This window comes from Sceloporus occidentalis, unplaced genomic scaffold (assembly GCF_023333645.1).
Source record: "Sceloporus occidentalis isolate IW3139 unplaced genomic scaffold, rSceOcc1.0.p SCAF_136, whole genome shotgun sequence".
Taxonomy (NCBI): domain Eukaryota; kingdom Metazoa; phylum Chordata; class Lepidosauria; order Squamata; family Phrynosomatidae; genus Sceloporus; species Sceloporus occidentalis.
The window spans coordinates 12,966-157,144 of NW_028317116.1; the positions used below are offsets into that span (position 1 = coordinate 12,966).

The 144,179-nt window shown below is 42.2% G+C and overlaps 7 protein-coding genes across 10 annotated transcripts in view; 5 read left to right on the forward strand and 2 right to left on the reverse strand.

Moving 5' to 3' along the window:
• LOC149281245 (desmin) overlaps nucleotides 1-693 on the forward strand; it is an 8,582-nt gene extending 7,889 nt beyond the window's left edge. For both annotated transcript variants that reach the window (XM_089499508.1, XM_089499509.1), the window contains one exon: nucleotides 398-693. In XM_089499508.1, the coding sequence (XP_089355634.1) occupies nucleotides 398-439 (42 nt within the window). In that variant the 3' untranslated portion in view covers nucleotides 440-693. The remainder of the gene's footprint in view (nucleotides 1-397) is intronic.
• A 4,487-nt stretch (nucleotides 694-5,180) lies between these two features.
• On the forward strand, nucleotides 5,181-30,908 carry LOC149281246 (striated muscle preferentially expressed protein kinase-like). Its single transcript, XM_089499460.1, has 3 exons — nucleotides 5,181-5,607; nucleotides 30,131-30,220; nucleotides 30,814-30,908. The coding sequence occupies exons 1-3, from the start codon at nucleotides 5,181-5,183 to the stop codon at nucleotides 30,906-30,908; spliced, it is 612 nt and encodes a 203-aa protein (XP_089355586.1).
• Nucleotides 30,909-31,081: 173 nt separating this feature from the next.
• Nucleotides 31,082-37,219, forward strand: LOC149281247 (striated muscle-specific serine/threonine-protein kinase-like). Its single transcript, XM_089499461.1, has 5 exons — nucleotides 31,082-31,151; nucleotides 31,768-32,080; nucleotides 32,608-33,971; nucleotides 34,914-35,057; nucleotides 37,188-37,219. The coding sequence occupies exons 1-5, from the start codon at nucleotides 31,082-31,084 to the stop codon at nucleotides 37,217-37,219; spliced, it is 1,923 nt and encodes a 640-aa protein (XP_089355587.1).
• A 1,736-nt stretch (nucleotides 37,220-38,955) lies between these two features.
• Nucleotides 38,956-73,573, forward strand: LOC149281248 (striated muscle-specific serine/threonine-protein kinase-like). Its single transcript, XM_089499463.1, has 35 exons — nucleotides 38,956-39,030; nucleotides 39,230-39,318; nucleotides 39,565-39,740; nucleotides 47,580-47,840; nucleotides 48,643-48,801; nucleotides 49,138-49,327; nucleotides 49,590-49,819; nucleotides 50,051-50,170; nucleotides 50,595-50,699; nucleotides 50,914-51,120; nucleotides 51,300-51,423; nucleotides 51,634-51,806; nucleotides 51,934-52,046; nucleotides 53,430-53,598; nucleotides 53,739-53,832; nucleotides 54,096-54,296; nucleotides 54,783-54,843; nucleotides 55,003-55,080; nucleotides 55,721-55,893; nucleotides 56,687-56,713; nucleotides 56,896-57,048; nucleotides 57,161-57,203; nucleotides 57,646-57,714; nucleotides 57,841-60,968; nucleotides 61,532-61,677; nucleotides 66,559-66,675; nucleotides 67,263-67,430; nucleotides 67,611-67,733; nucleotides 68,619-68,780; nucleotides 69,540-70,620; nucleotides 70,936-71,175; nucleotides 71,504-71,727; nucleotides 71,926-72,001; nucleotides 72,598-72,747; nucleotides 73,360-73,573. The coding sequence occupies exons 1-35, from the start codon at nucleotides 38,971-38,973 to the stop codon at nucleotides 73,571-73,573; spliced, it is 8,904 nt and encodes a 2,967-aa protein (XP_089355589.1). The 5' UTR covers nucleotides 38,956-38,970.
• Nucleotides 62,201-63,819, reverse strand: LOC149281249 (tubulin alpha-1D chain-like). Its single transcript, XM_089499498.1, has 3 exons — nucleotides 63,699-63,819; nucleotides 63,353-63,501; nucleotides 62,201-63,184 (listed from the first exon to the last, which is right to left on the reverse strand). The coding sequence occupies exons 1-3, from the start codon at nucleotides 63,817-63,819 to the stop codon at nucleotides 62,201-62,203; spliced, it is 1,254 nt and encodes a 417-aa protein (XP_089355624.1).
• Nucleotides 73,574-77,924: 4,351 nt separating the features above from the next.
• On the forward strand, nucleotides 77,925-83,747 carry LOC149281250 (mannose-1-phosphate guanylyltransferase regulatory subunit alpha). 3 transcript variants are annotated; one of them, XM_089499501.1, is made up of 13 exons: nucleotides 77,925-77,964; nucleotides 78,604-78,701; nucleotides 78,805-78,908; nucleotides 79,050-79,242; nucleotides 80,031-80,108; nucleotides 80,209-80,339; nucleotides 80,474-80,488; nucleotides 82,050-82,181; nucleotides 82,354-82,451; nucleotides 82,542-82,588; nucleotides 82,877-82,969; nucleotides 83,076-83,244; nucleotides 83,647-83,747. In XM_089499501.1, the coding sequence occupies exons 1-13, from the start codon at nucleotides 77,925-77,927 to the stop codon at nucleotides 83,745-83,747; spliced, it is 1,299 nt and encodes a 432-aa protein (XP_089355627.1). The 3 variants fall into 3 exon arrangements, with proteins under 3 accessions (XP_089355627.1, XP_089355628.1, XP_089355629.1); XM_089499502.1 differs by lacking the exon at nucleotides 80,474-80,488 and adding an exon at nucleotides 81,598-81,615 and having other exon boundaries at nucleotides 80,049-80,108; nucleotides 82,065-82,181; XM_089499503.1 differs by lacking the exon at nucleotides 80,474-80,488 and having other exon boundaries at nucleotides 80,049-80,108.
• Nucleotides 83,748-85,364: 1,617 nt separating this feature from the next.
• On the reverse strand, nucleotides 85,365-95,095 carry LOC149281251 (rac GTPase-activating protein 1-like). The gene is made up of 16 exons (XM_089499464.1): nucleotides 95,011-95,095; nucleotides 94,715-94,917; nucleotides 93,953-94,080; nucleotides 93,671-93,749; nucleotides 92,531-92,581; nucleotides 91,307-91,387; nucleotides 89,776-89,905; nucleotides 88,690-88,799; nucleotides 88,301-88,474; nucleotides 88,119-88,214; nucleotides 87,438-87,636; nucleotides 87,071-87,176; nucleotides 86,729-86,861; nucleotides 86,230-86,329; nucleotides 85,890-85,952; nucleotides 85,365-85,444 (listed from the first exon to the last, which is right to left on the reverse strand). Exons 1-16 carry the CDS (start codon nucleotides 95,093-95,095, stop codon nucleotides 85,365-85,367), a joined length of 1,818 nt encoding a protein of 605 aa, XP_089355590.1.
• Nucleotides 95,096-144,179: the final 49,084 nt, after the last annotated feature.

A 144,179-nucleotide genomic window follows, 5' to 3' on the forward strand; every position in this document is an offset into this window, starting at 1 on the left:
TCTGGACACTTATTTTTAGGCACTTGCACATCTTTGACTGTCCTTTCCGAGCAACACCAGCTCAACCTTACAAGTATCTTTCATAGAGCTTTCTTAGACATTTTAGCAAGTATGGCGACATCATAAGCTCCCCAGCCCTGAAGTTAACGCTAGATTTGCCCATCTCTTGTATATTGGTGTTAAAAGTAGATTTATTCCTGATTCATTACCCAGAGGGGGAATAACCTCACTGGTTCCTAATTTGTATCCTCTGGGTCATCTCATCTTGGCCACTGAGAGTAGACAAGATCTAAAAATGATCAGCCTCCCCGCATTGTAACTATTTGGTTGTAGTCGTTTCTTTTATTAACTGCTACAGAGTAGCAATAATGGGTCACCCGTTTATTTGTGTTCTCAGGTCGTCAGTGAGGCTTCTCAACAGCACCAGGAGATCCTGTGAGGTGGGACAGAGGACACGTGAACACGGACACGTGAACACGGACACGTGAACACGGACACGTGAACAGGAACCTAGAATGACCACCGTGCACAGTCTGAGCTCAACTCTACTGGACATCTCAAAACTGTCACTACACCTCTCCTGCACCCATCACTCACCCTGAGCATCTCCTCAATCTAAAGGCCCCCAACCCAAAAAAAAATAAGCTCATTTTGGGACTCAACATGGAGAACTCTCGTGCTATGAAGCATCGTCGCTGGGGTGTCTCATCAGCACAGCGAAAACAAAAATAAAGTCACAGACACCTTCACAAATATTGCATCCCCGTTCATTCTAACTTGGAATGTTTAGCAACGCAAGCATATTACATACATGTTCCGGGGCTCCGATCCTCATTCTAAGTCCCACTCGTCCATAACCAGTGCAGCCATCAGGTGTGCTGCCAATACCCATTACTGCTAGACCTCAATAAGTAATACATTTACCCCCATAGAATGTTAAAGAGAAATTATCTTTGGTTAAATAACTAAAAAAAAACGATATAAAAACACAAAATAATAATAGCGCAAAAAATTATTTTGTGTATAAAGTAAAGTTTACTCTGCTTGCCAAAGAAGTGAATACTTTATACTTCGTTAAACAACAAAAAAAAAGTTTCAAAAAGGTGCCTGTTTTTAATACTAGATGTTCTCAAACGTGTCGGTTTTGTCATTCCTAGTTTTCTTTCTTAACCTAAATACTGAAAACATTAATACATTTAAATACAGGAAATATATATTTTTTCCTAATATTGAAATCCACATAAAAATATATTAAAAATATATATTTTCTCAAAGTTTTATAAACTATAGGACATTTTTTTTTGTTAGTGGCTTCTGGGAAATACAGTAAAGTTCAAGCTAGAATTGAACGAACGGAAAGCATTATAGATGAAAGGACAAAGTAAATACAAAGTAGCGAATCGTCCGTCATATTCTTCTAGTAATTTTCTTATATTATTAATATTAGGATATTAGAAAGCAGGAAATGTTCTATGCTGTTAAAGTACGTGAGTTTATATAACGAAAGGCTGAGATGATATGGAGGAGACATAAATAAAGGGTTAACATCCGAATAATATTCATGCATTTAATTGGCCGTTGAATGTGGTCTTAAAGAACTCATAGCTATCTTCCCAGAACCCTTTGCAAGTTACTATGTTACTAGGCAGGGACTAGCGTGAAAAGCAGGGGTGACCCGTACCAACGCGTGACTCCGAATGAGAAAAGGAGAAAAGTCAAAAATATCTTATATTTTTTTCCCTTGTGAGATTTTTGGTTTTTTACACCAAAAAGGGTTGTATTGTAATAGCAGAATTTTATTAAATGCAAATCATAGCACGTGGTATTAATAGAAAATATTTTATTCCACTACATACACCAATAAAAAAAAAAAAAGAATCGTGAATCCAGTGTAAGTTCTGTATTTAATACCAAAAAAAAGGAATTGTATAAAAGAAAAAAAAAAAAGCCTTGTTTGTTTTTCTCAAACACTTTTCTGCTAAATCGCTTTGGCTTCTTCAGAAGAGAATGTACAGATACATAAAATGAGTGGATATAACTTGTTTTCTGATCATTCTAATAGGAAATTTAAAAAAAAAACACGTTGGATTCTGGCATCAGAGAAGCCAGATTTGTTAAAAGTTTAAAAGTATTTTAATGGTACCGGCCCTTTAATTAATGGGGAAAGAATGGCTGCTCCACACACATGAAACATAGGGGGTCATCGCTGAAACCAAACCCCGTTACGGTTTATCACTGAATTCTGTCGGATCGCTGTATGGTTGGGTGGGCATATTTTGAGCCATAGAACGTAGGCTTTAATAGGAATATAAAGTTTATCATGCAGGGATTTGAGCTTCCATAGTAACATAAATCTGCTCGGTGTTAGTTTGTATGTTTGTGGTGTTTTAGAGTGCACTTGTGAGATGTTATTCTAATGGCCACCGATGATCATACTTGGGAACTTTCTAACTAAGCTGGCCCAGAGATTTCTGGGTTGTCATGGAAACCTTGACTTGTCATTATTTAAAGATACACTTCAGTCACCTGCATACCTGGGAACTTCTGGGCCCCGGCTACCCTAATGTGTCCAGGGGGCTATAGTAGACGGCAAGTGTGCTGACTTGGCGGATCGGCGGCACGTATCTGAGGTCTGAACAATAGTCGAGGTTGTTTTTTCAATTCATTTTTCTGAAAGAAAAACCCCAAGCTAGCCTTTTAATCGTTGTGCATTCTCATCTATAAGACACAGGGCAAAAAAAACAAAAAAAAACAAAAAAAAAATAGGAATCTGGCAAAATCGTATTAATACAGCACATATTGTTGTTTTTGACCGAAAAAAAGGATCACTTGTGACTAAAGACTCGAGAACATGGTAACCATTCCTGCTTGTAATATGGAATATGTCCAGTAGGGGGTGCTGTGTACACAGGAACGCGGAGATGGGGCAACAAGCAGAATTTTTAAGGAAATCACAGTTTGCCGGGATAGACCAAGCCAAGCTCATCACTCAGGAAATGTATTGCACTGTAAGAATTTTTAAGTAATATCATATCAGACGGCCATTTATCAGAGAATATAAAGGAAAACTGGACGTGAAGACTGGAGCTGTAATGCTGCCTCTGCCAGGGGTTGACAAATTTCAAATTAGGATCCAGGCGGAATATTTAGAAGCCAACCTTTTTTTCTTTGAAGCTGAAATTTAAGGGAATATTTTAAGGTTAAGTATTTTAAGTATTTTTTTTATTTTTTTAAATAATTTTTAATAGAATTTGTGTTTAGATTTAAACCTATCATACAATACAAAAAGCTACAAAAACACACAACAAAAGAGAAAATACAAAGACATTCCAGCAAATAAACTGAATTTTTAAAATATATTTCTTTTTTACCCCAGTTGTAGTTTTTACCCCATAATATAAGGTTTTGGTTATCTGAGCCCCAATCTACTAGACAAACTCTCTGACTCCTTATCATACTTCCTGTGGGAAACAATAGAATGGACCAGTCTAAATTGATTGATATTATGTTTATATGTTTATATTCCTGACCAGAATTTGACAACCTCTGGGGGCACCCTAGATCTGAGCTGAAGTCAGCTGTGCCCCAGACCCAGTCTAACTGAGATCAGCATTTAAATCTGCTGCTATGGCAATAGTTTTAGAGCAGGAAATTGTTTGTAGGAAAGTATCTTGGGAAAGAGTGGCCTGGGGGGCTTTTGTTGCCTATTCAGCCTTTATTTGGTAAGGGTTATTCATCACATCTGTGTCACATCTGGTCACCATGGGACGGCAGCTTCGGGTGTCACCCCGTTCATGGTGTGGCCCGGTGTAGTCCGCACCCGCTGCACCCCCTAGTGATGCCACTGCATATTGCCCCCCAACTCTAAGTGACCCAGTTAGGAGATAAGGCCCACCCTATGAACCCTTGAATAGACATTTTTGGCTGGTTGGAAGGCGGTCATCTCAAAAATCCAATAAAAAAAAAAAAAAAAGCACCAGCCCAAAAATCATAAATCCACCCAACGCGGTGACGAATTTCCGCTGCTTGTTTGTCTCTTGAATTAATGATAGATATTTACAGTAATTATACAGAATGTCACGTCCGGGAACGCAATATTCTGCATTGGCACAGGGGGTGGCATCAGAAAATGTAGAATTTGCTGCTTTTTACTAATATAACCGTACTGGGCAAAACGTTTGATGCAAAAAATATATATTATTTTAAACATTCAAATAAAACCCCACTTTATAAGCAAATATTTTGTATGAAATCCCATTAGAATGGAGACATTACCATTTCCAGAATCAGTCGTTGGTCTCGTCTTAGATTCAGGAGCCATATGCCTACCCAATGCATGTTTAAATTCCCTCACTGTTTTTAGGCTCTACCACTTCTGCTGGGAAGCTGTCCCACCTATCTACTACTCTCTCAGTAAAGTATAACTTCCTCTCCGCTCTTCATTGCGTGCCACAGCCCGAGCTTCCCTTGCCATCTGAATATGGTAACTTTATGCTTAGTTGCTATTCATTGCACGGGGAGATGGGAGCCGGGGAGGGAGCGAGGACAGTACACAGGAGGGAGGAAGGAGAGCGGGGGGGGGGGGTGAAAAGTTAAAGCCAACTTATGTCACATATCAGGAGGGGAGGCAGCTGTCGGTGCTACTTTTGGAGCTGTGGGGTGAGGGAGGAGGAGGGGGGTAATTTGAGCGCTCAGCAGGTCTACAGAGATCTCTGTTGCAGAAGACAAGCTGAAGGAAAGAGGGTGAAGGAAGAGGGGGCACAGACCTGGGGTTATGTCCGAGGGCAACTACCACCAGAGGCCGGACTGAGAAGAGGAAAGCACCTGGTTTGCGGATACCTGGCAAAGGTCTTCTTCAGGATCAAGTGGACCTCGTTTCATAGAGCGTTTTCACCTAGGAGAGGATAGCAGCGGTCTCTCCTGGCACCCTGAGGCTGTTGCCCCCTCGTCTGCAAGAAGAAATTAGGTAGAGTTGCTCTGGCCTCAACTTCCATTTACCGGCTTCCTTTAGAAATCTTATGCTCAGCCTGACGTCTGCCGTTCTTCCGTTACCCCCGCCGCCGCCGCTTGTAGGTGAGGGCCCAGCGAATTCCCGTGACGTCGAGTCCAGCTTTGGTTACGCGCCAGGTTCACCCAACACCGCTAGCCCCGTCTACTAAAATAAGAGTTTGCGTTTTGCCATGCACCGTGCCCAAGTGATGATGAACTTGGCCAAAAGCAGGGAGGCAGCCCCCGACGCGTCTGCGCCTCCTTCTCGGACCTTTGGAAGAACTTTAACTGCTCCTCCAAGCCCAGGAATGCCCCCTAAACGTCCCAAGGAGATGGGGGACTCGCAACCCTCACCTCCCCAGTTTATCCGCAAACTAAAGAATGCGGCGGTCGGCACCGGCTGTGATATCCGGCTAAAGGTGGCATTGTCTGGGCACCCTCAGCCGACGCTAAACTGGTACAAAAACCAAGAACCTCTTAATCCTGACGGAGAGGAATACGGAACGCTGTGCGTCAGGGACACCAAGATGGAGGACGCTGGCGTTTACACTTGCGTGGCCCAGAACCCTTTGGGAGAAGCCATCACCAGCGCCGTGCTCGCCATCATCGAATTAGAAGGTAACGGGGGGTTCGATTGGTTTGACGAGGGGCAGTTTTTGGGCACCGTCGCTGAGCGTTATTCATCAGGAACTTTTTGCACCTGTTTTTGGGGGGACAATTAAGTATCCATGGTAACATGTTTCATAAACGTCGACGTATTAACTGTAGGCTTTACCGATTGAGTATTTTTTGACACTGAAACAGTTAAATATTTTTAAATGATATTTGGGCTGATTGTTGAAATTAGCATGAAATAGATTTTAATTAAATATTTGGTTGTATTTTGGATGAAAACGGCTCGGAATCTTGTGTGATTCCAGTCGGTGGAAGGAAGCGATTATGAAAGTTCTGCTCTTATTAGTCACAAAAAGACTGACGGCCGAGTGTCCGATGGATAATGATGTCATTTGCACCTGCCGCTGCGTACACGGCTCGGTGACACCGAAGCTATTCTAGACTCGCGGAATTTATACATCGACCGTCATGTCAGCCGCGCTCCCAAGCCGTAGAGCAGAAGAGCCACCGTAATGTAGAAAAAACACCCATTTTACATGCAGATACCGAAAAGTGCATTTATTGCAGTATTTTATTACCGAACAGCCTCCTGTACCTCCGTACCACCTGATCTGGCACCAAAAAGTGCGGATTCCGGCATATGTCGTTATGAGGCCGCTGGCCTTAAAGTGATAGCGTCCTGGGGAAAGCCTAAAAAAATCCAGTCGTGTAAACTTTTGGTGGGTTGTGATGAGAAAAAAAACAATAAAATTTAACTAAACATCATGAAGGGTCAACGATGGAATTTCCTTCTGCCAGAGGTTCCGTGGTGGGCCCTGCACAATGCATCGTTCACATGGTGGCATCCGATGACGGCAACTCATCATTAGGGCAAAGTATTGTCTTCTTGTCTATAAAGGGTTAATATTCCCATGACTTTTGGCAGTTCCTGGAAGGAACATTCAGGCGGTGTGGGGAATGAGACTGACCGATGACGGGATCAGTCATGTTGGGATCTAAGAACGTTCCGATTATTAGTAATTCATTATCCCTCCGGTTATCGGGGAGTAGAAGACGCTTGGGGTAAATTGCGTTGACAGGAAGACCACGTCCATCACAGGACCTTACGAGGTTCCTCGATTCTCTGCAGAGTATGCGATCGTTCTGCAGATCACAAATGCTTTTCTTTGAGGAGACATCCGAATTAAATGACTAATTAGTACAAAATCAAAATGCTAATTAAGGTAACTTTCCAAAGAATTGGCCCGCATTAAATATACATTATCCAAGGCCAGATCAGCCCTTCGTCCAGGAGAAGCTCCCTGGAGTTGGCCAAAGTAATCCAAGGTGACATCCAAGAATCTGGGACGTTCCGCTCTTCTGCAAACTCACGATTTAGTGAATATGCGATTAATGGGGCGAGATTTCTTTTTATGCGTAATTAGTAAAGAGTACGATCTTATAGAAAGTACGTGACGAGAAACTGTAACAATGTCTAAGTCACGCCAACAAGTGCGCCTGATGCTTTCTAGATTTCATTCTAGACCTTAAGGTCCTCCTAAACTGAAGGGACTTTCAGAATTGACCATTTTTTCTTATTTCAATTTCTCTAGAAATTCTGTAAATAGGTCACTTTTACTGACCCCGTCGAAATGGTAACAGACCCTCAAACCCAGAACGTTTCCTTCTTCTGATCTGACGAGACGTGTAAAGCACGATTGGCTATGTGGTTCTCCGTATTAACTCTTTCATTGGCCACCCTGGGTAAAGCCCGCTCCGGGGTGGAATTTCATAATGGCATTCCAGAACTCAGCATTTCATTCTTACACCCGCTGCCCCATCTCCCGGGAACTGCCCAGCAGGGCACACGCTTATGGGGGCAGTTTGTGCAATCAGTGCAGCTAGAGGGCAAAAAAAAAGCCAGGCAGATAGCCAAAGTATGACATTTCTGGCAAGTGATCGTGTCTGGTGGCTTGGAAAAAAAAGTTTGTATCTCAAATTACACGGTGTGTTTGCTCCTCCAGGGGGTAAATATATCCCCCCTCAGTATAAGTGATTTAGACAGGAGTTTGGGGGGACTTTATAAGTTACCATCTTGGTTGTGAATTGTATCTTACCAGGTATTGGCAAAGTAAAGTGGGAAGAGCGAGGACCAGGCTAGGGTTGGAGGAGACACGTAATGATAGGGCATGTATTCACCCCCACGCTTCTCCAAGCCGCCACTAATGGTTATTCCTCCCCTTCTCCTGCGGTCCTGGCTGCCCTGGACTTCACTTTAAATTGTCACCCTACAGCCAGCTGTCAGGGTTATTTTTAGTTGTTTTTTTTTTCTTTTACCATATGTCTTGCTTAATATAGGCTACTGTTTGTGATGTGTCGTGGTTTTTTTTTCCCCATTGGTGGAAGGAGGACGAGGAGGTTCATCATCTGATACAGAATGGCTCCCTCTGCTCTATCACTGACATTTGCCCTACCTCACCACTTGCCCTCCCTTTTCCACCTACGATGCTTTAGCCACGCTGCTCCCATCGTATTAAACCAGTGAGCGTCGGGTCTCTCGCCTCTGCTAATACCCAGGGCTGGACTGGTGATGATGGCTCAGCACCGGCACTTTAAGGCCAGCAGCCATATGATGACATAGGTAGCCAACGGCTGGATATGCGCGGCTGCTGGCACAAGTTAACTTAATTCTGATACAGAGAAGTATTCCGCATTCAGAATAACTGGGCTCGGCTACAGAGCGGTCACCAGGAGGACCAGGAGATGAAGGATATCCGATCAATAGCATTGAGTATAAATCACTATAAAATAATGCAAATAAAAACATCATAAAGTCACGCAAACTTTTTTCTAAAAAGGGAGTATTTTTTATCAGGGGCATTAAAAGGTTAATAGAATTTGTACGATTTTTTTCAAAAAGGATTTTTTTTCCCCCCTGATGGCAGAATTCCAAGTAGCTTAATTAGGGGTTTTTTTTTTTGCCTTCTTTTGGATCAAGAATAGGAAGGTTGGGTAGCAGGGTGGAACTTGATGGACTTTGGTCTTTTTTCAACCTTATGAACGATGTAATTATGTAACGCACGGGGGTATTCAGTAACCTGCTGATTAAATGTCCAGGCAGTTTGGAGCGGAGACGCAATCCCTTACGATGATACAACATGGAATAGGGTGAAATTATCGAAACCTCGCATTTCCGTGAAGCTGGCTGAATATTCAGGTCATTATTTTTTTTTTGCCTTGATGAGACGATGAAGGATAATAGTCTGAATGTCGCTGGTTCAGATCCAGGAGTCCTGTCCGGGCCTGTCTGTAACAATGTCTGGTCACCAAGTCTGCATCCTACACATCGACTAAATCCTCAAAATCAGTTTGCCTTTAATGAGTCAAAGACAGTAACTCAACTCGCCTGCCGTAAATGTCGTTAAAGTCATTTTTGGGGATATTGATGAAACGCAGTCATGGGATCGGGCACTCGTAGGGAGAGAAGAAGAATGCCTGGGTCAGCCTTCTAGGCGTTCTAAGGGTGCCGTCCAAAACGATATCAATGTAGCAACCCTCAACCATAAAGATCTACTGTGACAGAATTAAGGAGAAACTCTTATTGGGGAGAGTGCAGGTTCCTTCTTACTATCCATCTGTGTCTCGTACATTCAGCCTCGTACATTCTATCTACCCCATCCAGCACATTCCAACGATCCAATCCAAAGTTTCATATTACTCGATCCTGCGCATTCGTATCCTCCGACGCCTTTACTCCGCAGCCTTTACGCTCATTCCTTTTTAGACTAAGTAAGGTGTGCATTCTATCCCATGCATTCTAACCAAAACCAGTAACCATTCTAACTAAACTACCCCTACACACGCAGCGTTAATCCCATCAGGTAAAACCTGCCGACGTTCCAAGGGTTCTGAGTGGTGTAACTGATGGAGCGTATATGGAGGACTACTTTTCAGGGAAGGATGATCTCCAGTCCTGAGAAGCTAAGACGAGGAGACAGGAGAAATACGATATGTATTTTAGTGAAGGATCCAAGGGGGTAATACATGAAATAAAATCGTGCTGATTGGACCATTACACTGTGTGGAGGAATTTAACGAATGCAGAAGGAAATTGGGTGATTTCTCCAGAGGAGGGGTATTTGCCGATGGCTGCTATTTAGAATACAGGCATGTTTGTTTTAATGGTGCTTTAGTTGGCTCGTTGCTCCCCCCTGTTGACTGTAACAGTAGGTTTGGGACCTCAGAGGTGGGGATTTTGTGATGTGATGATGTGGAGTCACATGACCCAACAAATGCACGCCCCTGAGGATCTCTTCCTGGAGTGTTATGTGGCACACCCCAAAAGATTTAGGCAGGGTCATTGAGTAAATGAATCATGGGAATGTTGGTGGGATACTATGGCTCATTTTTCTATTCTTTTGCCCCTCTAGAATGTTGGACCCCTTCCTCCCCCAATGTATTCTATTGCACCCCCTTCACACCTAAAACCACCCCATCCTCCCACTTTTAAATAGCGTGTGGTGGCCAAAAATGCAAACGCTAAACATATATCCTGCCACTTTTAGCCACTGTGTGTATCTGGATTTAGCTAAACGTCCAGCTGTCTCACACCTCGGCGAGGAGATCGACCGAAAACCCTCTACATAATACCGAGGGGTTAAACCGCAACACACACTACGGAAAATGTGACGCCATCACTCCGCTCCGTCAGATGATTTGGGGCATTCACCATGCGAGCTTGGGAACGAGCCAGATATTGGGGGATGTGATTGGAAGCGGGTATGGGATCTGCAGCCGTTCCATATCTACGTTCACCTCCGGACCGCTCTGTATCAGATTATATTAATTAACGAAACCAAAACTCCAACGAGGGGGCAGAAGGAGAGGGAAGAGAAAAGAGCCCCACCTGCTCCAGTCTGGTTAATGGGGACCCCCGATCTACTGTTTTATATTTTTTATAAATATAAATTTCTGCTCTGCATGAATTTGACGACGACTCCCAAACCTTCTACTTAACGGGACTTGTCTCAACTCTCCGGCAACTTTAGTGAATAGACGTACAGCTGTTCGGGGGAGGCAGGTAAACTCAGTCCCTTTAAATCCATGGATTTAAACATTAAAGGGACGCTCCGGGCCGTCGTAGACACTTTAATGCACATTATCAGCATTTTGTCCCCACGTCTAAATGCATGGAGGGACTCTACAGACCCCGCCATATGCATTTGCCTCTTTCCCTGATCCTCAGCTGCTTAGCTTGCAGGAGATCTCTCCTTCGTACCAAAGTGCATGCGCGCCATACCCAACATCTGCCAGCTCCAGATCCACAGTGGGGGTCAGATAATTCTCTACCAGGCAGTCATACAGTATGTTAGCAGCTCTCGGCCCCCCTCCCTCGGACCCTCTTCCTCTCCGTCAATCCGCGTCCCCCTGCCTTCGCTCTGTGGTTTATTTTTCACTTGGGAATGTGTCAGTCCCACTGATCCTCATGGGGCAACAAGCTCTCCGGTTACCCACAGCCCACCTTCTTCCCTCTGCCCTAAATATAGATCATGCCCACAGCCCTCAGCTATCTGCACCGCGGTGTCCTGAAGGGTGTCCGCAAAAGTTCCTTTCCATGTCTTCACCAAAAGCTTCACTAACACCCCACGTGGGGCAGATCTGCTAAGCAGCACAACACGTCACATCAGGGCAGAGAAGACCACATAGAGAGAGTTCAGTCCTGAAACCCCTGTTACTCCGGCTCCTGCTTATCACGCAAAATCAACTCCAATGTGAACTTTAAAAAAGGAGCGACGGGAACTACATGGTTCCTGTAAAGTAAAGAGTTGCTCCATGTCAGCCATAGAAAGAAAAAAAGAGCACATCTGGTAATGATGATACCTTTATTGAAGCACAATAGATTGCAAGCCTTCAAGACTATCTAGTTCTCTTCTTCAGCCATATAATATCATGGTTCCTTTAAGGCACTGTAGATAAATATTCTTAATTGTATTATTATTATCATTATTATTATTTTTACTAATAACATTTTATATAAGATAGGGATGACTGTTGTAGCTTCGATTCTCCGGGCTAGGCTTAACTCCCCATTAAAAACCCCCCAATAATGACACCGCACACCATAAATATGGATGAGAAAAGGCCACAGCCAATTTTATTTATTAGAGTCATTGTCACGCCAAAACCTGAAACAATAAACATCGGTGCGTTAACAAGGACAACGACTCAAACACCAACATGTAAATATATACAATAAACACAAGGCACACACCAAGCTTGCCAAGCAATCCAGGTACCAGAACCAAATGCCACTTAAGGAAGGGACATACCGAGATGCCCCCACCCTGACCTGAGGTTCCAGCACTGACAGCCAAGAACCTCCCACCAGATGTTACCAACCATTCACTTACCACCACATTAACCCCCTGGATACCTGGCAAGCTGCCGCCCCACAGACTGTGACAAACGACACAAACCAACAAACAAAACAAAAAGGGAGGGAGGGAGGGACACGCAACCAGGTAAGCTAACCACAAAAAATGGTTCCTGAGCCCGGGAAAGCAGCCACTTATATAATCTACCCCCAACTCCACCCCCGAAATTCCCGCCAAAAAGCCTACCCCTCCTCCGCACAACAGTCAAGGCCCACTATAGCCCATGCTGGCCCCCCCGTGGGCATCAGTCTGGAGTGTTAGTTCGCTGAGATCACTGAGAGGTCCCTTTAAATGTATTTAAATGTCCTACTTGCAAATACATTTGGGGGTCCTGCAGAATACCCCATATTTATTTGCCCCGTCCCCCCTTCAGGATGGCCCTTTATCACTCCCATCACTTCTGTGTTCCAATGGCATGTTGTGTTCGCTGATCCAAGTTTAAAAGGCTAATTATTGGTTAGAAAACCCTTTTTGTAATTATGTTACAGCCAGAAATTTCCTTGTTTTTCACCAAAACAGCTCAGTGACCCCAAAGTATACGTCTAGCATTTGGAAGAAACTTGAACGCGCACCCCCTGCCATTTTTGTTCCGCCGAGTTAATGGCATCCCCGTCAACAAAGCCATTAAGACGTTTCATGCAAAGCAGCAGAAATAATGAAAAAACAAGGAAAAGAAAAGGGGAAAAAAGGGCAGAATTTCCGCTGAACGCACAACGGCCACCAGCAGACATAATGAGTCGTCACAGAATGGAAACCGGGGGAAGCCGAGACGTTTAATCCGGGGGGGGGGGGGGGTAACGTGGATAATATTATCATTAATGATGTTTTCGGCTGGTTGGACGCGGTGAGTCACTTCTCAGCGCTCCATCCACACAAATGCCTCTGTCTGAGTTTGGACTCCCCGAGCCATCCTATTCCGCAGCGCTGTACATAGTTTGGTCATGAGAAGTTTATTTAGAAAGTATTTTATTATGTGATAAGACCCATTTTTTCTTTTGTAATCGGTCATTGGTCTCGTCTTAGATTCAGGAGCCGTATGTCTATCCCATGCATGTTTACATTCCCTCACTGTATTAGCCTCTATGACATCTGCTGGGAAGCTGTTCCATGTATCTACCACCGTCTTGGTAAAGTAAAACTTTCTTAGATTACCTCTAAGCCTCTGACCCTCTATATCAACTTCGGTACTTGAGAGATTTCTTTGTTTCTATGTAACACAGGTGAACCGATCACTTCTGCAGCGACCAAACGGAGTCTCTCGGGTTCTAAAGCTCTGTTTCATGATTATGCGCTAAACGGAACATCCTGCTTTTCTCCAGGAGGGGGCAGCGTAGCTCCCGTATATTTTTTCGGCACAGTGGATAGAACTCACCTAAATACATCAACTCTACTAAAACATTGTATCCAGTACGCGGTGCTTGTCCTACTTCTTATAAAGCATGCCGTGCGCTTGAAAAGTTAATTATAAAGACCAGGTCAAGGCTGGATGTCCATACCTGGGAACTCTCAGGTTTTTTTGCCCCAATCTCAGGGTGAAGGGGCAGATTCTCGGGGTCACACAGTCTGGATCCGACTCCTTCATATTCTCCCCCCCGCTGGGATCATATATAAGACTGCCAACTGGTGCTTTTGCCCCCAGTATGTTATGGTCGATACCCCTGCTTGAATGCAGGTGACCCAATGAAGTGTATCTTCAAATAATGACGCGTTTCCATGGCGACCGGTACTAGAGTAATTTGGTGAGACTTCATAGAATCTTCACAAAGGGGCTATTAAAGGGTTTATATTTTAAGAGTCTCAGGGTCCGCTCATTCAGAAAGTTCCCAGGGATGATAATATCGATTCCGGGTAAACCTCCATGTGTTTGGTGCAGTGCAGAGTACACTGCCAGCGCTGTTTATGCAAACGTCCATTTGGGGATTCCCGGGGATTTGTTGATCTCCACACTTCTTTTTTTTCTCTTATATGACTTTTTTCAAGGGCGCGGATGACGGGAGCAGTTTGTGTTGCCATAGAAACTGACAGATTTGCCCCCCCCCTCTTCTCTTTCGTCTGCGAGGGGATAACGCATTGATGCGCATGATGAGGGAAAGCAGTTACTAACGCACACTGAGCCTCAGGGGTTAGCGGACTATTACCCCCTCCACAAGGCAAAGCTACCCCGAACAACACAAACCTCCCCGCACAGAGAGGAAAGGGTGCTCCGGGAATCATTTTAGGCTCAAAAAAAGGAGTAGTAGATACAGATAGCTTACGCTGCGGAAGTCTGCGGCTAAAAAGTCAGGGCTCTACTACTTTAAGGAAGTTGAGACCTGTGGCAAAATGTGGCAAAACTAGCATATCCTTTTTCTTTCCTCTCCCACTTTCTTTCTTCGCTCCTTCCAAGGGCTCCTTAAACCAATCAGCAACAATCAGCAACTCACTAGGGGAGGAATAAACACGCAGATGGCTGCCATGGTTGTACAAGGACTTGTGGAATTTAGAAGCTACGCAGATGAGCCCAGTTTCTGTTTAGAAGTTAAGAAAGTTCTGCGATCGGCCCAAGAAAATTTACAATCCGCCACAATATCCTTCTGGTTTAAGGCAAAATCCTGCTTTATTTAGTGAATAGGAACCTGTGAACAGATTATTCGTAAATTTGGGTTGTTCTTCATGCCTGCGGTAAACATTGTCCGCATGTGTCTGGTTGCTCTAGAAAGAGACATAAGGGGGTTCTAGAGTGTGGGGTTCTAGAACGTGGGGAAATGATTTCAAGTTAGTGTTAAAAAAACTAAAACGAGACAACTTCTAAGAAATACGACGATGCTTAAGGTCTGCGGACGGTTATTCTACAGATTGAAAGACTTGGTGGCTCCTTTTGTTTTTAGCTGCTGTCACAATCCATGTCCTTGAAGGGAGGCTCAATAAGATATAAAAGCGATAAACAAATCAAAAGAGGACGAAAAATAAAGAAAATGAAATAAAAATGAGACAAGGACTGGCCGCTCAGGGACCGTTAGCTCATGAGCAGAGCGTGCAAGCGTTGGCTGTAATGAAAACGTTGGCTTCTGACATTTACAATAATTGCTAATAATGCACCTGGCAGGGGGGTAAGACGGTTTATTGACAGCACGGCGTCTGTGAAGACAAAGGGGTTGGGAAGATTACATCCCAAAAGGACAATGCGGTGGAACTTGGTTTATCGGAACTCCTTCATGAGTCAAGAGAAGGTTATCAATGACCTTCACAAGAGCGGCGTTGGGTGACCAAGTGGGTCCAAGGCTACTTATACATTCTGAAGGTGTGAACACGTCTCAAAAAAGGTCCACGGCTACCTAAAGACTATTCATAAAGACTATAAAGGTTTGGACCAAGATAAACTCGGATGCAGCAATGGTTTCCAGATAAATTGGCCAAGTTGCGTTGGGACACAGTTGTCCTCTTCTGCACATTGTCCTCCAAGATGGTGGCACCAGATGATGTTGATTGGATCAAGCTGAGTTCCACCAAGTTGGGACGCAAAATGCAGCTGCTTTAAAGTGAACGGAGACTCAAGTCCTGGAAATGGACATCTCATTCCAGGGCAAGTGCTTAAGATCACAACCAGGCCGAAAGAAAAGACGACCAACCGGAGTAATGAGGTTCTGCGAGGAAGACCGCAGTGCTGTAATCTCTCCCGGGAATAACGTATAAATTAGAATGAATTATGTATTAGTATTACGCAACAAATTGTGCATTTTGAGCATCGGGCGGCGATGAAATCGATGCAGAAAACGGATAGATATTTTCCTTATGCTTCCGGAAGATAAGACGGAAAGCCATGAATCACAGATTCACACGATTGAGCGAGAAATGAGAAGCAACCGACGAGAGGTCAGTAAGGAGGCGGAAAAGAGAGAGGAGGAGAAGTGAGAGAGGAAGGACGGAGACAGCTGGGAATGGCATTACGTGGATGCTCTTTCTCGCAGTCAGCAGGCTGCACCTAGCGATACTTTTAAAGACATAGATCTCGGATCCGCTTTTGTAGCCTGCTGACAGATCCTGCGAGGAAGAGGATTTTCCAAGGACTAAGCATTAGGAGGAGAACTCTGGTGGGATTCATTAAGACTTGGTGATCGACCGGTAACGAGCCCCCCATAATCCCGTCCCCTCTCATTGTATGGAGATAGGAGATACAATGTTGCTGTTTCGCGGGTTCTTATGGTGGTTGACACGTATGTCCGTGTTCCGTATGGTCGTTAGAGAGAAGAACCCGCGCCGAGGCAATGTCTTCCACTCATCATATCGGCGTCGGTCAAAGAAAGGATGATTATACGTGGAGACGGACTAAACGTGATAAGTTATACATAGGACAGGGCCGGTGCACGGACATACTCTGGTTTTTTGGCATTAGCGCAACTTAATAACCACAAAAAGCTAAGAGAGAAAACATTCCGGCTTCTTCTTAGATTTAGCTAACAAATACTAGACAGAAAGCAGGGCTACGGACAAGTCAGCTCTACACCAACACACAGGGTAATGCTAAAGAACAATGCGAACATAGACCCAGAATATTCCGGCAGAACGGCCCCATTCGGCCCCATCTAGTCGCCCTTTTCTCCTGCTGTAAAGACTCAAACCGCCCTCTTCCGGGTATTAATACCACTCGCTATACAACCCAGCACCCTGCTTGTGTTTCCTGATGCCTTATTGCCTTATCTGCCTACCTTAAGCAGGCAATAATAATCGTCTCTTGTAGATATCTAATACTGGGCGAGCGATGAGTACAACAGAAGCCGAGGACCAGAAGCTGAGGGTATTTATAAAGATGGCGGTGTTAGGCAAGAGGGGTGGCTGGGAACCCCAGCTGGTTTTGGTGCTAATTAATAACCAGGCCGGCAGGAGTTTTGCTCGTTGAGTTCATCGAACGCCCTGGAGAAGCTTCTCACCGGCAGGCGGGAAATCAATGGTCCGACTGACAGCCGCGTGAAACGGATAAGAAGGGAAGAAGACCGGAGTCAGCAGGTGTGAGGCTGTGGACCGAGGGCGAGGACCCCAAAAGTTACGGTCTATTTGGATTGGATGTCATACCCTGTACCCTATAAATATAAGAGGGGGGGTAAGGTGTCCGTAAAGCGTTATAATCTGAAATACGACGCGGCAATAAACCCGGAATGCATTTGGATTTTTATGGAGCAGAACACAAGCTGTAAATGACACGAAGGGCGGCGTGAGTGACGGGTGCTCCGTGGATAAGCGACCAGCACGCAGATATCTCTGTTTTATAATAATTTCTTCATAAAGCTGCTGTTCCACTTCTTAACCAAATGCAGCATCAGAAACATCGTTCGTCCCGCTGCTGAAAGCCCGAAACTTGCACAGAAGGAAGCTTCATTTTACTTATACTTTTTCTTTGGCCAGCCGTTGGTCTCGTCTTAGATTCAGGAGCCATACGCCTATTCCATGCATGTTTAAATTACCCTCTACCACTTCGGCTGGGAGGCAGTTCCACACTCTCGGTAAAGCAAGCATGATAATAGATTGAACATCTCAACTAAATTGGGTTAATTTGTATGAATAATAGAAAGAATAAAACATTCTCAGCCGTTGGCCGATACAAAAGTCTCCGCTCACCCGTGTATTAAATACCGAGGAGCGTAATACACAGCATCACGCCCAGGCGTGTTATCGATCCACGGACATCTGATTGATATTCTGCCGTCAATAAATCCTCTCCTTCTGAAGGAATAATTCAGTTTTCATTGTCTTTGGTTTTGCTTAAAGATCAAGAAAAACGTTATTAACGAAACGTTGACAGCGATGGCCTTTTTTTTAATACCCGCCCATAACCCGATGATAAATATTAGCGCCGCTCGAGCCCCCTGCCCGCCGTTCGCATGTCGGCTTCGTGGAACGGGCCACGTTGGTACAACGAGACTTCTGTCTTAGATTTGTAGCCAGATTTTTGTTGCACGAGCCAGATTGCGGCGGCATTCGTCCGAATAATGTTCCCGTTGGCTTTAATGTATTCGTTTATCGACAACAATGTGGCTTTTTTTGCAGTTGATACAAAGATCTGGCATCTGCGGGAGAGTTAAGGAGGAATGATTTAGGAGGACGACCAAAGCTGTCAATACAAATGCCAAGGGATAAAAAAATGTCCAATTTTGGGCAAAACCACCCTTACCCGTAGCCATATCTGGGAACTCTCGGGTTTTGCCCCGGAGTCTCAGGGTTTTTGCCCCAATCTCAGGGTGAAGGGGCATATTCTCGGGGTCACACAGTCTGGATAGATAAGACTCCCAATTGGTGCTTTTGCCCCCAGTATGTTATGGTTGATATCCCTGCTTGAATGCAGGTGACTCAATTAATAATGAATAAGTCAAGGTTTCCAAAACATTGCTACATAAAATCTACATGATAGCCATTAAATGGTTAAAATTTAAAGAGTCTCAGGGTCAGCTTATTAAGAAAGTTCCCAAGGATGGTCATCACCCTGTAACGTAGTAATTTGGATTAAAAGAAGACACAAGTCCTTCAGCTACCTCTGCTGGGAGGCTGTTCCACTTATCTACTACCTGTTTCTCAGCACCGTCCCAGAATCCTTGCAGTAACAATGAGTCTCGGGGAGAGTGACCTGTTTAAAGTGACGGGTAGATGTGGAATTAAACTGTATCATGTCATTACGTTTAATGACTCTACGACTCCATTAACTCTTCGGTGCGTGAGAGCTAAGCACAACGTTGCCTAGTGGTTAACCTTTAAAGTGCCCACTGGGGGGTAATTTAAAAGGAACAATTCTAGTGCAAATTTTACTGCTGTCTTATCACCATAGCAACCGAGAAACTGTTCCTTCTGAAAGGACCATTCTGCTGGTAGCTATGGTGATAACATCACATTTAGGGCCAGAATTTTCTTTCTATATATATATTATGTAGATATAGATCCCACGGTCTCTTTACAAAGTTAAAGTTCACTTCTTGCCACCCTGGTGTAAAATCCCGAGATGGATACATTATGGCCGGCCGCGTCCTGACCATGCGCAATAATAGGGTTAGAGGTGACCGGCAGACAGGACACGTTCATCCCTAACCCCGGCACAAATGCTTTCGCAGTCCGGTGAGACAACAAACCTGTTCCCAGCCACGCACTTTCTGTCTCTCCTCCCTCATTCACTCCCTCCTCCCCACCCTTCCTCTCTCCATCCCCCATTCCTCCCCCTGGCTCTCTAAGCATTGTATTCCCGGCTCGGCTCAGGCGTTGGGAGCGGCAGGATCACGGCGGCTACCGAGAACCGACATCCCTTCAACCGACCGCTCCGAATCCCACATCTGCCCCCTTTTTTCGCGCCTTCCCCGCGTACGTCTTTTCATTGGGGAGCACCGGGATCGGAGTCCTCGCTCCCTGCCGCAGCAGCAGGCGCCAGAGAGAAGCGGAAAATCCTCACTCAGGGGGTCCACCTCTCCCACCAAATCCCCCCATTCTCCGACATGAAGAAGAGTTGGATGAAAAGACGTTCTCAGGTGAGAGAGGAGGGGGAGAGCGGGGAGAGAGGGGTGGGAGGACGATGGAGGAGGGGATTGGGGATGAACATGGCATGGGGTATAAAGACGGCAAAGAAACAGCTTGGCCAACTGTGCCAGCAGTGGGGTTAAGGGCAACTGGCAGTGGGCAGGAATGGGGTCCATCAGGTCCACAGCCAAGCGTCATGAGTATGAGGTCTCACTCTTACACACGCTAACACCTTGTCACTGCTTACCCATTGTACAGCCCTGCGGAATATGATGGCGCTATATAAAACAATAAATAATAATGACCCCCGATAGCCCCCATATCATACTATCTGTATAAACATCTACCCACAAGAACACCATCGTACTGCGATGAAATACCCCAAACAGCGAGACCCCCCCCAAACTTACACCTGCCCGTCCTCAAGCTGCGATGCCCCCGCACCAGTAATAACGTGTTTGCTCGGTGAACGCATCACATACTGCGTGTTACCCCGTTATCCTCTAATATTAGAGTCCGATAACTCATCGGGTTACATAATCCGCTCCCGCCAGCCGCGCCGACGCTGATACATTGTAACTTCTTATCACATAAACCTCTTTACAAAGCGACACATCGGGAGTCACGTTAAAACAAAAAAATATTCTAGTGCGAACTTTGAAAAGTGGCGTTACCATCGTATTAACCAATGGAACGGTCCGATCGGCAGAAGCATTCTATCGGTTGCTATGGAGATAACACCACTTTTGCACCGGAATTACTTTTTTTTATATATATATATACAATCTCCATTGTGCAACTTCCAAAATGAATAAACCAAATCCCCCCAAAATAAACCTATTCCCCCTAAAAGTATCATAGCTGCTGATCTCTAGATATTGAATATTTTTATTTTAGAGGGGAAACCCCCACAAGTTTTATTTCAGACTTTTTTCAGACTTTTCCAGACTCTTATTCGCTTCCAGATAACAACCAGAACCCAGATCTTTAAGCCGATGAGCCGACATTTGGCAAAGTCAAGAAAGAATTCATTTTCTTAAGGATCTTTCTATAGAATTTCCCCAAGAGATGTTTCTTGAGTCCAGGTAGACTTGGATCCTAGAGGTTCTTCTGGTATATAATGGAACATCTTTAACTCATTGGTGCTTTTGGAACCTCGTTAATTATTACATGACCCAACTCTTTGCATGTTTGAATTATTGTATTGATGACAGGCTCGGACTGGCCATCTGGCAACCTGAGCACGTACCCGGTGGCCTGTTGGCCACGGGCGCTCCATACTCATGGGTTGGATATGCCCGATCTCAAGCTATGTGAGTATAAAAACGTTGCGTGTGTATCCAGCCGCACCTACGTCCTTTAGATGGCCACTGGCCTTAAAGTGCCGGGGCCGCCCCATCATCACCAGTCCGGCCCTGATTCGTGAGACTGGTTAAGCTAAAGGGTTTTAACAAGATTGTTCTAGAACACAGAAAAAAGGAGGGCACTCTGCAGTTTAGCGCTAAGTAGGGCACCAAGGTATATTAACGTGTCATTACTTCCCAAGCTGAGCACAGCGCGGTACTCAGTAACCCACCGGGGACGAGTTAATGGGATAAAACGCTAAAACCCGATACATTTCAGGAGAGGGGGGGAGGCTAGGATTCGGAACGGATCTCATAGTCCACATGCGCCACGCGGAAAGGCGTTGAATTCTATGAGCAGCGCGCCAGTTATAATGTAGCTGAAATGAAATGTAACGGGGATATTAGAAGAGTCATTTTATGCAAAACTTGACAGCACCTCTGAATATCTGAAATTCCGATTTATACGTCTTAGATCTGAGATCACGCCGATATGTTTTAGAATATGGCAGGACCAGGCCGGTCACCTGGCAAGTGCCCAGTGGGTCTGAGACTGCCGCTGCAGCTGGTGGCTGGAAACACGCGTCCACACCCTGTCAGAGTATATAAGCAGAAGCCTGGAGCATGACTATGGCTGGGAACTCTTTGGGTTTCGGCCGGAGACTCCGGGTAAATCGCCATTTCTCCGGGTCTCCGGGTCACCGCAGAGGAACTCTGGGTTGGGGGAATGGCATTGTTGCACGCCCCATTCCCCACCCATGACCACTCCAAAAATGGGCAGCTTTCCTATTTGCCAGACCACCCACTGAGACGAGCAGATCTTGTGAGCTTACAATCTTTTCGTGACTGTGCCCTTATCCCAGTGGCAGCTGTAGATTGTTTGGGGGCATAAATTAAAAGATTTGCCAGCCCCCCAAAAGTAATAATTATGCATAAAGCATAGAACGCAATGTTCCTGATCCCAAATGCTTATATATTATAAAGAATCCCTGCCATTCCCTTGGCAGCTGCCTGCATTGGAACCGTATGTTGCTATACGGTATCTCGCAGCGAGTGTCAGCTCTTTTGTCGAAAACCCAAGTACTGGCATTTTTAAATATATTATACAGGAAAGGGGATGATGATACAGGGATGATGTATATATATATATATATGTTGAAAATCTCTTCTGCGTAACATTAAAAGAATTCCACTGGAAGATTCTCATTATCTATTCCGCCCGCTACGTTTCCCCGGCACACGCTTTATAAAAAGCTTGTCGGGCCTCGCGTGCGCGGGGAGGTGAAGGAGCAGAGAATGGCTGTCTCAGACGGAGCGTCACCGGCACGATCTCACGGGATCTGTTTAAATTCTATACCCGCAGACGGTATGAGTCAGCAGAGAGAGCGCTCCGTGTCTGCCTCCCTCTCCCTGCGTTAGTCCTCCTCGCAGCCAACGTGCTTTTACTCGTGTATTAAATCGGATGTCAGTAAAGCCGCGGTGGGCTGCGCGCGAATGACGGGGGATGTGGATCATTCTTCTTTCCGTTCTGATTCCGGTAGAAAATTCTGTAAGGGATCCTATGGCGCTCGTCGTCGTTTTTGGAGCCCATCCTCCGAGGCTGTAGGGAAGACCAGGTTTTCCTGAGACATGATGGCGATTGTTACAATTACAGTCGGAGGAACCCTCAACCCCTGGGCAGGCGCATGGTCATCAAGGACCACGTTTGAGTCCCATATTTCAGGGTGATTTCTCTAAATGTAAAAACCGAGCTTAACGCATATTCATGATATCCGTGGGTTTGACCCGGAGTCTCTGGGTTTTTGCCCCAATCTCAGGGTCTCAGGCTGAAGAGGCAGGCTCGCAGGGGCCACACAATCTGAGCTGGCTCTTTCCTATTCTACCCGCTGTGATTATAGATAAGACGCCAAGTCAAGGTTTCCATTTGAGTGACATCTGGAGACTCATTACATCGAGTCGTCACGATGGGCTATTAGAGGGTTAATATTTGAAGGGTCTCAGGTTTCCACTCATTTAGAAAGTTCTCAGGTATGATGATAAGCCTGGTTCTGGTGATACTCTGACCCTTCCAAGAGGGCCGTTCCAAAGCCCTGCCTCTAACAACAGCCTAAGACAAGCCTGTCCCTCCTTGGCCATTAGAAATGGGGTTGGGTTGTGGAAACGGTTCGCTATCAGGCAACCAGGGCTACCATTTCAGTCCTCCTGCTTAGTATCCGTGGAACCCGTCAGATCTGCAAGCGCAAGCAAAACGTCCCTGCTGCTCGTTATAATAAGATCCAGCAAACTGATCAATTAGGACATGTTAGCTCTGAAGCTTCCCAACCGCGCAAGCACAATCTGTGGCATTCATGTGCTCAGTGCTTAGCGGACCCAGAGTGGACACTCCGGCAATTATATTCACTTTAACGCATATGGTAGCTGCGCCGGTCCCTTTCAATTTTGCTGAGGATCCAGAGACCCAGAGAAGCGGCTCTTCACCCGGAGTCTCCGGTGCAAATCCCGGGGAGTTCCCAGGGACGCCTCTGACCCTCTAGTTTTAGGTGATGTTCTAACATTTCCCCTCCTGTTACTTTGTAACACTCGTAGGATTAAACGCTACATGTCTCTAACACGAAGGATGCTTTAGGCAGGTTGTAGGGACTGTCTCTTTCGTGACAGTCCCTCCTCGCCGGCTCCTCTGGGATGTCGGTCGGGCTCCGTCTTATGGTTTAAATGCCGCTGATCTAACCGCGAGCCAGGTAGTCATTTGATTTCTGTGGTTCTTGCCGTCAGACAGTCGGCCGGCTGCACCGGGGGGGTCACTTCGTGGCGGCATCTCTTCTGTTTGCCAGAATCTTACTTTATTAACCCTTTCCAGTGATAGCAGAGCGCCGGACATTCTTAGGCATTAGCCCCTGGAGTTGAAGGGTTAAACGGCGGTTCTTATTCTTCATGTGTCTTCTTCTAGGGACTGTGATGTTATTTATCTCGCCTTCCAGGTAGTAGCGGAAGAGTAGTCTTCATTTAACCTTTGCTAAACCAGTCCCAAGGAAGCCGTTAACGCAATAGCCCTCCAGCTGCTGTCTCGTTATTAACCCCACAGCTGCCACCTTCCTCTTATGGAATATTATGAATAAAAATACTATGAAATACATTTGTTTCTCACTTCCAATTTTAGGAACATTTAGTGGTGCTGTCAAATTGCCGCATATGATACACAAATATTCCTAATGTTACATTCTGAACTACCATTGTTGCAAGGGGTTAATAGTTCTGTGGCCCTAAGGGTCCGTTATCATGCAGCGCCTTACGAAAAGGGAACCCGAATATATTTGTACGCTAGGGACCAGTGCCAGCCAGGGCGGCCATCAGAAAATCTTGGGGCCCAGTACAATCCTAAAGACAGGGGGCCCTTCCCCGCCCCCTTCCCATGCTCCTCCCACCACATAGCCCCATGCTCCTCCCACTGCACCTCCCCATGCTCGCAATGAGACCACTAGGCACTGAAGTTTGCAAAGGGGCCACTAGCCTAAAACTGGAAAGAGACCATCCGGTCCTGGGTAGCAGGCCATGAGGGCCAATGAGGGGGCTCATAACTCAGAAGCATAAGCCACATCCGCTGCAAACATGCAGAGCATCGCGGCTCCTATAACGGCCAACGCTGCTCCTTCCACTGTCTTATATAAAATAACTCTGGAGACCTTTACAGACAGTGACAGGGTCAGTGGCCGTCGCCATGGTGACGGAACCAGAATTCTCACTGTGATCATTATTAATTGATGCCGTGTAAATCACCCATTGGGATGTATGGGGAATCGTCTCACAGCCGGGGGGGGGGGGCAAAGCAGGGATCACAGACGGAATTTCCTAGCCCCCCCAGGTCTTTAATCTCTCCTCTCTCCTCCTTAGAAATCGGGACACTCCCGGAGGGTCTTCGGACGCTTCACTCATGGTGCGTTGCTATATCATCACTCTTTTGACCCGTAATCTCACGTTTTACCGTATCATCCATCCATTTTTTTCTTGATTTTTATTTATTTATCTATTTATTTTGCTGATCATCAGACTACATCTATATTTGATGCTCTTTAAGTTCCTTGGTCAATGAACAGCTGAGCGAGCGCTCTTTTATCCATACTTAGCCGTTTTAGAGGTAAATAATGGATCGCATTTCCTTCTGGCACACGAACAGTTAAGTGAAGCCTGTTTAGCCCATATTTAAAGAACAATTAACCACCAACACTTAATAAATTTTAATTATTGGTTGATTCCGATATCCATACTTGCCAAAAATGATTAACTTGCTGCTTAGGGGTAACATCTTAGCAGTTACTGGTAGTTTATACAATCTTAAACACAAGTTATGACCCCGTTAGATTAATTAAGAACATAAAGTAAGCAGAATTAAAAACACAAAGGAAACAGAATATCCCGTTAAAGCCATGAAGGGGCCAAAACATGGGCAAAAAGAGGCATAATTTGCCAGAACCTAGGGACTTTTTCAGAAAATTTGGGATAGTTTGCATATATCTGCAGGCATCTGGTCATTTACGTATCACAAAATGTTGCATTTTCAGCCATGATTTCATTCGGAAGAATTCATTATATGGAGTTAAGTCAGTTTGGGAAGACCAACCTTCTTTCTTTCCACGCGTTTCTGCTGGTAGAGGGTATTCAGAAAGCGTTTCTGTCTCTCCCACACATTCCGGAAGGCGATGCGTTTTGTTAACACTACAGCAGTCGGTGGCTTTGTGGTTATCCACATCGGGCATTTATTAACAGGAGGGATATGTAATAAAGAGGTCGTTTGGCTGGCCCTGTATAATGTATAGATTACATTTATTTATTTTTTATTTTTTTTACCCCAGTTGCAGTTTTTGCCCCGTAATATGATGTTTTCAGGCAGCTGCATATCAGCCATTTGTATGATTCTCGCTCTGTTATCTGATCCCCAATCTACTAAACACCCTCAACTCAGAATGGCTCGGTCTTAACCACCCAGCCAGACTCTTTGATTAATAAAAGTCTATGGAGGAACGGACTTTATTAGCATAGCCATAAAGCATCAGCTCAGTGCGGTGTTTGAGCCGGGAAAGTCACCCAAAAGATCACATGACTGACAGCAACGGCAGCTCCAGGTCTGCAGATAAAGGGAGTTTATTGGAACAAAATCATACATTAAATGTTACTTTTTTTTTCTTATATAAACAAAGACAGAAAGTGCGGAGAGGAGCTTTTCTCACAATCTAAATATGTTTCATGGGCCGGGATCTATTTCCATATTTTCTGAACTTTAATTAAAATATTTCTATAATATATGGAAAGTCCGTTGGCCGTATCCCACCTCCAATCTGAATTTATTTTCCATAATGTATCTTCTTCTGGCAGTAACATAAAAAAATGCTGTATTAAAAAACAAAATCCTTAATATTGGCATCCAAAATAAGACCGCAAATCGCCATGGCAACATGTGCCTCGCTAAAGACGCCAAATGTATCTTTTTCCACAACCTGCGAACCTTGGAAGACAAAATGGTTCTGACTGAGGCGTTTTCTACAAATTGTCTTCGGATTATTTCACGCATTTTTATTTTTAGCATATAGATCCCACCAATTTTTCTGATATAAAATATACATTGTGATTGATCACCGAGTAACCCTTTGAGTACCAGAGCGGCTTTTATGTGCTGCTCACCACCCCGGCACTAAGAAAATCAATTTTAACCTTTTTAGAAAATATAATAATAATAATAATAATAAAAATAATAATAATAATATTAATAATAATAATAATAAAAATAATATAGTAATATTAATAATAATAATAATAATAAAAATAATATAGTAAAGATGCAAAGATTTGGCATCAGAGTGAAGGGGTAGATTCTTGGGGTCACGCTGTCTGGAGCTACCATTTGAAGCTTTTCCAACCAGTATGTTAGAGTTGTTATCCCTACTTGAATACAGGTGACTCAGTTAAGTGTATCTTTAAATAATGACAAGTCAAGGTTTCCATAACGCATTTGGCTAATCACTACATAGAATCTTCACAATGGGCTATTTAGGGGTTAATATTTCAAGAATCTCACGGTCTGCTCATTCAGAAAGTTCCCAGGCATGGCTATTAGGCGACTGTTGGCCTTAAAGTGCCAATAAAAAAAATTAAAAATAATAATAAACTAATAATAATAATAATAATAAAAAAAATTCTCTTAATTATAATAATAGTAACAATAATAATCTCTTAATAATAATGATAATAATTGCTTAATATTGATGATACTAATAATAATAATGATAATAAAAATAATAATAATTATAATTTGTATTATTATTACTATTATTATTATTATTATTATTATTATTATTATTATTATTGTATAGATCAACTTATTTTGTCAGGGACCCTCTGTGGCATCGACATGACGCTTTGGGAATCACTACAGTGTAGAATGTTTAATTTGTATATGATGTCCTGATGATGTCATAACATATTTGTTTCTTGAATTAGTGCTTATTAGTTATAATGCAGCGATCCTCTCTATTAATTTTATCGCTGCCGGTGTCCCTTTAAAAGTGCCTATAGCCCCCACGCTGTGAATACTACGGGCAGACAGAGGGAAATTACATCTCTCGTCCTGCGCGGTTTTAGGGCGACAAGGTGACTGCTGCAACTGAAGTGGAATATTTTGTCTTGGCTCAGACTTATTTAGCAAAGGTTCTTATTATCTGAAGCACCTAAGTCTCAAACACAGGGCGCCGCACACTTGCTATTGTCATGGATACACTAAGCCTTTCTCCATATGAGAGTGGCAGACAATTCTAGAATGTTCTGTAAAAAAAAACACAAAAAAAACCTAAGACTGGATTACGCCTTAAATACGCTTGAAATAATAAAAAGCGCATTTTCAAGATGCTAAAATTAACAGTTTTGGAACCAAATGTAGAAAAAGAAACAAAATTCCTGGTACGATGGGACATCCGACCCCTTCCCAGAAATAATTCTTTAATTAAGTTAAATTTTATTTCTTTCATAATTCTTGCAGGAATATTTGTCACGAAATTAGGCACAGAAACCATAAAAATAATCGTTCCGGTGTTTTTTTTTATATCATTAAAACATCAGAGGAAAGAATAAAAAGTTAAAGTCTTTTTGCTAAACATTTTAGAGAGCGCAAGTAATGTTTTTGCCTTTAGTGGAACAGCACCTTTAAAAGTGAAAACTTTCCAATGTATGAATAGTCATGGGGTCAGATTGTACGGATCAAAAAAAAAATTTTTTTGTGCCTCTCATAGCTATTTAAACCAGAGGAGTAAGCAAAGCATTATACACCACCCTGGTTATACACGATACAGGGCCAGCCAAGCTCTTCTTACAGCAGTGATCACTGGGCTTGGACCTGCATGATGTAAAATGAAGTCAAGGAGCTGAAACACAACTCTACTGTAAACTCTCCCTTTAGTGAATAGACAGTTATCTCCACCCGCACATGTCTGTCTCTTTTCTAGGGTCTCCTTGAGAATGTCATAGAGCGTAGTATTTGTAAAATGCAGCTCTGCTTTTATTAGTGACCTCCAGGAATTAAAAGCAAGAATATCCATCGTATGACATCATAACCATTCCAATCTCCAGCGGACCAACAGCCGATGTCACTCAGCGCCCCCTGGTGGCTAAAACTAGCAGCGCCAGAGTCTTACTAACAGAAATGTCTGAGAGATGATGTTTGGGGATCTGTGTGTTGTATTCCTTGTGCCTTTACTAACAGTTTGTGATATCTCTCTCTCTCTCGCTGCCCCTATGGAAGCGAAGTATTCCGCTCCTGCAGGAAACACAGCTACGGTAGGAACACCACCGCTTTACACTAATACCTGTCCGTGGAACTCGTCTCTCTCGTTGTTTTTGTTTGGGACGTGATTTTGTTACATTAAATGAATTCGCATTGGCATTGGTGACCATTTAGTGAATAACTAAATATTCACCGCTGTTCCTATAAATTATATACATTTATTAATAAATGAGGTCATGCGTAATAGATGACTGGTTCTTCAGTGTTTTCAACAGGTATGAATTCATAGAATTATGTAGATTTTTTATTTTATTAATTTTTGTCACCATTAAACGTATTTTAGTTCCAAAATGTCTATATCTGTTATAACTATTAAAAAAATAAATTTGAAGGACTGAGAAGAAGTGACAGTAAGTAAAATGTGTTATATGTATAAATATATTTATTTATTTATTGGAACCTTTTATTTTTTAATATTAAAAAAAGGTCTTAATGATCGAAGCCATCTTCTCAGCGGTGACAGTTCTTCTTTTAACTCATTTCTTCAGTTTCGACAGTTAATTAAACGTCATGGTTTTCGCCAATAAACGCTGGAGCAGCCAATCCGGAGCTCTTTGTTACTGAATTACAACTCTCATGTTCCTAAGCCGGTTTATGGCTGACCAAGCATTGTGGGAGTTGTAGTTCACCAACAGCTTATTATAATCTTGAACTCCTGATGTGAAGAATAGCAGATAAATGGGTAATCTGCGCTCTTTACTAATGGATTCTACAAAAAAATATCTCTAGCCAAGTCACTTAGCTGTTAGCCGCCCTGGAGATCATCGGTGAATCAATACATTTCTAGAGGTCTATAGATTTCTCGCTGTCTGTCAGTGAGTAGTCGTAGTCTCAGGTGACTTGTGGCTACCTAGTAGGTACCTGAGGAAGCCAGTCCTGATTTTGGTTCAGGTTTGGTAAAGAGCAACATTTTTTTTTATTGATTGCATTTGCCATGGCAACCTTGCTTGCTGCCGTGGAACGTGAGTGTTTGTAAATGTCATTGCAGGAGGTCGGTATGGTTTTCATCCAGCGGAAAGATTTACAGAAATATGGATTTTTATGAAAATACAATATATATATACAGAGCTGTGTCCCCGTTAACCCTTTCAGTGTTCTACCCTTAGTACAAAAAGGTTTAAAGATTTTTTAAGAATAAATGCGCCCTATATATATATAAAAAAAATCATCAGGGGAATAACCCTACAAATAATTAATTCACCAAAAATATATTTGAGATGTAATGTGAGGTTTTACTTTACTGTGGTAGATAAGTGGAAAGGCCTCCCAGCAGAAGAGGTAGAGGCTAATACAGTGAAGGGATTAAACATGCATGGGATAGACATACGGCTCCTGAATCCTTAAGAGAAGACCAAAAACTGATTATGTTTTGAGTCTGTAACGCACAAAAGTTAAATAAATCTCTGGGTTTCAAAGTGAATACTAGAATGACTTCATACCCATATGAATTAAATGGCATTTGGCATTTCTTACAGACTCTGAGCCAGGAGAAGAAGATGCTGGGGGTCCCCAATTACAGCGTACAATCCGTGCACCAAACAACACGCCTCTCGGGACCCCTTCAGGTATGAAGCTTAGAAACAAATATTTAGGGAAATCATGATCTGTGTATTTATATAACTGCATGTTTTTGAAACATACATTGATAACGATGTACTATTAGCACAGATACAAAGTATGATTAAATCACCTGCTCAAAGTCTTCTCTCAATATCTCTCTCCCCATTTTTATTCTGCATTAGCATCATTTGCACAAATTCTACAAAATAAAGGAAGTGACTTATAAAGTGGAAGAAAATTCTAAAATTGTAAAAGCTGCTGTTATTATGTTTGTGATGTCATTTTCTGCATATACTGTGTCTTCGCACACGCCTCCTTTTAATGCCCGATGTCTGGTTTACGTTTTCTTTTTTTGTAATTTTGCATGAAATAAAATGATTATTAAACCTCCCATGTTTTAAAAGTATTTAAATGTTTCATCGCATTCCCCCCTCCCTTATCTCCTCCAAACTATACATATTGAGATCTCTTAGTCATTCCTGGAGGGAGGACATTGAAGAAATCTCGCATTACGCGACCAGCTCAGCTCTCTGGGCTTATGCCGAATGTCTCATCTTTAGTGAATAATGAATAAACCCCAGGCATCGTTAACCTGAAGGGGGCGCCGTGCTGCTTGGATGGCGCCTCGAGCCCCCTGCCGCTCTGGCAGCTGTTATTTCTTCGATGCGTTTGGCAGCCAGCGAGCTGCAGTGAGCAGACGGCGTGCGGTTATTGAGAGTACCAGGTGTAATGTAAATGTGTTTAAAAGCAAGATACTATGAAGCAGGGAGTGTGTAAAATGTGACAGACGACGCTCGGCGTTGGGATTTGTAACTAAAAATTGCCCCACAACCTCGTCACCACGAACATACGGTGCCAAGCGTACTATGTTGCCATTGCAGCTCTCACGGGGGTCCGAAGCTGAGCGCTACGACGTGGCTCTTGCAGTAAAAGTGGGCAGGTAGCCCCACCCACTTCCAGCATTAGCCATGCCCCTATCCTCCTCTGACCACACCCCTGAACACAGTTGTCCTGGTTTGGAGACTTGTTGGGGGTATATACAGCGCTGTGAAAATGTATTTGCCCCCTTCACATTCCTTTTTTTTTTTTTTTTTTTTTTGCATATTTGTCACATTTAAATGTTTTAGATCATCCAACTAATTTTAATATTGGACTGAGATATCCCGGGTAACACAAAATGCAGTTTTTTAAATGATGATTTCATGTATAGAAGGTAAAAAGCTCTCCAACCCTACCTGCCCCTGTGTGAAAAAAGTAATTGCCCCCTTAGTGACTAAATTAACCAATTAACCAAATTTAATTGATAATCAGGTTTAAAAGGGATCAAAAAGTAGCAAATGATACAGCATTCTAAACAGAAATCCAAGAACAAATGAGAAACAAAGTCATTGACATCTATTATTAATAATAATAATATTCATCTATTTGAAATTATTTTGTTTTGGATTCTGTAATGTGTTACATTGTAATTTATTTATATTCTCGGCTAGAACTCGTCTGTCTGATTTGTAGGTTTGGAAAACTCAATGAATTACTTTGTATTCTCTCCTAGGGGACTCGGACACTCTGCAGGCCAGCTCCCTACATACCACTCCCAGCACTCTGACCGGACTTTCTCAGACCGACGAACTCTCTGATTGGTCAGGCAGCCAGCAGACGGTAGTAGAAAGGGATGCAAGGAACGCAAGGCAAGGCGCTACTCAGGGGGGAGTGGCTCGCCATCTAGGGGTGGAGCCTCTCATCCCTGCATCCAGCAACGAGTTGCCTGGCAGTGTCTGGGGGTCAGAGGTCAGCCTTTCAGGGTTCAGCGACCTCTATAGCAGCGCCTTCAGCCTTTACCGGGGCAGATCTTGTGCCATCCGGGTGTAAGTAACCCAAATTAGCTGGAGTGCCCTCCGGGACGGCATCGTCATCCGCAACCCGAGGATCATCCCCCCCCAGCATTTTCTTTTGGGTTCTTCATTTTCCATTTTATTCCAAATCAATTAAAATATTTTTGTTTCCAGCTGGAGGGTCGACCCTTCATAGCGTTCTTCATCCATGGCTGTGTTTATGATCTTGTGATATGATTCTATCAGCTCTACGAGATCTGACAGCCAACACACTAAGTTTGGTCCTTTCCAGCTGCCATTTTTAATTTCTCCGGCTGTTTTATCTTCTCCCACATTATTCAATTTTTTTTATTTATTTTTGATTTTTAGGCTGACCCCTTGCTCTCAAGTTTGCTCTGATTCCTGCTTGCCGTGATTGCATGTCACCCCATCACAATTTAACGACTCCATCCTTTCTTGCTGTTTTTAGCTAACCCGGTTTTCAAGTTGCTTTAACCCATAATGTGTTGTTGGTGTTGCCTCCCCCAGGAACTGTACTTACCCTCTGCTTTTGCTTGCAGTTTTTTGCCAGAGGGAGGGCTGCGTAGGGGCAGTATCAACGGCGCTATCCCAGACTCACCAAGACCTCATTTGAATCCTAAGCCTCCTATCCTACCTCCACCTTCTCCACGGCTCAGCCAGCGCCCAGCTTCCATCTCTGGGTCTACCGGCCGTGGGCCTTCAACTCCACTGACACCACGAAAGAAAGCCGTGATGCCTTCCCAGTACCAGGATACAGTGGCAGAAGAGTTTGAAGAGAAAGTTAAGAGGCCAAAGTCATCTGCCGGGTCTCAAGTCAGTGGTCAAGATTCCCGGCCTGTTACTCCAGTAAGTGAGTCATCAGGACGAGTCTCCATTCTGCGTGCGTCTCCTAAACTGGTCCGTTCAGGTTCCAAAATCTTTGAAAGATTACGCTGTCTTGAAGAGAGGAGGAAAAGCCTGGATCAGACAGACAGCCCCTTCCCTGTCCAATCTTGGTTACCTCTGCGGAAGACGCGGTCCTTTGATCAAACTGGAGCTGAAGGCTTGGCTGGTAGCCTGGCTTCATCCAGTGAAGAGCTAAGGGATGATCTGAGAGATGGCGTGAGATCAGAAGTGGCAGGATACACCCTGAGATGTCCATCTTTAAGACACAAAACAGCTTCACTTGATGATAGAGGAGCCTTCTCGGGACGCCTAAGTGATATTGAGACCCGATTCTCGCAAGAGTTGACTCGAATCAAGAGGACTGTTTCCCAACAACAGTTGATTCGGTCTTCGCAGGATCTGACCCATAGATCGCCATCCCCTCAGAGATCAGCATCTACCCAGCCTGTTGTAAAATACTCTTCTCCAACACAAGTGTTTCCAGAAACAAAACCGCTCATGGTGGAGGAGAAGAAACCAGCAACTCTTGTCACCACCCGAATGCCGCATGTCCGAAGCTGTGCAGTAGTCAACCAAGCATCGGGAGTCAAAACCCCAGAGAAACCATCAAACGGCTCTGCTGTCCACGAGGAAATAATAAAACAATCAGAAATCCGGTTCACATCACAAAGGCCACATACAGAAAAAATTGTCACTCCCAAACCAGTAACTCCAAAAGTACCTCTTCAAAAAGAAAGTAAGACAAACTCTTATTTAAAGAAGGTCCCGGAGTCTTCAAGAGAGCCCCTGCCGAACAGCACGCATGCCCCCCAGTCCATGGAAATAGCTCAGAGAGGGGTTGGCCATGAAAAGAGAACTTTGGGTGGTGAGACGAAATTCCTCCCATGGGCTGCTCCTGCGGGGGGCAATGACAAAAGTCAAGCACCACACGAAAAGGGCGAGGGACAGACCAAGAAGCACAAAAACAACAAAAGCAAAGGAAAGAGTCGTCGGAACAGACCTATGTCCCCAGAACTAGGTACGTTCTTACCAGGGGGGTTAATAAGTGACAGTGGAGGAACAAAGAAAGAGTGGACTCACATGAGCTTTCAAGAATTAAGACATCACTTCTTTAGATGTAAAGTGAGAAGGGACCTCTGAGGTCTCGAAATCTTATGTGACTACACCTTACTCTAGAATGTTGGCCTATGGACTATATTGTCTACGATCTACATAACAGGACCCGGTTTTGTATAATGCCAGGCATCATATCCAAATAGAAAGGTTCTGAATAACATGGAATTCTGAATATGTCTCGTTAGCTTTAAAAGTTAAATCCAAGTTTAGCCTCGTTTCTTGCACCTGCTTCCCTTTTTTGCCAGCGTAATCTTGAGATAATCTTGTGATCGTTTGTCCGCTCGGTGAATCTGACTCAAGTCCCCTCTACATGACTTGGTTATCCGTGTATTTCCTTGCAAAAGCCGGGGGGTTTGTGTTACAAAGCAAAAGCCCGTTTCGCCGTGTCTCGGATTTAGGAGTCATAGTCATGAATCCATGTCTTCTATGTCCGTCTTTCACACACAAGCCCCCCCCCTCTTGTGCTGTCTCTCTCTACTATCTGTCTATTTCTTATCTTCTTTCTTCTGTTTCTCCTTCTCAGATGCCAAATTCCATCTCGCACATTCTCCTGTTTCCTTATCCCCTCTGCCGTGTTCTTTTATCTCCCCTTCATTCTTCTCAGCGCTAACCCCCTTCCTCCATAACGTATCTCTTTACTTGGAACTATTTTTAATGTTTCCTCGGCGGACTTTCCCTTCATTTTCTCATTTTTTCACCTTCCATTTTTTTTCTTCGCTATATTTATTTATATTCGAATGCTATTACAGTCCCTCTTTCTTGATTTGCTTATCAGTTTGGGTATCCAGACAAAAAAAAAATGACCTTTTTCTCTCTTCTGATCCATTCGTTTCTACCGTTCCAGAATCGTCGGATGATTCCTACATCTCGGCCGGAGAAGATCCACTGGAGGCTCCTGTGTTTGAGATCCCTCTACAAAGTGCGTTGGTTAACGCCGGCTCGGAGGTGCTGCTAAAATGTGTCATTTCTGCGAATCCCACCCCAGAAGGTGAGAACTAAGCTTCTTGGCTACCTTACGAGTACATCTCCACCATCATGTACTCTCCCTACTAGAGCGGAACGTTTGTCTGGATGGAACACTTTATATTATAAAGGAGAGCACAGAAATTAAAGTATATATTCGGTCAATGTTTTATATCTAAACACCTATCAGCGAGCGTCAGTGTTGCTCATTTGGAGCGCCGCTAATGGTTTTTTTGTCTCACCTGGTTGCCCAGTGATATGGAGGAAAGATCGCGTCCTACTGAAGAACAGTCCAACCCATCAGATTCGTACCGAGGGAGAAAGACACACATTGCTGATCCGGTGGGCGCTGCCTTCTGATTCCGGTATATATACGGTGACCGCTCGCAATGAGGTGGGAGAAGCCAGCAGCTGTGGAGCGCTGACCGTCAAACCAGGTGAACTGACGCGAAATGGGGCTGATAGACTAGGGTGATTATTTTGGTAAATGGTCTTTATTGGTTGATGATTATATTTGGTTAATATGGGTGAACTAATATTTGCATAAATTTATCTCAGGACCAGGACATTTGCAAAAGGCTGTTAGAAATATAATGCACATCATTTGCAGGAGTATATCGAATAGAGGCAAATGATACCTCGTCTTCCGGCCAGAAAAAAAAAAAACTTCTGAAGGGGCAAAAAGAATAAAAGAATAGGGGCACAGAAAAAGCCCAATCATTCATTTAAGGTGGCAGGCTGGACTGGCACATTGGGCAAATGCCCTGTGGGCCGGTGACCGCTAACGCCAGCTCCACGCACTCGCCCAATCTGCCGCTCCATGCTTTGAATAAAATCGTAGTGTGCGTCCACGCATATACAGCAAGGTTCAGGTACATGGCAAGGATGTATAACTCCTTAGGTGCCCATTAAAGCCATCCTCCAATCTGATCAAAGGAGCACTCTGGACCTCATTTTCTTGTTAAATGCACATTGGAGTATAGTTGGCATGGTCTCTGATGCATTTGCCTGCATGTTAATCAGTCCAGACATTATTTAGTTAATGGATTTAGAAAATAAGATTTTTTCATTTAGCCCCTCCCAGAGCTGCCTCTACTGAAAGCAGGAAGCATTTGTCTGTACACTTCCTGCACGTGCTCAGTAGCGCTGCCCGTTCTTGTCTATGAGAACTGAGTTCCCATCCAAGTGCAGTAAAATGCTTTGGCTTCCAATATGCATTAAATAATAAAAATACAATCTTGGGGCCTAGACTGTTCCTTTAAGCATTACTTCAGGCTGTCATTATTTATTATAATTACCATTAGATTTTGTCATTAATTCTAACAAAATATTGTTTTATTTAGTATCTTTCACAATAATAAAATGAAGGAGTGACCCAAACAATTGGGGTTTGCGAGGAAGAAGATGGTTTCATTGGGAGCGGTAGGGAATGGCTGCGTTTAGGTGACATGAGCCGATGGTCTTTATGGATGTGGGTGCCTCGGCCGTACCGCACCTTGATGACTTCATCCCTCGTTCTCGTATGGATTCTGTATATTTGGATGCTTTGGTAAAGCAGCAGTTAAGGAAACCCGAGCCCGTCCCGCCGCTTTGAATAGTATTTATTGTGATCAGCTGGAAGTCCTAAAGGGCAAAGCCGGTTTTGTCTTATGAGTGGAGGCGTCTGAGGGATGAGGTTGTGGCTCCTGACTGCTGCCCCGTTCCCTGTTGTATTGCCCCCCCGTTGCCCCGATCTCGCAGTTTCCTCCTGTCCTCTGTCTTCGCTTTCTCTCGCTGGTGAGTGCAGTGGGTACGTGGGAGGGAGCCAGAAGGGTGAGAGTCTAAATACAGTAACAGATTATACTGGAGGTGACCTCGTCATAACTGGTCTCTCCACCCTTCTCCCTTCCCTCTCCACACTTTTTACTTTTTATGAGCATCTTTCCCTTGCTTAATTTTCCGCTCTCGTCCCTTGACGCTCTCTCTTGGCACCCCCTCTCCATCCACCCCTCCCCCACCCCACTTGCACCCTTTTTTTTGATAACTTCCCCTCGTTCTTGGTTTACTCGAGGGTCTCTTTCGTTCTAGAGTATTGAGAATGTATCTGGGGGTCTTCGGTCGGAAGCGGTGAGTTGCTCTGTCTGTCTTTCCGTCCTGTAACGTATGTTTTTTTCAGCGTGTCTCTGCGAGACTCCGGCCGAGGCTTAGGCACGGTCTTTTTTTGGTAGTTGGGACAGTTGCCAGAGCTTTGTATGTAGAGAGGAGGGTGACTGGGGGGGGGGGGCAGGCGCTGGCAGGGGCCCCTTTAGGCATCAGCAAAAGTTGGACTATCTTCCATGTGCTTTGGCCAACGTGACATAAAGGCTGTGATGTAATAGATGGATTAATAATGAAGAGGAGCGGGATTATTTCTAGTAGATGATGTAAGTGATGCATATATTCTGTACATTGTTACCGTCTTACGTTCAGTTTGTTTGGTTCGTTGCGGGGAAATCGATTGCTTTTATATCTTTTCCAGTACATGAGCCGTCGTGATGATCGATATCGCTGTAATTTAGCGAATGCCGTATCGTGTTCTTACACCATAGGCTGCTTTGTGTCCATACGTGATGTGTTTAACGGTCACATGCACTCTGTTAATATTTAAGGCTTTTAAATGTTCCGGATCTCCTGTCTGCGGATATCCCAGGTAGTTTTCTAGATCTGTTAGAAATCAATCAGAAGTAAACGAAAGTTTCAGGAATTTAAATACGACGCGTAAGAATCCACGGAGGAGATTTAGCAGGCGAGGCGAGTCGGGGAGAATATTCTATTTGCTACACTGTGTCTCTCGTCCTTCGCTCGGTTATCACTGTAGAGTAAATCGGGAACCACAGAGGCTTCTCTAACAGAGCCACCTGATTTATCTGCAGGCGTATTCACTAACCAGAGAGAGTTTGCAGGTGAACTCAGCATTTGACTTTCTTGCCCCAACCTCAGGGTGAAGGGGCAGATTCTCAGGGTCACACAGTCGAGAGTTGGCTCTTTCCTATTCTACCCTCGCTGTGTTCATATATAAGACTCACAGTTGGTGCTTTTGCTCCCAGTAGGTTATGGCTGATATCCCTGCTTGAATGCAGGTAACTCAATTAAGTGTGTCTTTAAATAAACAAGTAAAGGTCTCCATGAGGACCAGGAATGGAGCCATTCGGGTAACACATTTGTCGAGTCACTACATAGAATCTTCACGATGGGCTATTAAAGGGTTAATATTTCAAGAGGCTCAGGATCTGCTTATTTAGACAATCACCCCCCCCATGTTGATACCGGAGACTGAATGGTTCACATTTCTTGCAAATGTCTCAGTTGACCGTTCCTTACCTAAAAAGTTGCATCTCTATGGCACACATTGTTGAGCTTTCTTACCCCCTCTGTTGGAAAGTCATTCTGTGCATTAACTCCTTTTCTTTAATATATAATGTCCCAGTGACGCTCTAATCCCTTTCTATATTCAAACATCTTTGTCACGTCTCGCCTCCTTTTGAGTCCTTCCAGATGCGTAAAACATGTATCATTGTAACTGAGACCCGTACTTTACATGACTATCTATTTTAAGAGCGAGACAGACCGGTCCCCCCCCCTTCTTATTTTGTTGCCAGTAGTAACAGGGGGGAAAAATGCAGTATCAGATACTGTATCTCCGTAAAGCTCCTGTTATTTTACTTATTGTTTTTATTTTTTATTTTTTTTAATTATTATTTAATTTTTTACATTTATTTTTAATTTATTTTTATTATTTTTTTTAATAACCAAAATTAAATAACATCCCAGCCTCCTCATTTTCTGATTGTACAGCACCTGCCAAAGAATCGCCGGCTCGCCGCGGGACTCCTCGTGAGGTCGTGAGTCCGATAACTTCTGACGATGAGTATTTGAGCCCCCAAGAAGATCTAAGTGAACCAGCAACCCCCCAGCACAAGATGATGGGCAAAGCACCCCTTCAGCACACCGTGACCTTCAAAGCACCCCCTTCGTTCAAGGTCGGCCATTGAGAAGCTGTAGATAGCTGCATATTCTTTGAGATGGGAATTTATAGGGTTAAACGCCCCGGTCCATAACGTTGTGTGGGTTTGGGTGTAATTACTCCCCAGCGAGCCCCCTTTTTCTTGTCTTATAAAAGGCCCGTGTTCTCTCGTACGTCAGCGGACGCTGAATTCTTGGATATGTTAATGGTTGCAGGTGTCTCTCTCTGACAAATTGGTATTGGAGGGACAGGAGGTGACGCTCGGTGTCCAGGTCCTCGGAGAACCTAAACCCATCATCAACTGGTAAGTGCCCGCTCACAGCCTACATGTCCATATTTGCCGGCATTATAAATCCACGGCGAGGCCACCAGCCCGTTGTCGCTGACTAAATGACATCACTAGCATTCCTGAGTGGTCTCGGGCACTTTCCATGCTCGACAAAGCTCCCGCTCCTTTCATTAAGCACACTGCCCATGGAACAGGGAATAGATATTTTTTTACCTTTTTTTTCTCATATTGTGTTACTTTCGCACACGAAATCCTCTGCAGGCTGAAAAACCGGCAGCAGATAAAAGCTGGTGGACGGTACCGGATAACGGAGCGAGACGGGGGGCATTTCTCGCTCCACATCGCGGCGGCCGAGAAGCGAGATTCTGGGTTCTACACCTGCAAAGCAATAAACGAGTACGGAACGAAGCAATGTGAATCCAAGCTGGAAGTGCGAGGTAAGTCATGTGATACATGTGAACGAAGTGTTAATTCCATATAGCACAGCGTGCACCGAGCAAAAGGGTTACTGCTACTTAAAGAAGAAAAATCGATTAAAAAATTTGTGTTGAAATCCAGGTTTTCGAGCTCCTCGTGTTGTATTTTTCTCCTTTCCGTGTTTTCCCATTCCTTCTTTTGATTACAGTCGTTATTTTGCGTGGATATGTATAAAAGAGATCTCGGTGCAAAGTTGGAGTTGTCACCATAGCAACTAATGGAATTGTCCAATCTGCATTCCCTTCACTGCTTTTGGTGATAAGGCCACTTTTTCAAGCTTTGCACCAGAATGACCTTTTATGCAGAATGATAACTCTGTATATGTCCTTACATCCAACGTAAAGGCCCTTTTCTTATTTCTCTTTTGGAATCGGCTGCTTTATCAGTTACCTGGATCTACTGGATAACTTTCCTACTATTTGGTTTTTTTTCCACATTCTTCCTCAATTACCCATACTGTGTTTACTGTAAAACATACATTATTGGGCCTAAGACATTGAGTGGTCAGGTTAATGGTTATCTCAACTGACCAGATCCAAGTCCAAACGGTTCCCTCACATGCTAGCACCCAGCACATTCACTGATCTGTGAGTTGTTTGTGAGGGCATGCGAGTTCCTGTGAGTATAACTTAAATATAGTCATGTTAATGGCGCACCTGTCATGGTCAAAATCACTTATGATGAGATTCTTGGAGTTTTCTGATTATGTCACTGTTTTTATTTTTTATGGTTTACATAGAAACATAGAATCTGTTGGCAGGTCGGCCCCATTCGGCCCCCGTCTAGTCGCCCGTTTCTCCTGCTGTAAAGACTCAAACCTTAATCAGTCGTTGGTCTCGTCTTAGATTCAGGAGCCGTATGTCTATCCCATGCATGTTTAATACCCTCACTGTATTACCCTCTACCGCTTCTGCTGGGAGGCATGGCCAGATCAATAATCATTACATCTGCCTGAGACAATATGTTAAAGCTATAAGTAGGGCACTCGTAAGATCGCTGCTCATTTTATCACTAATAATAATAATAATAATGGCTGCATTAAGTGGTATAAATAAAATATGTCCTGGAAAAAAAAGTTTCTGTTTTACGACAAAGTCATATTTTTTAAAATACTACAATTTAGTACCATATTCCACTCAAAAAAAGATCTTTAAATCATCAATTCCAAAGTTTTACGTCTCGGAGTTATTGGCAATGTTCCCGGATCTATTGATGATGTTTATTGTATTCGTAACCTAGAGAGCTCCTCTCTTCTCGTGGCTCTTGAATAACGGATACAGTGCCGCGTTCCGTCGCTCTCTCCTCTTCACGTGATTTTTTTCTGCATGTCGCCTTAAGCTGGTTCCTTCCTGGTTCGCGCATGGCACCGGCTGCCGCTGCATGTGTGCCGGGCACACGATACGTTTGGATCCACTCGTCCAGCACTTTAGATGCTCCGCGTCCCCCGGCTGAAACTTGACTCACCGCACTGCAGCTTATTCCATGTTTCCTGTAACAGAGAAAGCGTTCCTTATGGTTGCAGAATGAGAGGCGCGCATGACCTTAAGTCTTGTATCAGAACATAAGCCAAAGGCATCTGGATCCTTTGCGAATGTCTTGAGATAATTGCCATGCAGCAGGCCGATGAATGCCGGGGTCTTTATTTCAACATATTTCATTTGGTCCAACACAAAACCCAAATTTTTTTTATTTATTTATTTATTTATTTATTTATTTATTTTTAATAAATCCAATATTTGGGTAAATTTTGATGGAATTTTTGAACCTCATTGCTTTCCTAATTGCCTTTTTGTTACACCCTGGACACCCATATCCCACCTGGACAGCCAGAGATTTCAACATTAAGGTGGAGATTTCTCAACGTGATATTATATTTTAAAAAACCGCATTTGCTCGTTTTGTACGGATTGCTTTTATCTTCGGTATCTTATTTCTGGGACGGAATCACTATTAATGGATTTTATTATAACTAAATTTGATACAATGTATCTCCTGTCCCCATTTAAATAACGGTATATCTCCGTCAGTTTCTCCCTTTAATCTCCCTTTAAAAATACTCAACAATCACATTTCTAAACTTGGCAATCAATTGCCAATCAATCACTAAATAATTGTGTATGTGGCATTGAGAGGGTTAAAATTCCTAGCGTTGGCGTGCCGTATGCCTTCGTCACTATCCCCAATTCCCTTAGCTTTTTGTCGGGTTATATCATTATCTCCCGTCATCCTACGCTAAGGATTGTGAGAGTTGTAGTCCACCCGTTTCTGGCTGGCCGCCCAGGTGGGTAGGTGCCCGGGGACACGTGTCCTATTATCACTGTAACTTGAATTAACAATTGCAATTTCTCCTCCCTTTCATGTAATAATCACTGTTTATTAACCCTAATTTTGAATTGTGCACGTGAAATTGATTTTTTTTATGTTTGCGCCTGTTGTGTCCTGTTGTTTCTGCTTATGCATGTGTTGCTCGGTGCTGTGCAATGTTTTACTGATGATATTTCTATGCTATGTGCGCGCACAAACACAAAATGTATGGAACTTAAATTGTATGTTAATAAGCTTTCATTGTGTACACTGGATATGTCAGCCTTCCCTAAACAAAAAAAATGCAATCTATATATATATATATATATTTATAGAAAAAAATTATAACTTTCAATTAAGGTGGGGGAAGCAGATTCCTGTTGCACACGTACTTTCAAAGCAGGAAAGCTTATGTAAGATTTCTCAGGAAGTGGAGTGTGCAAAGGTAAATGTCTTCCCCCAGCTAGCTGAAAACAAAAACAGCAGGATATTCTAAAATACCTTAAATCCTGTAAATAAATGAATATCTTTGCATCCTATCGAATCTACAATAAGGGGAATCCATGTTTAAATATCAGCGTTATAAATCCCAAATAATTAGTAAGATGCACAAAAATTCCGGCGTTACCCCTTGGCGCCATTTATAATTGAGACATAATCAAGGAAGATATTAATGCAAGGTCTGAATAATAGGAAAAATATAATCTATAAGTCATGGAATCATGGGAAATACGGCCCCTCGGCTGATTGTAAATGGTGTGTTTTGATAAGATTAAGCTTCCTGAAGGCTGACATCTCTTGTGTTCCCACTTTGGCTTCGCTGATCCCCCCCGTCGCGTATGTTCCCGGTGCTGCGAATGGCTGTCTCGCACGCTGACTGCAGTTTCTATCTGTATGCAGGGGGAGTCAGATAATCTCCTGTCACTAACAAACTAACACAGGAGCCGTCACGCTGTCCCAGAAAACAGAGCAAGAGGAGAGAGAACAGCCCTGGCCAATCTGAAAAGGGGGGAGACGCGGAGGAGCGGGAGAGACCCCCTCCTGCAAATAGGACGGAACAGGAACAAAAAACGTGGGGGGGCGCTTCACGTGTCAATGAGAGCGGCTCCGAGAGAGCTAACGGACTGCACTACACTACCGCCATAATTCTCTCCTTCAGCGTTACTGCGTCACGCACCACACCGTCCATCAGCTTTTACCCCAATACCCCAGTTCAGGGAACCTCTATGAATCAGTGTTAGGGCCCCTCTTCCGCCAAAAAAATACCCAATGATAAGCAGTCCTGGTTTTTCATCACAAGTCCTGCTATATTTGTCAGGACATCACGGAAATTGTATGTTGGCAAACATTGGGCAATAACCCCGGGGCTGTGTGTATGTATATGGCATACGGCTCCGAGGGGAATGGAGAGAAGATACGTTGTTACAAGGGAGAGGAAGCGTAAGGAGAACGCGCAGCTCCATTCCTGGATAGGTATGGTTCGAGAGGTAAAAGGGGGTAAAAAGGGTTGTTTTCTTGGTTGACTTCACCAATTGAGAACCTAATTTGCATATGGGGCTGTGCGCCCCAGAACCAAGAAATATAAAACCTCTTTTTTGATCCATACGTGTGTCAACACGATGATAACAACACGCTATTACTTCACACGGATACGCCGTGAAACGGAAGAATTCCCCTTAAAATGGGAAACGTCATCGGTTTTTAATCTCTTGGCTACTATTGACGAATACGCGCGGCTCGCTATTCATAGACCCTGGGCCATTTTTTTTCCCTTTTATAAGTCCATCCCCGCAGTAAATACGCTCCCCAAAGTTGCGATTAGTGGTACAAGAAGCCGCTGGTATTTCCGTAACCACTTTTATTTGCACTGATATCTCTAATGCACCAGCACCTCTAGGACCGCTATCTCAAAATAAAAATAATAATAAAAAAAAAACCAACGCTAAAAATACAACAGTTTCAGGGAGCTTTATTTAGCGATAAATCAGAATTTATGTTGTTGGGCTGAACTCCCATTACCCTCAGCCGGATGCCATGCTCTATATACACACAAGCACAGCCAATTTGGCCTCTGAGCCCCGCACCTGTCTATGTGCAATGGTTAAAAAAATTTAAAATAGAGGAATATTTCAAAAAGCTCTTTTTCACAGACACGTTGGGTACGAAGCGAATACAATAAACCACGTGGGCATTTAAAGCAGCATTGCAGACTTTAGGGGGTTAACTGAAATATTGACCTTTTTTTTCTAACTTTTGGGGGAAATCAGCAGTTTGGAGATGAGTTTTTTGGAGACTGATCCCAACCTACAATAGATGTAGGAGAATTCTCCAAGAGTCCTGTCTAATTCACAGAAACCAAGAATAGACAGCTGCCTGACATCATACCTCCCAACTGTCCCGATTTTGCCACTCTATCCCACCGAAAAGTAGGGCAGAAAGATTCGAGACTGCTATCCCGCCGTCCTGATTTCATTCCCCGCTGTCTGGGTTTAAATGACCTAAGGTCTACCTCCCAAGGTCCCGATTCACCGGGGGGGGGGGAAGTCAGGGGGGTGTTTAATATCCCTCCATACAGGGGGTCCCCAAAGTTGCGGTTTGGTCCTTAATTGGCTGGAGTTGTTGGGGGTTCCGCAGCGTTAGTTGGATCAGAGTATTTTATGTGAATGTGGCTCTGTGTGTGCTGTCGGTGTACTCCTCTGATGTGTATATGAATTAGGTGTTAGATGATGCGATGTATGTCAGCGTAGGGACAGGTCGCGCAGGATTTGTGTGAATTTAGCACGTATTCGGTAGGATCCGGCCGTGTGTCGGTGTTGTGATGTACTGAGGCACGATCAGATGCGTGAGTATTAGATGGGAGCCGCCACGGGGCCCCGAAGTCTCCATCTCCGTGCATCGGGTCTGTATGTATCTGTCGAGACTGGTAGGAATTGCCGGTTTGTGGTTATTTTAGGTTTGAATCCAGCTATTTGTGATTTAGGTGTGAAAAATTAATGCAATCAACGAATCAAAGAATAATCATTTGTTGCCATGGTGATTGCACCAGTGTTGCCAACTAGGACCGAAATTGCCCTTCATGCATAACCCCTTTTTCTTCTTGCTATTGGCGTGAATTAGACATGGCTCTTGCGGGACTTAACGAGGCTTTAATGAAGATTTAACCCTTAAAAATTCCCAAAGCGAGCGTCACGTTGCCGCGTTAGTTCAACAATTAAAAGTAGACAACGTAGGAACATACGCAACCACATGATGCGTACACTGTACTTTTTTTGTGTGTGTTTAGAAGTAAAATAATGAAATTATTAACTTTTTGGCCAAAAAGGGCACCTTCACAATATGATAATACTATTTGTGACGCTATGTATAAAGCACAATATGTCTGCTGGATAATCGCACGGGGAGAACACGCCATAATGGCGAGCGGTCTCGGTTTGCAACGCTGCGTTAAATTTCCCGTATAAGAAAAAAAAAAAAATGAAGGAGGGAACTAACGGTGCGGGAAAAATATTTTTTCTTCAAATCGGTCAAATTGGTTATTGGAGCAAATCAACAAAAGAACTTTGGATTCCCAGTAGAACGTTGGCTCGCTCAACCCACCAAGAGCCGACCTCATCAATGCAAGACAGATCTATGCATCCTTACGGCAAGGAGTCGGGATTAAGATATTTTATAGATTATCATAAAATGGGTCAAACAGGGAACAGATTTCTCCTTTGTTTCTACTAAATTTTTTTTACTGACTACATTAAAAGCCAATATAGAAAACAGAAGCCCTCGTAACCTGATTGAGATCCGGTCGGGGGGGGGGTAAGATTTATTTGGTGTGTTTCTCTGCTTAATTTGCGCCCCTTTTGTTCAGGTCACAATAGAGCAGACTTTGTTTAAAACAACTATTTTTTGTAGTCCCAATAAAATCTTCTTTTTGAACAGATGTGTGTGTTTTGTTTCCCCCCCCCTTGGGTATTTTCCACCATTACTGGAGTCACCGTGCTGTCGGCTCGAATATTTTGATGTGTTTATTTTTTACGCTGTGTATTGTTTCCTAGTTGTGACGGTCTACCGTTTATTTGTTGTGGACTGTGACACCATCATATTGCCAGAATCATGTCATGATGTCATCAGATTTAGTTATTGTCCGTTAAACTCATAGAATAGGTCATTTAGTCCAGAATATTCCTCGTCATCCTTTCTCTTGGCAAGATAAATTGATTCCATTTGTTTGTTATACTTAAAGTGTCGGTCAGTGAAGTCATTGACTTATTATAAACTTGGCCGGTGTCGGAGTCGGAGACCCGAATGTCCTCATCAAAGACACAACTATAATGAACGAAGGTCTTTAGATCTTAGTTGGTCCATTCCATACCTCACTTGACATTGGGGTTTCTCTGTATATTTGCTTCCTTTTGGAATCTGTGGGGTTCCGTTGGACTCAACAGCTTTCAATTAATAATTATGAAGGCCAACCCAATTGGGCTTCTCTTAGAAGAAGAGCTTAGATGAGCCGGTATAATGCATAGTGGAGCTGGTGAGTTCTAAAGCCGACCATCGTGAACGTTCCTACTTTTGTAGATAAACCCATTAAATCCCGTTCCCTGCTTTTACCATTATTGTTGACCGTTGAATGACGTTGCTGTTCCATCAAAGTCGTAATAGTAATAGTCCACGTTTTCATTTCACGAGCAAATATACAGTCCTATGGCTTATCGACTGTCATACTTTGCAGGCTATCTGTGGTCCATCATTATATTTTTAGTGAATTTAAGTGAATTTCTTGACAAATGATGAGTACAGCTTACTGATCGCCATAACCTGCCAGTGCCGGTAATGGTTAAGGAGGGTAGAACAGGATCGCCAATTACACTCAGATCATAGGAAGATACTTTGGGTTTAGATCTGGGGATTCCAGTCTTTGGTAATGCCCACTCGTAATAAGAGTAACGAGTAACAGTAACATGATTATCGCTCAGGAACTGGTAATCAATAAAAATAATAGAGCAGGGTCCCCAAAGCTATATTCTGCCCTGGGATTTATACATCCCAAGTGCGTTATTTTACATTTATCAACGTTAAATTGCCACACCGTATCTACGGAGCCGCTTTTCACGGGGAATCTTCAACTAATATTTCTAGAAGATAATTGTTTTGAGACTAGACTTTCATGTAGATCTCATCTTGATTGGCGGTTTGATCTATGTTGTACACGGCTACACAAAATAAACTACACAGGGCATGACTACCAGCCATTTCCGAAGCCCATTTAGAATCTTGGGCTTCATCGATCATGGCATAGGCAGTTTTACGGACCTTCAATCTATATTTTTTAACCCAATTTCTGTGTGCTGTTCCGTCATCATTTGTTTTATGTCCTCCCTCCATATGTTATCATTCTTTCTCATTTCTGTAACATTTCTCTTCCCTCTCTCTGTGTTGTCTTTCTGTCGGTCATTGTGTCGCTCTGTGGTGCCTTGTTGTGTCTTGGCGTGGTGTGGGAGAAGCCCCCCCTGGCAGTACCGGTCTGGAGGTGATCGCCCCTTTGCAGGATGTGAGTGTGAGCGCTGGCGAGGCGGCGGTGTTTGAGTGTGTGGTATCGGGGCCAGCCGATCTGGATGTGGACTGGATGGTCCGCGGGAAGCTGCTGCAGCCGGCGCTGCTGGACTGTAAGATGCGTTTCAACGGGAAGCAGTGTATCCTTCTCCTGAACTCCGTGCACGAGGACGACAGCGGGGTCTATACCTGCAAGCTGAGCACCACAAGAGGTAATTCATTACGTCTCCTTTGTGTCACCTTACACCCCCCCCCTTAATATTTTTTATATGCTTTTTATATGTCCAGCCTGTTGGCATCAGAATGAAGTTTGAGTTTTGAGTAGGGTAGGGATGTCGTAGAGGAGGAGAGCCTGGAGTGTGGATACAAACTCATTCTAATAACCGAGGCTGACATTCTAATTGTGTTACGTTGGACGCATACGCCATCTTTATACACAGCTATCTGTGTATTATGTACCTATTGACACCTTAAGGTTCTCCATGCCCTCACTGCCTGTTCTTGTACAGGCCACAGGGGGGCGCCGGTGGGCACGGCCATTTTTGAAAAGCCTTGAGTTGTATAAACGCTAAACAATGGCATATTGTAATTAAATCTACAATAATTAAGCAATAAATTCGACGTTTCAAATCAAACTAGAAGCTGGGTGCAAGAGAATTTGGTAACTTTTCCAAGCTTTTCTAAACATAAATCGACCAGTGGAATTACTCTGTTTGCTACAATTATTATTATTTTTAATTAATTCATATTATTATTTTTAATGATAAGACAATGTTTAAAGCTTTGCTTTTTATGCATAAATATACTAGTGATTTTTGGCCCATTTATGACCTCACTGTCTGGTAATAGATGTACATTAAATAGATGTACATTGTTACAGTCCCAGAATGTGATGTCAGAAACCAACGATGGAGTCAACGACTTCTCTCGAGTCCCCTAGAGCGATGCATACATTATATCTATAGGGTTCTACGTATACCTTTTTTAATTGCGTGCTGGCTCTGTCCTCGGCAGATGAGCTGACGTGTAGCGCCATGCTCACAGTGCACCCTTCGTTGGCTCCTCTTTTCACCCGGAAGATGTCAGATCGCGATGCCGTGGAAGGCCGCAGTGCCAGGCTGGACTGCAAAATCAGTGGCACTCCGCCGCCTGTCGTCACGTGGTCTCACTTCGGTGAGTAATATCGCTTTTCCGTCTTATTTCCCAAATGCTATATTTAACAGTTCTATACGATGAAAACATACATTATTCAAAAAGTAACTGTAATATATGTATTAAAACTGTGTATACAGTGGGAGCCGAACCCTTAGACTTTGTAAAGAGGTGTGATGAGAGACATGAAATGGATTGGATAATGCTGGCTCTGCCACAGGCTGCCACCAGCACTAACTGCTCCAGAAGCTAAAATCTTCTAAAAACTATGTTTGTAAACCTCTTTCCTGCCGACATGGTGTCTGCCGCTGTTGTTTCATTAAGCTTTGTGTCCTTTGATGCATTTTGTACATGCAGGTCGCCCGGTGCAAGAGAGCGAGACGGTCCGTATCCTCAGAGAGGGGGGTCATCACATGTTGCTTATCAGCCACGTGGCCACGGAAGATGAGGGCCAATACACAGTGACTGCCACCAACCAGCATGGGACGGCCGAGTGCTCCGCGGAGCTCTATGTAGAGGAGCCACGTCCGGCTACCGCGTCTCATATGTAAGGGGCATAAGGGGCATTTTTATGGCACCCTGGGATGTATCTCCTTTCAAATACGCCATCTGTTTAGAGCGTGCAAGGAAATGGTTTTGACTTCTGTTTGCGTGCCATGGGCGCCCGTTGTTTAAGCTCACGCGGTGTATGTGAACACCGTATGGTACACATGAAGCCACGTATGCTCATGTATCGCATACCCATTCTTGCTTGGAATGTTGCGCAATTGATAAATGCTTTCCGACAACTTCTCTTCTCCTCCTACAAGCTCTAAGCTGGAGAAGATGCCGTCCATCCCGGAGGAGCCGGAGGTGCAGGAGAGTGAGGTGGAGGGACTTATGATGCCCGATTTCCTGCGCCCCTTGCAAGACGTGGACGTGGTGGAGTCCCGCGAGGTGCAGCTGGAGTGCCAAGTCACCGGCATGCCGTATCCCACCATCACCTGGTATCACAACGGACAGAAGATCGAAAACTCAGAGGAACGCAGGATGACTCAATGTGAGCCTGGTGCTGATATAGACGCTGTCAGATGAAACAGATGCTTGATAAATGCAGTTCTTATATTGTATTTCATTCTCTGTTCCCTTATCAACGCCATGAAGGGAGTAATGGTGATCGTGAGCGCGTTTATGAGTCAAGGCGGATATTTTGCGGATCTCACCTGCGCATGCTTCACACTATTCTTATTATTTTGCTTCCTTGTATTTTCACCCACTCTTTTCTTCTCAGATAAGGACATTCATCGCCTGATGTTCTCCTCCGTCAGTCATTCCCACGCTGGTGTCTACAAAAGCGTAATTTCCAACAAGGTTGGAAAAGCAGCCTGTTACGCCCACCTCTACGTTACGGGTAAGGACCAGAAATATTTTCCTTTGGCTTCTTATAATTCCCTGACAAGTCTGTTCCCTAAGTTTATAAAGTTAGAGGTAACTCAGGTGTCATGTTGATCATTGAGTCTGTTGAAGTATCCTGAGAGAAAGTCGAGGTGGTTGTTGGGTTTGGCAACCCTATTGAGTTTAAAGAAGGTCTGGGTTCAACATGCCTCCTCCAAAAGATTTAAGTTGATTTTGTTGATTCACCTCGATGATGTTTTCATGCCAACCCGGTCTGAGCCGGCAGTCGAGTCGATTCGAGACAAGTCAACCATGGTCAGGTTGGCAGCGGAGATCTCATTATTGAACAGACAAAAAGGTTGACCTGAGCAGCTCAACGTGACAATTAACACAACCCGAACACTTGTGTATTTGACATTTCATTGCTGACTCCCACCCAGATCTGGTACCTACCCCACCGGATGGACCCCCTGTCATTACCTCTGTGACCGGAAGGATCGTCAAGCTGAGATGGAACCCACCGAAAAGACTGGATCCTGCCATAGGTAGATAATAACAGCTGGTGGTGTGTTTTATGAATATAATTTTTTTAATGCAATTTATTTTAAATTTTTATAGAAAATTCAGTCTTTTCATTTGAAAATCCCCATAAATGGATTGTTTCCTAGATGTCTTTTTGGACCGTCGAGTAATCCTGTTGAATTCAGATTAACGTATCATTGCGTTGCTTTAATCCGGTTTAATGTTCACCCGTTGCAGACCAGTCTCTGATCACATACACCATCCAGCAGCAGGTTCTCGGCTCGCCCCAGTGGACGGTCATCGCCGCCAACCTAAAACATACCAACCATTGCATCAGATCCCTGACCAAGGGTCGCCTGTACATGTTCCGTGTCGTCACGTGTTCCTCCAGCTCACACAGCAAGCCTTCTCCACCCAGCCAGAGCGTCGGGCTAATTGATAAAGGTCGGTATTTCAGGAGGACGAAATCGAGCGCATTTATCATAAAATATAAATAAATATTTCCTGTAATTATAGTTTTTTTTATGGTTTGCGACTTCTTTATATATAAACTGAAATTTTGGCCCCATTTGGCAGCCAAATGAATCTCGATAATTGTGACGGTGATAATTCTGCCATTACAGGTCGTTACCTGCAAGAGGCGCCATTGATTCTAGATCGCCCTGAACTCCTTTACATGGTGGAGAATCAGCCTCTGTGTGTGACGGTCACGCTCAACCACGTGGAGGCCGGAGTCACGTGGCAGAGGTAAGCGCCCCATTTATGAATATGGCCCAATGCCATCCTCTGTTACTGCTTGTCAAAAGAGGGCCGCCGGAGTATTCATGTATTGTGCCCCCATTTACCCACCTGGGGGGGTTTTCCCGTTCGCAAAAATATTATTACACTTGTGAAAGTTGTGGTGATTTTAGACGTTTTTTTTTATCGTAAATGCTGATTACGCGCGTTTCTCGTTAGAGCTGGCACCGTCCTGAACACCGTCGATGGCGTGTGTGAGTTGAGTATGCCGGACGATGATCAGCACTCGCTCACACTCCACAGCCCCAAAAAATCCGACCTTGGCCAGTTGATATTCGAAGCCAGAAACCAGTATGGATCTGACCGCTGCACCATTTGCATCGAGATGGCAGGTACTGAGAGTGTTTAGAGTTGTACCTGGTGCCCCCATAGATATTAAATCTTTTTTTTAGGATGATAAGAAAGGGTAATTAGAGTTTATCTTCATTTAGCTTGATCTTTCTTATCATCATCTTCCAGAAATGCCGCGCTTTGATTCCATCATGGAAGACATCGAGATTGGTGTTGGGGAGACAGCTCGCTTTGTGGTGGTTGTGGAAGGGAAGCCGGTTCCAGACATCATGTGGTATAAGGTGCGCGTCTCTCAAAATCATCTACATGCAAGGTGTGCGTGATCCATGCAGTTAATGTGTCTGGATCCAAGATACACATTTCCTGCATTAATTTTACATTATATTCTATACATTATATTATATACATTATACATTATTATATATACATTATATTCTTTACATTATATTATATACATTATATTATATACATCATACATTATATTATATACATTATACATTATATTATATACATTATATTATATACATCATACATTATATTCTATACATTATATTATATACATTATACATTATTATATATACATTATATTCATTACATTATATTATATACATTATACATTATATTATATACATTATATTATATACATCATACATTATATTATAGACATTATACATTATATTATATACATTATACATTATTATATATACATTATATAATTTACATTATATTATATACATTATACATTATTATATATACATTATATACTTTACATTATATTATATACATCATATTCTTTACATTATATTATATACATTATATTATATACATCATACATTATATTATATACATTATATTATATACATCATACATTATATTATATACATCATACATTATATTATATACATTATACATTATATACATTATATTATATACATTATACATTATATACATTATATTATATACATTATACATTATATTATATACATTATATTAAATACATTATATATTATATACGTTATATTATATACATTATACATTATATACATTATATTATATACATTATACATTATATTATATACATCATATTATATACATTATACATTATATACATCATATTATATACATTATACATTATATTATATACAATATATTAAATACATTATACATTATATTATATACATTATATTATATACATTATACATTATATTATATACATTATACATTATATACATTATATTATATACATTATACATTATATTATATACATTATATTAAATACATTATACATTATATACATTATATTATATACATTATACATTATATTATATACATTATATTAAATACATTATACATTATATACATTATATTCTATACATTATACATTATATTATATACATTATATTCTATACATTATACATTATATTATATACATTATACATTATATACATTATATTATATACATTATACATTATATTATATACATTATATTAAATACATTATACATTATATACATTATGTTATATACATTATACATTATATTATATACATTATATTCTATACATTATTATGTATAGAATATAATAATGTATAGAATATAATGTATACATTATTATGTATATGTTTGATTATTACGTGCTTGGAGTTAATAACTGTTTCTCTCTCAGGATGGGTTGCTGTTGGCTGAGAGTGGACACTTCAGCTTCGTATATGATGATGCCGAATGTTCTCTTGTGATCCTGAACACCTCGCCTGACGACTCCGGGGTGTATACCTGCACGGCGCGCAACCTGGCCGGGGAGCTGTCCTGCAAAGCAGAACTGCAGGTGTTTGCCGGTAAGATACGGGACGGTTCCATGGAAAACAATGCTGGGGGCCACCTACAGAATTTCTCGAGCTCCATATTGCATTTCTAAGATTTCTAAGGACCTCTTAACAGATTGGACGCCGTATTGTTTTGCTTTTTTCTTGAACAGAGGATGCCGGGGCCAGCTCTGCAGGCAATGAAAAAAGTATATTGAAAGTTCGGAGACTCACGGATTATTACAACATCCACAAAGAGATTGGGAGGTAAATAATGGGATTATTCCCGTGTTTGTATTCTCTTAAAGTGACAGTAATGTTTTTTTCTTTACATGGCCGTTCTTTTACGTTAGATATAATATGTAAAGGTGTGAAACACTTTGCAGAACGCCTTTTGTCTTGGGGACAGGTTAGTCTGTTCAGCATCTTAGGGTGCCGCTGGCATGGACGGCTCCCAAACCTTTTCGTGTGTAGTTGGAACATGTGCATTAGACCAGCAGAGACTGACCTTTTTACTTCTTCATTGCCAGAGGCGCTTTCTCGTACGTACGTCATGTGATAGAGAAGAGCAGCGGCTGCGACTTTGCTGCCAAATTCATCTCGTGCCGCGGCGCGGCCAGGGAGAGCGCCCGCAGGGAAAGCGCCATCCTGTCCCAGATCAACCACGAGAGGTTCACCTACTTCCACGAGGTGTTCGAGAAGAAAAGTGCTCTGATTATCATCATGGAGCTGTATCCATTGAAATGTGTTCAGCGCCAAGCCCTGCTTGGGGGAAGTTATAAAACTCACAGGAGGTTGCACCGGGTTTTAGCTCCAAGGGGCAATTATGTATAAAACAGGAATCTAGTACAGAGCTTGAAAAGTGGTCTTGTAACCATAGCAGCTAGTGAAGTGTTCTGTGGAATGGGCCATTGGTTGACATGGAGACAAAACCCTTTGGTGGCGGTTCCCCTTCGTTGGCTTGTTAGTGAATGGAAGACATGCCGTGTAACTTGGTAGTACTGGGATATGACATATTTCGAGGTAAAAGAGACCAGAACGTTTTCCATTGTAGGGCACTGCAGGGTGGGCATCACACAATAACCATGCGCTGCCGCAGGACGGGTACCCAGGTGCTGCTTAACACCATATGCGTGGGGGGCATTCCTATGTGTCAAAGTGTGACATTGCCGAGAGACCTCTGCGTTGAGGACATTGTTTCCCTTGACTGACTGAAGCTGTTCCCAGGAGGAGCTTCTCGACAGAGTGACTCGAAAATCATCAGTCTGTGAATCGGAGGTAAGGGCATTCAGACACCCGGGGCTGGTTCCGGGGTGCTTTATGAATGGAGAGTGCGTGAAGCTGACGGTGTACCCGGCAGTGTACAGGGTGTTGTGTGTAAATCTCCCACAGGCTGCCTTACGGTTTCTGTCATTGCCGCTATTTGTTTTTTTGCAGATTCGTTCATTTGTGCGTCAGATCCTTGAAGGTTTACATTATCTGCACCAGAAGAAAATACTACATCTGGACATAAAGGTGAGAGTTGGATTATTTTTGCCATTATGAACTTCATTAAGAAGTTCAGTGGCCAGTCTAGTTAAGGGTTTACTCAACTTTAGTCACATGCCCTCACATGCAAAACTACTCGTAGATTCACTTATCTATGAGTGGGTTCAGAGGGTATGCAAGTGCCTGGAACTTTACATTTTAAAGTTACAGGTGAGGGCATGTGTGTGAACACGCATGTCCTCGCAGGCAACTCACAAAATCAGAACCTCCCCACTACATTAACATATATAAAATAAATACTTAGTAAAATAATAAAAAAAATAAAAAAAATAAAACACTTGCTTAGTGAATGGACCGCATCATTTGGGGCCAGGAAGCTCCAGTCATTACCCAGAGTGTCCGGAATATCTCCAGGTGGCCTGTCCATATCTTTAGATACTTGGAATCAGTATTGTATTATCAGTGTTTGGTTTTGAGTTATTATATTTTGATATTATACCAATAAGCCGATGCCAAAAACTGGAAATTTTTATTCTTCTGCATATAAGAAAAAAATTAAAAAAAAAATAAAATAATGTAAAATAATATCTTTTCTTCGTAAATCACGTTGGTTTTGTGTAAATGGTGTCGGGATTTAGCCAATAATAACACGTCTGTCTCTCTGCAGCCGGAGAACATTCTGATGGCCGACTCAAGCAGCGATCAGATCCGAATCTGCGACTTTGGGAATGCCCAAGAGATCGTTTCAGGGGAAAGTCAGTACTGCAAATACGGGACGCCCGAATTCGTGGCCCCGGAGATTGTGAACCAGATGCCCGTCTCGCCCGTCACAGACATATGGTATTGGATGGGCCCTGATTTAAATGGGAAACCAGGGCCGGCCCAAGGCAAAATGCCGCCTGGGGCGAATTTTAAAATGCTGCCCCCCCCTTATCTACCCTTCCTCTCCCTCCGTCCCTGCCGCCCCCCCCTTATCTACCTTTCCTCTCCCTCCGTCCCTGCCGCCCCCCCCCTTCTTGTACTTACCTTTCAGCAGTCCTGCGGCGAGTCTCCCTGTTCGGTCTCGGTGCCGGCTATGAGGATATCTTCCGGCACTCAGCATTACAAGCCAGCACCGAGACCGAACAGGGAGACTCGCCGCAGAGGAGAGAGAGAGGGGCGCCGAGCGGTACTGACAGCGGCGCCCCTTTCTCTCTCTTTCGCTTTAAAAAAAAAAAAAAAAAGGGCTTGGGGCGGCGAAGTGCCGCCCCTTCAAGAGTGCCGCCTGGAGCGGTTGCCCCACTCGGCTCCATTGTCGGGCCGGCCCTGTGGGAAACGCTAGTATACACTACAAATTCACATATGGAGCAGCTCCGAGCGCGGATGTACATTGTGAATCTGAGGGCTATATGGTTACATTGTTTCTGTAAATTCCTAATATTAAGCAGAAGCACTTTATACATGTAGTGAGCAGCCGGTTACAATAATATCTTACAGCATCTGTCGGACATATTGATTCAGCTGGGGATTTATAGACCACGTCTGAAAATTAAAATTTAATTCGAGGAAACAACTAAAATCTGTTGGGTTTTTTCATAATTAAAGAAACTAATTTGATGCCTTTATTTTTATGTTAATATTACTTTTTTTACAGGCCTGTTGGGGTCCTGGCCTATTTAAGGTGAGTCATTTTTATTTTTATTTTATATAATTTGTGCCGCATCATCTCTATGAATAAATGACGTTTATTGTCTGAGAAGGTCCCCCAAACAGTAAAGTAATAGATAACGCTGTATATGGAGGTTGGCTGTGTGTAATTGGAGTTGTCCACAAATCGATGATGATGATGTTTACCTCCCAAAGCCTTACAGGAGTGTCCCCCTTTGTGGGTGAGAATGATTATACCACGCTGATGAATATCCGTGGCTACACGGTGGCCATTGAGGAAAAGATGTTTGCAGGTCTGACCAGAGAGGCCAGAGGATTTCTAATAAAAGTCCTGGGCAACGAGAAACTGTAAGTGTGAAGCCTGCAGAATATTGTAATAGGCTAAGACCAAGGTGTCACCAACACATGGTTATTCGTTCATTTGGTTATGATATTAAATCGACTGCCTCTCTTTCCACAGGAGACTCAATGCTGAAGAAAGCTTGGAGCACCCCTGGTTCAAAGTAAGTCTGACTTAATCTCTAAGTGCAGCCCCGTTTATATAAACTTATTGGACAATAGATAAGTCATTGGGTTTTTCGCAGACAGAGCTCGATACATTACCGTGAAACTTTTGTGGCAGGCAGGTACATTAACCTTTCAGGTGTATGTTGTGCTAGGAAACAAAATACAATAATATCCAAGAAGAAAATTTTTTTTGGGCTCCTCAAACACTTGGGGACCCGAGCAAATGCATTATTCTCTCTGTATAACATGTTATGTTACCCATCATGGTTTCTGTCAACTTTTTACTTGTAAGAGCAGAACTAATTAATTTAAATAATAAAAAATATAAAATGAATATTTATTTGACGCACAAAACAGAGTAGCAGATGGACAGTAATGTTTATAAAATATATTATTGTTTTCTTTCTTTTTTTTTTTTTACTAACCAATTTTTTTCAGACTTTAGCAAAAGGCAAATGTATCAGCACAGACCCCTTGAAACTTTTCCAGTCTCGTCGTAAGTGGCAGGTACGTCTGTGTGGTGTTATTCACTTATATCTCAATTAATTTCAAGTAATCTATTAGTCTCTACAATGACGTCAGAGCCAATGACGTGGTATGACTTGGTAATAGATTTTGTTCTTCTTTTCTTAGCGGTCACTCATCAGTTACAAATCCAATATGGTGATGAGGTCTATCCCAGAGCTTCTCCAGGATAAAACCAGCCACTTGTCCATTGCAGTGCCCAGGAATCCAAAGGAGTCATCTGGACTGTCATCATCTTCAGATTCTGATGATCTCGAAGAGCTTCCCTTTGTCCCAATGCCCCTTCAGGTCCAGTTCTCTGGCTCTCGCATGTCCCTTAATGAAATTCCCACGGATGAGGAGCTGCCTCCTTCAGCCACAGAAGATGACAGTATCCCAGAAGACCACAATAAAGAGAAGAAGCTCTCGGATGCTGCCAATAAAATTACGGAACCTGAAATACAGAAAAAGGAGGTTGTAGGGTTATCAGCCAAACGATCTAAAGGATCCCTTGCAAGAAAGAGGTCAAGTGAGGCTGAAAGTTCATCCTCCTCTGATGAAGAGGTCTCAGAAAGTCAAAGGAAGCAGGAGCATTCACGGAAGACTCTTAAAAAAGGGTCCAGCTTGGACTCTCCAGAATCTCCTAATGAGGAGCTTCCAGTTACACGCAGGGGTGAACTGAGGAGGGGGAGCTCTGCAGATAGTGCTCTTTTGCTCAATGTGTCCACCGAAGAAGATGAAGGGAAAGATCGAATGGACAGGGGCATGACTAAAGCAGCCTCAATGGAACTGCCGACCAGAAGTCGAAGCCCAGGAAGACTAGAAGACCGAGGACAGTTTCGCCGAAAGTTGGGGTCTGCTGATGAAGAATATGCACAGCGACTTGAGATGATGCGGCAAAGATTGTTAAGAGGTGGCGCTGTGGATAATAAACTAAGTGGTCTTAGAGGTCCTTTAATAGAAACACTATCAACTGATAAAAAGAGAGCAGAGCAGCTGTCAATGCGCCACCAAAAATCTGAGAAGACACCTCCTTCACCAACCCCTGTTCCTTCAATCAAACTGACCAGAGCTGCATCCAGTGAAGCTGCTCCAGGACGAGAGACAACAGAAGAAAGAGTCTTAAGAAAGACCAGCTCGTTCTCGCATGGAGACACAGAGCCACTTGTCCTGCATCGGAGGTCTGGTGCGCCACTGGAAATCCCTGTTGCTCAAGCAGAGGCACAACGTCTAAAGGAATCGCCTTCTCTCTCTGCCTTGACTGATCAGTCGCGGTTTGAATCCCGTCCTGAAACGCCTCAAAGAACGCCTCCCAAGTCATTGACACCTGACCCAAGTCAAGCAGATACAGAATCTCCGGACTCAGAAACCCGGAATGGCCAAGAAAATGCAATGGTTACTGCTCCATCGCCTCAGCGCGAGTCCGAAAAAGAAACGCGTCCGGTGAAAGATATGGGGAGCAAGTTTTTGGATATAGTTGTAGAGGATGGGGTGCCTAAGAAGTATATACCAGGAATTGAGTCCGGAAGGGCACCTGAAAAGCCACCTCGGTTTGACACGACTTTGACCACAGCAGTTGATTCGCCTGTAAAGGAAATAACACCCAAACAACATTCGACTTTATCAACTAAGGGTGTTCCATCAGTGTCGGGGAAAGAAACTTTACCCCCTCCAAAGTCAGCTAAAGATCTCCCATTATCAGAAGTGACACAACATTCACTGAAATCAATACAATCTAGAGTAAAAACACCAGAGAAAGAGTCAACTGCTCAAGCTCAGAATAAGGAGTCAATGCAACCACAAGCTATTGGTGCACAACCTCCATCGGGGCAAATAAAACAGCAGATGCCAAGATCAGTCCAAGCAAAAGAGCCGTCACCAGTATCGATGAAAGTAAAAGAGCCGTCACCAGTATCGATGAAAGTAAAAGAGCCGTCACCAGCATCAATGAAAATAAAAGAGCCGTCACCAGCATCAATGACGGTAAAAGAGCCCTCACCAGCAGCGCAAGTAAAAGAGACATCCCCAGTATCAGTCAAAATAAAAGAGCCTGCACCAGTGACGGTGCAAGTAAAAGAGACCTCCCCTGTTCCTGTTTCCATCTCTTCCTCTTTGCCTGTTAAGGTTACAGCATCTTCAACAAAGCCAACAAAAACTTCATCACCAAAACTTAAGCCGTCAAGAGACCCTCCATCAGTCCCTTCGGTCCAGCCAGGTGTCATTAAGACAGACAAAACGTCGCCCTATGCCGAGATGATACAAAATCTTCAGGTGCCAACATCAGAGGAAGGTACGGAGAAAACTGAAAAGCCACAAAAAAGTTCAAAAAGCATCCCACCGGTTCAACCGAACCTTACAGAAATACCATTAAACCAAGAAACACAAAGACTTAACCCAACCCCAAATACCAATGTGGCTCCAACAGTGACCAAAAATGATGAGGTGGCCAAACTAGCTGCCAGCACAGAGAATGTCCCATTGATCAGCAATATAGATTCTGAAGAAGTCTTTGAGGCCAAATTTAAAAGAAACCGTGAGTCAAGTCTAACGAGAGGTTTGAAGATTCTCACCAGGTCTTGGTCTGAAGAGAAGAATTTAGCAGCTGCACATGTATCTCAGGAAGAGGAAATGTATCGACCTAGTCCAGTGGGTGTTCCTCTGGAATTTCTCGTTCCAGAAGCTCTTGGGTTACAAGAAAGATCGAAATCTGTTCAGGATTTACCAGCATCGTCTAGGGACCCAAGCTTTATGAGAAGGCTTTCACTGCGCTTCAAGAAGACTCCATCAACTGAGCGGAAGCAGAAACCCGCAGATGAGGGGGAAAGTGGTGGCAGACGTCTTTCTTGGTCTTTAGGGCGTGGAAGCTCTAAAGAGAAGAAGGACAATGAGAGCTTAAAGTCAGAAACAGGGTCAATTGAAGCTATCACAGAGCCGTTTACCAAGGAGAAGAAGAAAGCTAGCGAGTCACCTGTGTTGGCAATGAGGAAAAAGATTGGCAGCACCATGGACCGCATCTCCATGAAGTTGAGGAGTCAGTCGGAGGAGAGAAGAGAAACAGACAGAACAGAAAGGAAGGAGGAGAGACCAGAGAAGCGGACACCTCTGATGTCCTTGCTAAGGAGGTCCACCTCAGAAGGGGAGAACTTACGACAGATAGGGATACCACAAAACCAGCTTGCATCTCAAACTGGAACAGCACCCTCTACAGAGTCACTCCAGTCTGAATTAAGCATCCAATCAGAAATAGTTAAAGGTGAGTTGATAATCCTTTAAAAACGATTGGATAAAAAATCTATGTATTATTAATAACAGGCTTATGAGTCTGGAACCGTGGGGTTAGGTAATATAACATGTCACTGAATCAGACACATTAATGAGCTTCTTCTGGTAGTGGTGGGTGCAGTCCCTCAGAAGGGGAGAACTTACGACAGATAGGGATACCACAAAACCAGCTTGCATCTCAAACTGGAACAGCACCCTCTACAGAGTCACTCCAGTCTGAATTAAGCATCCAATCAGAAATAGTTAAAGGTGAGTTGATAATCCTTTAAAAACGATTGGATAAAAAATCTATGTATTATTAATAACAGGCTTATGAGTCTGGAACCGTGGGGTTAGGTAATATAACATGTCACTGAATCAGACACATTAATGAGCTTCTTCTGGTAGTGGTGGGTGCAGTCCCTCCCTTAGTAGTTATTGAATACTTACCTGTCTGTTACCTGTCTTTACTCTGGTACATAGTCCACGGTGGACGGCAAACCCTTGTTGTACATAATAACTAAGAAGGTACTAAACAGCGAACAATCATTCCCTTCATTACAGATGAAAGAAAGTCAAGGTGGGACCGTTGGGGTCTGTCCCGTAACAAGAAGGAGAAGATGGCCTCACAGCCAAATATCCCAGCCAGTCTGATGCGAGAGGACGGCAGTATCGTCGGCAGACAGTACATTCGCAATGAATCAGGTGAGAGATTCCGTTTATTACAGCAGATACCATCCAGTGATTTTGGTTCTGTGTTGTATTCTATATCTATCAGAACACAGAATCATCACACATCCGCTAAATATTGAACCAAAAAATTCTATAAATACCGTTTTCAAACATCTGTATCAGATAATAGTATTGTTCGATTTTTTTAATTGTTAGAGACGCTGGGAATTGCCTACATGGTGGGTTAATAGTTTAGAAAGCAGGGGGTAGTTTCATTAACTGCCTCTTGTGTGTATCGCAGTACCTGATCTTCTATATACTTTTGATTATCTGCTGCAACAGGTGAAAAAAGGGGGGCTATATATACATGTTTTTGGTTGTTGGGTCGCTGAACAAAATCTTGAGTAACGATAACCCCAACACACCGAATGTCTAGCCTATTTTTAACCCGATAATCCCGATAATGATAAAAAAAAAGTAGGAAACAAAGTACTTAAAATGATAATTTATTTGTACAGAAAATAAACAGAAAGTTAAAGGGAATTTTGACAATTCCCTAATACTCTTCTCCCTCCTCCCCCTCTTCCCCGCCATCCACACTGTCAGTGCCAACCTCTTCGTAATCCTTCTCCAGGGCGGCCATGTCCTCTCGGGCCTCGGAGAACTCTCCCTCCTCCATTCCTTCTCCCACATACCAGTGCACAAAGGCACGCTTGGCGTACATCAGGTCAAACTTGTGGTCCAGGCGAGCCCAGGCCTCGGCGATGGCCGTGGTGTTACTCAACATGCACACGGCTCTCTGTACCTTGGCCAGATCTCCACCTGGGACCACGGTGGGCGGCTGGTAGTTAATACCAACCTTGAAACCTGTTGGGCACCAGTCCACAAACTGAATGGTGCGCTTGGTCTTGATGGTGGCAATAGCAGCATTAACATCTTTGGGCACCACATCCCCTCGGTACAGGAGGCAGCAGGCCATGTATTTACCGTGCCGGGGGTCACACTTCACCATCTGGTTGGCCGGCTCAAAGCAAGCATTGGTTATCTCGGAAACAGATAGCTGCTCGTGGTAAGCCTTCTCTGCAGAGATAACGGGGGCGTAAGTGGCCAGGGGGAAGTGGATACGGGGATAGGGCACCAGGTTGGTCTGGAACTCTGTCAAGTCCACATTCAGAGCCCCATCAAATCTGAGTGAGGCCGTGATCGAGGACACAATCTGGCCAATCAGACGGTTCAGGTTAGTATAGGTCGGACGCTCGATATCCAGGTTCCTGCGGCAGATGTCATAAATGGCTTCATTATCCACCATGAAGGCGCAGTCTGAGTGCTCCAGGGTGGTGTGGGTCGTGAGGATGGCGTTGTATGGTTCAACCACAGCCGTGGAGATCTGAGGAGCCGGGTAAATAGCGAATTCCAACTTGGACTTCTTGCCGTAGTCGACAGACAGACGTTCCATCAGCAGAGAGGTGAAGCCTGAGCCGGTGCCTCCTCCAAAGCTGTGGAAGATGAGGAAGCCCTGGAGACCGGTGCACTGATCGGCCTGCGGGATAAAACACACAACGTCAGACCCGCCAGAAAACCCATTCCTATTCCACTCTACATTCTGAAGGAACTTTGCTACTTTGTATCCTTCCGATCCCTCATAAGATTCAAATAATCAGAGAGGGAGTAACTGTTGAGTTATTGAGAAGATCCAAACGGAACTCACCAGCTTGCGGATTCTGTCCAGCACCAGGTCGATGATCTCCTTGCCGATGGTGTAGTGACCGCGGGCGTAGTTATTGGCGGCATCTTCCTTGCCGGTGATGAGTTGTTCAGGGTGGAAAAGCTGTCTGTAGGTTCCCGTCCGCACCTCATCTGTACAGTAAAAGTTACAGCGGTTAAGCCTCTCGCCAAACGGTGTTTAGAAGATCTTCAAACCCAAAACTAACGGGAGATTTGGTTCTGGTGGAGCTCAGTGTAGACCCGGCTTCATCTCACCACCTTTCCCCTCCATATTCCCCCCAAAAATATTTAACACCAACCAATCACAAGCCACAGAACCTCATACTCACCAATCACAGTGGGCTCCAGATCCACAAACACAGCTCGGGGAACGTGTTTTCCCGCCCCGGTCTCGCTGAAGAAGGTGTTGAAGGAATCGTCTCCCCCGCCGATGGTTTTATCGCTGGGCATCTGTCCATCAGGCTGGATCCCGTGCTCCAGACAGTACAACTCCCAGCATGCATTGCCAATCTGGACTCCGGCCTGCCCGACGTGAACTGAGATACATTCCCTCTGTGGGGCAAATAATGAGAGAGGAGTGTGAGACGGGGTATAACGCGGAGGAGGGAATAAAATCAAATAGTAACCGGGAAAGGAACGGAACTAAAGAGACTGAACCAGGAACGAGAACCCAAACCGGGGAAACAGGCTGCCATCTGGCTGAGATTGGAATGATAAATCCCACAATGCTCAGCCAGCGTAAGTAAAGAAAAGGTGACTCCAGAGGAGCCCCCTGATGAAAGGTCTATAAACCTGGGGTGGAAAGCGGGATGGGGCTGGGGGAGGGGCAGTTATCAGATGAGAAATACCCCAGAGGGAGAGAGAGAGAGGTAAAGCCTGACAGTGTGCTTGGGGTACAGACCTTATACACAGCACAGTACAGACTGACAGTGTACTCAAGGTACACCCAGACTAGATAGGATAGTAGATGCCATAGTATGCATAGGGTACAGACACAATAGATAGGACAGCACAGACAGTGTACTCAGGGTACAGACAAAATAAGCAGCACAGGTTAGCATTGTGTTCAAGGGACATACAGAATAGATAGGGCTGTAATGCCTGACAGTGTACTCAGCGGTACAGACAGAATAGAAAGGACAGTACAGCCTATAGTATGCTCCGGGTAGAGGCAGGCAGTGCAGGCTGACAGTGTGCTCGGGGTAAACGCTTACCATGTTGCTGGCTGATGTCTCCTGGTCCCGGTGAGCGATGTACTCGGATTCTGGAGGTCTTCTGCCGGTGCTGTGTCTGCTGCCCGTTTATATGGCAGTTACAGGAGCGCTCTTAGTAACGGGGAGGGCGCTTAGTAACGGAGAGGGTGCTTAGCAACGGAAGGGGGGTCCTTAGTAACGGCGGGGGGAGCAGCCAACGCCTCCCTGTCTCCAGGACACAGAATCTCCCGGGGTATTTGGGTCAACAAAACCCGGCTGGGGAGGGGCAGCTCGGGGGCAAAGCGCTCAATGGGACCCCCTGGGCAGAGGGGCAGAATCACAACACGGGCAATAGAATAGAGGAGGGGGGGGCGGAGAACTGGGGGGAAAATAGCAAAACAGGAGGGAAGTAAAGAGAGGGAGATGTGGAGGGAACTTCAGGAGAAGAGTAATGAGAAAATACCTAATATTCATAGAAAATCATTATATTAGCATCCAATATTTTTATTGAAGAGCCCCAAATATATACGAGCATAAAAATATTATATATAATGGAATAGACAGAGCCCTGATTACTCATTAACGCCAGCTCCTCCGCCACGCTAGGGGTAAATGAATTACTAAACAGAGACAAAAAATGTTATCCAGACCGTAAGCCGTAAATATAAAAACTACGGTATTTATCCACAAAATCTATAAAAAAAATCTGCTTTTCCCGTTTACACGTTTTTTTTAGTGAAGGAATCTCAGAGAGTTTGGGTTCTGCTAAAGAATTATTTATATATATATATCATATAAGTAACAAGCGATTAAATAATAATTCAGAGCAAATAAATATTATATAGGTGCCTCGTTAACCCTTTCATCAGCCAGCTGGAAAAACAAGTCATTTGTTTGCAAAGGGTTAAAGTGTGCAGGTGGCAGCGACCCTCGCCTTGGAGAGCCCTAAAAACCCCAAGAACAGAAGATTTGCTCGATGAAACGCCAGCCTCGTGAAAAACAGAATTAAAACATTTCTTCACTTTTAGGTTCTGTGCATTTTTTTAAAGGACATTTCTGGCTGTAACGTAATTACAAAACGGGTTTCTAACGATTAATTAGCCTTTTAAACTTAAACTTGGATCAGCGAACGCAACGTGCCATTGGAGCACAGGAGTGATGGGAGTGAGAAAGTGCTATTGGAACACAGGAGTGATGGGAGTGAGAAAGGGCCATTGAAACACAGGAGTGATGGGAGTGAGAAAGGGCCATTGGAACACAGGAGTGATGGGAGTGAGAAAGGGCCATTGGAACCCAGGAGTGATGGGAGTGATAAAGGGCCATTGGAACCCAGGAGTGATGGGAGTGATAAAGGGCCATTGGAACCCAGGAGTGATGGGAGTGATAAAGGGCCTCTGTAAGCCTAGGAAGAGATTTCATTAAAAATCGTCCGTTTCCAGCTACAATAGTCATTTACAACATTAACCCCGTCTGCGTTGGATTCTGATCCATTTCATGTTATTTTACACTTCTTATGTTCTAAAATACACGTGGAAAGTTTATTTGAAGGAGCAGAAATGTTAGAACAAGAAGTTATAATCTAACACTAAAGGGCCAGGTGTTTTTCAAAGTAATGTAAGGGAGTTTTACTTTACTGACAGGGTGGTAGATAAGTGGAACAGCCTCCCAGCAGAAGTGGTAGAGGGTAATACAGTGAGGGTATTAAACATGCATGGGATAGACATACGGCTCCTGAATCTAAGACGAGGCCAACGACTGATTAAGATTTGAGTCTTTACAGCAGGAGAAACGGGGGCCGAATGGGGTTTTCTATGTCTGAATTAATTTATAATTTCCATGATGCTTTTCACAAGGATCGTTATTTTTCATAATATTATAATGTTATTAATCTTCCAATAATTCTTTTATTAGTATATTTTCTGGGTGGTGATCGCGCACCGTATCCCAGACCAATGCAGTTTACGGATATTTATTCCTTTTATTCTTTTTTCCTCAGATTTCCACCCCGTGTTCCACATCAAACTGAAGGATATTGTGGTGTTGGAGGGCGAGCCGGTGTCTCTCTCCTGCCTGCCGGCCGGCAGCCCAGCACCGCGAATCCTGTGGAAGAAAGGTAATGAAAGCTTGCCGTGCAAGAACATGCGCAGCCAACATAATTTAAGATCTGTATCTGTTTCTCGGGATCTGCACTGGGGGGGCGGGGGGCAGATTCCGTGTATTATTTATACACATTACGGGCAGAATGTCAGGATTAAAGGCACCGAATCCATTAATAATACATAAACTCCCGAACATGTCGGATATTTATTACACTAACTGCAACTGGATATGTGGGATTAAAAAAACATAATTAGGATTACTGTTTAATTAAAGAAATACTTATCCTTAATATGTAATTCTTTAATTAAATACTAATACTAATTGTTAATATGTATTTAATAAAAAAAATGCATAATAAGACTTAATAAGAATGAGTATTAAATAAAAATAATAATAAGATTTAGTATTTTATTAAAGAAATACATAATAAGAATTAGCATTTAATAAAAAAAAATACACTATATTACAATTGTCTCTTTGAATATTTCCTCTAAAATGGGCATCCTGGCACCGAAAAAAAATAAAAATGTTCCTTCTTTATGTCTGTAATCGTTGGCCGCGTCACAGGCCTCCATCCTTGACCCAAAACTCTTTCTGCAGATAAAATAGTCCTAGAACCAGGGGAAAAAGTCAATATAAAGTCCTGTACGGACGGCCGGCAGATTCTCACCCTCCCGGCAGCTGGACAGAGGGAGTCGGGGTTATACGAGTGCGTGGCAGCAAATGCGTTGGGGAGCGCCATCAGTTCCTGCACCGTCTCCGTCGCAAGTACGTATTCTGTTATATATATAATAATCGTTATATATAATTATTTATAATTATCTTTAGAACCTTGAGGCCGTGGTCCTTATTTCTTTAATACAAGACGAGGCATCATTAACAGACACAGTGAAATATTACCACTATTTATTTTTATTTTATCTTATTTTTTTCTTTTATTTTCGCCAGGAATTCCTGGACCACCAGGGACCCCGGAGATCCCCCAGAAGTATAAAGACACTGTTCTGGTTCTTTGGAAGGCCCCGGACCACAGCTCTCCCTGCACCTACACGCTGGAGGCGCTGATGAACGGTGAGCCGCAGATTTCTGTATACGTCGGCGGGGTCGATCCCTAAACCCCGAGGCCGATAGCCAAGGGGGTCTAAGAGGGGGCTCTTTTCTGCCAACGACGGAATGCCTGCTTTATTGGTGGGGTTACACCAGAGCGGGCCTTTAAGTCATCCGAGTAATTAGACCTGCGTGATTAAAACTGATGAGCTAATATACATAGACAGCTTTTTTTCCTCGTTTTTCGGGACAGTTGGTTTGTATGTCTGTTTGGAAAGTTCCGGCACTTCTTGGCAGTTTGTTGGTTTCTACGTTTCTTACTTCTTAGGAATTGTGTGAATTCCTGCCCTTTCAGTGCACGTGCAGGCAGTTATTGCCCCGGGTTACCTGTTTGCTTCAGGTGTGTTTGTGGTTGCCATGACGTCCCCAAACAAACTTGAACCGCTTGCTGCCCTCGTTAAATGTTTAACACACATTTAGTTTGACAACAAGAAGGAAGTCAGCGAGTTACCGACGAATGGAATCCATACAGCTGAATAAATAATCTTATTTCCGATCAAATAAAAATCATAGAATAAAATAAATATTTATCTTCTATTCAAAAGTTTTTAACATACTATGCTTAGATGACACTATTGCTTTCTGTTATATTTTTGGGGTAACTGATCATGGAAGGGTTATTCAGCTCACATCCTTTATTAGAGGACTACAGCTCCTATCACCTTCAGCCAGCTACAATGACCGGATATGTTTTCACTTTGTATAATAACCAGATAATAAATATTAATCATCAGAGTTCAGCTTCCGGGTGGCCTCTAAATGATAATTGTTATTTAATAACCACAACGGCCACAAAGTTACCGGCATTGGGTGGTTTTTGACTCTCACCACCATGCATTGTTTCTCTAGGGAATGGAGAATGGAAAGTGATCAGCTCCAAGATCAGCGACTGCTACTTCAATGTTACGGAGCTTCCGGAGGGTTCAGTGAAGTTCCGTGTTGCCTGTGTCAATAAAGCCGGACAGGGACCCTACAGCAACGAGTCCAGAGCCATTGTCATAGAGGGAGAAAGTAAGTAGAGGGGGCAAATAATGCTTTGTGTTACTCTCCCCCCTGCCACTCCGAAAATAGGTTGCAAAAAGAAGCAATTGTATAAATTTCCTTCCCAAATACCACCCCGTGTGTCCGTAAATCAAACCGCCCCGCGTCGCAGGTCAAGGGAAAGCAGAGTTAACGCGGGAATTATTTTTTGGCGCAAACCCTTGGAACAGATGGATTCAAAACATCAAACCATAAGAAATGGATATTAAGGGTTTTGTACCAAACGATGCAGAAATGTAGCAACGTTTTTTCACATTATTGTCCTAGAGTTCTGCACCATCCCGGTCTGTACCGGATGGGATTAAAAAGCCACAATATGAAGTCGTAGTTTAGTAATAAGAAGCGCTTCTGTATTTTTAATTGAAATGCATAAGAGGCGTTTAGGTTTCTTCTTTAACATGAGACAAGAGGGTCTGCTACTAGATTGTCCCCTTTAGGATAATAATTTGAAGAATCAGTTGATTTTCTTTATTATTATGCATAGAGGAAATTCACATTGGTTACAGATGGAGTCGTAAGTTTTTGGGACTCCAAACCTCCCTTCTTAAGATAGAAAGAGACCGCAGAGGTTTCACCTTCATTTCATCTGAAGAAGATACCTCAAAGGTCCCAAAAGCTTATGCGACCCTTCATCTCATACCGTGTAGGGATGAATTGTTCTAGAAGAGGCGCCTCTAAGGAAAGTGAAGCTCTGGCTCTTTTTTATGGTCTGTTTTCTCTTCTCTTTAGATCAAAAACCTGCAGTTCCCGCACCATCGGTGGTCTCGAAGGCAAGACCAGCAGTGCCTACAGTCTCCCCTTTTGTACCAGTGGCTCCCCGTGTTACATCAGCCCCAGTAGTGTCTCATTCTACCATTTCCACTTCTAATCTGCCTCCACCTGTTGGGTCTCCTTTTGCAGCACCTTATTCTGTTACAACAACCCAAGCAACTGTACCTCCTTTACAACCTCCACCTAAAGGACCTCCGCCACCGACCCCACCACGAAGACACAGAGGTTTCATATCCACCCCTCCGACTGCCCACAGACCAACGTTTGCCAAAACTGACACAACACTCCAGGCTTTGCCGACTAGCAAAACACAGCCTCCTGAAGCTTCCGCGGCGGGGGCCGCAGGGTCCCGTATTTCTACGGTCACAGTTTCTGTGACTCCTGGACATACCGTGTCCCATTTAAGAGTTCCACCTCCTCCTCCTGCTCAACAGGTGAAACCGTCTTCAGAGCCCATTGGTAGAACAGCGCCTGTGTCCAACTTATTAGAGGCCAAGACTCCCACCGTGCAGCCGGAGTCTCAACACAAAGTTCCTCATGTGCCACAGATTGTTCCTCAAGTTAAATCACCTTCCGTTCAGCCTACCGCAAAATCTCCCGTGCCCGAAAAACCAGCTCTTCAGCCACTTAAGATGCCATCAGAACCTCGGATACCACCACCAGTGGCTCCAAAACCAACTGCTCCTATTATGTTACACATTCCCCCCTTTAAATCTGCAACCAGCCCCACACCTTTAAGCCCTACTTCGAAGTCCCCACCTTCGTTCCCATCCACTCCAACCAGCCCAGTTTACAAGCCCTCGTCTCCTACGTCCCCAGCTTACATGGTCACCTCATTTGTGTCCATGCCGCCATCTTCACCTACCAACGACACTGCTCCTCCTGAACCTACTGGGCCTACGCCACAGACTGTACCCACACGCGTCCTAGTGAAAAGTGTCACCCCTGGAGGAAGAACAACACCTTCAGGAAGAGAGAGTACCACCCTCCGGCAAGGTGTCCCCCAAAAGCCTTACACTTTCTTGGATGAAAAGGCAAGGTAGGTGGTGTCCTTCAAAGCCGTGATTGAACTTGTAGGAGCAACAGTAATATCGGAGAGGCCAGGAACAATTATCGCTATTAAATCATTGTTAATATTAGATATATTGTATAATAAAACAAACAGTACATAAAAAAATGTATTTAAGCAATTTAATTCCTTATTTTGTTAAGGTGGTCATTAGGTGCAAGTGAACAAAAGCTGTCGTAATTACCCGGAAATTGTTGGCGCCATATAAATAAAAGATAATATTTTTAAAAATAATAATAATGACATGAATGTAGCCATGGGTAACCAACACGTCACTCGTTACAGGGGTAGATTTGGAGTGATTCGGGAGTGTAAGGAGAATGCCACCGGAAAGCACTTTATGGCAAAAATCATATCGTATGAACCTGAGAACAAGCAGAACGTCCTCCAAGAGTATGAGGTTCTGAAGTGTCTTCATCACCAGAGGATCCTGAGCTTGCATGAAGCGTACATCACCCCTCGCTACCTCGTCCTGATCTCTGAGCATTGCACAGGCCGAGAGCTGCTTTACTGCCTGGTAGAGAGGTGAGATGGGATCATATTAACGTTAACATTACTGATTGATCAGACGTGTGCGGAAAACCCTGACGCGGGGAGATGGGGGCCTCTGTGTTTTACTTCTGAACCGAAGTCTGCCATATAGGGAAGGCTGCCTGGTCTCCAGGACCAGGGATGTCACGTTCGGAAGGATTATGGGAGTTGTAGTTAAGCTATAGACTCTAAATAGAATTTAAGGAAATGCAAAGTTTGTGAACATTCCAGATGTTAAGAACTTGACTCAAGATTGCGCAATGGTTTTGCCTGTCGGTGAAACATACTGACTGTTCTTGCTTGCTGCCCGTTGTCTGCGCAGGTTCCGTTATTCCGAGGATGACGTGGTGAATTACATCCTGCAGATCCTGCAAGGCTTGGAGTATCTCCACGAACAGAAGATTCTGCACCTCGACATTAAACCCGAAAACATCATGGTGTCCTATATGAACACGGTTAAAATCATTGACTTCGGAAGCGCTCAGACATTCAGCCCCTTAGTGCTGCGCCAGCTGGGGAAACGCGTGGGAACCCTGGAGTTTATGTGTAAGACCCTGAGCTGATTCATCCACATAAGTATTCAGTTTATTAAACTACATGAACTTTGTGCTTTTTGTTCTTAAATGGTAATTATTTTAGATATATATATGTATATATGTAGGCACTGCCTTAACCCATGGAGCTCAATTCAGTGGCCACCTGAGCTCATTTTCCTTTTTAATTTTGTGTGCATTCTACTAACAGCTCCTGAGATGGTGAAAGGGGAGCCCGTTGGACCCGCAGCTGATATTTGGGGTGTTGGAGTCTTAACATACATAATGTAAGTAACAACTTTTTCGAAAACAATGTATTTTCTGTCTTTGAGATCTCGTTGTGTTTACTTTGCCCCAAGAAACCCTGGATTACTGAAATGCAGAATTGTAGATTTCACTCTTGATTTTGGGATGAAAATGTAACAATTATTAAACCCATTATAGAATACAATTACCTTGGCTGCTACCTTAGTGTTAAAGCTTTGGGGAGTTGGGGATTTACCGTATTTGCTCGATTATAAGACGACCCTGATTATAAGACGACCCCCCAAAATCTGAATATTAAAGAAAGAAAAAGCCTGATTATAAGACGACCCTATAGGAAAAAAGTTTTACCAGTAAATATTACCGTAGATGAAATCTGTAGTTTTGCCTGAGCTAGTGGAGAACAGAATTTTGGGGCTGAGCCCGTCCATGTCATATGGTGCTGATATAATAAATTACCACTAGGGGGCAGGAGAGAGGGGGTTAACCGGCTACCCTAAGCATGCGCTTTCCAAATTTATGCTTCTAGATTTTCTTTTTTCTGAACGTATCCCTCTGGAGGAGGGCGATAAACCCACTCGGTGTGAAATCCCTCTCTTTTTCTCTGTTTGTTGCCCAGGCTAAGTGGACGATCTCCATTCTTCGAACTGGACCCAGTGGAAACTGAAAATAAGATCCTTTCAGGGAGATTTGATATTTTTAAACTCTACTCCAATGCATCTCAAAGCGCTTCCCTGTTCATACGCAAACTCCTGTCCATATATCCTTGGTAAGCAGCTAACTGTCTAATGGTTGCTGTTCATTATTCATGTTATTGGGAGTGACTGGGAAGATCTAGTGGCATCCCTTTAAACCTGGGAAACAAACCAGTAGAACATCTGCAATACTGTAATACAATGATATTGCAACATAATTACAATGATATTACTGTATGTTTCGATTTCCAGATGAATCTAGTACAGGGGCGTCCAACCTGCAGCCCTCCAGCTGATGCAGGACTACATCTCCCATAATGCTCTTTCAGCTAAGTGGCTGGCAGAGCAGTATGGGATATGTAGTCCTGCAGCAGCTGGAGGGCCGCAGATTGGACAGCCTTGATCTAGTATGTCCCAGAGAATGTATACACCTTCTTCTCAGTTATTGCCAAAGCATACAATATTGGGGGTTTGTTAACCCAAAATTCGAGCCTCTGTTGAGTAGAACACTCTGATGGCTCCAGTGGAATGTCTCCTGACTTGTACCACGTTAGCATCCCATTACATATTACATACTATATGTATATATATATACACATACATGTGTCTGCAGTTTATGTCCCATTGTGGTTGTACCAAATGAAATTAGATGAGCTTATGTGTGACTGTTTACTGTTTGTTCCCAGGAGCCGGCCGTCTCTTCACGAGTGTTTCTCCAACCCTTGGCTTCAAGATGCCTACTTGATGAAGCTGAGACGCCAGACCCTTACCTTCACCACCAACCGGTTAAAAGAGTTCTTGGTGGAGCAACAAAGACGACGATCAGACACCGCTACCAAGCACAAAGTCCTCCTTCGCTCCTATCACGGCTCCCAGACTCAAGCTCCGGTCACCCAGTGATTTTGGACAGAGGACTTTAATCGGATTGAAGAGGCTGAAGAGCCACAGGTGCATTCCACTGGATTGTGTAGGACCCTCAGCAGTCCCAATCAAGACGGACTAGCCGGAAAAAAAGGACACACAAGCTAAAACCCTGTTTACTTGAGGGGCTCCTTGCTCTCCTTTGGGACAAGGTTGTACTAGACATTGTTTTTAGAGAATTCATACAATAATCAATTTATTACAAGGAGGACAGTGATGTCTAACGAGACAGGAGGTTGGGAACGGTGGGAAAGGGCCGCACGTCGCATGAGACAGACTCTCTAGCTGTTTATATCCTATACCCCTGAGTTCAAACACCAGTTCTTCCGCTGCTGTTAAATGCTGCTGGCCTTTTATTTGAGTAAACTTTGTTTTAAGGCCTTGGTTTACACAAATTTCCAACAATTCTTCCTGGAAAAGTCATGGCGAGTGGTCTTAACTAATGCTTTGTGGGAGTTAAATCAGAAGTTTGTTATATTATACGAGACAATTCCGCTCCTGTATGTCGGTAGCAAAAGAAGCAATGGATACGGTCTACTGCCAGCTGGCTACCGATGATGAGCGCCTACCAGTGATCCATGATCTCATACATGACCGTTCCTTTGCCTGAAGTACAGTTGATGTCACCAAGGTTTTACGTTTCTAGATACTCGAGAATAAGAATGTCCTGCTCAGTGGCCACACATGGCCCTTGAGAGCTACTTTAATGCCCTAGCATGTCTAAAACACAGTATACACTGTTTAATAAAACCAGCGATTCTGAATGATATAACGCCTGGCCTGTAGGGAAGTTGGACCACTCTTGGTTCTCTTACCCAACGCGATAAACGAGCGAGCAGCAAAGCATATATGAGCTAAAAACGCCAAAGTGTATGAGCTGAAAAGCCAGCGTCACAGTGCCACATCCGTTTTCATCGTGTTCAGGGAAGAAATAGTACTATTTCCATGAGCACACGATGGAGGAGGATGAGGAGGAGAGGGCGGTGGTATAAGTTAATTGTGACATTCGGGGGGGGCTGTTTTGAAATGCGTTGGATGTTACATTGTATCAGGACAGAGCATTACGCGCGCTATGCAGAAGTTAAAGGCGGTATCTACTCCCAGAAAAATGTTTTAATGGCCGTCTGGTACATTGGGGGATATTCTCTGGTTCATATCCTAGTTCATCCGCCAGTTTGTGATATTCTCTATCGGGGCAGTTGCCTTATGGGCTAGCTCTGAGCGAGGGGCATTTCACCTGCCTGCATCCACATCCAGATGCCACAGAGGGAAGAAAGAAATGTAGCCAGCGCATTTTAATGAGACAGGACCACCGTACGCTGAAACGATCGCACATGCTGAGCTGGCCTGTCCGTACTTAATGTGTTGGAAATACCTACAGGGCAATGAATATTACCCCACATGCAAATCATCAGTCGCTGATGTTGCTATTCTAGAGTTTTTAGAAAAGTGTAGCAAGTAAAATTATGCCCTTAACATCCTTGCACCCACAAGATGCTGCACTCTCCACCATTCGTATTTAGTCACTCCCCGCTCCACCTATCGCACTCACTTTTACTTCTTGCTCTGTAGGGACGATGCAGGGAAGTTGCGTTGACTGCTTCGGGAACTTGCAGGACGCACTTTGGACATGCCAGCCGCCAACCGCAGAATTAGAGAACTGAGTGACAGTAAATCGGCGCACTCTGAGGTCACGCAAAGCTTTTTATTGGGGAAGAATACATGTATGTTGCCGCGTGTGCACAGCTGTGGACACGGAGAGAAAGCTATTCCAGCAGGTTTATAAAAAGTGAGATATTCACTCAAAGAGAGGGCGTAAAGTTGAATATTTGGAGCAAGTGCCTGTGCCGTGTGCTCTCAGCTGCTATAAGCCAGATACCAAGAGGTAAAATCTCTTTTACCCTCCGGATCCGGGGTAGGGGGGAGGGGGCTGGGGGTCTTTAAACAGACTGAAAGGAGCTCCTCGTTAAGTTTGTATATTAGTCGGGGGTCTCCTCCAAGCTGCTCTGACTTGAACTGTTTATTTATTAGCTCATTCTGAACAGAATTTTATTTATTGGAATTTTGTGTTGCTTTTCCTGAGTTTGTCTTTTTTTCTGTTTTGGAGTGAATAAAGTATGTATAGAAATAAAGTTAACGAGGGTGTACAGAAGCCAAAGCCTGCGTGATCTGTACTAATAAGAGGTTGCTTCCATACAAAATACTGCATTTATTACTGTTTTATTGGGGAGAAGAGTCTACCTGGTATAAGAAAATGACACTTGGGGGTTAAACACCTGGATTTACAGAAACAAAAAGGTGATGGGAGCCCCGCTCAAAAGGAGCTTACAATCTAGGAGGAGGTGGGGGGAATAATACACGAGAAGTGAACTTTTTAAAAGAACTGACCCTGAGATTCTTGAACTATTAACCATTTCATAGCCCATTGGGAGCTGGGAGATCACGATGGAGTCCCCATGTTTTCTGGAAAGGATTACCAGCCATATGATTGTTTTTTTTTATTAGGTTACTACTCGCCACAAGCACTTTTTCTACGGGCCCAGTCCGGTGGCAACCTGAGACCAGACGGAAATATAATATTATAATATAAACCTCTGACGTATCCTCCTGAAAGGGGTCCGCGCTGCACCCGCCTGCCCAAAGCCTGAGTCACGGGACGGCTCTATATTTAATTCTCGTAGCCATATGAGGTGGTGTTTGTGTCCAGAGCCTTCCAGTTAAGGGAGGGGGTAAGAGGTGTTAATTACCGCACATAATCCGGTGTATACACAGGGTACACAGGGTACATGTCACCAGCCTTCCACAATTACAAACCACACGCAATTTGTGAGACCTCATTAAAGCCTGAGCGACCATTGTTCGGCGAGATGTTACTGGACACTCTGGAACTCGTATTCCATGATAAGTGTGTCGAAAATAGCCACGGCTCACACCTACCCACCCCCTGGGGTAACAGAAGGCACGGCATTGTACACAAAGGAAAATATGCCCCGTTACATGTATTTATGAGACCCAAAAGCTGCACAGGCGGGTATGTGGGCATTAACTTGGGAAGGTCCAGGGGCTGCATTAGAGAGGAATTGTTACTATCCCTGCATTTAGCTAAATTACTTTTTTTAGTTGTGCATTGATATTATATATTAAACTTCATGCAGATTGATGCACGCATTCCTCAAGTCTCCCCGGTACTTATAGAAGCCTTAGCAGATCTATCATTTTATTCTTTACTCTGAAGAGTTAATGATAGACAAAAAAAGATTTTTTTTTCCCCAGTTTCTTCGGCAACAGCCTATCAGTGCCTAGTTCTTTGTCACGTGGCAATAAAGTGTTCCTGGCAAAAAAAAAAAATATGGAAACAGAAAAATTATAACCGATAAAAGAAACGTTTCCAACGTTGAATATTAAAAAAAAAAAATGTTAAATTCAACAGTGTAGTTGGGAGAGCCGGGAATAGATCCACAAAACAAATTTTAAAAAGAAACTACACAAAACCAAAAACAAACTGAACAAAGTGAATTAAAAACTAAAAAAAAAATACAAAACCAATAATAAACTATGCAAATCCACTACACAAACCCCAATGAAAAAAACTACACCAAATCAATAACAACTGTAAAAAAAATGTTAAAAAAAAGTACACAAGACCAATAAAAAATAAACAAACTAACAACCCCCTGCGTTACAAACCATCACCCCCCCCCCCCACCACCAGGAAGCAGGGCTCCTTAACTTCTAAGGCAATTGTGAATGACTCGTTGTCATGGGAACCAAGCAGAGCTCTGACAGCGACACGTCAGGCCTCTCCCGTTATGTAGCCTATCAGAAGCGTCAAAGCATGAAAAACTACAACACCCAGAATCCCTCGCGGCGGCTGACGCTTCACCGAGAGCCACTGACGCGGAAGTGAGGCGAAAAAAAGGTAAACCGTGTTTTAAATGGGAAGAGGTAAGCGCCGGGTTATTTATTGATGAGAAATGATTATTAATTATTATGTAATGTGTGCCTATCGTAATTCGGGTTAATATACCGCAAGGGGCCGCCTGCTGAGTAATCTGCAGCTCGTGCCAAATGCCAAGGGTTCATCGCACTGTCCCTATGGGCCCTTATCTGTCAGACCAAATGAAGAAATCACCATAGTAACTAAAGATGCGTTTTTGGTGGTTGCTCCAAGTGTAGGGAGCTTGGTTTGCACCAGAAATGCCACAGACTAATGTATGTGACGGTGGGCGCTGCGCCTTGCTGGTGGGCATGTGTTGGCAGACGGGGTGGTTTGGCTCATGTACCGGGTACATGGTATGTAACGCTGTTTATCTCTTCAGGTCCTGCAGGAATGCTGAAAGCTGTCATCTTAATTGGGGGCCCCCAGAAGGGTGAGTATGAGAAACAGTCACTTGTATTGGTGAATTGGGCAGATGAAACCCATGCGGGGTATTTAAAGAGTTAAATGGATAAAAACCATCAGCGGGATCAGGATTCTGATGTTAGTATATACAATTATCTCGGATATCCACATGCCTGAAAGACAACCAATAAGGAGAGGGGTATGTGTTTTTATTAATGAAACAATCTGCGAGCAGATCGGCCCCATTCGGCCCCCCGTCTAGTCGCCCTGCTGTAAAGACTCAAACCTTAATCAGTCGTTGGTCTCGTCTTAGATTCAGGAGCAACACTGCGTGTTTAATACGCTCACTGTATTACCCTCTACCACTTCTGCAGGGAGGCTGTTTATCTTATCTACAACCCTCTCGCTAAAGTAAATCATAAGCCTCTGACTCTCTAGTTAGATTATGGCCTCTTGTAATATTTCCCCTCCTAAACATCCCTCCTGTACTTTTAACTGACCTTTTAAGTATTTGATTCTATCCCATCTTCCTCTTTCTCTCTTCTCCTCCAAGCCAGACATATTGAAGTGAAAGCTGGTAGAAGTTGCTCTCAGAGGGTCGTTGAGTATAAATGTAAACCTCGGAGGGCCTCTGCTCGCGTGCTGACATCTGCTTTCTATGTTCTAGGTACCCGTTTTCGCCCGTTATCCTTCGAGGTTCCCAAACCTCTGTTTCCAGTGGCCGGTGTCCCTATGTTACAGCACCATATCGAAGCATGTAGTAAGGTATAGCTATGCCTGGTCTGTGCCGACCTATGATATATATATATCATATGTCATATATGGTGTGGGTGGAGCTAATGCAATGTATGGATCTTTTATCTCTCAGGTGCCAAATCTCAAGGAGATTTTGCTGATTGGCTTCTATCAGCCAAATGAAGCCCTCAGCCGGTTCCTTCTTACAGCCCAGCAGGAGTTTAAAGTCGCAATAAGGTGATGATTGTGACCTCATCGTTCAGCGTTACAAATCTGCAACTTGGGGTCTTGTTTGCACCATACTTAACCCCCGAAAGGATGTCGGCTTCTTACTTTACTTTTTGATGAACATTCTTTCTCGCTTTTTCTTTTTGTTAGATACCTGCAAGAGTTTTCAGCCCTAGGAACAGGTGGGGGGATTTATCATTTCCGCGATCAGATCCTCTCTGGGGGGCCACAAGCTTTCTTTGTGATGAATGCCGATGTGTGCTCAGAGTTCCCGCTGCTCCAGATGCTCGACTTCCAGAGAGCTCATGAAGAAACGCACAGCTACATCATGCTGGGGACGGCGGTAAGTGGAGAGAAGAAACAGAACTATTATTTACTATACATTACTATTCAAAAGTTTGGGGACGCTTGGAAATGTTCTTGTTTTTTAAATAAAAGCCAATTTTGTCCATTAAAATAACAAGAAAGGGATCAGAAATCCAGCGCAGACAGGGTTAATGTTGTCAATGACTATTGTAGCTGGAAACGGCTGTTTTTTTATGGAATCTTCATAGGCGTGCAGAGGCCCTTTATCACTCCCATCACTCCTGGGTTCCAATGGCTCTTTATCACTCCCATCACTCCTGGGTTCCAATGGCCCTTTATCACTCCCATCACTCCTAGGTTCCAATGGCCCTTTATCACTCCCATCACTCCTAGGTTCCAATGGCCCTTTATCACTCCCATCACTCCTGGGTTCCAATGGCCCTTTATCACTCCCATCACTCCTGGGTTCTAATGGCCCTTTATCACTCCCATCACTCCTGGGTTCCAATGGCACGTTGTGTTTGCTGATCCAAGTTTAAGCTTAGAAGGGTAATTGATCGTTAGAAATAATTAGAAACCCTTTTTGCAATTATGTTATAGCCAGAAATGTCCTTGTCTTTCATGAAATCAGCTGAGTGACCCCAAACTTTTGAACAGGGCCTATGTATTCTATAAACTGTTTTGCTATAACACTGGCCACTTTTGGAAAATTCACATGGGAAGCAATATCCGCTTTTTTTGTATAAAACACGGAAGATATTCGGACGGCTCCGCACTCCCCTCAGATGTGGTTAATGCTGTTAATATGAAGTTCAGCATTACGAGGTCTCTTTGTTCTCGCAGGCAAACCGGAAGCAGTCACTGAATTACGGCTGCATTGTCGCCAAGGCTGACACTCAGGAGGTAATGGATTTGAGTCGTGGACCCATCTCTGTGACGTGTCTGCAGGTTGCTGTCCGGCTCGATAGAATGAAGGTTCTGATTGTCCATTTTCTCATCTCAGGTTCTTCACTATGTAGAGAAGCCAGGAACCTTCGTGAGCGACATCATTAATTGCGGGATCTACCTCTTTTCACCATCGATCTTCCAGCACATCGCCGAGGTTTTCCAGCGGAACCAGCAAGAGCTGCAGCTGTGAGTCTGGGCTCCCTACCCCTCCGCCATACTCCGTCCGCCCATCCATCCCTCTTCTTACATTCATACTTTCTCTTTTTCTCCTTGGTTCTATGTTCCTTGTTCCTCCTTCTGCTCCTGCATGCTGAGCCCAGTTGTTCCTGCATCAGGTGAGTGCTGTGTGACGCAGACACATGGCATGAACGCACGGGGCTGTGAGTGTGGTGAAGGGATCACCAGAGTGCTTGGAGTTCCCAGAACTTCCGCTTAGAAACTCGCCACAGATTAACCCGCAGAACGCACTGATTATTATTATTATTAACATATTTCTCATGGATATCACTTTTTGCAATTAAATCAGGTCCGCTCTACATCCTAGTAGGGACAGGAGGTATATCATGAGTTAATCTGCCAAAAGTACCACAATTCTAGTGGGTTCTGTGGCTGTTGGGCTATTGTAGCGTTTTTCACCCATGGAATAAATTGCATTAGAGATGATAGAGTACAACACCCATTATCCCCAGCCACGTATATACTTTTTTTTAGTGGTGGTGGCACGGTCTTTGCTCTGGTCCTGGTTGATGATCACGGGACATGAAACACGAGGGCCGCTCTTCTCTAGTCTCACGCTTCTTTTTCTACCTTCTTGATTTCAAATGGAGGTTTTAGCGGACGGATCGGATTAGCACGTGGCAGTTTTTGGTGGATCAGGGCTTTATATTTAAACCGCCTGTATCTGCCTTGAATTATAATAATAATAATAATTATATGGTTTACCAAAACTCGGGCTCCTCTTTTTCCACCGGAACTTCTTCGTTCCGACGTTTTAAGTCTCTGATCCTTTGCTTTTCTATCACTTTATTGTAAGAATGTAACACAGACCGATCTTACCTTCCCCTGCATTATTTCTGCTTTGTTACCCCGTCCCAGGTTGCTTACCTGTCTCATCCTTCTTATTGTTTGCTGGTTTACATAATAATACGTGAAATAAGCGAATGTGAGTATTTCGGTTAATTGTCATGAGATTAACACCAAGTTTTGATTGCTTGGATAAGACACTTGGTGATGTCCCTCCCTGGCGAGTCTACAGGTTGGCTGCGGCTCTGTGAGTTTTATTTGAATAGCCCACAGAAGCTCCCAATGAACTTTAGAGAGACTCAGCGGGGTCCTGTGTCTTCTCATCCATGAGGGTCCGAGATGGCCGCGACTAATGCACGGTGTGAAGGTGAAATTTGTAGCATTGGTAAATTATTTATTAAATTCCACAATCGTTTAAGAGGGAAGGAATGCCGGGAACGTCGCACACACCTTGCATATAATTATCCATATTTTATTTTTAATTCCCCTTAACCCTATGAGTGCTGTGCAGGTGTAAGGAACTCTTCCTTCCTTACTGGTTGGCACACAAAAGTTTAAGAAGAGAGATTACTCAAAGCGCCAGTAAGAGGCAGATACGTTAGTACAGGGGATCGCATTAGACTCCCAAGTTATAGTTAATTGTCAGTGATGTGTTTTTGGAAGTCGATTAAAATGTTTCCTCTCGCGTCCTTTGTTAATCTGCCGTATTAAAGCAGACTCAGAACTCAATAACACCATCGTCTCATCCCAGCACGGAATAACATCGCACCTTGGCTAATCTGCCAAGTAATTTGGCCCTTTAAAGAGTTTAATTAAATGCTTTTGGTCTTAAAAGGGAAGCGATCTCATTTCCCATGCTTTTTGCACCCACAGCGAGGAGAACTCGAGCTGGCAGCGGACGGAGGTCATTCGGCTGGAGCAGGACGTGTTCACGGCTTTGGCAGGACGTGGCCGGCTTTACGTGTACAAAACAGATGGGTTCTGGAGCCAGATTAAATCAGCAGGGTGAGAAAAGGGGTCAAAAACCCGAAACACAGGTATTCCGTACAAGAGACGGATGACCTGCAGCCTTCCACGTGTTGTAATACAACGTCCATCAGCGTCTGCCTGAGCGTAAGGCACGTGGAAAGCGTCCAACCAGGAGACTGACGAGGAAAAATTGTTTATTTCTATGCAGGTCGGCAATCTACGCCAGCCGCCTGTACCTAACCCAGTACCACACAACGCACCCGGAGAGGCTCGCTGTGACCAAGGACGGTGGTCCCACGATCCTAGGTAACCATACACAGCTTAACTAAATGGGTATTTGCCTTTATTGTGTAATAGGGCCAAATCAGTAACCCACGTGCATCTCTTTTATTACAGGAAATGTATATATTCATCCTACAGCCAAAGTGGATCCTTCTGCAGTGGTGAGAAATGACCTACGGCAGGGTGGTCTGCGCAGGGGCCGCACCCTATCTGTTATATAAAGCAGCAGAACCTTAGGGTTTCCCAGTTAGTTCCCTGTTTCCCCCCCATGCTGGCACACAGATTAATCCATTTAATGGAGTCGTTGTCTGGATAGGGACAGTCTGGATATTCTGTTTTTGAGCTGTACATTATAATCTCGGATTGGGTAATTTGCTTGCATGTGCCCCACCCATAATAAGATATATTCTACATTCTGTCTTTTGTTAATGCCCATTTTTTCTTTGCAGTTGGGCCCGAACGTTTCCATAGGTATGGGAGTAATTATCGGAGCCGGGGTGAGAGTAAGAGAGTCAATCATTCTGCATGGAGCCATCCTACAGGTAAGAGCTGTACCCCGTGTTACTATATGATGTGACCAGCAGTCCCATCGCTGCAGCCACCAGAGCAATGATCATCCCTTACACACCGACTCGTCTTGTTCACTAGGATCACAGCTGTGTGTTAAACACCATTGTCGGATGGGACAGCAGCATCGGACGCTGGGCTCGAGTGGAGGGGACTCCAAGTGACCCCAATCCTAATGACCCCTATGCCAAGATAGACAGTGAGACCTTGTTCCGAGAGGGGAAGCTGACCCCATCTATTACAATTCTAGGTAAGGAGTTCTCAATTTTGCCTTTGATTTATTTTAAACCGGCTTCATGCACAAAACTGACATATATTATATATACTGACTCGCCCATTACAATCTACACATGTACACCTGCGTTAACGTTGGCTGAGCTTACACAGTATCAGGTTTGCCGACTTTAACTCCATATTGATTTGTGCTGGTGGTAACGGGGTTTTTATACTGATTTTACAGCATGTTGGTCTCTGCAGTTTTGGGGTCCTGTTGAGTTCGCTAGAGCTGTCCGATTTCTAATAACGCAATTACTCCGTTCTCCCTTAAAGGCTATGGTTTTGCAGTCAAAAGTGTGGGGAAGAAACAAAAATGACGTTTTAAGAAAATGCAGTTGGTTAACATATCTGACCAAATGTCCTATTTTGCTTTCAGGTTGTAACGTGTCAATACCTGCCGAGGTTGTGATATTAAACTCCATCGTCCTCCCACACAAAGAACTGAGCCGCAGTTTCAAGAATCAGATAATTCTGTAGAGTGGGAACTGCTCTGTGCTTCAGGGAAAAATGCAATCGGTCCGGGCCAACCGTCCACGAATTCTCTGGACCACAGACCCCATGGCAGCAAAAGAGTTGTAGATTTGTGACACTTCCCACCTTTCAGGCACGGAGGACAGGAATACTTGGACGATAAATTACTTGCATTTAAGTTAAAGATGACTAGCTGTGTGTATATATATATATATATATATATATATATATATATATATATATGAACCCGATGGGTAATCTCGCCACTTTAATAAAGTCAGATGCACAAAATAAGCTGGTTACAGATTCTGAACTTGTGCTTCATTAAAATAACTTCAACCTTTCCCTTAACCTCCTCTTCTCTGGGAAGATGTCCCACTAAAGTGTTGAGACCTTGTGTGCCAGATATATATTGGGGGGGGTTTGAAGCCAAAGAGTCTGCAGTCTGGGGTTTAAAGCAGCTTTGTAAAAGTTGATAGAGGGGAAGGCTGTAAGAGCAAAACAATTAATAAATCTGTTTTAAAAATTTTAATTTCCGGCGCATTTCTTGAAAAGGTCAGTTGGATGAATTAACGGATGTAATGGTGACCTCTTTTCTTTCTAGCGGGCAACAGAATGGGCCAATTGGCAGGCCCATAACGTTGGTTGGTGTTTAGACCATGTTTCAAACAGCACCTGAATAATTCTGTATGCATGATCCCCAGTAAGAACACCTATTACACTATATTAGTAAATATAATTATATTAAATATTTATTACAATATATTAGGAATATAATTTAATTATATTGGAAATCTATTACATTATATTGGTAAATATATTAGGAAATATATTCTATTAAATTGGGGATATATATTATATCTACTAATAGACGCTATTTTTCTGTGTTTTTCTGCTTGGGCAGATAGATGGGCCAAATAGTTATCTGCTGACAAATTTCTATGTTTCTATGCTTAAACAGTAAACAATTTATATGGGCGAATTGATGCACACGGTTGCGTATAGTAATTTTGGACCCAAAAAACTTCCTTGCTATGTTTGATATGCAGTGTGGGCAGTTTGAGGTCCGCAACTTGCAGAAAATTTGGCCCTAGAGTAAGAGTCCCCTGCTTTTGTCACTTGAACTGTTGCAGAATGAGTATGGCCGGGATTGCAGTCACAATGCAGGGTCCCAGCGTTACTGAAGTCTGAGCCCAAATACAGAATGCTTATGAACATGGCGGAATCTGTCAGGGTCTAGCTACAGATTCAAATCCCCATAGATATCAGAGAGGAACACGGGCTTCCAACACCAGCCCGCAGCAAGAATGGCAGGCAAAAATCACAAGTATCTGCTACTGTTCCTTTTATTTTAAATATAAATAATTATAGTTACAAATATTTTAGTGAAGGATAATATCCAACTTGTCCAGTTGCTGAAGTGACGATTGAAAAAAAGATTCATGTGATCAGCACATCGACCGGGACCCCAACACCACTCACAGATCCGAAGTATAAGTGCTTAGAGAAGACATAGAAATAACACCTCTGTGCTTATCGGTCATTACAAGTTCTCTCGTCAAAATTATTATATGTTACATCAATGCTTTAAATCTTCTGTTTTTGTTACATTTAGGGACATTCTCAATCCTCCTGTTCCTTAAGCATTGGGAGAGGTGAACAATCTCCCAGGTTTTCGGGGGAGGTCAGGGTTGGATGGTACTCTGGAAGAATAAGAAGAAAAAAAAAAAATAAAGCAGATACTGGTTAACAAAAACACCCACCTTGTTTCTCACAGACCCCGTAAGACATGCTGCTGAACTACAGTGAAGTATTACAGATTGCGTCAAAATTGGGAAGGATGGGGTGTCCTGCGGCTGAGGATATTGAGAATTCTTCCAAAGATGGAATGATGCCAGGGTACCCAAAACTGCAGATTTAAAACTCACTCTGAGGCACCTGCCTTGGGCAGCCTGTATACCGGTATCTGAGCCATTCTCCATGGTTATAACCACTGAGATGGGCTCAGATAATGTTTAGCCCCATATAGCAGCCCACCTAAAATAGGCACCCATGGGCAGCTTTACATAAAACCCCGGTAGCAGGAGGGGAAAAAAAAAAAAAAGAATATTGGAGACAAGTAATTAACTTACAAATAAATGGAAGAACCTCTCGCAGGAACAGACTTGGCTAAATTCATCTCTGGCGAAGTCAGGGGGTGAAAGAGACGTCCTATATAGAAAGAGGATGATCAGTTCTGTGTGGTGTTTGTGCGACGCAGAAATCTAGGACAAGTGACTTTCATAGATTAAAAAAAATAAATTAAAAACACAACTAGAACATTTATTTCATATGGGTTCATGGATGTTAACTGCCCAGTTTTAACGTATTCCGTATAGTATTGGGTTTTACAATCATGAATAAACTTCTCTCCTTCTGGCCTTTGGGTTTAGGTTTACTTGGTACATTTTAAGCCAATCTGGTGGACAGAAGTTTTCAGATTTCTCACCCTGAGCCGCAGTAACAGAGTCACAGTTCAGATTTTCTTGATCATTTGAGAGAAACTGGTTCCAGAAACTGCACGGCACCGAGAGGAGCAGAAGCATTACCTGAGAAGAGGAGATTCACACGACGCGTACCTTAGTATATCTCTCTACTTCTCCTAACACACCTTACAACGTCTGTCTGAACCAATCAAGAATGGACCACTTAACAGGGGAGAGAGGACAGTGGGGAGGAATACATATTTTGTAAACACCATTGAATATGATTATTTAGTAAAGAAGTATTATTGATACAGACGAACACATGAAGTGGTCTCCTGTGGGCATTTTGGGCACTTAAATAACCCCACATGCATCCCTTTTCTAATTTCTGTATCCTTTATAAAATAAAGATATCACCTTTGCTACACAAACATCTCCTGCAGGGAAGGTCAGTGATGAGCAGGGACTGAATACATAATTTTATTACAGATTTCTTAAATGTTGCCGATTTAAAGCATTCACCTTTGCTTGTCGAGGGGTGTCCTGCATCATCATGACAGGACTGGGTTTTGGCATGGAATAGCCCACTACGGTGGGACCGAAGACTCGGGACAGGTTCACTTTGTCCATCTTGCATTCATGGCTACGCATTACCCTGCAAAGCACGGATTGCAGGATCAGTCAAAACAGGTACATACAATATTTCATAAATAATTAAACATTGAGGAAAACCACAAAACAAGTAGTGGTTTTGTAAGCTCTAAAGTACAATGCAGCAAGGTGTGGTGGAACAAGCCCATCGCGGGAGCTCAGTTTGGGTAGAGGCCGAGTTGGTGCTATTATACAAACGCGGGTTTGGGTTACCTGTACAGGTGCAAGATCAGAAAGGCCAAAGTGTCTCTGTTGGGTGCAGGGAGCTCATGAACTGCTTGGCAAATCTCAGCTTTTGCATCGTTCTCATTTAGAATATCTAGGGATTAAAAATTGCAGTGCATACATGTTTCAGTTGTTTATATATACATATATCTAAACGAGGCCCAATTACAATTATTGTACATGTGACGTCATTCTGATTTTTATAAACCGAGCATAAAAGCAAACTGATATTTTTTAACATGTGGGAAATTATTTTTTAATCAGCAGTCTGTGGGAAATGGCGTTCATATAGGAATAAGGAAATGCATTTAACTCTCCTAGTAAATCCCGGAACACAATTTGTCTCTCTCCATACCGGCAGCGTCCATAAACAGAGAGTGCAGGGAGAAAGTGAGCAGAGGTTCTTCCAGGTTGCGCAGAAAATCCTTCAGAGCCCCACACACTGCATGGATGTCTTCTTTGGCCAACTGTTGTGCCTTGGCTTTGCCGCAGAGAAGTTTCTGCTTCAGATCCTTGACCTGGCGATCGCCCCCTGAAAGCCTGTAGATTCCTCTCTGGTATTGAGATCCCACAGAAATTATATATTTTGTTATTTTAGGGGTTTCACATATATATTCAATCAATCAGGAGTCTGCACAAAGTTACACATTCCACCTTTTTGACTTAATTGGACATTATGAAGGTTCGACCCTAGTCAGCTTTTTGTGCTGGAAGGGGTAAGACGGTCCTGCATAATAAATAGTCAAACCTAAGATGGTTCAAGAACCTCTCAACTCTGTCCTCTGCCTCTGGCACTCTTTTGGAAGCAATCACTGGCTCGCAAATGGCTCCGACGAGCTGTCGCTGGTCTGCCCAGACTTCCAGACAGCAGCGGCCCTCCTCTGATTCTGGAGGGAATTCCTCTGCTTTCACTGATTGCATTGAGGACCTAATATTACATCCCAGGCTTTAAGTGACTGTTTTGCAAGGACGTGATATAACGTCCTCCATACCCAAGGGGTTTAAATGTGTGGCCAATGTGCAATGGGAGACCTACCTCGGTGAGCCCGCGTTTCTCAATTTCATTGACACATTGTATCACCAGGCTGGGCACTCTCGGAGATGTTACCGGAGCGTAATCAGCCAGGACTCCCTGTGCAAAAGAAAATAGTGTTCAGAGATTTAGGCAAAGAGGCTGCTAGAATTCTCCGCTAGGTGTCACTATAGATTTATCATTACCTGTCCGTTTTTGGGACATACTCTCTGAGCTGGCGATGACCCGGAGGAACATTCTTTAGCGCAGTATTCCTTACACTCTGGATGAATCAAAATCCGACAGTCTCTGCATTTCAAAGACATCTTCCCAAAACGTGTTTTTTGTCCGCAAACTGCACAGATCTCCGCTCGGATCATCTGAAAGTGAACCCCATCAGACATCTCACTTAAAACAGCAAGCATTTAGAACAGAAACATACATAAACTATTTGAATATATAAACAGACATCATGGGTTTAGCGCACACAGTGTTATTAGTAATACAGACTGGAGGGTTTCTTTAAGGAGTTTTTAGGAATACACCTTTTAGTAAAAACAACATGATGGGACACAGCGGTAACCCATTTTCTCACCGTTTTGGATAGGAAAGAATGTGTCTGCGTTTGGTTACCAGGAGCTGATGGCGCGGTCTCATGGTCTGGCTCGACGGCTTCAGTAATTTTGGTTAGCATGCATGACTGATCTGTGAACATAAAGAGGAAAAACTCATATTCCAACGCTATATATTATATATATATATACACACATACACATATACACACACACACACCTAAATAATTCCTGAAACCTCGTAGGTAGGGGGTGACGAATGCTTACTGTTAAAATGAGCAGATGCATAGTGATTTTCGCTACCTATCTACTGCGCTACCAGTACCAGACCGTATGGACCGTAAGAAGAGCTGCATGATTTGCCACTATATGAATATTTAACAAGAAACATTGCACCTGACCGGGATTTACAATGTTTGCAGAAATATTTAATCCATCGAACCAGCAGACTTGCAAGCAAAAGATTAGATAAAGAAAGACACAAAAAGTAAAACAAGATGTTACATTGCAACATGGCTATACAAAAGCATATGCAAAGTAATGACTCTTCACTTTATTAGTTAACTTGCATATGAAGCTGCAGGCAGAGCTCTTAACACCATTCGTCCTGCGATCTGTACATTTACTTGCGGCTCTGGGCGCACATCGTACCGAATGGGACTATATTATGAACACAGCTTACTGGCCTCCTTATGAAAACCAAAATAGGTAAATAAAAGATCAATGAAAATAGTGAATTCTGAATTTCATGTTTACTTATTTCATGTCAGGGATCCCCAATTTAATTCAAGCCTCTTTTTGACTAAATGACAGCATTATGGCTGAATGAAGGAATTTATAGATAACATTATGTAACAGTACATTATAGTTATAGGAAAAAGTTACCAGATCTCCTACCACCCGAGAAAACCTCAGTAAAGAATAACTAAAGCCTACCTAAAAATTGGTTCACCCCAGAAATCAATGATGAGATTATGTGAATACAGACAAGGCCAGGACGCTACAGCAACAGAAGTCACCAGTCTGCCAACAAGACAAATTGACGTCCCCACCTATGTCCCTTAATACACGACGATAAAAGATAAAATAAACTTTTACAGGAGGATTACCTTGCAGGCAGAGAAGCGCGCGGCTCCTGCGCGATTTGCGGCGGGGCACGGCTTCCACGGTGGACGCTGCATGGATGGGGCCTTCGTCAGAGATGCACATTGTGGTTTTTGCAATAACCATTTCTTTGACCTACACCCCAAAAGTAAAAAACATACCAAAAAAAAATTGTGCGATCATGTAAGACATGGCACATACCCTGTCAGTAAAGTAAAGCTTTCTTTGTAATGCACACAAAAAGTTTTTATAATAATGCACCAGATCTGTGATGTCATCGTTTTATAATACGATGCCAAGGACCCTTTGGACAGACAAACTTTGGTCCTGGATGCCCAGCATTTCCTATAATCCAGCAGATGGCAATCTCTCACCACAAAAGCGCAATAACCTAAACAACCATCTGTGCTGTAATGCAGGGCGATGTATCTCTGACTAGAGAGTAGTTATGTTCCTTGGTTTAGAGAGTAGTGAATTAACACCATCTAATAATTGGGGACAAGCGCATTTTGTAGACAGCAGATCTTAACTATAACGACAAACAGACTGCCACAAAGTAAAAATGTTTATAGAGCAACATGGTATGCGATGCCAAAATAACGTAATATGGTATGTGATGCCATTATTTTTAATTAACAGGGAGCACATCGCAAAAAGAAGAATTTAAAATGTGTCTATACAAATTTGCTGGACAATCAGTCATTGATCTCCTTATGTCTATCCCATACATGTTTAAATTCCCTTTTGCACTCATCTACCGCACTCTAATGTTTGCATTAGACATTGGAAGACACTATATAAATTAAAAGAATCATCTTAAAGTTTGTTCAGCTTAATGCTGCAACATAAATCACAAAAAAGTAAAATGAGTTGCTTATTAACTTTAGCTTTGCCTAAAGCGATCCTGTGCAAAAGGACTACTATGTATTGTAGTTCAAACGCACACAGATAACACCGGCTGAGCTACCAATCTCATTGGAATCACATTACTGTGATTATTATTGTGACATTGCAGCATCTGTTAACTGCACAGCTCGCTGGGGGAGATGGGAGATGTTATCCTGACCAGACAAACCGAGGTTATCGTTCCAGACAGCTTGGTTTTATCAAACGATAACCCAGAAATAAGCAGCAGGCCTTCCCCTGCCGGTTGTTACGGCTCCGTGCCTAACCTGCCTCAGACGCCGCCGGCTTATTGGCGAGCCAAAGGCAAGTAGGAGATGGACCTAATCATATTGTGCCCGTCCCCGATCTTATAAAGAGAAGATGGAAGCCACACGCAAGCAGGGCTAGCCGAGCACTCCCTAAGGTTAGGTGGTGTCCACCATTTAATCTCCCTGATCTCGCTTTTAAAAAAGCCAGCCCTGTATAATGTATAACTAATACAGCAAGGTATTTGCCTGAAGGGCATCTCACTGGTTTAGCTGTGTAGGATGGGCTCAGTCGTCCTCGCCGAGGGATCAAATTCCCAGCAAACTCACAGGTTAGTGAATATACCCCCTATGTGGTATGGTTGATGCTGATGGCATCACTTACATTCTCAGCCACAACTGCAGCCACAGCACTCTGACTAGACCTTTTCAAGAGAGGAGCGATCAGCGGAGCAAGAGATGAACGCTGAAACGAGGAGACAAAGTTAGGGATTAGTTAAGGTCTATTACATCTCGCAAACCAAATGGCCACACTACCTCGCTATAGCCACTGAAAACATTGAGTTACATCACACTTAAATTTATAGCGCCAGCAGAGTCTATGGCGCTGTTACAATCAGGCAGTAAAAATCATTTACAATCACACACAATAACAAACCGGTACAAAAAGGCGAAGAGGGCCCTGCTCTTGTGAGCTTACAATCTAGTCAGTGGTTGAGCGGGAAGGGAAAGAGTAGGAGAGGACAGTTTGGATGGGGGTGAGTTGATCGAGTCGGGATGATCTGCAGAGGTTGTTGGTCGTTCAGATGGCTTCATTGGGGTGTCGGAGAGAAGGGGCGCAGCACGTGTGAAATCCGGAACACAGGAGTCGAAAGAGGTGATCATGGTAGAGGAGAGAATGAAAGTGTATAGTAGTTAAATGTTAGTTTAATGCAGGCATAATGTTATCCCTTCTCCTGGATTATAAAGTATATGAATTGTTTGGTCTACAGATAAAACCTAAAAAAAAGCTGAACTGTTCAGAAATGTCACCTTATTGCATGCCCGCAGAAGTGTCAGCTACAAGTTCTTGATAAACAAAAACAATAATAATAAAACGCATGGACCATTTGCAGGAAACCACATCTGCTATACCGGTACAGGTGGCTTCTGTTTACAGGGCTCGGCAGGGCGGCCCAGCAACTACCCCTGTATCCCCGGCAGAGTTGGATAAAGGGCTCTGGCACGCGCTGAGAAGGCCAGCTCCCTGGTACCAGGTTGATGATTTATGAGGAGATTCTGCCAAACCCTGCAGGGGCCTTGTATCCAAATAATGAACTTTTTATCGATTCCGGGCAGTTTGCTGACAAATGAAGTCAGGCTGGTCTTTCTCTGGCATTAATAACACCTGACCCTCCGTTCCCCCGACGTGACAGATAAGACGCGCGGAGGCCAGGAAAAGAGGCTAATATTTACGGATTGTAATTTATACTGTATATATATTACATCTGCCAGCGGTGATAAAATAAAGAATGTGTGAGCAGTTTGCATTCGGCTACAAAGTAGCAAGAGGGAACATTTCTCCGATCAGATGGTCTCTCGGAAATCAAAATAAAGGTGCATCGCTTACCCTTCTCTCTGGCTTTGGTTTAACGGGTCTCCCCGCCGGCTCGTCCAAATCCTACAGAATATAAACGTTAACGCAATATCACGAACTGGGATTATCTCATGGTACTGTAGGACAAACCTTGAAGGAATTAGACTTCTTAAAGTGAAAGCCACGTTCCAGATCCCCAATCTTAAATCTATATTTACACAAATGTACTTTTTTTTTTTTTTCTTTTTTTTTTATCTCATTGCAATATAAACAGGACCATGTGTCGTATTTCATATTATGTTGGGTGTTTGCTATCATATAATGTCTTAGATTATTGCCTCATCCCAATACAGAGAAAATAGCAATGCTCTAGTGTTTATAGCCTGGTCTGCAAACTGGATAACCCAGTTTTAGGGCACAATGTGCATGCCTGTTGACCACATTGGGCACCCAAGAGATCTATGAACAGGCGAGTTTATAGAAACCATCGAATGCTGTTTGCCAACTATGTATCCAGTAAGCGAGCGATCTCTCGGGGTAAATGAGATGGATGTGTAGATGATCAGGACGAGTGACACAACCCCTAAACACCGCGTACCAGAGACAGCAGAGCCATCTCACCAGCGAGATATGAATGATGCCTCTGGGAGAAACCGCAGGCAGCTTTGGATGGTTCAAAAACATTAAGGAAAGCAAATTACAAACAGGTTGTATTCTCAGGAGCGGGGAGGGAGCGCTAAACAGCGTGGCGGGGGGAGAAGGCTCCCCACAGGGACCTTTCTCGGCTGAACGCTCAGCGAAAGACTCCCGGTAACACCGAAAGGGACAGAAATTAGCATTTAAATTGGATGGAATGAGATTTTGTGGTTTTATTTTATTAATAAATATAAACCAGTTGTCAGAAGAATGAATACAGCAAGGGCATAGTGTAAAAGGGAAAAAACAGTGCATTACAAGGACCCCATAAGGTCCAGAGTCAGTCCTGGGGGATAAGGGAATGGGAAGAAAACTAAAGGAAGGAGAAGAGATACTCTTAGGGGGATAGATTCAAGCAGATTTAAGTGTGGGGTTAGAGTTATAATCCTACATCATTACGGCGAGCCTAAAGAAAGTGTGAGAACTCCCCAATGCCCTTCCAATCAGTCTACGGATCTTCAAATAGGATAATCTCACCAGGTCATCATCCGTTCGATCGTAGCTAATCCCAGAATAAGACAAGAAAGATGCACACGATTCATCAACAACGGAGAGCCTAAAAACACAAAAATTATATACATATTTTTCCACCTCATTGGAAGAAAACCGTGCAGACGTACAAAGAACAGGGTGAGTAAGGGGACTGGTGCTCAGCTGTACGCACCCTCAGTAATACTCAACATCACATGGTTATAGGTGATAATCCCTACAGAGATCACACCGGAGGATTTCCCATGTAAACCAGTTTGCAGCCCTAACCTGTTTCCATCCCGGGCTGCAGATCTGACTTTGTCTCTACCAAAAACAGCTAAAACAGAGTCACTGAGAGGGGCAGCCGTCTGACCATCATTCGTTATGAGATCACCGACCAGTTGGAGTTGACGTTCCTTCAAACAAACACAGGAGAAAAACGAAAACCATGACGTATTGTACATCCACACTTAATAGGGGTCAAGTGGTACAGGTCCAAAAGTTTGAGAAATAGTCTTCCCACCATAACAACTGATGGGATGAGTCCAATCAGCACAAACATTTAATCAGCTGCCGTGGCTTTTTATAGATAACCAACATTTTTATTAAAGATGTAAAGACTGTAGGTCTAATCTGAATAGATGATCTACAACCGTAAAGGCGATACAAAAAGTATAGATCAAGAGATGATTTTACACTTAACTCACATAACCACATACCCCATACCATCTATGTTCATTTCCATATGGATTAGTATGGTAATGACTATTGAGCTATACTTACATTCTGTAACATTGACATCCATGAACATACATAAGAATACATTCACACCGTTTAGGTTACCAATTAATAAGGTTGAAAATTCCTGGCTCCCTAATGTTATACCCTTACTCTGAATACATGTTCACCGATACGTTGTTGGTAGTCTCTCTCTTTACTTTGGGCACAGGGACCCTTCAGGTGTCCATGTTCCAGCAGCATAAACCCGGACTCGTTTTGTACATTCAGACAGCCAATGAACGATTGGACCCAGGTACGAAAAACCATTACCACTTTGACCAGCTCCATCTCGATCTTCTGGCGTTTCCTCATCTCCACTTCCACCTGGTTCCGCGCATGCTTAAGCATCACTTGCAGCGCTGACCGATCACTCTCACATTTCAGCAAAGTCTCTCGTTTCTCCCGTAGTTCTCTTTCCGCCTGCTGCCATTTTTTTCTTGATGCATCAAAACTTTGGGCAACTTGGATAAACTCTTGGAGAGATAGAAAGGGGAAGAGAAAAAGCTTACACGGTGCAATCATCGTGAAGACTGAATGAAGACAATATGTATAAAAGCGGCCCTTACCATCTTCTGCGGTAACATTAAATTCAATAATTTTTAGGATCTGGTCGAGGTAGCACTGCAGCGCTCGCTTACGAGTTTCCCCCATCCTGTAACAGACACACGCCAATGCTTAAAAGGTGAAGTCCACAAAGAGAAAACAAACAAAAAATCTCCTTGAGCATAAACCCCCAGCGCTGTATATAGTAAAAACTGGTTTTCGCCAATTTTGTTGCAATAACCTCCCTTTCTCCGCAGACGCCATTGTTGTCAGTCATGTAATATTTTGGGTGACTTTCCCGGCTCTAACACCGCACTGAGCTGATGCTTTATGGCAATGCTAATAAAGTCAGTTTCTCCACAAACTCATTAGTCCTAGTATCAGGCTGGATGCTTGAGACCGAGTCATTCTATTGTTTACCAAATGCAGTATAAGAATTATCTAGCAGAGTGGCCTAAAAAAAACAAAAAAACAAAAACAAAAAAAAAAAAAAACCAAACACAAAATAACTAAATATACAGCTGTCTTATATTATAATATGCAGAAACACCTACATTTCCAAACCACCAGGGCCTGTAGCGATAGACGTGTGTAACAAAGCGACAAAAAGATTTGTTATCGCCCACCAAACAAAAGTAAAAGCTCAAAAATGTATAGCAATAATTAATTTAAAATGGAAATTTTAATCAGTTGTGCGTTTTCCCCAAAACAAAAAACGCTGAACTTGCAACATATTGAGTTATAATTGATAAATGCAAACGCTTGAGGTTTTTTCCACCTAGTTCTCCATATGAACCTTGGCTGGGAGACGCAAACGCACAACGATCATTAAACCCGGCCGTAGGAATCTGCACCCTTACCGACGGCTCGCTCTATTAATAGCACACTGGAGGGGGGCTAATGTAAGCTGTCGGGAGGGGGCTCTTGAACAAAGCAACAAAGCAAATCTATTTGTAGTTTTTTTTTTCCTGGCATCAATCTAAAGCTCACGGAAGCTTAGAATTAAAGAAAAGAAAAAAAAAATATCGAACAAGTCCCCGGCTTTTCTATTTTCCGCAGTTTATTTAATTCTTTCCCTACCAAGCGTTGCTACTAATACCATAAAAAAGCATTACGCGAGTCGCCACGGTGCGGAAACAAAGCCTTCATTATACATCCAGAAGAAGAACGCACTAATGCTTAAAAACACAAAAGAAGCCAATTACCTATAGAAACACCCCAAAAATATATTAAATAAGGGTCATTGTTTTGATAACCATGGAACTATTTTTTTTTTTTTTTTGGTACCGTTCAACTGAATAGCATTCTTAGAGTAAGATGAAAAGTTCCGAAGGCTTTGAGGAAGGACCTCTGAGGTCTTTAATATCTACTTAAGTCTCGGACATCAATTTTGGTGTCTTGTAAGCACTTTCTGTTAATGGCGTCAGGGTCGGGTGTCTCAGAGCGTAAACAAATAAGTATGATGATAGAAAGAAAAAGAAAAAAAAAAAAAAGGCAAGCTAATCAATCAAATCATTAAAAATGGTAGATTTCACACTGCTCAATGGCACTTATTCTGTGAATTTGCTTGCTGTGCAAATTATTCTCTATTAGAATAAAAAAAAAATTAAGATTTGTCTGCATAAATGGCTTTTTACAGGGTCAATGATCAACGGAGTAAAAAACAAAAACAAAACCAAAATAAATAATGCCTCCGTGAGCGGATATCTCTACACTCATTATGAACACTAATATTGTTTTGAAGAACTACCTATCTCAGAGAAAACTACGCACTACTACAGTAACCATTCCTTCCTTACAGCCAGAGACCCAAAACACAGAAGGGATCCAGCCACGGTGTAAATACTGCCTGAAGTGCCTGTTATTCTAGATCCCCCCCCACACTCCTAGTGGATAAGATAACTTTTAAAATGAGATAAAACTGATTTTTCTTATTCCTACAGCTACACTAAAATTCAGGAAGGTTCATAGGAGTTAAGATCGAGTCTGTTCCCGGTTGGCTGCCAACCACCAGAATAATTTTGGCCATGGCTCCCATTAAAGTTGGTTCTGGTCACAGGATCTTTTATGTCCAATGTTGCTGAGCACAGACTAATCAACAAAACCTTCCAACCAAAGTATTGTAATTCATTTTAGTTAAAAATAAAATCCTCCACATACTGACTGATTTGGAGGAATTATATATTAATAGCACGGACAGGTTTGTACAGCTGTCCGTCTTTTGCCATGCAAAGCGACATCCTATTTCCAAGAGCTATTAAAAATAATCGCCATTGTAAATTTTCTTGGAAATGCTCTATAACTCAACGGAGCAGCTTGTTCTCGCAGGTCGTCGTCGGCAATCAGACCCGCTCCACGCGGGATACTCGCTCATCCAGCTTCATTTCTGGATGGAGTTTGAAGACAAATCTGAAAATCTACTGGGAAAAAAAAAGTAACATGGCAGGTACAGAATTAAAAAAAAAAATAAAAAAAAGCTACACAGCTAAAAATAAGTAGCAAAAAGCAGCTAAGTACACATTTAGATATTAAGTTCAGTTTCCATGGAATGCCAACAACCAATTAAAACGCTACTTATTTTTATAAACCGTATTGCATAAACAATATTCAGACATGCATAGATTGCCTTAAAGTGCTAGCAGTACCGAATGCTCACAGCGAGGATTAATGCAGTAATTATATATTTATATGTAACACACACGTATACACACACTGTTCAAAAGTTTGGGGCCACTCAGCTGTTTTCATTGAAAACAAGGACATTTCAACAACATAATTGCAGAAGGGTTTTCTGACAATCAATAAGCCTTTTAAAATTAAACTTGGATCAGCGAACACAACGTGCCATTGGAACCCAGGAGTGATGGGAGTGATAAAGGGCCATTGGAACCCAGGAGTGATGGGAGTGATAAAGGGCCATTGGAACCCAGGAGTGATGGGAGTGATAAAGGGCCTCTGTAAGCCTATGAAGAGATTCCATTAAAAATCAGCCGTTTCCAGCGACAATAGTGATTTACAACACTAACCCCGTCTGCGCTGGACAGTTTTCCAGTTTGGGTGACTTAAGCCAGTGCTTCATTATAAAGTAACGTACACACCTGCCAAGTGTCCCTATTAAGGAGGGACAGTCCCTCTGAGATGAATATCTACAGTTCTGGAAGTCACAATATGCATATGCATAACAGAATTAAACGTAGCGTTCTATTAAATATCTTAACTAGTTACATACACACTATGTGTATATATAATATATATATATATTTACACACCTCATTAGGCCACTATCTCACATTAAATATTAGCAGGTCCCTGCCCCCAACAAGTGCCACTCCTCAGCTATTTGAAAGGTTGCAATATATATTTTCCATACATATTTTCTATAATTTTTATATTTATTTTCTAAAATTCCTAGTTATGTCCCTGCCAAGCGTGCTTTAAATTTGCTTCGTAATATCGCAGCGGGGGAAGAAACAGTTTTTCTCCTTTATCAAAAGATTTGCTTGCATTTCTACTAGCACATAGGCGTTGCCTAAGAGTTTCACAGTGAGCACAGCTTAGTTAATCAGCCCCTTTTGACATCGCACAGTCCTGGTAGAAAAATGGATCTAGAAACAAGGATTTTTAAAAAGCCTTTAAATGGAACAGGGATTGTAATTCCTTCAGAAGCGGATTACTTTGGGATTTACGGATTGACGTACACCTGAATGCAGCCCTGATGGACAACTAAATTACGCCTCCTGTAGAATGGTAGTTTAACACTTGCATTGCCGGGGAACCTGCAATGAATTGGCAACCGCCTTGCTTCACATGACCATCAGTCCTCTTGCCGGAAACAAAACACTTTAAGGAGCATAAATGTGTTTGTGGCGCATCCTCCGCGCGCCCTAAAACACCATGCCAGAATTTGCTTTTATAAAATGCATTAAAGCACATTTATTATGGACGATTACAATGAAATTGGACAAGTTCCTGGAGGAAAACCGCCCGTAAAGTTATTGGATTCTGTAGGTTATGTTAATGCGCTGAATGGATAGATTTGGTTATCTTTTATTTTTCTTTGAATTCCTTATAGAATAAAGCCATCTATTTAAAAGGTTGCAATATGATTTACCCTCAGAAAACTACATGGGAGTCATCCACCCCTACAACTCCGAGCCAAACACGGTACACTTTTAATGCTGTTCAAACGCGCAGAAAGTTAATAAATCCTATAATTAACAAAACATTAACGTCTTGATGTTTTTGGGGAGGCAAACTAATCTCAAGGGCCACAACAGGCCTCATTCCAGGAGACGGCTGCCGCCACCCCCCACCTAAAAACATGGTTTTCACATGTTGCGGATGAGCACCGTAAGCGCTGCCCTGAAGTAAGAGGGACGGATGAATTAACAGAAATAAATCTATTACTTAATAAAGTTTGTACATCTCCTATGACACAGCCACTTTATACAGAAGAAAAGAGAAAGATAGCTATAGCTTGGGAGGAAAAAAAGCTGATATGGCAACCATATTTCAGCCCCACTTGAACAGGGGTACATCTTAAAGAGGTATCCATATGCCATTTGAGATCCAGTAGACATCCGCCATGATGTACCCCCCACCTCAGTTTAATGTATTTACCCCTCCTCTATTAGAAGCCCCCAATCAGGTAATAGAAAGGTTAAAGAACACAGGTTAAGGTATATAGCCCAACTCTGTTAGGGTCAGAAGTATTGCCCCAACCCCTCACCTGTGGCAGTGTAAAGCTTAAGAGGGTAAAAAAACTGCCCCATTGCAATGCAAGAGCTAAAGGGGTTTATATGCCAGGGCAATTTATGTGTCAAGAAGGAAAGCATCTTATTCTGCCTGTATGAGGGTAAAGTGCGACACCCTATGAAAGAGTTAATCATTGTGACTGTGAAGGGGGTCTAGTGAAAGACTAAAGGAAAGCAGCCCCCAAGGGCAGATTTCAAAGCAGTTCTCCCTTCCCCCGGAGGGATAGGGGTATCGGTACCGCCTTCACCCCCTCTTCCCTCCGCTGACCTTGTCATGGCTGTCTCACACCCACAGTCACCCGCAGGGGCCGGCTGCCCGCCAAGCGTCACGTGACCTCTAAATAGCCACCGCGGCCTGTTCCTTCCGGCGCAGGGGTCACGTGCCTCCACGGGAGCGAGCGCTTCTTTACCGAGGTAAATTAAAAGACCCACCCGCGCAATAGAGCGGCGCTGAGTACAGTTCCTGTTTTAGAGCCATGACAGTTGTGGGGGGTATCTTTGTTTCCTTGTTCTCTAACAATGGAGACCTCGGTAAATCCTGTGAGGTTGCTTGAGCACAGGTGTGCTAATCAATTTCAATCTATACATGAAGAAACCGAAGGGATGGATTCAACTGCGCAGGGTGAGGAAACCTGTTCGTCTAGAAATGTCTGAAACCCCGGTGTCTTGGACCCGAGGAACCGGGGGGGGGGGGGTAAATTTGCCGTATCAGCCGTTTTTTGAGGTAATGCATGTAAAAAAAAAAGCTGCCCCTGCAGTATAAAGGTGGGAGGTAAAAACTTTCAGAAGGGAATCTCTGTCTCTGTTAGATATATCCCTCATGCTGCAGGGGGCAGCACTTTACATGATCTCAGTAAAACTGCTGATATGGCAACCCTACCATGGAATTAAGGGTTGGATGAATCTAGGCAGGGATTGGAGCGTTGTATAGTATTCCTGATTGGTCAGTGACCTGATCCCAGGCCTCCTCCCTTCGGCATTTGACCAGATTTCCCCCCTTTTTTTCTGCCAACTGTGTAACTTGTGGCGGGCAGTCAAAGGGTTAACTTTTTAGACACCCACGGATTCCAGTGGAATATACTGTGATAAAAATAATAATTGTGTTAGGAGACATTAACACAAATCCACCTTATCTGCATGCCTCCTGCGAGCAAACATCCTAACTACAAGTGACAGGATTTGCATGATTATTCCTCCCCATTAAGTTACACCCTTCAGGGGAATATGATTGTTTCTGGCACACTGACAGGACAGAGCAGTAATTAGTTATGCAGGTTTTGCCAACAACCGATCCTTAGTTTATCTCTGCTGACATAACGTAGTGCAGATATCACTGTGAAAATTAAACTGATCGGAGAAGATAAATACATGGAACAAATATGGCCGCCGGTCGGCTCAATGCTGTCAGAGGTTTAACGGGACTTTGTGACCTACTGAGAAGCGTTTATGTAACTGCAGAATTCCTACCGTTCATTTTATTTATCCCGTTTAACTTATAAAGCCGTTTTCTGCTGTTTCTATATACATTATCGGGGCTTTTAGGGCTGTAGAACCCTGCGATCCCCTCATACCCAGCAAACATTATGAGCGCCTTAAAAAGGGGGGCGTCAGGGGAGGAAAGAGGGGCATCCGAGTACCTGGGATCTCTTGGGGTTTGTCCCTGAGTCTCATGGTCTTTGCACCAGTCTTGGGGTCTAAAGGTGAAGGGGCAGATTCTCGGGGTCACACAGTCTGGATCTGACTCCTTCCTATTCTCCCCCCGCAGGGATCGTATATAAGACTCCCAGTTGGTGCTTTTGCTCCCAGTATGTTATGGTTGATATCCCGGCTTGAATCCAGGTGACTCAAGTGTATCTTTAAATAGGGTCAAGGTTTCTATAGGGGATCGGTATCAGAGTCATTTGGGTGACATACACTAAGTAGAATCCTCACGTCGGGCTATTAAAGGGTTCCCAGGTTTGGGCATCAGGGGAGGAAAGATTGGCCTGAGGTCCAAATAGGGTCTGAACCATTTAAACCGGGACGCTTTGGAGCTATGCATTACTTTACCAAGTCCAATGCTAGCAAACCGCATATATATATATATATATATATATATATATAATTACATACACACACACACACATATCTCAGGGTTTTTGCCCCAGTTTCAGGTTGAAGGGGCAGATTCTCAGGGACACACTGTCTGGATTGGACTCCTTCCTATTCTGCACTGCTGCTATTATATAGAAGATTCTCGATGCTTCTGCTCCCAGTATGTTATGGTTCATATGCCTGCTTGAAATCAGGTGACTCAAGTGTATCTTTAAGACAAGTCAAGGTTTCCATGATGAGTAATTTGGGTAACACATTTGGCCAGACTACATATAATCCTCACGATGGGCGATGTGTGTTTATTATCGAGTTGGCCGTATTTGATTTGCCCTTTTGTAACGTATGTTTCTGTTATTAGTATATAGGATGTATAAGACGTATATGACCCAGGATAATATACCTCGCTAGTGATCACGCTCTAGTACACTCTCACTCTTTATTCAATTCCCATGCTGTAAATCTGGCACAAAAACACTAATCCTCACTGGGATTACCACTGGGATTACCAAGAATGGGTTAAACAGTTAAACAGTTTAACTAATTAACATCTAAAATTAGGGTCAAATGAAATAAAAATTGTATTAGAAACTGATTATAAAGGCCCAAGATGGCCTACAGAACAAACGATAGAGACCAACGATAGAGACAAACGATTAATCATAGCAAAGGTTCGTAATCCAGTCCCTCGATGAGGCTAATCCTTGTAGAACAATAATTCTACGCTTCCAATTTTGTGATTACTGTTCCATGAGGATTAACCTCATCACAGCGTTGGATTAATGACCATCCACATTTTTAATCTGGGGGATCTTTAGCCTTTTTAATCTATTGCTAATAAAAGATAACTTTTATATCGAGTAACGCCGTCCTTCATATGAAGAATACAATTAACATCTGTATTTATATTTAAAAAATACAAAGAACACGTGTATTTTCTTTCCAAAGAAGCGGATTATGCGATCTATGTTTTAACATTTGGATAATCTGTTTTGTTTTTACGGATACCATTGAAATATCAAAATCAAGACTCAAAAGACTGACTTTTACTGACTGTATTTCTGTAATGATACATTTGTATTTTCTATGTTACAGAGGCTGACAGCAAACTTCACAGGATGAAGGTAAAAGTGCATGTTACAAGTAAAAAGTTTGGGGTCACTCGGCTGTTTTTATGGAAAACAAGGAAACTTCTAGCTGTAACATAATTACAAAAGGGTTTTATTAACTATCACTTAGCCTTTTAATGAACACAATGTGCCATTGGAGCCCAGGGGTGATGGGAGTGATAAAGGGCCATTGGAACCCAGGGGTGATGGGAGTAATAAAGGGCCATTGGAACCCAGGGGTGATGGGAGTGATAAAGGGCCTCCGTACGCCTATGAAAAGATTCCACTCAAAATCAGCTGTTTCCAGCTACAATAGTCATTTACAACATTAACTCCATCTGCGCTGGATTTCTGATCCATTTCATGTTATTTTAATGGACAAACTTTGCTTTTCTTTAGAAAATAAGGAAATTTCAAAGTGACCCCAAACGTTTGAACAGTAATGTATGTTACCTCCTTCTCATTTTTAATTCCTCTTTATTATAACATCTAGAATGTGCTCCCGACGTGATCAGAAACCTTGTAGCGTTTTGCGAAATGACTGCTTTCTGGGGGAAATACAGATAACATGCGTGACTCACGCAGGGTCAGCCGAGCTCAAGGGAATTCGCCAGAAATAAGCCTTGTCTTTATCATATTTTGCTGTTTTATTATTTCTTGTCACTCTCCATTCCCGGGGCGTTGCCTGGAGGTTAGTTTAGAACCATGACTCCATCACATTAAGACTGCGCTATTTTAGCAAACATCATACAATCTTAAATATAATATCCTTTTGTGTATTATAAGAAGCCTTCATTTACACCATGGGTTGCAAGAATAAATATATTTTTGCTTGTATACAATATGCATTTCTTTCTATTCTAACACTTTGTGACTCCTGTCTAGGGCAGATGTCTCGCCTTTCATTTGTTAAGATCTTTGATTAACAAGGAATTTTGACTGCTACTTCAAAAATACCCCATTTTAAAAGGGGTGGTGCTGATTTGGGGGCACTGCCCGTTAAGCTGCTATCTTGCCCCCCAATTTTGTTTGGTTACGCAATGCAGAAACTTTCACAGACTTTTCTGTTTCATCCAGGTGAGCGGTGCAAAGGAACTGGGAAGAATCAGCAAGGAGCATGGTAGCCAGTTATGAAGAAGGTAAGAATGTGATTACAAAAGTAAAAAGCAAGAGTAGAAACAGGACGCGCCAAAAGGTAATTGGGAGGGAGATTAGTAATATATATATATATATATATATATACATATATATATATATATCAATGTTAATTAACGCATAGAGTAAACAACACTTTTATTTAAGAATGATTGAGTCCTGGCGTATGTGGTGATTCTTGAAGGTACGTGCATATGATGGCTGGAGTTTTGTTTTAAGATAAGACAGGTAGTAGGAGCGATTATCAGCTGTCATCAGATTCTTTGTTTCTTGGTTATAATTGCTGACAAATGCTGGTTTATGGCAACATCATCAAAATAAGCCTTTATTATCCTATTAAGAAGCAAAGGCTTTTTAAACTGCAGTGCCAGCTCTACCAAGGTACGTTAATCTGTTAGTGGCCGCCGTGTGCCCATCTGCAGCTGAGTTCTGCACGGCGGTCTCCTCCTAGAGGTCCGCATTAAACCTGACACAGTGCTATAGTGTGTCCGTGGATGCAAATGACTGAATAAACCGCCGGAGATATAAAACACTCTAGATTTAAAAACAAAACAAAAAACCCTGATGCTTTTATACTCAATATGAAAATGATGTTAGATAAATTATCATTACAGTGTGCTATGTGTCTAATTTTAGGGCCACAAAGTACATAGCATGATCTTATTTTTATTACAATGTTATACAGGTAAACTGTTTGTGGTAATTTAATGTCCCTGTGAGTAACCTTAACCCTCTGAGTACATTAATATGCATTCTTACAAAATGAAAAAACTTACCTGCAGCAGCTGCTCTTCTCGATAGTGGCCCAACAATTCTTTTCACTGATTGGTTTCTTGAAGCAGCCAATCAGTGGCAGGAAGTGCTCCCATTGCACAGAAACCACTGCCATATAGTTCATCTCCTGCGCTGCAAATAGCGCAGGGGCAAATGCATATGGGGGATTCTGTAGATTCCTCATGTGCTTTTGCAAAAAGGACACCATGAAGATTTATACGGACCACGCAGCCATCGGTTATTAAAGTCTACATGATGGCTGGTGTCCCTTTGAATCTTGAAGCCTGGAACTGTTACTTCTAGGCACTATGTCTTTTGTTAATGTATTTGTTGGTGCTGTGCCACAACACAGTCATACAGATTGACAAGAGCGATCATTAAACTATTGCAAAGTAGGATTGTTAATTTTATTTGCTTTAGCATTCTTAGTTTGAAATACTCTGATGTTTGTTCTTACCCCTCTCCAGTTGGGGACACGGATTAGTAACCAAAATAGATTGTAGTTTGAGACTCTGTAGTCAGAAAATCTAGTATTCTTGCACCTGTGCGTAAAGTTGTGTCTGTCCCATAAAATGTGCTTCGTCGTTCCCCAAATTCCAGAAATAGGTAAGAAGGGGCAGATGAGGTCCCACGCATGAGCTGCCAGCAAGCTGTGGAATATTCATTGTCAGCAGACGGCCAACAAGGGCCTTTTCATTGCTTGTCTCTGAACCAAGCTGCTGAGTCCACTTTCTTTATATTATTTTTCAGACAATCCTTGGCAATGTATAAATAGGTCCTGTATTGCTCTGAGACTATTTTGACTTTTTCCTGTAAAACTTGGGGTTTGCAGAACATACATAGCCACAAAGATACTGGCCCATCTAGACGTTTCCATCACGTTAATGACACAAGGGCTTACAATTATATGTTCACTGGAAATCATGGAGCATATTTTAAGCATGCTTGAAACGCGATTCAAAGGTTCAGTTATAGAAATTACGATGTCGTATAGTAGTAGAAATCGACGGGTGTAGGATGTCCAGCCGGCATCGGTGAGCGGTCACACTGATGTTTGGGGGGGGTCCCACTGTGTCGTGGGACACACACCATTTTTAATGGGGAAATGGGGCGTGGAGTAGCATGTGCCACAACGCTGCTTCCCCAACCCGGAGTTTCCCCTTGGTGACCCGGAGAAGCAGTGCTTTACCCAGAATCTCCAGGTGAAACCTGAAGAGTTCCCAGGTTATCTCCTTGTTCTGCACTAAGACTGAGCTATTAGAACTGTTTTATTACAAAAGCTAATGTTTGAGGAAATTATCAAGTTTAAATGATTTAATTACTTAATTTTGTCCCGCTGCCCCTTTAATATATGATGGAAGCGTATTGGGTGGCACGTGCATTTTGTTTGACTGTAGTATGTTTCTGACACCATTTCTAATGACAAGACATATTGTCTTGCAAATTTCTATTGTTAACATCTTAAAAAAATATTTCCTAGTAATTGTATAATCTAAGTCTCTTTTGTGATTGTGCTGTGTTTAAACTGTCATATATACGAGTAAATTGTTCTTGATAAACTATTTCCCTGTGAGTGTTCTGTTTGTCTTCACAATAGTAACGTAATTAGTTTAAAGCAATCCTGCTGCAGAATAATAATTAACAGATAAGAGATGAATAGGGAAAATATAAACTTAAGTTAAAATATTCTTCAGGTGTAATTAAGTGAGTAATTATTCTGCAAGCCATGTTTTTCTATCAGTCTTTTGCATTTTTTCTAGCGCTAGTACAGGCTGTAGGTTACCTAGGAACCAAACACTTCCTACGGCATAATGCTTATGAATTGTTGGTTTTTAAAAAGTCACATCTATTTTTCTTCAATTTATTCAAATGTTATTTCATATTGAATGCTCATAACCTTACCTAAATCTAAGTGTAGTGTGTATCTGTGAAAAATACTCTGGTATATGGCTTGGGCCTCATCTGCCTCTAATAAAGGCCTTTATAAAAGAACTGTATGTGGAGGCTTGGATGCATACCTGGAATTGGTCACAAAATACCGTACACAGTGCTTTCTACCTTCTGGGGCAATGGACTCATGAACCGTTGGGACTAGCCCTAGAAGCCTTTAGTAGATGGGGAGGAAAGTGGTATGTAGTAGTTGAAGATGGGCAGAAAGTTGGCACGGCCAAATGTCATTCTCCTACCTGAAGAAACTGGCTTGGAGACTCCAGGCAAAGAGAAGGTATGCCCCTTCCTCTCCTGAGGGGTCTTAAATCACTGGGTTATCGTATGGGAGTAATGCTTTCTGCCTCTTAGTCTGCACTCAGGACCTACTCACACTTCATCCATTTCTCTCGCTTATAAATATTGAGGGGAGGGGAGGAGGCGTCCTATGAGTCTTACCTGCCCAGGTGTAATAAGTGGTTTTAGGAAAGTTTATACAAATTTACAAACACCGGGGTGTCCTCAAGGGCTGGAATTATATTCACACTGGTTAGAATTTTTAACATAATCCCTTAATTTTAATTTATTAGCGATATAAACAGTTATGACAAGTCACTGGCGCTTAAGGGCCAAGTCTGTCACACCCAAATTTAAAATCATTATAAAGACCCATTTATCTCCCAAGAGAAGGATGCAAGTTTCACAAAAACAGTTTTGCAGTCTGTAAACAAATGGGGCCATTAGGAAGAAGCAAACAGATGTTTGCGTGTAACAAATGACTTTATTAAAAAAAAACAAAAAAAACCTAATTTCGGCTACCGCATTCAAAAGAAGCTGTTTTTGATTGTTTAAACTCGTTAACTTGACTTTCTCATGCTAAGAGAAAATGTTTCCTTGATCTGACCATTTAAATATACATCTATAGGCTTTACTGAAATTTCCTATTAAGATTTGTTAAGGGATAGACGTACTCATGCATATGTTTGTAGATCGTTCCAAATGGGGACTCGGGTATTAATTACTCGTATTTTCCGTAGTGTAATTAGAATGCGTATCTATTCTTAGATGTGACGGTACAGCAAAACTACAGCTTTCATCGTGTCTTCTTAAATGTTTCATCATACATTTCTGTGGTTTGATTGGCTGCTATTGTATCTGCACTTTTGTTCTGTTTGTGTACGGTGTCCGTATGTAGCCGGTTTTCTTAATATGTAAAGGAATCTTAAATTATACGAAATCCACATAATGAAACCTACATCAAAAAAACAGAAGTGACTTGTATATGTGATTTTTGTCTGCTAGTGAAATACTTGTTAAGGTTTTATACATTAATAGAAACATAGACATATAGATTTTGATACCAGATCAGTCCCATGCAGACTGCCTGTTTTTCCAACTGAAACCTTAATCGTTGGTCTCGTCATAGCCATACACCTATCCCATGTATGTTTAAATTCCCTCATTGTATTACCCTCTACCACTTCTGCAGGGAGTCTGTTCCATTTATTTACCAACCTCTCTGTATATGCATGTATGTATAAAAGGAAATATAACTATCAGGTTGTCTTCTTCTGAGGATATGGTCAGAATTTGGAGTCTCCTGCTCTTCATGTCACCTGATTTTTTTTTATTTTTTTTTTTTAAATTCACCGATATCGTAGACGCCATTACTTTAATATTATAATAGGTGCGTATTGTGGTGTAAGATAATACATCTTATCATTCTAGTTAAGATTCTGCCCAGATCTAAATTGGATGTTTTGGGGTCAGTAATGTTTTGACTTTACCAGATACAGGTGTGTATGGATGAAGCCACAATATTCTCGTCTCCGTTTGACTGTTTGGTGACCCACTTACCCACATTCATAGTTACGTGGACACTTTTTATGAACACAGTTGGAATATCTCTTTCTATCTGGAACACAACGCTGGAACATGTTATTTGAAATAGAAATAATTAAATGAATATGAATCGGCCCTTACATTGACTTTCAGGGGTTATTTGTCCTCTGTAGATGTCTGCTAAGCCCCCAGCTGTTTTTTCATCAAGGAAATGCCTGTGGTTCGCTGTATACAGTCTCTGTGTCCCCTCCGGCTCCTTATATACTGTCGCTGCCTCTCCGCATATTGGAATGTAGGCAGAATTTTAGCCAGATCTGCAGCGGGTGGCCTAATTTAATCAGATAGCTACAGGCATGTCCCAAAAGTGCCATCAAGGACCCCGTGTATCACGGGGTAAATTATTATCCAAATGTTTGACGAACATAAAGTATCGGCATAACATTCTAGGGGTAATAAGTAGAGTACATTACACAGAAGAATCCACATAAAAAAATGAATGCCCCCCTCTCCTCTCATGAACACATGGAGACCGAGAAAGGACATTATGTCGGCTTGTAGCCGGCACTGCGTCTTATTAACCCTTTCAGGGCCATCGTTTCCTTGCAACAAAACGGTGACGTTGGCGTGGGGATTCATTGTGACATTTGGACCAAATTGTACACAAGTTCTCAGCAGGGCGAGCTTTCTCCTGCCCCGTGCTGCCTGAAAGATTTATAAAGGTCATTTTTCAAATGGCTGAATTAAGTTCATTTCAAAGAAATTACATCTTCTTTGAAATAATATTAAAAAAGGAGAGAACAACACTATTGCCATTTGGTTTTCTCCTGGGCACCTAGCTACATTTTACCAGCATGTTGACCCCATTATTCTATACTCACGATATAATGAGCTCTCTGTACACAAAGCCAACTTGCAATCTAGCTCAGGGAAGGCATTTGTTAACCCTTGTCGCACCCTTGAGATCTGTTTAGTCCCCATTCTGTTTCTGTGTCTAGGTAATGTTAAAAAACCAAATGCAGCTAATTCTATCAGCTCAGCAGCGTGTTCCCGTGCAGAGGGTATATATAAAGTTGCATTAATAAAACAGAACCTGCCCATTTTATTACGGGTAATTATATGTAATGGCAGAGACGTGATTCTCATTGTGAGCACATGAGTACAACAAGGTTTTAAATTGGCATGAAAAGGATCATTACCAATCATTTAAATTATACTACCAGCCTAGTTTGAACTTACAGGCTGGTCCCATTTTCATTATCTATTAGTTGACTATACCAATGTTGGTAGCCTGTGAGATAATTGAATCACACCTCTCAAATGTCCTACTTTATCAAGGACAGTCCCTCCTTTAGCCCCCATTCTACCTTTTCTCACCTGCTGCCCTCTTTTTTAGGAGCTCAGAATGTTTGCCGGGTATAAGGGTATCGCAGGGCTCTACAGCCCTAAAAGCCCCAATAACGTGTATAGAAACAGCGGAAATTGGTCTACAAATTAAATTGTAAATAAAATACAGCATTACATAAAGTTCTACCAGCAGGTGAAAGAATGACTCCGTGCGTCTCGTACATTGAAAGGTAGCTGCAACCTCTACTCTCCCTGTTTGATGGCTGTAGAGAAGCCTTTTTATTTAGTGCATCAATCCCATTACTCTTTTACAGATGCTATTTCCTTACAATTAAAGAGGATTTCTACAACCCAGAAACTATTGGCTAGAATCAAGAAACACAATCCCTTCATCCCATGCCCAGGTCTCGTTCACTAAGCAGTACTAGACCTTTAACACTTGGGGGCAATGTCTTCCATGTACATCTCTGGCTTATCAGAGCCGGGCAAACCTTGCACCCGAAACACCGTCGGCTTAAGAGGTTCCTAAAAGGTGCTGGAACATCGGGTGCGACTCCTGACATTATGGGTCTCCGGCTCCTTTTGAGCTGGCATCGCCTTGGCAGAAGAAATAATTACGGTTTGCTGTGTGGAAAGGGAACAGAGCTTAAGGCTGAGAGAGGGGCAGATGTGTTACAGCTGAATTCACACAGCAGCGACTCCCCTCAGCAGTATTAATATTTCAGAGAAGGGAGAAGCGTGGCTGGTAATCACATCAATCAAACGCAGATTAAACAGCGGAGACCCTAGTGCATTAGCTGTAAGCTTTCTTTTCTACCTCCAAAGGAATCCTATACAATATATAGCAGTGTTCAGTAAATATGAATGTGGTATTCCTTTCGTTCAGACTTGTGCTCTGTGCCAAGTTTAGTGCAGATGGGCCGGGACCCCCTACAAGCTGCGTTGAGGACCTCCATGTATAGATCTTCTTTTGGATCAGAATGGCTGTGTCTCAGAACAAGCAATGTATTGCTGTCTCTTTGCTATTCCAAAAAAAAAAAGACACGATTGTCTGTTTGAACTAAGCTCCGGGTTACCCAGGGTCAATTAATTTGGGTAAAGCTTTGTTACCCTCTTGTTTCCAATTTTCAGCAGTTATCGTGAGAGGCCTGTCCTTCAGTGTTTCCATATACATTTATGCTACATGACCCAGCGATAATCACTTATTAGTGAATTTTCATAATACTGTTTAATATTTTCTTATTGTTCTTCACCTGAATTTTTGTTTGAATAAATTGACATGCAATTGTCAATTTTGATCAATCAAAAATGTTGACCTTTTTTCTTTTTCAACTTCCAAACCACATTGGCTGCGAAACAGTTAACTATAATTAGTGAGTTGAATGCTTGAGAAATAAGGCTGTATTATTGCAAATTAGTAAAAGCTATCAGATTTTGCAAACAATCCAACATTAGAGGGAAAAGGATTTGTATGCCAGAAACAATGTAAGTCTATCTGTAGATAAGAAGCTTATGTGTCTGATAAGGGGGTTAGATAATAGTATCCTTTACCGCTGCACTCGAGAACCATCTTTTGGGATTTGAACGCTCAAGCAAGAACACATCACAAGGCAAGCTGCATTCGCTTGTAAATATTTTATTTCGCATTGTGTATGATTCAGATATTTTGTCTAGCATATGGGGAGGAAAGACAAAACACCTCAACAGCCCGGAGGTGCCTCTAGCAATCTTTCTGTATTCCTTGGACAAAAGTTTATATATATTGTGACAGGGAACAGGGCATTGTGGTGGATAACATGTACATTTCCCACAAAATACTGCAGTGCAATGTATTCGATAACCCCAGGGAGAATGTTTTGTTACCAGCAAAGTAATGGTAATGTTGTAGTTATGTTTGGGTCCCTGGGGTGGAGCATTTGGAGAGAAGGGAGGGCCAGTGCTCCACTCCACAGTTTACTTGCAGCAGGTGATGCAGCCAGTCCAGGAGTTCTGGTTCAGAGATTTACTCACCTGTTACCAATGAGCAGCAGGGGGCTGCTACAAAAAGGAGCCCTGTAAGTTAGTCAGGTGAGAAACATACAAGCAGTGAGTGAGACTGCATTTTCTCCTAAACAAATCTGCTGAACGGTTCCTAAACGAAAAAGGTCTGTGCTAAATGTTTTTTGTTGGTAGCGGGTAAGCCGTCCAACGATAGTTAGTTTGTTTGTCAGTAAGTGCTCAGAGAGCAAGGCTTTTCTTTTTGTTTGTTTTATTTATGTTTGTTTACAGACCTTTTAATAAAAAGGACTACAATTCTAAAAATAATTCAGCCTTATGTGGTATTTCAAACCTTAAGACTGTGTGGTTACATGATCCCAGCTCACAATATATATATATATATATATATATATGTTTCTCAGTTTAAAAGAGCATGTTATATTTTAACATGCACATTAAATAAATGCAACCTGTAATACATTTTTGCTTTTTTTATTATTATTTTTGTCGTTATTTTTACTATGTTATATTCTTGTAGTCATGATGAGATTCAGTTCCTTATCTCTGATCGGAGTCGGCCATCAGTATTCCAATAAAATGTCATTCCTTCTGAGAACGAGAAGGATAACTGAACAGCAGATTAAGTTTAACAGCTTTTGGTTTTGCTCAATTAGGTTCTTCTATTCGATCTTCCATTCCATGATAATATTTATTGTATACATTTTTACCTTTTGATTTAAAGATGCTGCTCCACCCAAGGTGCCTAATAAAACCTCACCAGATAAGTGCCGTATCATGTAAAGAGATGTCTCCTCAATACTTCGTCACTTAAAAACTGCATTAAAAGGTTTATTAAGTTATTAGAGTTGAGTCCCTTCATTCCAAAGCCGCCCTCAGTACGTTCCATCACAACAGTCTGACCTCCTACAACCCACCCCAGTACCCTCTAAATGAATAGACCTAGAGCAAATGCCCCCCCTCTGTGATGCGAGGAGTCTGCAGATAGCCAGAGCAGTGCAGAGGGAACAGATTAAGAAGCCATGCTGAAATATTTTAAACCAGAAACTACAGAACTATAGTGCATTATTTAAAAACTGAATTAAGTTTATTTAACATATATACAAGAGTAGGGCATAATAATGTAATTATACAGGAACGTTTGGAAAGAAATGACTGGTTGGAACAACACCTTTAAAGAGCCTAGCACAAGCTGTCGGGTAAAAGGCATGGCCACATTCTTCTCAGCCAATGTTTTATAGCAATTATTAACAGAGAGTGTTAAAATCTAGAAAAACACACACACACCAATACTGCCTAATTTAAGGAACCTGCCCTGGTGACTGCTTTGCTTTAATTTGCTATTACAGTGGTAACAATTTACAGTATTGAGTTTTTGGCAGGATATAAAAGGGTCATTTATCAAGGACTTTCATGACTGTCAAACCAGCCCTGGAAAACTCCACCAAATTTATCAATACTTCTGTAATTGGATTTTATTATTGTTTTGTGTGTGTTTTGAAGACAAAAAAGAACAAGAAAAAGTATTAGAACTGGTACTGAAAGTATACATATTTTCCAGGATTAATACTTTAATAAATAAAGGTTTTATAGTTTGCATTTAAAACAGTAAACTGTATCCTGAAGATTTTTAATTAATAATGTTGGAAACATTTTAAAACAGTTGATTAGAATCTACAGTTTGATGCATTTGTAGAATTTAGGAGACACACAGGAAAGCATACAGAACCACTTGATTTTTGTTTTTTTTGGAAGGGGGGGATTAGAGAAAAAACAACCAAAGATAGATAGATAGATAGATATATATATATCTTACTAAAGGGAATGGCTGTCTCACGAGTCTTACACCGGTCTAAATGTAGCTAGACAGGAAGTGAAATGTGAATGCTATCGATTTAAAAAATGCACATAAGTGGGTTTACTGAGGTAAATAACCCTGGGGCAAAAAATGTGACCAGGTTGAGGTAACGGGGCAATCTAAATTGCATAATGTAACTTACAAATAAATTCTGTTGTTTATAAAGACATTTTTTGTGATTTGACTGTAGAACACTGATACTCATACCCACCAAACGTTCTTCACTTTTTCGAAAGAAGGAACAAGGGACAGAGGGATTTGCATCTTAAAGATAGACGCTTGAGATGTATTTATATCTTCTTTTAAATGTAACTATGGATTATATCCAACCAGAAAACCAGCGCTTCTTGCATTAGAAACAGACCTGGGTCAGCCTGTTCCTCATACGCAATCCTTGTACAGACTTCTGTATCTGGTACTATTGTGGCCGCTCGACACATCTACACCTACGTGAGGATTGAAGTAAACGTCAGAGCAGACATACTTCTATTCAGAGCGGTGTTTAAAGATGTATGTCCTGACATGGATGGGACGCAATGTGTTCTTCTATCACAGGCTTCATCAAGTAACCTTTAATGGCCTTGGAAGTAGTGCAGGCAAACAAAGTAAATTAATTCAAGAAAGCTTGAGATGTGTATAAAGCTATCCAAAAGAATAAATAAGTAAAAAGTTGTTCAGAAATGGCAGAGTAGATGGGCCGGTTGGTCCTTTCTGTTGTACCGAGCAGTCAGTCTTGTATTTGTCATACATGCAGTGTCTCTCTAGGGATGGTTCTGTTGAGCACACAGCAAAAGAGGATGAAAAAGAGGAAAACGAGAAAACAAGTCAATAATATAAAGTCTCTGCACCTAACATCAATATTAATTCAAAAGGTTATTTTTTGCAATTCAAGGCTACACTTCTTGACTTGTTAACAATGTTTGCCTCAAGACCCTTCTCTACCAACAATAGTCCAAGCTTCTTGGACTCGGAAGTAAATTCCTGCTGGATCAAACCCATAATTATACCCACCGTCCTTTTGACTTATTTCCCCTTGTGGGCCATTCTTACGGCAGTCTGTGCCTTTTATCTGTGGTTGTGGACATTAGACTTTTGCTGAAATTGTCTATATTGGAATAGCCGATTATAGCGACATCTTTTTTCAGTGTTTAATTGCTGAGCGGTATTTTCGGTACTTCATTTATAAACCGATTGTGTGCTATTATACATTCCCATTATTATATACGTGCCCAGTAAGCCTCACACTTTTTATATAGGAGGTACAAGAAAAATCAAGAACGTATCGGCTGTCTGTTTTCTTTATCTTCAGGGTGAAAAACGCAATTAAAAACTCTAAGGAGAGAAGTTGTGATAATATCGGTTGCTAATTAATCAGAAATGACAAAGAAATGTTTTGGATGTGGATATTAGCAGTAGATGAAGGGGAATATTTTCTTCCCTCAACAGCCGCTGTGAATTATCCGTGAATCTTTCTGTGCATTACAGATCCATATTTTAATCCCTCTTCTTTTTTTCCAGCAAAATAATCCAAGCGCGTCTTTTTTTTTTTATTTATATATTTTTTTTCTTACCAGAAGGAAATGTCAACAGTCATTGGCCCTCCAGTAATTCCATCCAGTTTGAATCATGTGCTTGCACACTTGGTTGATATAGGAAAGTAATAGATATTCAGACAAGCAGAGTTAAATGTGGGCGCAGTAAATAACCAGACCTAAAATGCAATATGAAAGACAGAATCCTGCAGTGTCTTACCCTGCAGTCAGGGAGATTGGGTTCCAAGCTGCTTTACTTCTCAAAGAGCAAATCTCCCCAGGACTATGATCTGATGCCGCGCTCCCTAATCCCGCGGCACCTCTTCAAATGCCTAAGGACCGGATCTGCCTTACTTAAATCTTTGGAGGAGAGGAAAAAGGAGGATTTAGAGACTCCTTGCATACAGTCTTGGGAAAGATCAGGGTAACCTAACTCCCAGCAGTAGGGTGCCTGTTAATGAATAATCTTATACTTTGTTAACTTGAGGTTCTGTACAATGTTCACTGACAGAGCTGAGGCTTCAGCAGGAAATCTAGGATCCATTAACAGAGCTAATCCCCTACTGTGTAACATCTTCAAATCAGGACATTACCAGCAAACTAAAGGAAAAATGGAGCCACTGTCATGGTTCCCGGACAGCTACATTTACACTTCTTTATTGGAGCGAGGATTCTCTCTGAACACCAATGTATCAGGACGTTTAATGTTTTGATACAATCATTACCACTTTTTATACTACATTCTATCTCTTAAAGGTCATATCTGCTTTACCTTTAGAACAGAATGACAAATTCCATATTTGAACGTAAAAATATACAGCTGTGAACTTGTGGCCTCGTTCCTTTGTGCTGTACCTTTTGTGTGTTGTTCTATAGCCCTTCCATATGACACGCTACGACAACAGAACAGAATACCAGCCAGAAGATGTAAGCTGTTAAGAGAATAAAACTAGCAACTTATTGAACAGCCTGTTCCAAAATATCCCAAATTCTTATTATCGTTAAATGCAGAGACTACAGTCCTTTATTGCACATCTGTCACAAAGTGAATCAGTTCTCAGATGAAACAGTTTACTGCGGAGAAGACTCCAACTCAAGGAGCCGTCTCCACATTTATGACAACAATACAAACTGAATCCAGAGCAGATCAGGTACACCAGGTGTGCAACAAAGCAAAACCTCAGCCTTGAATGCAGTTTTCACCTATGTCACGTTGGGTCTCGGGGTGCTGTGAGGTTGCCAGGACTTTACTGCCTGCTATTCAAAACAAGGCCAAATTAGGATGAAAAATGGTAGTCCGAGGAGGGCCAAAAGTCTTACCAGTTCGATTGCTGCAGATGCTTTGATGTTCCCTCTCTCTAGAGAGAATGCCTATGGCACCAAGTGATAAATGTTGATATAAAAGTGCACTTTAGTCACCTAGTGGAGAGGTTTACCAACAATAGATGTATTTGAGAGGGCAATCAATGGGTAGAGAAGTGATAACTGGCTAAGAGAAGGTAAAGAAACCAAGGGAAGTTAAAACTTTAAATCAAACCAGGTTTCCACTCTCTCGGTCATTGATATGGCCTTTTCCCGTTTTGTTTTGCTTTAATTTTTTTTCCAACCGTTTGCCATAGGCCAGTCCAATCAGTGCATTACTTTGTAGCCATAAAACTGCCCATAGTAAAGGAGCAGATGTTGTTTTTTTTTTAAATGTATTATTCCAAAACATTAGATAAACTCACATCACAATATGATGAACAGTAAGCATGCATTGGGGAGACTAAATTAAATAAATTGAGCTGGATGTCGTTTGTAGAAAGGAAAGGGTTAAAATCAAGACTAAAAAGAGTTACGTGTGCAGCGACAGCAGGATACTTGGAGAGAGGGACCACCTGTATAGCATGCCATTTTTTGTTATATTTTAATATTTACTTTACTTTAAATGATTCCCCTTATCGTCTTCCCTTTGGCTAAGATAAGCTTCATTATGCATTGCAGTCTTGCGATACTGGAGCTAGAAAAGCAAAGGAAAAAGTCCAGAATCACTTCTGATAGCATGGTGAGTTATATGCATATTATTTCACGCAGACCACAGTAATAGTATCAGATGGGAGATAGAATGCTGAGAGGAACACCATAAAAATACACATTTCTAATAACACACGACGTTAAAAGTTGTATCTGAGTAGAAACAAAACCCAAAAAAATGTACCAGGGAAGAAAAACAAATGAAATGGCAACATTTTCAGGGCTGTGAGTCTCAATAAGGGAGACCTCTGGGGAATCTTTAATATGCATGACTAATGAACACTGATAAAATGGCATTGCTGTCTCTTTAAAACAAGTTAGAAGATGATCATAGGCTGGGGCCAGAACCGGCACCTCACAGGTTCACTTGCACTTTTTTTCATTTCTTGGAGCGGTGTCTCCACAGATTCCGTTTTTTGTGAGGTTGGTAGAGTAGCTGCGTCTTTTGCCCATTCACCCCACTTAAAGATTTCAGTGGTTTCCCTGTTTGGAGCGTGACCTAGAAGTGTCATCCCTTTCCATAGACTTTGGCCAGGGAGGGAAGCCCAGAAGAAGAAGATTGGGAATCTGGTTTCCATTGTGGCCCTACGGTACTAGAACATGATCACCTTCTTAACATGAAGGTCCAGCTTCTGGAGTGGAAAAAATTAAATAAGTTTAATAAGATGATTGTACTAGTCCTTGTGAGAAATAAAATAAGAATACATTGACTACGTTTATACCTCAGGCACATCTGCATTCTTTTTTTTTTAATTGCTTTTGTTTAATGCTTTTGATTATAGCTTGTGTTGTAATTGTGTTATTGATTACTGTTAACCATACCCCTTGTGTTGTGTCATGACTGTTGACATCTCTGAGGCATTGAATAGAAGAACGCTTCTGAGGTGGTTAGGTTTCTTTGTAGATCAAATAAAAAAAACATACTCTGGGGCGCATATAATAAAGATATCAGTATTTGCACGGTGTAGGAAACCAGAGACAGCCGTACAAGAATTTTTGCCCAGCACAAAATCAATCCATCCCCTTCCACTGAGGCAAAGCCGCGTTTATTTGGATGCTTTCAGAAGGAAAATGTATGCACTACAGCAGGTACAAAGCAGCAGGGGAACGCAGAACAAAGCTAAACAGCCTCTCCCTGTGTTTTCTGGCTGTTTTAAAGTGTCAGGGGAAGTTTGGAACAGGTGCTGAATCTTCCCATGATGGACTGATGGAGGCGGCAGAGGGGGGTGTCTACTCCGACCATCTGGAAGGAAAATCCAGTGAGGATTGACTGACAGAAACTCAGGAGCTGCAGAACAGACCTCTCTCTTCAAAATTATCATAGGATTGTGTATGTAAAGGAAATATCTGGGTAAGGGAGGAGGATTGTCTTTTCACCACTGAGACAGCAAAAATAGTAAAGAGTGAAGTATGTCCTGGAGAGAAAGTTGGGCAGATCTGTGAAGAATGGGAGAGAAACCGATGTATGCTTTTTTAGTAGGTTGGAGGCATGAGTAGAGTACGGACTGGGAGCTGTATGTATATCTTCATGCAGAAATATGAAAGTGGAGGTGTCAAATTCGGCAGAGTAGGTGGAACGGCACCTTTAGCCTGTGAGTGTGAGTCTAAATGGAGGTTTCCAGTCTTTTCTGCCACCACGTACCACCATCCATGATACCCCATAGTAGTAATGTATAATAATATATAAGCAAGGAATTCATTAAAAATCTCTCTTACTTCATGTGTAGAATTATTCACTTAAGCACTTAAACCTATTAAAAAATAAATCCAGCTGCTTTTTAAATAATTGCACACACGATAAAACTAAAAAACAAACGGAACAGGTGGGAGAAAGCAAATGGACCTACTAGACGGACTGAATTCTTCCCTGCTGCTTATTTCTAACTTTAGTTGTGACTCAATGGGTGACTTTTCTAATGCGAATTAAATAGTTTTTCTGCCCTTGTTCTTTTTGACCTGGTGCGTTAAGAAGTGTAGGTGGCTAATAGCCAACCAACTTTTTAAAGTAATGTAGCCAGGTACGTTTTTTGCACCTTTTTTCTAGAGATCTAGAGTCCGTAATATCCAAAAGAATGCAACATTTAAATTGTTATAATTGAATACAATCTGCTACGTACATATTAATTGTAAAACGTTTATATCGTAATTTCTGTGGGATCCTATACCTTTAATATAAGCCAATGTACTTCTTTTTAGTGTTCTTTTTGTTGTTCAAGCATTGAGCATCAGTGATTTTAAAGACCGTTTGAGCTACGAGGTGAACACAAAGTCCCATTAAACAAGTGGATCGGTTCCAGGAAAAAAAAACAACTTTGATAACAGTCAAGTAGAACTGAACAATCAGTTTTTCAGACAGCATATGGCTACTACAGCAAGCCGCAAATACACGAGCTATTCATAGATCGGGTTCTGCACCTGGAAATATAGCATTTCCGAAAAGCTTTACATTCTCCCAACTGGAAATAACGGTTACAGCCACTCATGTGACCTGGTGGGGCGTTAAAACAGGGATATTGAATGCGAGACCAAAAAAGCAACAAAATGTCCATGCTTTCAGACAGATGAGTAATAAACATTTTGATCAAGTCATTTGGGCAAAAGCAGGGATTTACAGAAATCCTAAACTTTTGGTGGCCATTGATTTGTATTTCGACACACGTGCTTTGATGGCCCCTTGTATAATGAAACGCAAACCTTCCAAGTATCCCTGTTTGGAAAGAATTGTTCCTTCCTCCTCTGATAACCCCTTTTTTGGGGGGGCTCAGACTGTTAACTGGAGGATGAGGGTATCGCAGTGTTCTTCAGCCCTAAAAGTCACATTAATGTGTTTGAAAACAGCAGGAAATTGGTTTGTAAATCATATTAGGTAAATAAAGTACATTCTTTTTCTTCTAAATGCCTCGCTCAGTCGCATAAACGGCTCTCAATAGGGCTATGAAATCCTTAGTTAGTACTATGAAATGCGCTGGAAATTTGCCTGTGCAGGCTGTGTGTCTCTCCGCACCCTCCTCTAATGCAATGGCCACTTCTACAGACTGAAGAAACACTTACAAACAAAATATATCCTTGGAAACAGATCCACAATATGCCCAAAACGTGTACATTGTTATAACAGCTACACGTGAAAGCCAAAACATACTCATCGTTTCCAAACGTTAATATCTTGAAATAAACTACATGATCATGCCTCACCTAGACTTTGGGTACATTTTATGCTAATTTTCCAGCCTGTATCTGTGTGCCGACAGCATGGCAACGTAAACTGCATTAGCAGGTGGCCTGCACCCTGAGGAAGGATGCTTAAATATAAAATATTTTGACCCTGTCCGTCCCTGCCTCCCTTCCCTCCTCATCTCCATCTCCGTGCCCTCCTGTGTGTGTCTCTACCGCCCCCCTCCTTTCATCTTTTTGCTGTTGCAATCAGGAGAGAAATGCCAGCTCCTGACCTTTACAGAATTTGGATTAGCCTTTTCTAAACAGTTTAAAAGTGTTTGACCAGAGTACAATTACAGCGGCTATTGAGTGATCTAAGATGAATTAATGGAGTCACAGCAGAGGCAGACAGTATTTGTGAACGAATCGTGTGGGGGGCGAGGAAACTCGGATGCCTGCAGAATTAAAGAACCCGAATAAATATTATCCAATGAATATTATATGAGTCAATCATCTCTGGGCACAAAATCTGAGGATGCAACAGCACTACCTGGACATAAAATTACACCATACCTAGGATATTCTGGCATCATGCCCTCTGCTTTAGCCGTTGTCCTCCTATATAGTAGCAAAGTTGGTTTCAGTATATAAAAGTACCTCCATCTAAAAGCTGATTAAGAAACCTTTTTCTAGGGCCCTCTATTCTTCTAAAAGGGGCCCCTAGAGGTTATAAAGAAGAGACTTATACATGAATGACACAGATTCATCAAAATAAACATCTCTGTACAGTATTTTTCTTTAAATGAAATTTTATGACAGGAGGGAAGAGCCAAGACTTGCATCCCATTTTGCAAACAAATAACTACGCGGAGACATGAGTGGAGTTAACAAGGCCAAAGTCTTTATTGAAAACACAATGACAACCAAATTTACAAATTTTCATCTAGAATAAGCTCAATGACATCAATAACCTCACATAACGTTGGCAGGTCTGCTCAGGGCATAAATTATCTTCACGTTTGAGTTATTACATACTGGCGTACCCAACGTAGCAGCATATGACCACGGCAAGGCCAGGGACACCAACCATGGAGATACTCCCCATTAGTGGCTTTCCACCTAAAACCAGCACCCGGACAAGAGCAGAATGTCCTGAGGCCCACCAGCCAAGAACACAACAAGCATAGGGTCAGAACTATGGTTCAAAAAGATCCCTTAGTCTTGTAGCCCATTGCTTATTAAGGGTCTTCCAGCACCCACCCAACAGAATTAGCCACCATTATTAAATGGATCAAGGAGGGGACACCCTGGCCTAAACCGCCATGTTGTCCTGGGAAATTAAACAGCCAACAAACTCTTTTCTTAGCTTACTTAGAATTTTCTTTTTTTATGACTCCCGATAACCTAAATCTACCCGTTTCCCATGTTGAATTATTTTTATCATACCCTCCTATTTGAGTTTCTCATCTGCTTAAATTAATGTCACCTACAAACACGACTCTTATGGCTTCAATCAAGGCGTGTCTAGGAGGTTTTTTTTCAGTTTCTATGGCAACAAACTGTCTGTGCTTGTTTGTGCCACATGACAAAGCAAAAATCATGAATGGAGCACAATTCGATACTGTAAGAGTCGTGTATATACCGGTGGGAAAGATATGTCCGACTTTCAGATTTTAGATTTTGTGTTGCGCCTAAGGCTTTGCTATGTCTGCTACTTTGCTGCTTAAGGCAGCCAAGGATCTGGTTAAGTTTTCCAACTGTTCCTTTGTCAGCAGTCATTGTCACTTGTGTGTGCTGGGAAAGACGTGTTCAGAGTTGGGCCAAGGGTTTTTGCCTCGATTTGCTGGTACGTTCTCCCATCTTGTACTTGACAGCTCTCTTGCTTTCATTATACGGCACACTGGTGACAGACACCTAGACAATTTACTGCATTCAAGCGTAAGCAGAGATTGGATTTGTTAGTCTGAAAATGAGACTCGGGCTACTGTATATTTACTCCAGTAGATACAAGAACAGATTCTTGGAAGACCTATGGTAAGAGCGCACCAGCAAAATGCAGTCAGGGGTCATGGAGTCCATTCATATATGTCACTTGCCCAGAGAGTCTTTGGGGAGAAGGTTCCTACATTCTCAGGGATTGTTTTTCTGATGGATCTTAGAATTTGTAAAAGTGCCTCAATTGCAAAGAATTGAGTGTTGTCATGTATCCACAGTAATGGACAATGGGGTAGAATGGGCAGTTGAAGAGGTTGGGTGCTAATTTGGTCATTTTGATTGGATAAACTTTGCCACACACTATAATTCCATTCCAGAGGAAAAACGCCATCCGCATTTGAGTCTAATCCTAACACAAGGGCAGCCAAGATTTGAAATACAAGGCAAATTTACATGAGAGAACCAACAACCCTGTATACATGTTTCATACTTCATGGGCCTGATCAGTGAAATCCCATTGGTATCCCTCAAGGCACAAGAGAACAAAGGGGTCCATGACTGTCCTTCAAGAGGTCCCCAAAGGGTACAAAACAAGTTTGAGATGCTTACTAAGAATTGACAGCTGCTTCATAGGCTGCCCTACGGTGCATCCTCTTTTGGGGAGCAACTCAAATTTAAGCTTTCTTGTGTCATTACAAAGGAAAAGTCTGTAATCAACATATCAGTCTCATCCTGTCACAAAGACAGTCCAGAACCAAAATGCAAGACAAGTTTCAAACATCAAACATCAAAAGCAGCGTCACCCCAAATGAAAAGTGCAGATGTGGACCTCCTTGCTCTCTTGTGCCTAGTGGGATATCAACAAGAGCTAAACCTTTAGATGCTCCCAAGTGGGGACTCACCATAGGACAGGCTATGTACAGTATGTGCCGTCTGTTCTTGGTGTGCATCTCAAACTTGTTTTCTATGGTTTTTATTCACAAGCCATGTAAACTCTCCATAATACCCATGTCAGATCAAACAATAAGTATTGTGCTCAGTAATATGCTGTACACTATACATTGTCTCTAGGAGAGCATAGCTCCTCTGCTAAGTGTATTCTTTTTAATATCCGAGCGTCAAGCATTTGAGAGGGTGACCTCTACTGAGAATGCGTTAGTTACCAAAGTGCATTAGCAGAATGTCCTTTCAGACTCCTCTGTCAATATGTCCTGAGAGGTTTTATGGATCTCTTCTGTTCCTTCGATGAAGTCTGTAAAGTTGTTTTTTTCTAAGACCAGAGGGAGCAAACAAACTTTTTGGTTTGCACTTAATAGTCCCCCATCCATTTCAAGGCAGATATTAATAATAGATTTCAATCAATAATCTCACCAGCTTCTTCTGTCTAAATAAATATTTCATACAGCGTGATACCACATTAATGTTTTCCAGACTGGTTATTTCATGCTTTCATAAAGTGATGAGAAAAAAAGTGTGCAGTTTAAATAAACGGACTGCTTATTTTGGGATATATTCATGATATTCATGTACACCACCTATACATGTCATAGAACTTTCATATATATTTTTGAGAACAGCTCAATAGACGACTGCTTAACAATCTGTCCTACAGTCTGTCCAAGCCCAAAAGTCTCCCAAGTTTTAACACAATTGTGTCATTACAGTAGAAAAATATGAATTAATGAAACATAGTGAGCCACAACGCAAGTAAAATGCTCACTGCACTAAGACGTCAACAACCCCAGACACACATTTATTTTCTTCATAGGTCAGTAGGATGCAGTTGGTATACCTCTCGACAAACGTGAATGAGGAGGTCCATGTCTGGACTCGCCTTTACACTTAAGGTGGACCCCTAGCAATCCCCCAAATGGTAAAATCACATACAAAACATTTTGAGAACAGCTCAGCCGAGAATGCACGGCCTCTCAATAGTCTGTCCTACAGTTCGTCCCTGCTCATCTGTAAATTTATGTTTACAGATGAACACAAGAAACATATATGTATTAACAACCCGCTTAATGCGTATAGCACGGCAGCAGCCATCTCAATTTCCTATTCCCGGGTTCTGAGTAATAAGAGAAAGCCGAATAAGTGTTTTAACTATAACAAAAGTATTTTTTAACTGTCCCTTTAACCCTTTCAGCACCAACCACACATCAGGATTTCAAGTATGCTGTAGCACCCCTACTCTGCATAATGGGGCTGAAGATTACGGTTTACTATTAGGTTTTAATATGTTTACATTTTGTACAATACAATACAATTTATAGCATGATAGGTTGAATAATAGAGAAAGGCACACAACGGTGTCTATCTCATATATACTTTAAATTTGCGATCGCATTTTTAAACCACAGTTTACAGCTTGAGTGTTAATTGTGTGCTTAGCAACATATACCGGAGATACAGAATCACCCAGCCATGTAATAGTTTCCCAAACGCTTTAATAGTAGGCCCTTTGCATCTTCATTAAATATACGTTTGCCAAATTAAGTCTACGACTTTGTACAGAAGACATATTACTGACAGTACAGTACGCTGCCCCGTAAGTCACCTCCCAGGACAGGACACTATATGGTGCATTCATTTCAAATTGCCACATGATCACTCATGGCCAGTTAGCTTTTACTACCGGTTAATAAAAAGCAACGTTTATCATTTTATTAATTACAAATAAAAGCTAATCATCCTTAACCTAGAATTAACGAAGATGCTTCCCCTGGAGCACAGTGACCAGGACAGTAGAGAAACGTGTGTTTTATAAGGGCGACAGAACTATATTATGAGATTCAATAAAAAACTATTGATTGTAAGCTCTTTGAACAGGGCCATCCTGACCACTTGTTTCTGTAACTCCAAATTATGTTATATGCTACTTGTTATGTCCTGTTTACCCATGGTACAATGTTACGGAATATGATGGTGCTATATAAATCAATAATTAATGATAGCAGATTTGAGATACATTGCTGATATTTCTATTTGATCCCTTACAATACTAGTAAGGGCAACGGAACTCAAAAAAACTGGCATTCTAGCACGTACTAGAACTTCAAAGTATAGGCATGTCTAAAATAAAAACTCAAACAAATGTTCATATAATCCTGGGAGTAAGAATCCAAATCTGATTGAATTACTCTGTTGTGTTCAATACATTTTGTAGTATTGATTTTATAAAGGCCTCTGCTTTTAATTACAATTTTTAACCATCCCTTATCTTCCACTGGCCACATAACAGACTGTTCTTAACTTTTATCTATTTGTAAAAGACTATTTTTGCTTACATTTAATGTTTGATTAATATATGGCATTTTTTATATTTATTTGCTTGTTTTTCAGTATTTTATTGTTGAAAGCCGAATCAGCCTCACAAAATATTTATATTGAATACATCAGATAAAGAACAAACTGCGTTATTTAGTTTTCCCTGATACCTGTTATTAATGTAGCCTTTCTTGCATGTTATATCACAAGTTATATGTTATATCACAAGGCAACTGTACTATAAACCCCATTGTGTTTTTTCATAGAGTAACTATACAGAATCCCAGGAGCCATATAGCCATAGCTCATTTGATGGTTTTGCAGGCGTCTATTTTCCCTAAATATCTAAAAATTATTTGATGTGCTATTAATGCCCCATTTATTTAACTGGGCATTTGTGGTTAATAACCAGGTTAGGACGCCAGCATCAGCAACGGCTCAGCCACAAAGCATTGTGTTTCGCACTGTGTAGAAAAACTCCGCTTTGGTACAAGGAAAGTCGCTGAGGTGCCCAGTCTTTTATTAAACATAAAGCAAATAAATGATATCCTCTGTTCTTTTAACTCATGAAAATCTAAAACAGATTATGTGGATAAGTGTAAGTTTAATGTCTACGAAAAGTATCCCCTATTTACAACTTTAATTAGTAGAGCGTAATAAACTGATAAGATATGGAGTTCATTCTTTTTTTTAACGGCTCTGCATTCTTGTTATGCTTTTTGTACTAAATTTCCCACCTGCCTCAGTGCTTTTCACACTACTTAGCGCTCACGCCGTTCAATAACATTACCCAGCGCGTCCTTGACCCGGTCGCTCTGATTGGCTGCTCAGCGCCAGCGCGTTTAAATCTTTTTATGCTGCCGAATAAAAGAGAATCCAGACGGTGTAATTAGCAAGGGCACCATCTATAATGCCAATTGCGAAAAGGGCTGCAAGGCAGTTAGGTTTATGTGCTTTGCTAAAATAGATACAGTGTTACTGACAAAGTTTAACAAATGTTAGTACAACATAGCAAAATCGCGATATTTTTTAATGACTAATGTACATTCATTCCAGGCTGTAGGTGAAGCAGACACCCAGAGGTTTTTATTAGCTAATGGGCAGTTGTACTCAGCTGACGCACGCAACTTTCTCATCACAATTCTTTCTTTTTTTTAAAAGTAATAATGTGTTTTTTTCCCCTACCAAGCCTTTAATGAGTTACAGCCTTCCCTTGCCATGATGTAAGCGTTCTTCATAGTGCTACACAGAGAAATTTCAAAGTCCCCCCGGGGCTGGTCTAAAGCTTTTGCAGAACAATTTGCAAGAAGCTTTCGTAATTGGGCCAACCTGACCTTACCCGCACACACTTCATTTTACAGGGAGAAAAAGTAGGGGAAAAATGAAAAGGAGTGAAAGGACGAAGATTTGGGATTAAAAAAAAATCCAGCCAATATTTGCCTGTCGATGAAGAGCTGCACACATCCGCTTTGTAGAAGCTCTCAGGCCAAGGGATCACTGTCTAGACTGCAGGAGAAATGATAAAAGTAGCCTCTCTAGCGTTATCAGAAGAATTTATCAAAATATTACGTAAGATACTGTCCCGCTTACTGCTTGGAGCAAAGCCAAAGTAGTTAACCAGGCTGCATTGGTTTTTTTTTTTACTTTTAATTTCTTCTTTAATTGTTTTGTTGAGTAAACTGAGAATTAGGAACAGACTTCCTACCCAGAGACAGGGTTTCTACAGTAATGATGCCGTTCTGTGCTGTTTTCTGTGGCAGAGAAGTGGTAAAACAAGTCACCTGATAGGAAAGCTCTTCTCTTAAAATCAGCGAGAGGGCTTTTTTCTGCGCATGTGCATTTGGGGACCCCTAGAATGTTTGGGGAAGGCAGCGCTGGGGATGGCTAGTGGTGAGTATACTACAGCTACGTACTGGCAAGCAGGAGGTTGTATCAGCGACTATATGTTCTCTAATTCAGAACTTATTTCTAAAAACAAGCCATATGCGTATCATACAGAAGTGAATCATTTCACACTCAAGGGATTAAAATGACATTTAAGACGCACAATCCCGATTGTAAGAATTCAGAATGCTCATAAGGACATACTTTACAAAGTTTTCCCGGGGACATCATAGTATGAAGTAGTTTAAAAGTTCTTTCCACAGTTTTCTGCAGAACCGTCCCAGCTAAAGTTATTATAGAGTCTATTTATTGGTTTATAAAAAAAAGTATAAAAAAAATTACCATTATAATAGATTACCAAGAAAGAATTAGAATGGATTTCTGTTTAACAGCTGCTTTTCAACCTGCTTAAAATAGACTGAAAGCTGTCACTTTTGAAGGAAATTCCCTAGGTAATAACATTTATTTCTAGTACAGTCTATGTCTCCCTAGGCAGTATTTTAGCGCAGGTGCCATGGGGTGCATGTGGGTGCTTATTGCGCATTGCATAAAATAGTTTATCGGAGGCTTGGAGAAGGTGCGTGAATGTTATCCACCCATAGAGAGGGAACAGTCTAAATTGGAATGTGGAACTTGGCCCTGATCTGAGGATTTTTAAGCAGCCTCCTGTATTTCCATCATACCGCTTCTGTACCAGCGAGTAATCCAGTTAGACAAGAAGCACGTAATATATATTTAGCAGTATCTGTTCTCCTAATTGGAAGTGGATTTGTACAAATCTTTTCAGCAACTGCAGTCAGTGTTTTACTCGAGCATAAAGGTCCCACAGGGCAAGATGGTGGAAAGTGCCTAAAACATGTATATCAGTGCAAACCTACTTTGTCATATATGCAAATATGCCGTATTTAATTAGTATTTTAGACTGTAAAGCAAAGTAAAGCATTTACTCTGCGCTGACAACTATGTGCATTGAACAAGTTAAAGAGATTTATACTTTTTTAGGATTTGGAGTTTAGTCCCAGCATAACTCAAGTCTAACTTCTAAAAAGCAGTACAGGGTGGGGGATGTGCGCAGCTGCTGACCCAGCAACAATCAATTATACGGTAATACAGGTTTCCAGTTAAATGATCAATTCAGTCCACTTGCATTGAGCATTTGTCAAGTATAAGTGGTAACCAGTTACCCAAATCCCACCATTGGCACGTGAGAAATGCTTTATACTTTAAACTTCTGAGAAGCCCTTAGTGCATCCACCTGTATCTGCGTTAATGCGATGATTTCATATTACTAAGTATTTTATCTCTGTCTGCTGGTGTCATGAATAAGATATGAGAGAAGAGTGTGGTTACACCACAAACACAATTCGCTGGTTTACACATATCCATTATTGCTTGTGTTAAGCAATCCGGGCAGCCGCAGAAGGCCGTCTGGCTGATGATGTAATATGTTGCATTAACACTGATGCAGTTACTCCGTTTGTGACTCAGTAAACTAGAAACGTTAGAATGCAAGACTGTTTCCCCACAGCAGACTATTTGAAATGCACGATTCTATCTGTCTGTTTTTGGAGTATGACAGCCAAACACCACATTTCTGGCAGGAATCCCAGTCCACCAACAGCTGGGTTGGGTATGGCTTTTACCACCCTTCTAGACTTTAATAATATTAAAAAAGAAAGTCTCAAAAAGTTTATCATAACTTTTTAAGCAGACCAATAATAAGAAGAGAGCAGAGAAAAAGAAGAAGAGAAAAGGAAAGAAAAAGAGAAGAAGAAAGAGAACAATATTTCTGTGCACATCAATTCAATGATCCCTGCCTATCAACTTACTCAGTGTTCTGTATTTGGTTGGGTGTAGAGACCGCAACTTTCCCTGAATCCAGTTCTGGCATGAAGACAAAAAGGGAGGATTACACAGTCAGTTTTTTTTTCACATGAGGTGTTAATTATCATAATCTGGTAATTGAGTAAAATTAAATTACATGGAACTAATGGATTTACAATGATTGTGCTGGGGGGCAGCAGGGGTTCTTAGAAGCAATGGTCGAGGCTGGTATAGAAACCTTTCCTTGGCATCAGCATTGTTATTAATGGATATTTTGTGACAGGCTCAGGTAGTGCAGTGATTTTATATAATATAATGGAATATAATATATTCAAAGTGCAAACTATGAAAAGCAGACATTGTTTCCATGGAAGCCTGAACTATATTTTTTGGAACTATATTTTTAAAATATATTTCTTGTATTTTTGCCACTACATCAAGTTATGTCCTTGAAAAAAAAAGTATAGAGTCAATATAACAACATTGAATTAATACGGTTGTCACTTAAATGGAACTTGAAAATTAGTTCGGACCCCCCAGGGGGAAAAATATATCCCAGCTCCTGGCTTTCAAAGGGTTAAAGTGGACCTGTCATCTATATAGCTTCTAGCTAATGTCTCTGATTTTCTTTTCAGTCGATATGATTTGTTTTCCTGACATTTGGTTTACATGTGACAGTTTGTTTTAATGCATCTGACATGCTGGACAAAATCATCCTAATTCTACCCCTGTCCTGTTCCAGCTCCCTCATCCTTTAAAGACTGCCATCGAAAGGGAAAGTGTAAAAGGTTAGGATAATCTCTCAATAAGATATTCTACAACGATTACGATATAGTCCTTCCATACTTATTGGTTATTTTGATCTTCAGACACCGCTACATGGGTTTATTAAGTATGCAGAACTTTAAAATGTGGAATTGGAAAACGTGGCCTGTCCACTTTTAGAAAAAGGACCCTAGAAAAAGGATCCAGATCTACATGGATGAATGCGATACGCCAGGTCTCTGACACACCGGAGGATATACAGTCTGCCAGCATCAATTTGTACTTGGATTATTCATTCTTAATGTCTGCATAAATTCATGTTAATGAGTGGAAGACCTTCAAGCAGCTCTCAGCCGTGAATTATTTACTAATACTTACGCGTTACCTGTCACAAAACACAGAAAAGAAAAAATAATAAGCCCACGAGACGTAACACAGACCCGTTACAAAGAAGATGTGCTGATGATGTTCAGCGAGATGTACCAAGACCATAGATACATTAGTGTAATAAGACTAATAATTTCACATTTAATTGTCTTGGTGCGCCTAAGTGTAATGCTGTCTCTATTAAGACCTGTCCTTACTATCCACTTTTTGGAAAGGAACTAGGCGGACTTCATACTACTTTCAATGACAACATTCAGCCAGCAAAATACCTGCCCAATGTCGTAGATAAATGATCTTGCAAAATCGCAAATAAACTCATCTTCTAATGTTCCTGAATCTTTGGCACTAGTAGCCCTGGCTAGAACTCCTGCAATCCAGAACCAAAGCAGTTAAAATGTTTGGCCATCTCTCTGAACATTATGGCCAAGGAGAGATCTGTTTCTGGCTCGGGTTCCCCTGCATGCAGCAGTAATGAGGATAAAGTGAGGTGTTTGCGCAGAGCCGGCCTGGCACCGATCCGAACGGGCTCACCGGCAAATGAAGAAGCGACGTGGCTGCGGGTGAACAGAGTGGGTGGTGGATGCGAGTGGAGGAATTTAGTGCTCTTGAGCTTGAATATTTCACAGTGTGATGGCCGATCATGGCAGGTACCCAGGGAAAGACCTCTCATCCATCAGCAGATTCTCAGCTATTTACTGTGGCTATTACTGTAAAGAGAAAGAAGACAACACAATCGTGTTCTAGGTTTTAATTGGAAATGTACCAGTATTTTAAAAAGCAACAATGCAGGCTCAGATTCCACTTTTAGAATTAAACAATTGGGGTGATGAATATCGTCTCCTTTCAGAGCTGCGGAGGTTGCATGGACCAGATAAAGGGTTATACTACAAGCCAAAATAGATTGTTTGTGACAGAGGGCTCTTAATAGAAAATAAAATCTGGCACTGCATGAGAACGCGCTGACTGAGGACCCAAAATCACGTGAAGGGTGTCATCTATGTTTAAAGGGTCAACGTAGAGTGCAACACTGGCTGTCAAGCACAGCAAGCAAGATTGCAACCACTAAAACATTTTAAGTTATTTGTAGAACACCTCAGGGTTCACTAAAATCACGACATCCTCTCTCTAACAAATGTTCTAAAATTAGGCCAAAAATCTCAAGGAATCTAGGATAGAGCTCATTATATGCCCAACATTGTTATTGGAAATATAGATACATAAATAAGACACCAAAAAGAACATATTGGTCCACCTTTTTGGATGATTTTTTTGTTTTTTTTACATATTTAAGTTTTAGGATAGTTTTTTTTTGCGTATCCCAATCCTGAAAGTGTTTGCCTCTACTACCTCAACTGGAAGTTTGTTCTGGGTATTTGCTACCTTTTCTGTATAATAGAATTTTTTCATATTACCCCTTGGTTTTCCACCTCTGCCGAGCATTAAGTTGAAGATACCCATTGTGTCCTGGTTGCATATCTGATAATCCAATCCTATTTTATTCAGATTTTTGGTAAAGCAATCCAGGTGGTTGTACAATTAAAATAAATTATACAAGGAAGCCATAAGATCAGCACATGGTGAGTGCCTTTTGAAATTGAGTACAATATGAGTCCGCAGGGGCTTATATATCATCGGCTGCATCATTAAACCTCTTCCCCAAGGCGGCTGTGATTTCCTGGTAGCAAAGTGTCCCTGGATATATTTATTTAATGTTGACATTTATGCTCTCAGCTTCAATCCATTTTAGAATGGATTTCCTATGATTGGTATTTTCTATATTACAACCTGGACCAGAATTAACATAAAGTTGGTTTCCGACTGTTCTGTGATTCGGTGGCTGGCTAAGAAAGAGGGGTAAGTGAACAACTATATTAAATATAAAAACACATACGAGCAAATCATGCTCAGCAAGATGGAGGGGTCTATCCAGAACTGGAAATGTATCATATGTACTCATTTTGGTGTCTGACGCAGTCATTCCTCATCGCCTGGGACCCTATCGAATTAAATCATAAACTTTCTAAGTAAATGACCACTCAATGCTATTTCATGTGCACATACCTTTTACCAACAGTTCTACGACTAAAGTTTGGCAGATAAAAAATTCTTTACTGTTGTTAATTCCTATGTCAAATGTCAGCTGGGGTCTTACATTTTCTGGTGGAATAAGGCAATTCCAGATAGAAAATACCTCCAAGTCCTTTGTTCTTCTTGAGCACAGCAAGACATTAAGAACTCCGACAATATCTATTTCTGGTAGCACAAAGAACTAGAATTAGAGGTAAAGCACATAAAATAACATGACTAACAAGACTATAGCACTGGAGTCTAGGGCCATCATATATACACGCCGAATCTCGTGACCACATAGGACATAGTCCTAGAGCTCAAAAAATACAAGCAAGCAGGTTCTGGATTACCAAGTTTCAGCTGAAGCCACATCTGATGAGCCTTTGCAACATTATGAAGCTCAGGTTGGAATGGTGCCCACTCCTCATCTGTTCCATCCACGTTCTTCTCCTTGAGTAGCCATGCCTCTTGTGCAGACAGCTCTGCTCCCTTCAACTTCATCTTCTCTGCCATCCTGGCAAGGAAAAAGAATTCCTTCTGAGCTCACATGCCTGGGTATTTTGGTTATTACCGTAAATCAGATGTGATAAAAGAAGAACAATTAAAAACAGTTTGTCACATGTTTAAGAGTTAAAAATCTCATCATGCTTGTATTAAAAATAAATCAGATATTCTCTCAGCGTGAGCAGAGGCAACTTCCAATTGCAATTTCTTATATGCTTTTATATTAATGTGCATATATTTGTACCCAATCAAAGGTTTAATGTGTGCATTCTTCTCTATTGTACAGTGACACCGAATAAATAGGGGATTTATAAATACAAGGGCAATACTAATAAATAATCTCATATAAAACCCGCAATGCACTAATAAAAGTGACATGTTTAATGGATAAAAGCTACACATGAGGATTCCTTTCTCCCTGCTCTGTGATTCCTGCAATTTATTGCGGTAGGTTATGGCAGGACATGCTAGGTGCTAGTCTGGAGATACAGACGATATCAACAAGAACACTGTCACGCTGTCACGTCTGTAAGTGATAGCCTCAGAAATACATCAAAACATAACAGGATATTTTGCCTTACAATGTTTAATGCGGGAACAAATCTTGGTTGTGTTCGGTGGATCTGTGAGACTGAGCCACTGTCAGTCTTGATGTGACCTCAGTTTATTAATAACAGGATAAATAATCACAGACGGAATTCAGATGAACAAGAGACCTCTGAGGTCCTGAAAGCCTATGGGAATGTTTTTTTGTTTTGGCACAATAAGGTTTCACCTTCGACTCCATCTTCTCTTGGACCAATGCAGTTACGTCTATTTCCATTATCTACACCAAAGTTTCCAAATGTTGCAAATATACATAGAAATGTGACTACAAAGTGGAGAAGGATCATAACCAGTGGCATATTCTGCTGTAGGAAAGGAAGCCAGTCTGCTCTACTGGATGATCAGATTCTGTGTAGCGCCACCGCTTAACCAATCTCTCACCATTAACACTATGGAGGACTGTTCTGAGTAGGCACAGCCTCCAGAGATCCACCTGGCACCACATTTAAAATGCTAAGAGCCAGGACATGACATCATATCCCAGCGCTGAGCAGTAAGGGTGGCAGTGCAGAGGGGACAGTTGGTGGCATTGCTCTTGGTTAGGTTGGATGAGTTTGGGGTGGAAGAACTTGACCGGCCGCACAGAGCCCCGACCTCAACCCCATCCAACAACTTTGGGATGAACTGGAACGGAGATTGCCAGCCATATCTTCTCATCCAACATCAGTGCCTTCCCTCACAAACGCTCCCAAAGTTCCCACAGAAACTCCCCAAAATATTGTAGAAAGCCTTCCCAGAAGAGTGGAAGCCGTTATACCTGCAAAAGGGGACCAACTTCATATTAGTGTTTGTGTATTTAGATGTCATCAAAGTCCCTGTTGGTGTAATGGTGAAGTGTCCCAATACTTTTGTCCATATAGTGTAAACACAATGCTGAGTATAACTAGATGATGTGTGTTCTTGTATAGTTAGACATCCCTGGAAATAGTAGAGCTTTATTATTTTAATTTTTTGACATTGTGAGATTTTATAGTCTCTGTGCAACTGCTATCTCTCTCCTGTATTAAAGTCTGGCTTTTTTTTAACCTGTAATAAGGGTTTTATTTAATTAACATTTTTTCTCTAACAGCTGTGTGCGTAACATAAGATTAAAAAAAATACCCTAGATATGAAAACCTAGAACTCCATGAGAAGAAAGTAAAGATAAAATGCCTAATTTTCATGTGTGGGTAGCAGATTAGCCGAGATGCAAACAGATTGGCTGCCCCGGCTCATATCACTCAACAAACTGGCTGAGGATCATAGGACTTGCAGTTCACACAACAGAGTGCTAGAGACAGCCTGCTCCTATCATAAAACGGCTGTGTTAATTGGGAACCATGGCGTGCAATCCGTCCTAATTTAAATTTGTTTTGGCTTTGGGGCAAGTATCTGAAATTAGAAAAAGGCTGAGACGCTGCCAGATCCGGTGCGGAATTTCCCGGCACATGCTTGCTTTCTCCTGGCTGCGGTTTGGCGGTGTTTACCAGGTGGCTTTTATTTCAAGCCCTAAACTTACAAAGCCTTCTTGCAAAGGAAAGAGTCCCAGATGAGTGATTACAAGTGATGTTTATCGGCAGAGTTCAGTTCTGCTCCTTAATACTCCTTCTCCGCATCTGTCTCATGGCTGTGACTTATCCAGCACTGGATTTCTGCTGTCTAGAGGCATCTCAAAAACAAACGCACCATCCAGGAAAGTGATTCTTTATTTCTGGATGGAAAGACACAGCCCTGCTCCCTCGGGGAGTAATATCTACGCTGTAATACTGTATGCTTATCTCTCCCTGACCCTTCCATGTTACCATCTCTTTATTATTCAAGCTTTGTTTCTGGCTTCTTCTAAACTGCACAAGGACAAAGAGACTCAGGGAATCCCTGTGCCTAGGAGCTTACAATTTACTTTTTAATGCATGCTGATATTCCACAAATTATACTCTTTGTGACAGATTACACAGTTATTTATTTAATGAATCAAACCTAAATACACTTTTCCAACTGCTGAATTACAACAACGCCACATCCGGTCTGCCCATAGTCTGCCACAACTCCCATAATCTACACCAAAGGACTGACAGAGGATGCAACCTACATTACTTGGAAGTGTGATGTCAAATCTAACTGTACCCGTGTTAAGCTGCAGCACTGTGACATCATTTCACCTACAGGTTCTGTGAATGCAGTTTCCGTTTGGTAAATACACCGAAAACTGACCAGTCAATTGGCTAAAAAACAATTGGGAATTGGTTTAGGGAACAGAAACGCTGCGGCTAACTGGAAACCCTCATGTTTTCCGTATATCTTCAATTTCAAGGCTACATGGAATATCAGAAACTTTCACTCTCCAACTTTACACATCTTGGTTAAATCTATCTATTAATGGATCTCACTTATAGGGTAAACTGAAAGGACCTAACTGGCCCATTTTCCACCAACCCGACTCAAACATCTATTGTTAAAAAGGCAAGTAAAATTAGCAATCAGGCAACAGCTCAACTAAACTCAACAGTGTGCAGACTGGATACTCAATTTTTGCATATATCACCTGTCCCTGGTAGACGGCAGCAGAATATGCTTTAATAATGTGGAGGTCTGACCAAAAAGATCATCCAGTCTAATTATAAGCCCAGGGCACACGAAACAAATACGATTTCTCATATTAAACCGGATTTTGATGCTATATTTTTTTGGTTGTTTTTTTCCTCTCCTATTCTAGGGCACTTTTCCCAGGGCCCAGACTTATTATTAACGCTGCAAACAACTGTTAGGTGTGCAGTAAATGTAATTCATTTCAAGTATTTTGTCTCTAAGCCTTCATTAGAGCTTTGTGATTTCCAGTTGGATTTTGCTACAAAGTGGCAACTTTTTTCTGTGTTATGTAATCAAACGAACAGCTGTAACATGCCAAGATATTCAGCGGTTTACTTCAAACGGCCTATCCCTTTAACCTTTGACATTTAATGTGTTATTCTCACGCCTATTTAAAAAATATATATTTCTATAATATATCTCATTTTGAGAAATATGGCATCTTCTTAAATTTACCTCTTTTCAATTTATGACATAAGTTTCTTCTGCATGCAGGTTCAGACTGTGAACGTACCCCAATTATAAACTTACATCGAGCGCCAGAGGGTATTTTTCAAAGGAATGTTGTTAAAATGTAATTTCCCTGAGCAAATGTATGGATGGCAGGTTTCAGTATATTTTAGACTTAATATCTTAATTAATATAACTTTTCACCTATACCTTTACTGAAAAAGGAAATGGCCAGCACAATGTATAAATTAAAAGTTACCCCTCTACAAAGTGATACCCCTGATCTTGTATGGAGGTGCTTCTGTGTTTTGTGTTAAAGATGGAACCGATTGAGTTAAGATTTATCCACCGCATCTCTTTCTAGTAAGTAGACAATCTGTGTCATCATGACCCAATGGCAATCCGATCGTTAAGAAGCCTTATTGCATTCTACACAAAAGGGTAAATAGTATGAAGGAAGGGAGATAAAATGGATAAAAACACAGAACCATTTTTATGTGGCAATTTATAAAGAGTCATTGAGAACAATTCAAGGAAAGCTGCAGTCCCTAAGGCTTCCTCTGTCTCCTGCTCTCTCTCCCCCTTTCTTCGCTCGTAACTCTCTCCTGATTGGAGCCATTCGCACAAGCAATAAGCTGTGCCTCGTGGCAGAATGATGGAGGCGTCAGGATGGGTTCTGCCAGTGAGGATAAAGCAATCCCCCGGGGAGCAGCGGGTAATCAGAGAGAATTAGGATGGATGAGACAAACGGGAAAGGTTTGTTTAAGGGGATGTGAGAGATTGGTAAACAACATGACATGCCTCGGATTCAGCCGTTCTCCCAGGGGAGATACTTAGCACTAATTGCTGCTGCGCCCGGCAGCTCCGGTAAAGGCCAAAGAGTGAGTGGGCACAGAGACTGTGTATCTTGTGTCCCATCTAATATGTAGAGAGACTATGCAGAGAAATCATGGGCATAGGAATGGGAGGAACCGCAAATGCTTGGGTTACCAAAAATTATTAGCTACAGATACAGTTACAAAAAAAAAATTAAACAGCTGCGGAAACTATTGGGAAACAGAACGCGCCATTGACTTGAACGTGAAGTATAAAATGTTAGAGCATTGACAACATGTATTGTGATACCAGCAAACCATCCTTCTGTCTTTGGAGCAGGGGATACTTTGTATAGGTATCAGACCCTGACTGATAATCAGGCCTGGACTGATCATCTGGCTCACTGGGCAAAAAGCCGAGTGGGGTGTTGCCTGAGACCGCTCCATACGTTCCAAATGCTCCAGTGTGTGTCATCGGTGTAGGCATAAAAATGTATTCCGTGGCCTGTCATATCCAGCCGTCGGCTGCTCTTATGTCATTAGTTGCCCTTAAAGTGCCCGTGCCGCCTTGTTATCCCAGTCTGGCCCTGCTTATAACCCAGATAGAAAAAGTGCTACCTTTTATAGTCAGTATTACAGATAAAATGGGAATTGTGGCTTACGGGCTTGGATGTCACATTTTCTTTGACTACAAAGGGGTCAAGGATACTGAAACAGGTGCTTAATGTGAACTATTTCATGATCCCATAATAAAACGATTCCAGGAAATACTATTTGATTAAATAAAAAGCTACATTTTTCTTTGCACTGAGAATGACCTTTTATGATCTCATAAATCGGTTTTTCAGATGATGATCCAATAAAATCTATCACAGTCACCACAGCGTATGGAATTACTCCATCACGCTCAGAACAGAACGGAATAGTTGATCGATGCTGAGATCGGTGTGTCACTCAACCTTATCCCCTCTTTCTAAAGAGTCCAGTGCAGCAAGCTCTCGCTTATTCAGTAATGAAGAAATGAAGAAAAAAAGTGTCTGAGACAAGTTTACATGATGCACCAGATGATTCATCATGAACAAGAGATAACAAGTCTGATTCAGCTTTGCTTTTGAAATAAAGTAACAAATGTTGTCTCTTTATGAACCTGTCCTTTGGAGAATGATGAAAAGAGAGAGGAGCAAAGGAAGAACTCAACTTGATGTCTCCACCGGCCAGTAGGGGGCATCTGTCCTTGAGAGACTTTTTTTCAGTAATAGAGACCTAATGAAAAGTCTTTTTAATGGTGCTTGAGACAGCTGGCATGGCACTCAGCCAACCCCGGCACCATCTGCAACCAAATTGGTTGTATGATGACAATTTGCAGTAACAGTGATGCTGGCTGCCTCTTTTTATGGATCCCAATGAAAATTACAATTTTAACTTTGCTGACTGCATCTCCCCAGGCAGTCATTCCCTCGAAAGCTTCCACGGTGGGAGGAGTAAGTACAGATTCTAATTACCTAACCTCCCGGTTACTTTGCCCAATCAATTCTTTTACTAGCCCGAGGCGGTGAGCAGATCTGCCAATGTTCAACTCCCAGGCTGTCGGCCTGCACAGACGCTACAGGGGGCACCGGGAAATAATGACTTTTAGCGTATAGAGAGAAATTAGCCACACTAGGATTGTGTTTTTGCTGACATAGTAAGTCACCCTCTGATAACCAGACACAGCTTCTTGTGACAATCTGTAATCCCTACAATTTGTGTACCTTTCATTTGTCTCTCCACGCTTTGGGGAAGTCCTGCTGGGAGTACTACTCATTGCTCTTACATTTTGTAGGTTAGCCTCAGCATTCAGCTTAACATGGGGAAAAATCCTACCAGGAAACACACACTCATTATGCACCAGCTAAATATATATAAATAAATATATATAAATATACCCCAGTCTTAGTCTATGCTGCATGCAGGGTTAAATTGCAGGACTAAATTGTTAGTGACATCTCCAAGAGTGCCTAAAGTCACGGATGTATTTATGGGGATCGCTGGCTTAGGCCTGAACCAGAGCAGGGTTTCCCAGAGCTAGCGTCTTCTAGTACTTTGCCAGTCTTCCTGGTGCAGAGCGCTGGGATATGATGTCATATTCCGGCGCTCCGCATTAGGTGGCGCTGAAGAGCTACTACAGAGGTCTGCATAGACCTCCACAGTATAACTGAACCAGTTTCAAGGGTTATGTTTGAGAGCTGCAACCCATTATGGAGGCCAATAAGCTGATCGGCCTCTAGTAAAGCAGTTCAGGAGCTGAAACCCCCTCTAACCTGCCACTCTATTCCTAGTCCCATGTAATGCATGTTTCAGTTAGGCACAGCACATGTACTAAAGCAACATTCCCTGAACATAAAGCACTGAGACATCATGATGCAGGGTAGGCATCCCAGTGTCTGGAATCTGGATTAGAGTTAAGTATGGGGGTCTGGAAATTCTTATCACACCATGAAACCAATGTATCTTTGGAAGCCGCAGTGACTCACCTTGTGGTTGGTACCTGACGTATTGGCTTTTATGACCAGCAGACTTCAGATTGTTTTGTTTCTGTTTATAGACTTCATTATGTCTTTATTTCTCTCTGGTTCAGTGTAATAGTAGCCTGTATGATGAGTTTCTCCTGCTAATAGCGCTGCAGCATTTCTAGAACAAAGTCATATAAACCAAAACCGATACTGTTTCGCACAGAACAGTAGGATAAATCTGCAACACCCTTAGGTTTTTACCCTCGATCCTACATTGGGAATCCTATTAATCATCGGCGGCCTTAGGCAGTTGTTTAAAATGTTTATATGAAAATACCACCATGTAGAATTGACCTAGAGAAGGATTGTAGGAATTGTAGTTCATCAAGTGGAGGAGAACAGCAAGTGATCTGGTTTAGGGTGGGATAGAAGCTTTGTTTTTTGTAAATAGAACATAATCTGAGCCTTTGCCTTGTTGCTTGCGGATAAGCGTGTGTCTATGCAGACGGAGATAATGATGTGGAGTATTGTAAGAGTGTTTAGCTGACAGTGAAAGGGAGAGATGAGCTGGTGAGAATGAATCTCCGTGACTGGTGGGCAAGCACAAGACAGATGCAAATTCTCCTAAACAGCTTTAGCCACTCCGTTCAACAGAGGATGCAGAAGGCAATTTCATCATAAATATTATAATTTCATTACTTTCCTCAGCAAAAAAAAGAGCAGCGTGAAATGCAATGAGATTGGGAAAGGACAAGCTGTGAGTTGGGGAGGGGGTAGGGTGCCAGCGAGAGCAACGCAGGGAGGGGCAGCAGGTGCCAGCTGTCTGAGGCTCCAGCTTTAAAATTTTAATACCCGCATCCCAGCTAAAGGTTGTTTTATCCATCAGAATAACGAAGAACCAAAATAAAGGGAATTCTCATAAATACCGCATCGAAATTACGCAAAAGAAACATTTCGCAGCCGCGCAAGCAAATTGCTAAACTAATGTATTCTGCATACGGTGGGCTAAAAATCACATTACAAACCCATATCGTGCGGACTTTTGCCTCCCCATTTGTTTTGCTACGCTAGTTCTAATTAGTAAGCTTGCGAGCCGAGCACTCTTTACCTAATGTTTTGGCTCGTCTTAGTCCGTCAGTTCTAGTTTTGTCAGACCCTTTGAATATATGGACCGTAAGAAGAAGCGCCAAGGTAATTGTTGGCGCCATATAAATAAAAGATAATAATAAAAAAGGCGTAGATTTGCCAGAACTCAAATACCGTAGTTAACAAATCATTTCATTCCCTGTACATATTGATGAGCGTTATCTGATAGAATAATCATGGTACAAGCTCAGTTCCTCTGCACTCAGGACCGACAAAGTCATCACTGGATGCATCGGTAGCTTCTGAGCTACCGTAATAGGACCAAAAAAAGCTTAATCTATGAGGGGGTTACGGGCACATGGAATCCAGAAACCCCCCTAGATTTAAATTGTTGCTATGCTATTCAGACCTGTGAGTCCTATGTATATAACTGTCTATCCTAGTGGTAGCACCAGAAGATAATGGTGTTATGGATACAGATACAATTGATGTACTTCCAAGAACGCTCCAGGATCTTACCAGATTCTAGCAGGACTGGATGCCGTATTGGAAATCAATTTCTTGCCAAAACCCAAATATCAGATTAGTAAATTCTTACGTATTGCATTGTTGTTGCTTTTTTTAGCAACTGGAAACATTTGTATCGACTAAACTGACCAAAACCATTCATAAATATTGTATTTAATCCATAATCTATATTATTTTGTTGGAGCCTGCAAGCCCAAAAGGATTTAGTATTAATCTAAATTGTGCTGTTTGGTTAAATTTTTTGCTCTTTTAGCCGAAAGACGTCCATTCCGGAGCTCAAGTTAAAATTCCTTTACTTCACTGTTTGCTTTTTTTCTTTTCTTTTTTTGCACACAAGGGATCTTCAGCTCCAACTGGCACATAGAGAGGGAAAAGTGTTTAATCTGTGTGTGTGTGGCTTCCATATCTTGCTGGCAGGAAAATCAGAAAATGTTTGGGCCATAGGACAGAGAGACATGATAGTTTTTATAGGAATTTGGATACAAAAATAATTGTCTGCACCATCTGTAGTTGTGAACAGACTGAAATGTTACCGAGTATTGAGCGTGGTTTCTTTCTTGCACCTTATCACCTAACACAGCCACAGACTACAATAAACAGAGATTAAAATAATTCTATCTATAATGGAACAGCGTCTATCACAGATTATTGAAGCCGACGAAAGAAAATGAAAACCTTTCAACAGTATTCCCAACCCTAAAAAAAAGATTTGACGCATTGATTAATCGATTATAAACCCAAGTAACCTTTTTTTGCTTGATTTAAAAAATATTTAAGATCGTTTGAATATATAATTCGGACTACCTACACTACCATTCATTGGGCTGAGGGTATTGTAGCCAAAAGTGCTTCTCGTCACCTATCTCCTTTTTTTCTGCGCAGGTTTTAAAGCAAATTGTAATGAGCTGCCAGAATGATGGTGACCAGACATAGAACCCACATAGAAGGTAGTGTGGACACCAGTGCCACATTAATCCAAAGGGCAAGACAGCAAAAAATATATATATACAGTGTATATATATATATATATATATATATATATATTAATATTCATACTAGATAATAAAGCCTGGGGTATCGTGGACACAAGCAAAGATTAATCAGTTTGGACGATATATACAAAATAGGATGCAAATTATTATAATGGCAACAGGTCTCCCAAACAGCCAGTGCCACCAAGCCTATGCAATAACCTAATTTATTAACCACATAAAGTATATGTTTATAAATCATGTATACTCAGGCGTTGCTGACCAGAATGCATTGAGTCCCATATTTCAGCATGTACGTGACTTGAATATAATTTTACTTGTACAAAGTTCACCATGGTAAATAGCTCGGTGCAAACTCAAATACTTTAAAACACAGAGGTCACCTGGGCTCAATCGGACACAATTCTGCTGTTTACATTTTTTGCAGGAATTGGTTTTCTATTGTCAGTTTTTGTAAACTACTGAACTTCTTACGCATTTTGTAGTCTTCCTTTTAATACAAAGACATGTTTGTCACCCAATATTCACAGCAAGCATGTTAATGTCACTTTATTGTTGGAAAGGTAATAAATAAGAACAACCATATTAAGGAGACAAGCCCCTGTTGACCAGTTTGTAACCTATATAACAGGATAACCTAAACCAACGAAATAATTCTTCTAATGAATCACCAAGATTGCTCAATTTATGCCTCCATAGCTATGGTCCTAAATGCTTTAGAACCCATCTCATGTTCCTTTTCCTGAAGCCTTTATAACCTATTGTATTTTTTTAACTTTAATTTATAATATGTATAATATAATAAATGTATTTGACACTTTAGAACCATAACAAGGAATTCATATTAAAAGGATCAAAATGCATTATGTAGGTTGCCAGGCATGGCGGAATTCTCTTAACTGGAGAGGTTATAAATCCATCTTCCAAACGATATGCTTTGTTGTGGGAGGCAGGGCAGAATTTATTGCCAATAATATATATGACCCATCTTATCGTTCTACTCTGCGACTTTAGATGTTAGAAAAAAAAAAGGAACTCTAGTAACCCGTTTACTACTAGAGTGTATTGTGTGGCTTCTATTAAGATTTAGAAATATTCTTAAATATCGTCGGTAAGGCTCACCCCAATTTATGCGCAAGGCGATATCTATTGGGATTGACACTTGCCACAAAAAGAAGGAAAAATTGCAAGAGGGCAAAAAAGAAAGCAAAACAATCAAGACGAGACAATCATATCGAAGAGAAACAAAAAAGAGAGATAGCTGGAGGAAATGCTGAAATAAATGCAGGAGATAAAAACTAATAGCTCTAAAATAGAAATAAGAGGAAAGATAATGGGAACAGAATGACAAAGATGTAATTTAATCTTACCAACATAACCGACAGTATTGCCTATGAAGTTACTAGGCCTATATATATATATATATATATATATATATATATATATATATATATATATATATATATATAATATACC

Bases quoted from the DNA above. Each gene is read 5' to 3' on its own strand.
- LOC149281246 (XM_089499460.1), top strand. From the start codon at position 5,181: ATGCACCGTGCCCAAGTGATGATGAACTTGGCCAAAAGCAGGGAGGCA. The intron at 5,608-30,130 runs GTAACGGGGGGT...CATTTCTTACAG, and splicing joins CGCCATCATCGAATTAGAAG to ACTCTGAGCCAGGAGAAGAA. The intron at 30,221-30,813 runs GTATGAAGCTTA...GTTAACCTGAAG, and splicing joins GCCTCTCGGGACCCCTTCAG to GGGGCGCCGTGCTGCTTGGA.
- LOC149281247 (XM_089499461.1), top strand. From the start codon at position 31,082: ATGTTGCCATTGCAGCTCTCACGGGGGTCCGAAGCTGAGCGCTACGAC. The intron at 31,152-31,767 runs GCAGGTAGCCCC...ATTCTCTCCTAG, and splicing joins GGCTCTTGCAGTAAAAGTGG to GGGACTCGGACACTCTGCAG. The intron at 32,081-32,607 runs GTAAGTAACCCA...TTTTGCTTGCAG, and splicing joins AGATCTTGTGCCATCCGGGT to TTTTTTGCCAGAGGGAGGGC.
- LOC149281248 (XM_089499463.1), top strand. From the start codon at position 38,971: ATGATGGGCAAAGCACCCCTTCAGCACACCGTGACCTTCAAAGCACCC. The intron at 55,081-55,720 runs GTGAGAGTTGGA...GTCTCTCTGCAG, and splicing joins TACTACATCTGGACATAAAG to CCGGAGAACATTCTGATGGC. The intron at 56,714-56,895 runs GTGAGTCATTTT...TACCTCCCAAAG, and splicing joins GGGGTCCTGGCCTATTTAAG to CCTTACAGGAGTGTCCCCCT.
- LOC149281249 (XM_089499498.1), bottom strand. From the start codon at position 63,819: ATGCCCAGCGATAAAACCATCGGCGGGGGAGACGATTCCTTCAACACC. The intron at 63,502-63,698 runs GTGAGTATGAGG...TTTACTGTACAG, and splicing joins TCTGGAGCCCACTGTGATTG to ATGAGGTGCGGACGGGAACC. The intron at 63,185-63,352 runs GTGAGTTCCGTT...TTTATCCCGCAG, and splicing joins TGGACAGAATCCGCAAGCTG to GCCGATCAGTGCACCGGTCT.
- LOC149281250 (XM_089499501.1), top strand. From the start codon at position 77,925: ATGCTGAAAGCTGTCATCTTAATTGGGGGCCCCCAGAAGG. The intron at 80,109-80,208 runs GTAATGGATTTG...TTCTCATCTCAG, and splicing joins CCAAGGCTGACACTCAGGAG to GTTCTTCACTATGTAGAGAA. The intron at 82,182-82,353 runs GTGAGAAAAGGG...ATTTCTATGCAG, and splicing joins AGCCAGATTAAATCAGCAGG to GTCGGCAATCTACGCCAGCC.
- LOC149281251 (XM_089499464.1), bottom strand. From the start codon at position 95,095: ATGGGGGAAACTCGTAAGCGAGCGCTGCAGTGCTACCTCGACCAGATC. The intron at 94,918-95,010 runs GTAAGGGCCGCT...TATCTCTCCAAG, and splicing joins TAATGTTACCGCAGAAGATG to AGTTTATCCAAGTTGCCCAA. The intron at 88,215-88,300 runs GTAATGATAAAT...TCTTTTGCACAG, and splicing joins TATGTCCCAAAAACGGACAG to GGAGTCCTGGCTGATTACGC.